The following is a 143,648-nucleotide window of genomic DNA, read 5'->3' as shown; positions in this document are numbered from 1 at the left end:
CTCCCACTCACTTAACAAACATTCCTTATCCTGCTTGAATGCCACTCAAGACTTCGGAGTCACTTTCGACAATGAGCTCCGCTTGGACACCCACTGCCTCGAAGTCACCAATCGAGCAACAAAATTGTCAGGCGTTATACTTTCCTCCTCCTTCGATTTTGACTCCATCCAACCCTCCTTAGCTCTCTTTAATACCCTCGTGAGGAATACCCTCGAGTATTGCTCCGTGATCTGGTTACCTTCCCGTAGCTGTGATTGTCATGCCCTTGAAAATGTGCAACGTAAATTCACCCGTTCCCTCTTCGTTAAGAAAAGTTCCCCTCCGTTTAGAGTAACCCTCCCGTCTCCGCTTTCTGAAGGTTCCCTTCCTACAATAGCGTAGATCCTACCTGGATCTATGTACATTTTTTAAACTTTCCTCGGGTCTGATGGGCTGCTTCGCCGCTAACGACATCACTTCCCGTCCTGCGTCTTATAAAACACGTAGCGCAAACATTTTCAACGTGCTCTTCGCAGAGCTCGAAGCCTACTTCCATTCCCCGATTCCTAGACTTTGCCGAAATTACAACGCACAACAGCTTAGTCCTTTTAACTTCTCCACTTTTAATTGTTGTAAACATAGGATAAGATTATTGCTTCCTCATCCTCCTGAGTTCACTCTGTTTGTTGTCCGTCAAATAAATAAATAAATCACTCCAAGGCATTTAATTGCTGATTTCTGTCTGTCTGTCTGATATACCTACCAGACCCTCTATACCCGGATGCAATCTGCTGTAGATTATTCGCTCCAACGTTTTCCCCATAGTCTCCAATACGCATACAAGTCTGTAGGAAGATGGTTCACCAGGAGCCTTACCAGGTTTAGGCAACAACACTAGCCTTTGTCTTTTTCATGCCTTTGGGAAAGACCGCATGTACCAAGCATGCTTCAAGCATCTCTACGAATATGTCTGACCTCGACTTAACGGCTAGCTTAAGGGCTTTGGTTGGAATGCGGTCGAGTCCCGGCGCTTTATTAGGGAAATCATAACGCCTTGACATCCGTGAGTCGCATGCCGTCGCGATACACTCCGTGATATGGAGGGCTCCTCACGGGGGTGCACCTGGTATAGTGTCCTGGTCCACCCCACATCTATGAATATTTGCTCGTCAATTCTTCATTCTTGGATGAGCAGATTTCCAACCGGTTGACTTATTCTTCAGATCAAAGACTATTGCCTGGTGACCACTGTGGTTCCTGTGGTTGTAGTGTTCACTAACGTTCCAGGACCTATCGCGAGCTATTGATGGATTCACGAAAGTCAGGTCCACAACTGAAATGAACCCCTCTTTCCGGTAAGTATTAACCTGATTATCGTTAGCTAATATGATATCTAACTGCGCAAGAGCCCCCAAGAGACAACGCACTCTTGCATTCGTCAGCGAACTTCCCCATTCCCATTCACCACCGGCGATGACTTTTGGTTTTCATTCTTTTGTATCCAAAACCAACCTGTCGAACATCTCCTCGAGTTCAGCCAACGTCAGGCTTGAATTCGGCCGATTTGCCGCTTCCGGCAATATACTCGTTGTTCAGGCCCCACCCCCCTTTTCATCACACAACATGCATTTGCGATTCTTGTTACACCCCCGAGCAAAGTGACCTGTTTCTCCACAACGTCTGCATCTGTCAGACCGATCAACTGCACTCTACTACTCTCGCAGGGTGTCCGTACAAGAGCCACGTGAAGCATCTTTTCAACGAGATTTGCTCTCTAAGGCGGAACCAGACTACACATACCGTGCGGACCTTCCCAACGTCCAGCAGCTTGCGCGCTGCTTCTGCTGGTAGCCGTCAGTGTACTTCCTTTTTAAGGCTTACAATTAATGCCTCCTGCAAGTCGTCCAGCTCCGCTAAAACAGTGCAGATTCCCCCCTTAGAAGTGACTTCATCTAGGTCCTTGCACTGTATAACAATCTCGGTACGACAGCACTTTCTCCAAGTAAATTATTGACTTGGCTGCCGACCTGTCTGTCCGTCTGTCACAAACGATTTATTCGGAAACCGCTGAGGCTATTGTCACGAAATTTGGTGAGAATATGTGGTCTATGAATCCTTTTACATACAGCAAGTGGTGCCACTTAGTACTGTGTTAAAGGGGAGGGGCTACCCATAAATGTGAAGGTGGGGTGAAGGGTTCTTTTTGAACACTTTGATCCCTCACGCGCCATTATGCAAAATTCACGTGTCTTCGCCGGTGCGTGAGTCCGCATCGGATTCTGGAAAGGACTCAGCTCACAAACGCCAATTCTACCCTTATTCTTTCTTAATCTATGATGACCTGTCTGCCCAGAAACTTCCAATTATTTTCAACATTTATGCCGGAGGAAAAGCAACACGCTTCCCTCCCCACGCACGAATGAAGCAAGTTTCGTGTTAACGGTGAAACTTACTCTGTTCCTTAACTTCAAGCTTGGAAGCGAGTAAAACCACATTTAACCTTGTGTGCAAACCAAAGAACACTCCATGGATGTGCATGTGCTCAGAACTTTCCTGCCATCTGTTATTCAGCTAAGAAACTTTCTAACCTAATCGAAACTTTTGCTCAAAAATACAGGAATAGCTCAGAAAGTTCAGCCCCATTCGACAGGGTGATAACATAAACTAAAGCTCATTAAATATCAATTGACTCTGCTGGTTGTAGTCTGGCTTTATAGGAACCATCCACATTTTGATAAGCACAGACCGGCATTTGGGACGCGTTGAGGAAGCATTTGGGACGGTTTCAACAAGAATCGACTACAGGGAGGGTGTATCAACTAACTTTTAGCTACCTATGTGCCTGCCTGTAAGCTTGAGCTTAATCCTTAAGTCGGAAGAAAAAATATACTAACTTCAACCAAACCCCGATAAAAATAGGTAACCTCCAGTGTCACTTACCTGAGGAAAAAATATCCTATCCTAGACTATTTCAGCCACTTATTCAGAGCCAAATCGCCAGCGGACCTCATCTGGAACTCGGTGGTCGCCAATGCGCCAATGGAAGGGTCTTACCTTTGCTCCTTCTCTCCCAGATGCCCGGCTGATACCGTCAGAACAGGCCCGTTCGCTTCCTTCTTTACCTCCCTAGAAGAAGTCGAACAGCAATCTCCCGGTGCAACAATAAAAAATCTTCGGGACCCGATGTCATCCCTAACTTTGTTCTGCGGAAGTGTGCGCCTACCATCAGTGAACGTCTCGCCATCCTCTTCAACAACTGCCTGAACAACGGCCACTTCTCGGTATTTGGAAATCAGCCCTCCTCATACCTATCCCTAAGAAGGGGTGCTCAGGGGATCTCAAAGATATAAGGCCCATCTTACTTCTTTCCAATATTGGAAAAATCTTCGAACGTATCTTACTAAGTCACCTCAATAGACACTACTCCGCCATCATTCCTCTCAATCAATTCGGCTTCGGAAACCTCAGATCCACCGAGCAGGCAATTCTGTACCTGCAAGACCATATCCTCAATCAACTGGAAAACAGGCATTGCACCGTAGCCTGCGCCTTAGACCTCGAAAAGGCGTTTGATTCTGTTTGGAAAGAGGGATTGCTCTACAAACTAATCCAGTCCAATTGCCCCCTCCCTTTATTCAGAATCCTTGCAGACTTCATCTCCAACAGAACTTGCCACGTACGTTTCGATGGACTACGCTCCAGCGACTTCCCGATAAACTCAGGAATCCCTCAGGGATCTATTCTAGGCCTCAAACTTTTTAACATCTTCCTCCACGATATTCCCCTCCCTCCCGTAAACTTATGCCCCACGACAACGGCAGCTCAGGCAGCCCTTCTCCCGCCCTCTTCCCCGAACGACAATTGTCCTCCCGCATCAGGAGGGATCCTCTTCGCTGATGACACCATCCTATATGCGAGTGGTCTCAGGCCCTCAATAGCCTCCCTCTCTCACGATATCCTAACCAATAGGGTCATCGCCTATTTCAACCGGTGGGCTCTTACCGTTAATTCCCTTAAGTCTGAGGTTATTTGCTTCAGAAACCCCAGTGGGAAGTGCCACTGGCGCACAGTACCAGAAAGCAAAAACCTGCATTTACGCATTGCTAACCACACACTCAAGCCGAAATTAAACATTAAATACCTGGGAATCTCCCTCAACAGCAAACTCAAATCCAACCCTCACGTCAGATCTGCTTTTGCCAATGTCTCTAAGGCCTCAGTTGCTTTCAGAAACCTCCTCTCATCCCGGGCGCTGTTCCCTGTCACCAAAACCCTTATTCGTCCAGTCCTGACCTACGGTTTCCCAGCATGGGCTACCATGTCACCGAACGTAGCAGAAGCCCTCCAACGCTTTGAAAGGACGATACTCAGGAAATGCACGGCCAAATAGAGAAGGCCAAACCTAAAATTGCACCAAAACTCTCTTCTGTACGACCTTTCCGGGGTTTGTCCCCTCCCCCCGCCGGACTGAAAAAGTGGCTGTCCCACCCTAATCCGCTGATAAAAAATCTCGCATGCATTGTTACGCGAGCAGAGGTACTACGTGTCAGGGCTGACTCTCCTCTGGGACAGTAACCCTCCTCTCAACCATCCCCACCTTCGCCTTCCCACCTTCCTTCATCCCCTCCTTTCATCAAAGCTCCTCCGCGGACTTTCACAGAGGCTAAACGCGTAAGTCCAATGTTCTGGCAGTCAATCCCTCCTTCTACCAATTAGGCCCCACAATATATGCCCCGCAATGCCATAGTTCTCTTCATCCCTTCCGCCTTGGGTCAATGTCCTTGCACAGGTCCAAATCGAGTAAAAGGTAGCCCTTTCTCACAATGCTACCACCATTGAGAAAGGACTGCGCTGTGAAGAACTCGTCCAATTGATTGGAACCAGGAAATATCTGTTTTTAATTGTGGAAGCGGAAGCTGATTTCGACGACGTCACCGCAGGGAGCCGGAGCCGCCGACAAGGATCATCCGCACGCTTAGGAGCGCCAACCTCAAAAACGCTGTCAAGGCAAGCCACCGCAGGTAAAAAGTTCTTTTTTTAGTTGTAAAATTTTGACATATTCCTTCCGTGTCCTGAATTTCTAGCTAAAGGGGGATGTCGACGATATTCTTTTTTAAATTCGCCGCTGGAGTTCCGAGTTTTTTATTTTTGGTCTGCGCATCGAGCGTTCGCTTCGTGGTATGTCGGTGGTGTTTCTTTTTCTGTCGTACAGGCATTTGTGGGTGCGGTCTGCCGTAGTCAAAGTAGGGCTTGTGGAATTCGGTACAGCAGCGTCTTCGACAAAACTCGGGTCGTAGACTTAGGTGTTGTGATGTCGATGGACGACAAAGACGCGGCAGGCCCATCGGATCCTCACGTGACTGCTCTCGCTGTGCGCATCCCTCCATTTTGGCGACGGAATCCGGAGCTGTGGTTCATCCATCTGGAAGCGCAGTTCCGGTTGTCCGGAATAACCAGACGCGACGGAGTTCAACTACGCGATTGTGGGCCTGAATGAGGAGTCCATCCTCCTGATATGGCCGACATAGTGAAATAGGCCTCCTACACACTGTTGAAGATCGAGCTGATCAAGCGCCTGTCGGTAGGTGAGTCAGCTAATCTGGATCACTTGCTGGCTGGTTTGACGTTGGGCGGTCGAACTCCCACCCAGTTGCTTCGCAAAATGAGGCAATTGGATGGGAACAAGATCGACGACAACTTGTTGAAATTGCTCTGGCTGCGACCACTCCCGGAGGGCACCCAGGCGGTCCTTGCGTACGTCTCCGGTTCTTTGGAGGCGCTGGCAGCTGCGGCCGATAAGGTGCATGAGGTGTCGCGCGCGTCCAACAATAGCGGCTGTTCAGCGGCCTTCTTACGAAGTTGGCGAGTTGAAGCGCGAGAGGCTGAAATGAGGGCGACGCTGGATGCTCAGTGTTCGCGCGGCAAGTCGCGAGCTCGCTCGCGGTCTACTGCTCGAAAAAGGCGATCGGGTAGCAGGTCGTCAGGACAACCTACGGACCGAAGCATTTGTTGGTACCATTGCAGATTCGGCGAAAAAGCCACCAGATGTACGATCCCGTGTAAATTTGCGCCTACCTCAAAAACTAGGTCCGCGGGAGATCCTGACGACAGCCACCCAGAACGCAGCGCCACGTCGCCTAACAATTTATGACCCTCTCAGCAGGCGCAGTTATCTTGTAGATACTGGTGCTGAGGTTTCGGTTCTTCCCGTACCCCGGGATCATCGGCTATTTCTTCAACCTTTGACGTGAGGTGGACGTGAGTCTTAGCTTGCGTAGGACGTTCCCATGGCGATTCATCCCGGCAGATGTCAGCTTCCCCATTTTAGGCGCAAACTTCTTATGTCACTGTGGGTTGCTGAGGGACTTGCAGAGCAGATCCCTTGTAGACTCCACAACCAACCTTAGTTCATCAGGTCGAATCTCATCTCTTCCTAACAACAATCTTTCCGTACTTTTGGAGGCCATTACTGACTCTCGTGTTCGGGCACTCCTCCAAAAATTCAGCCATATTACTACCGAATGACATCCCCGCCTCACTCAACTTCTCGGCTATCGCCAAGGCGTAGAAGGATGACGCAGTACTTCAGAGCCACATATCAAACCCCAAATACCAATTTCGGGAGTTGGCCATCTTCGGCTCGAACCTCTCTCTCTTTGCTGCGAATACTCGGATAGGGATCCCGACCATACAGTCCGGCAACCTTTCGCAAGGAAGTGTTCTTCTTGCGCTGAAGCCCTCTGTCGAGAGTGGATTCCTCGCTTTGGCGTCCCTGCAGTGGTCATCACTGACCAGGGAGTGATGTGGCGCAGCGGGGTTCGAAATTTATTTCGAATGTTGTTAATTCGATTGGCAGTTGCCACCACCGGTGTTCTCCGTGGCGGAGTAGGCCTGGATTAGGTTGAAAAAAGAATTGAATTTGAAAAATGAGTTTTGACATCTTAATTGTGTCCACTTTATGCAATAAAGTTATTGAAATTATAGAATTAAATCTGATTTCCTTGTGCGGTTTGTAGACTTTATAAAAGGGCTTTGGGAAATCTAGAAGCGTGGTCCGATCGAAGGCATATTTATCGCTTCCACGCTGTGCTCCTGAGGAATCCGGTTTGACCAATCGCGTTGCATTAAAGACTTGCGGAAAACTCAAGATTTCCTCGAAAGTTACCAGCTTGCTCTCACGTTTCGCAGACAGTTCCGCTTTGTTGCGTCCGATTCCTCTGGATATCGCCACACTTGGTGGTGTAGCTACAACCATGTCCTCATTCCCAAGAAACTTTGCCTTCTTTCTCAGTGCCTTTCTTTGTCCTCGGCTGGGAGTCTTCCCAGGTTCACGGTGTCCGGTGTCTGCATGGATGTGTTTCCACATACCGGAATTAGACCAGTTCACCTAGCTTCCTTTTCTTCCGTTTTTCCAGGTAGGGGCTGAGGGGGGGGGGGGGGGGTTCTGACAGCCAAGCCTGTAGTCCCTTCTGCTTTGCGGGTGAAGTTTCCTTCTGCCGAGCCTTCCTGTGTCGTTTTTTGAGAGGCTGAGTCAGACAACAGTGTCCTGACAGGCCGGCCGAAACTAGGTTTTCAGTCCCTCTTATTAAGGGAGTTGCTGTACTTTCCTGTCTGGGTGGCAGTGTCGTAGACAGCAGGTGCAGGTTTTCCATTGAAGTGGAGAGTCTCTCTTCCACAAATTTCTCCGTGGGGGAACATGAATCTGGTGAGGATTCCAAAATTCGTGCCTCGGTCACGAGCTGATCTATCAAAGTCACGGGTGGATTCGAAGTCTGTGATTCCTTACCTTTTGGAGAGTTACAATCCTTTGTTTCCATCTTCATGTGTTTTTGGGCACCCTTAGCGTAGTAGTCAACTGACATAGGCTACTCCACCACGACAAGTTAGCGTCCAAAGGGGAGCAATCATCCAAATACAAATAGGCCAAACTTTGGTAAGGAATAGGAACCGCCATCAGAACCCCAGAGACATAGTTCTCAGCGATCTTTTATAACTTTTTCATCCCCTTAAACTGTATAGAGCCCCAGGAAACAACCCTTACAAGCGCACAACAAGAATTTATGAAATCTTGCCCACATTGTCCATCAACACCAATTGGAGTCCATTTCTAGCATCTAAACAGAAAACTTTTGAACTCTTGGAGCCTTCAAAACTAATTTCCACTCTCAATTTTCTCTGGAAAACAAATTTTCCAAAATTCCCAAGGTCTCTCCTCTCTCACAGTCCTAAACTGTAGCAATTGCGTCTCCTGTGCCGTCTGTCGTTTCAAAATCTATTTCTTTAGCTTTTCAGCCACTTGAGGTTTTTCCCCATTCACACATTTTCTCTGTTTTCCATGGACGGGACGACGGAAAATCTTTTATGTGCGCTCACGTTCGAATGCGAACGGCTTATTTTTTTTTTTTTGCTGATGTTTTCCATTTTTCCAAGGGAAACACATGAGATGCTAATGATGTCGATGATGATGATGAGATGAAGGTGATGAGGATGATTAGCTTCTCCAGTAAAATCTCGAGCGCAAACGATTCCCTCTTGAGGAAGTTCGTGCCAGTCGCGCTATGAAAGTTTTCCTTCATGTTTCTCGTCACCTAAGTACATTTTCCATGTAAACGATGGTGTTTTTCTCGTGTTTTTCGTTCATGTAATATTGTTACGTTGCCTATGAGTTCGTCGTTGTGGTTTTCTAGATTTTTGTTTGCAAGGATACGGAAGACAATGTCGGTTCTCCCGTAGTTGCACGTGCTCCCTTCAGTGAAAGGTAATTTGTTTTCCATTTGGGCCGTACTCCTCGTTTGCCCTTTCTCATTGTAAACCTAGTGAAGTTCCTTGTTTATATGATCCCTGGTGCTAACCACGTAATATACAAGGTCCCTGTAAGAAAAGGGCCTAAGGTCTTCGGTGTTCATGTGTCACAGGAACCAAGATTACAGGAGTTGATCCAAAAGTTAAAAGAACTTGGGAACCGTAAGTCGCGGGAGAAAGGAAGAAAGATCCCCAGCGTGAAGTGAAGTGAAGTGATCGTTAGAATTTCCCCAGATGTTGTTGGAGATTTTCCCGGGGCTCGGACAAATCGGAATACTGAGTGCATACATATTTTAGTGATTTCCAGTGATGTTGATCGAAATTGGAATGGCTTCAACGAGTCGCTGAGGTGGTACTGGAACACGATCATTTGTTTAGTTCTACAACCCCTCCCGCTTCCCCTTACGACGTTTCTGTTTTACGCTTGTGTTTTTGCAATGTTTTTGCTCCAACAGTGAAAAGAGAATGAGAGTTGTCAGAGGCCTAGCAAAAGCATGGCATTAGGCAGACCTTCGGCAACCTGTATCCTTTTTATTAATCTTCACTCGGCAGCACCAGACCTTAGCCATTCCGGGATGCTAACGGCCAAGTATGTATCTATATCTTTACCTTTATATTCATCCAGCACTCGTAGGGTTCCTCGGTTCTGTTGTTTTTATCCACGCTACACCTTTGCTCGTGCCATGACACCATTCCATGCATTTTTTGTATTGTGTTTCAGTTGAAATCAGAACGTGTTCAGTGAAAATCAATATTTTAAAAGGATACTTGAAACAAAATAAGAAAATCGGATAAGTACCTCGTTATATGCACTCAACTTTTATGTCATGATGTACTAAAACCTATATTGAGAAGGAAAATAACTGAAAACCGATTCCTTACAATTTCCGCTGAAGTAGCGCAAAAGTTGTTGGGGAAGCTCACGTAAAATTTTAAAATTGTTGTGGTTAGGAAGGAAGATTCAGGATGGCATGTTTGTGGAGACCTAATAGACAGTAGAACTTGGACTTAGCTATCAAAATACACTTGGACTACTTTTTAAGGGTCGATTTTTAAGGATTGTCTTCCTTGAAACCAGATAACCTAATTTTGGTGATGCCTCTCTAATTTGTGTGGCATTTTTAACGCCTTATGTGAAACAAAACTTTATTAAAGTCGATTCAATGTTTGTCTGTTTCTCTGTCACACCCTCTGAACCTCTGAAATTTGGCGAGAACATGTGATCAGTCAATCCCTCCCCAAGGTAATTTCTCGTTTAGTACTTTCCAAATAATGAAAAAAAAATCCAATTTTCGATTTTGAAATTTTAGGGTATCAGAGTAAAAAAGCAAGGCTATAGCCTTTGATTTTTTGATGACGAAAATGGGTAAAAGCTGAAAAATCATTTTTCGAGGATTTAGACGTTAATTTCTCGTTTAGTACGTTCCAAATAATGAAAAAAAAATCCAATTTTCGATTTTGAAATTTTAGGGTATCAGAGTAAAAAAGCAAGGCTATAGCCTTTGATTTTTTGATGACGAAAATGGGTAAAAGCTGAAAAATCATTTTTCGAGGATTTAGACGTTAATTTCTCGTTTAGTACTTTCCAAATAATGAAAAAAAAATCCAATTTTCGATTTTGAAATTTTAGGGTATCAGAGTAAAAAAGCAAGGCTATAGCCTTTGATTTTTTGATGACGAAAATGGGTAAAAGCTGAAAAATCATTTTTCGAGGATTTAGACGTTAATTTCTCGTTTAGTACTTTCCAAATAATGAAAAAAAAATCCAATTTTCGATTTTGAAATTTTAGGGTATCAGAGTAAAAAAGCAAGGCTATAGCCTTTGATTTTTTGATGACGAAAATGGGTAAAAGCTGAAAAATCATTTTTCGAGGATTTAGACGTTAATTTCTCGTTTAGTACGTTCCAAATAATGAAAAAAAAATCCAATTTTCGATTTTGAAATTTTAGGGTATCAGAGTAAAAAAGCAAGGCTATAGCCTTTGATTTTTTGATGACGAAAATGGGTAAAAGCTGAAAAATCATTTTTCGAGGATTTAGACGTTAATTTCTCGTTTAGTACGTTCCAAATAATGAAAAAAAAATCCAATTTTCGATTTTGAAATTTTAGGGTATCAGAGTAAAAAAGCAAGGCTATAGCCTTTGATTTTTTGATGACGAAAATGGGTAAAAGCTGAAAAATCATTTTTCGAGGATTTAGACGTTAATTTCTCGTTTAGTACTTTCCAAATAATGAAAAAAAAATCCAATTTTCGATTTTGAAATTTTAGGGTATCAGAGTAAAAAAGCAAGGCTATAGCCTTTGATTTTTTGATGACGAAAATGGGTAAAAGCTGAAAAATCATTTTTCGAGGATTTAGACGTTAATTTCTCGTTTAGTACTTTCCAAATAATGAAAAAAAAATCCAATTTTCGATTTTGAAATTTTAGGGTATCAGAGTAAAAAAGCAAGGCTATAGCCTTTGATTTTTTGATGACGAAAATGGGTAAAAGCTGAAAAATCATTTTTCGAGGATTTAGACGTTAATTTCTCGTTTAGTACGTTCCAAATAATGAAAAAAAAATCCAATTTTCGATTTTGAAATTTTAGGGTATCAGAGTAAAAAAGCAAGGCTATAGCCTTTGATTTTTTGATGACGAAAATGGGTAAAAGCTGAAAAATCATTTTTCGAGGATTTAGACGTTAATTTCTCGTTTAGTACGTTCCAAATAATGAAAAAAAAATCCAATTTTCGATTTTGAAATTTTAGGGTATCAGAGTAAAAAAGCAAGGCTATAGCCTTTGATTTTTTGATGACGAAAATGGGTAAAAGCTGAAAAATCATTTTTCGAGGATTTAGACGTTAATTTCTCGTTTAGTACTTTCCAAATAATGAAAAAAAAATCCAATTTTCGATTTTGAAATTTTAGGGTATCAGAGTAAAAAAGCAAGGCTATAGCCTTTGATTTTTTGATGACGAAAATGGGTAAAAGCTGAAAAATCATTTTTCGAGGATTTAGACGTTAATTTCTCGTTTAGTACTTTCCAAATAATGAAAAAAAAATCCAATTTTCGATTTTGAAATTTTAGGGTATCAGAGTAAAAAAGCAAGGCTATAGCCTTTGATTTTTTGATGACGAAAATGGGTAAAAGCTGAAAAATCATTTTTCGAGGATTTAGACGTTAATTTCTCGTTTAGTACTTTCCAAATAATGAAAAAAAAATCCAATTTTCGATTTTGAAATTTTAGGGTATCAGAGTAAAAAAGCAAGGCTATAGCCTTTGATTTTTTGATGACGAAAATGGGTAAAAGCTGAAAAATCATTTTTCGAGGATTTAGACGTTAATTTCTCGTTTAGTACGTTCCAAATAATGAAAAAAAAATCCAATTTTCGATTTTGAAATTTTAGGGTATCAGAGTAAAAAAGCAAGGCTATAGCCTTTGATTTTTTGATGACGAAAATGGGTAAAAGCTGAAAAATCATTTTTCGAGGATTTAGACGTTAATTTCTCGTTTAGTACGTTCCAAATAATGAAAAAAAAATCCAATTTTCGATTTTGAAATTTTAGGGTATCAGAGTAAAAAAGCAAGGCTATAGCCTTTGATTTTTTGATGACGAAAATGGGTAAAAGCTGAAAAATCATTTTTCGAGGATTTAGACGTTAATTTCTCGTTTAGTACGTTCCAAATAATGAAAAAAAAATCCAATTTTCGATTTTGAAATTTTAGGGTATCAGAGTAAAAAAGCAAGGCTATAGCCTTTGATTTTTTGATGACGAAAATGGGTAAAAGCTGAAAAATCATTTTTCGAGGATTTAGACGTTAATTTCTCGTTTAGTACTTTCCAAATAATGAAAAAAAAATCCAATTTTCGATTTTGAAATTTTAGGGTATCAGAGTAAAAAAGCAAGGCTATAGCCTTTGATTTTTTGATGACGAAAATGGGTAAAAGCTGAAAAATCATTTTTCGAGGATTTAGACGTTAATTTCTCGTTTAGTACGTTCCAAATAATGAAAAAAAAATCCAATTTTCGATTTTGAAATTTTAGGGTATCAGAGTAAAAAAGCAAGGCTATAGCCTTTGATTTTTTGATGACGAAAATGGGTAAAAGCTGAAAAATCATTTTTCGAGGATTTAGACGTTAATTTCTCGTTTAGTACGTTCCAAATAATGAAAAAAAAATCCAATTTTCGATTTTGAAATTTTAGGGTATCAGAGTAAAAAAGCAAGGCTATAGCCTTTGATTTTTTGATGACGAAAATGGGTAAAAGCTGAAAAATCATTTTTCGAGGATTTAGACGTTAATTTCTCGTTTAGTACTTTCCAAATAATGAAAAAAAAATCCAATTTTCGATTTTGAAATTTTAGGGTATCAGAGTAAAAAAGCAAGGCTATAGCCTTTGATTTTTTGATGACGAAAATGGGTAAAAGCTGAAAAATCATTTTTCGAGGATTTAGACGTTAATTTCTCGTTTAGTACGTTCCAAATAATGAAAAAAAAATCCAATTTTCGATTTTGAAATTTTAGGGTATCAGAGTAAAAAAGCAAGGCTATAGCCTTTGATTTTTTGATGACGAAAATGGGTAAAAGCTGAAAAATCATTTTTCGAGGATTTAGACGTTAATTTCTCGTTTAGTACGTTCCAAATAATGAAAAAAAAATCCAATTTTCGATTTTGAAATTTTAGGGTATCAGAGTAAAAAAGCAAGGCTATAGCCTTTGATTTTTTGATGACGAAAATGGGTAAAAGCTGAAAAATCATTTTTCGAGGATTTAGACGTTAATTTCTCGTTTAGTACTTTCCAAATAATGAAAAAAAAATCCAATTTTCGATTTTGAAATTTTAGGGTATCAGAGTAAAAAAGCAAGGCTATAGCCTTTGATTTTTTGATGACGAAAATGGGTAAAAGCTGAAAAATCATTTTTCGAGGATTTAGACGTTAATTTCTCGTTTAGTACGTTCCAAATAATGAAAAAAAAATCCAATTTTCGATTTTGAAATTTTAGGGTATCAGAGTAAAAAAGCAAGGCTATAGCCTTTGATTTTTTGATGACGAAAATGGGTAAAAGCTGAAAAATCATTTTTCGAGGATTTAGACGTTAATTTCTCGTTTAGTACTTTCCAAATAATGAAAAAAAAATCCAATTTTCGATTTTGAAATTTTAGGGTATCAGAGTAAAAAAGCAAGGCTATAGCCTTTGATTTTTTGATGACGAAAATGGGTAAAAGCTGAAAAATCATTTTTCGAGGATTTAGACGTTAATTTCTCGTTTAGTACGTTCCAAATAATGAAAAAAAAATCCAATTTTCGATTTTGAAATTTTAGGGTATCAGAGTAAAAAAGCAAGGCTATAGCCTTTGATTTTTTGATGACGAAAATGGGTAAAAGCTGAAAAATCATTTTTCGAGGATTTAGACGTTAATTTCTCGTTTAGTACGTTCCAAATAATGAAAAAAAAATCCAATTTTCGATTTTGAAATTTTAGGGTATCAGAGTAAAAAAGCAAGGCTATAGCCTTTGATTTTTTGATGACGAAAATGGGTAAAAGCTGAAAAATCATTTTTCGAGGATTTAGACGTTAATTTCTCGTTTAGTACGTTCCAAATAATGAAAAAAAAATCCAATTTTCGATTTTGAAATTTTAGGGTATCAGAGTAAAAAAGCAAGGCTATAGCCTTTGATTTTTTGATGACGAAAATGGGTAAAAGCTGAAAAATCATTTTTCGAGGATTTAGACGTTAATTTCTCGTTTAGTACTTTCCAAATAATGAAAAAAAAATCCAATTTTCGATTTTGAAATTTTAGGGTATCAGAGTAAAAAAGCAAGGCTATAGCCTTTGATTTTTTGATGACGAAAATGGGTAAAAGCTGAAAAATCATTTTTCGAGGATTTAGACGTTAATTTCTCGTTTAGTACGTTCCAAATAATGAAAAAAAAATCCAATTTTCGATTTTGAAATTTTAGGGTATCAGAGTAAAAAAGCAAGGCTATAGCCTTTGATTTTTTGATGACGAAAATGGGTAAAAGCTGAAAAATCATTTTTCGAGGATTTAGACGTTAATTTCTCGTTTAGTACGTTCCAAATAATGAAAAAAAAATCCAATTTTCGATTTTGAAATTTTAGGGTATCAGAGTAAAAAAGCAAGGCTATAGCCTTTGATTTTTTGATGACGAAAATGGGTAAAAGCTGAAAAATCATTTTTCGAGGATTTAGACGTTAATTTCTCGTTTAGTACGTTCCAAATAATGAAAAAAAAATCCAATTTTCGATTTTGAAATTTTAGGGTATCAGAGTAAAAAAGCAAGGCTATAGCCTTTGATTTTTTGATGACGAAAATGGGTAAAAGCTGAAAAATCATTTTTCGAGGATTTAGACGTTAATTTCTCGTTTAGTACGTTCCAAATAATGAAAAAAAAATCCAATTTTCGATTTTGAAATTTTAGGGTATCAGAGTAAAAAAGCAAGGCTATAGCCTTTGATTTTTTGATGACGAAAATGGGTAAAAGCTGAAAAATCATTTTTCGAGGATTTAGACGTTAATTTCTCGTTTAGTACGTTCCAAATAATGAAAAAAAAATCCAATTTTCGATTTTGAAATTTTAGGGTATCAGAGTAAAAAAGCAAGGCTATAGCCTTTGATTTTTTGATGACGAAAATGGGTAAAAGCTGAAAAATCATTTTTCGAGGATTTAGACGTTAATTTCTCGTTTAGTACGTTCCAAATAATGAAAAAAAAAATCCAATTTTCGATTTTGAAATTTTAGGGTATCAGAGTAAAAAAGCAAGGCTATAGCCTTTGATTTTTTGATGACGAAAATGGGTAAAAGCTGAAAAATCATTTTTCGAGGATTTAGACGTTAATTTCTCGTTTAGTACGTTCCAAATAATGAAAAAAAAATCCAATTTTCGATTTTGAAATTTTAGGGTATCAGAGTAAAAAAGCAAGGCTATAGCCTTTGATTTTTTGATGACGAAAATGGGTAAAAGCTGAAAAATCATTTTTCGAGGATTTAGACGTTAATTTCTCGTTTAGTACGTTCCAAATAATGAAAAAAAAATCCAATTTTCGATTTTGAAATTTTAGGGTATCAGAGTAAAAAAGCAAGGCTATAGCCTTTGATTTTTTGATGACGAAAATGGGTAAAAGCTGAAAAATCATTTTTCGAGGATTTAGACGTTAATTTCTCGTTTAGTACGTTCCAAATAATGAAAAAAAAATCCAATTTTCGATTTTGAAATTTTAGGGTATCAGAGTAAAAAAGCAAGGCTATAGCCTTTGATTTTTTGATGACGAAAATGGGTAAAAGCTGAAAAAATCATTTTTCGAGGATTTAGACGTTAATTTCTCGTTTAGTACGTTCCAAATAATGAAAAAAAAATCCAATTTTCGATTTTGAAATTTTAGGGTATCAGAGTAAAAAAGCAAGGCTATAGCCTTTGATTTTTTGATGACGAAAATGGGTAAAAGCTGAAAAATCATTTTTCGAGGATTTAGACGTTAATTTCTCGTTTAGTACGTTCCAAATAATGAAAAAAAAATCCAATTTTCGATTTTGAAATTTTAGGGTATCAGAGTAAAAAAGCAAGGCTATAGCCTTTGATTTTTTGATGACGAAAATGGGTAAAAGCTGAAAAATCATTTTTCGAGGATTTAGACGTTAATTTCTCGTTTAGTACGTTCCAAATAATGAAAAAAAAATCCAATTTTCGATTTTGAAATTTTAGGGTATCAGAGTAAAAAAGCAAGGCTATAGCCTTTGATTTTTTGATGACGAAAATGGGTAAAAGCTGAAAAATCATTTTTCGAGGATTTAGACGTTAATTTCTCGTTTAGTACGTTCCAAATAATGAAAAAAAAATCCAATTTTCGATTTTGAAATTTTAGGGTATCAGAGTAAAAAAGCAAGGCTATAGCCTTTGATTTTTTGATGACGAAAATGGGTAAAGCTGAAAAATCATTTTTCGAGGATTTAGACGTTAATTTCTCGTTTAGTACGTTCCAAATAATGAAAAAAAATCCAATTTTCGATTTTGAAATTTTAGGGTATCAGAGTAAAAAAGCAAGGCTATAGCTTTGATTTTTTGATGACGAAAATGGGTAAAAGCTGAAAAATCATTTTTCGAGGATTTAGACGTTAATTTCTCGTTTAGTACGTTCCAAATAATGAAAAAAAAAATCCAATTTTCGATTTTGAAATTTTAGGGTATCAGAGTAAAAAAGCAAGGCTATAGCCTTTGATTTTTTGATGACGAAAATGGGTAAAAGCTGAAAAATCATTTTTCGAGGATTTAGACGTTAATTTCTCGTTTAGTACTTTCCAAATAATGAAAAAAAAATCCAATTTTCGATTTTGAAATTTTAGGGTATCAGAGTAAAAAAGCAAGGCTATAGCCTTTGATTTTTTGATGACGAAAATGGGTAAAAGCTGAAAAATCATTTTTCGAGGATTTAGACGTTAATTTCTCGTTTAGTACGTTCCAAATAATGAAAAAAAAATCCAATTTTCGATTTTGAAATTTTAGGGTATCAGAGTAAAAAAGCAAGGCTATAGCCTTTGATTTTTTGATGACGAAAATGGGTAAAAGCTGAAAAAATCATTTTTCGAGGATTTAGACGTTAATTTCTCGTTTAGTACGTTCCAAATAATGAAAAAAAAATCCAATTTTCGATTTTGAAATTTTAGGGTATCAGAGTAAAAAAGCAAGGCTATAGCCTTTGATTTTTTGATGACGAAAATGGGTAAAAGCTGAAAAATCATTTTTCGAGGATTTAGACGTTAATTTCTCGTTTAGTACTTTCCAAATAATGAAAAAAAAATCCAATTTTCGATTTTGAAATTTTAGGGTATCAGAGTAAAAAAGCAAGGCTATAGCCTTTGATTTTTTGATGACGAAAATGGGTAAAAGCTGAAAAATCATTTTTCGAGGATTTAGACGTTAATTTCTCGTTTAGTACGTTCCAAATAATGAAAAAAAAATCCAATTTTCGATTTTGAAATTTTAGGGTATCAGAGTAAAAAAGCAAGGCTATAGCCTTTGATTTTTTGATGACGAAAATGGGTAAAAGCTGAAAAATCATTTTTCGAGGATTTAGACGTTAATTTCTCGTTTAGTACGTTCCAAATAATGAAAAAAAAATCCAATTTTCGATTTTGAAATTTTAGGGTATCAGAGTAAAAAAGCAAGGCTATAGCCTTTGATTTTTTGATGACGAAAATGGGTAAAAGCTGAAAAATCATTTTTCGAGGATTTAGACGTTAATTTCTCGTTTAGTACGTTCCAAATAATGAAAAAAAAATCCAATTTTCGATTTTGAAATTTTAGGGTATCAGAGTAAAAAAGCAAGGCTATAGCCTTTGATTTTTTGATGACGAAAATGGGTAAAAGCTGAAAAATCATTTTTCGAGGATTTAGACGTTAATTTCTCGTTTAGTACGTTCCAAATAATGAAAAAAAAATCCAATTTTCGATTTTGAAATTTTAGGGTATCAGAGTAAAAAAGCAAGGCTATAGCCTTTGATTTTTTGATGACGAAAATGGGTAAAAGCTGAAAAATCATTTTTCGAGGATTTAGACGTTAATTTCTCGTTTAGTACGTTCCAAATAATGAAAAAAAAATCCAATTTTCGATTTTGAAATTTTAGGGTATCAGAGTAAAAAAGCAAGGCTATAGCCTTTGATTTTTTGATGACGAAAATGGGTAAAAGCTGAAAAATCATTTTTCGAGGATTTAGACGTTAATTTCTCGTTTAGTACGTTCCAAATAATGAAAAAAAAATCCAATTTTCGATTTTGAAATTTTAGGGTATCAGAGTAAAAAAGCAAGGCTATAGCCTTTGATTTTTTGATGACGAAAATGGGTAAAAGCTGAAAAATCATTTTTCGAGGATTTAGACGTTAATTTCTCGTTTAGTACGTTCCAAATAATGAAAAAAAAATCCAATTTTCGATTTTGAAATTTTAGGGTATCAGAGTAAAAAAGCAAGGCTATAGCCTTTGATTTTTTGATGACGAAAATGGGTAAAAGCTGAAAAATCATTTTTCGAGGATTTAGACGTTAATTTCTCGTTTAGTACGTTCCAAATAATGAAAAAAAAATCCAATTTTCGATTTTGAAATTTTAGGGTATCAGAGTAAAAAAGCAAGGCTATAGCCTTTGATTTTTTGATGACGAAAATGGGTAAAAGCTGAAAAATCATTTTTCGAGGATTTAGACGTTAATTTCTCGTTTAGTACGTTCCAAATAATGAAAAAAAAATCCAATTTTCGATTTTGAAATTTTAGGGTATCAGAGTAAAAAAGCAAGGCTATAGCCTTTGATTTTTTGATGACGAAAATGGGTAAAAGCTGAAAAATCATTTTTCGAGGATTTAGACGTTAATTTCTCGTTTAGTACGTTCCAAATAATGAAAAAAAAATCCAATTTTCGATTTTGAAATTTTAGGGTATCAGAGTAAAAAAGCAAGGCTATAGCCTTTGATTTTTTGATGACGAAAATGGGTAAAAGCTGAAAAATCATTTTTCGAGGATTTAGACGTTAATTTCTCGTTTAGTACGTTCCAAATAATGAAAAAAAAATCCAATTTTCGATTTTGAAATTTTAGGGTATCAGAGTAAAAAAGCAAGGCTATAGCCTTTGATTTTTGATGACGAAAATGGGTAAAAGCTGAAAAATCATTTTTCGAGGATTTAGACGTTAATTTCTCGTTTAGTACGTTCCAAATAATGAAAAAAAAATCCAATTTTCGATTTTGAAATTTTAGGGTATCAGAGTAAAAAAGCAAGGCTATAGCCTTTGATTTTTTGATGACGAAAATGGGTAAAAGCTGAAAAATCATTTTTCGAGGATTTAGACGTTAATTTCTCGTTTAGTACGTTCCAAATAATGAAAAAAAAATCCAATTTTCGATTTTGAAATTTTAGGGTATCAGAGTAAAAAAGCAAGGCTATAGCCTTTGATTTTTTGATGACGAAAATGGGTAAAAGCTGAAAAATCATTTTTCGAGGATTTAGACGTTAATTTCTCGTTTAGTACGTTCCAAATAATGAAAAAAAAATCCAATTTTCGATTTTGAAATTTTAGGGTATCAGAGTAAAAAAGCAAGGCTATAGCCTTTGATTTTTTGATGACGAAAATGGGTAAAAGCTGAAAAATCATTTTTCGAGGATTTAGACGTTAATTTCTCGTTTAGTACGTTCCAAATAATGAAAAAAAAATCCAATTTTCGATTTTGAAATTTTAGGGTATCAGAGTAAAAAAGCAAGGCTATAGCCTTTGATTTTTTGATGACGAAAATGGGTAAAAGCTGAAAAATCATTTTTCGAGGATTTAGACGTTAATTTCTCGTTTAGTACGTTCCAAATAATGAAAAAAAAAATCCAATTTTCGATTTTGAAATTTTAGGGTATCAGAGTAAAAAAGCAAGGCTATAGCCTTTGATTTTTTGATGACGAAAATGGGTAAAAGCTGAAAAATCATTTTTCGAGGATTTAGACGTTAATTTCTCGTTTAGTACGTTCCAAATAATGAAAAAAAAATCCAATTTTCGATTTTGAAATTTTAGGGTATCAGAGTAAAAAAGCAAGGCTATAGCCTTTGATTTTTTGATGACGAAAATGGGTAAAAGCTGAAAAATCATTTTTCGAGGATTTAGACGTTAATTTCTCGTTTAGTACGTTCCAAATAATGAAAAAAAAATCCAATTTTCGATTTTGAAATTTTAGGGTATCAGAGTAAAAAAGCAAGGCTATAGCCTTTGATTTTTTGATGACGAAAATGGGTAAAAGCTGAAAAATCATTTTTCGAGGATTTAGACGTTAATTTCTCGTTTAGTACGTTCCAAATAATGAAAAAAAAATCCAATTTTCGATTTTGAAATTTTAGGGTATCAGAGTAAAAAAGCAAGGCTATAGCCTTTGATTTTTTGATGACGAAAATGGGTAAAAGCTGAAAAATCATTTTTCGAGGATTTAGACGTTAATTTCTCGTTTAGTACGTTCCAAATAATGAAAAAAAAATCCAATTTTCGATTTTGAAATTTTAGGGTATCAGAGTAAAAAAGCAAGGCTATAGCCTTTGATTTTTTGATGACGAAAATGGGTAAAAGCTGAAAAATCATTTTTCGAGGATTTAGACGTTAATTTCTCGTTTAGTACGTTCCAAATAATGAAAAAAAAATCCAATTTTCGATTTTGAAATTTTAGGGTATCAGAGTAAAAAAGCAAGGCTATAGCCTTTGATTTTTTGATGACGAAAATGGGTAAAAGCTGAAAAATCATTTTTCGAGGATTTAGACGTTAATTTCTCGTTTAGTACGTTCCAAATAATGAAAAAAAAATCCAATTTTCGATTTTGAAATTTTAGGGTATCAGAGTAAAAAAGCAAGGCTATAGCCTTTGATTTTTTGATGACGAAAATGGGTAAAAGCTGAAAAATCATTTTTCGAGGATTTAGACGTTAATTTCTCGTTTAGTACGTTCCAAATAATGAAAAAAAAATCCAATTTTCGATTTTGAAATTTTAGGGTATCAGAGTAAAAAAGCAAGGCTATAGCCTTTGATTTTTTGATGACGAAAATGGGTAAAAGCTGAAAAATCATTTTTCGAGGATTTAGACGTTAATTTCTCGTTTAGTACGTTCCAAATAATGAAAAAAAAATCCAATTTTCGATTTTGAAATTTTAGGGTATCAGAGTAAAAAAGCAAGGCTATAGCCTTTGATTTTTTGATGACGAAAATGGGTAAAAGCTGAAAAATCATTTTTCGAGGATTTAGACGTTAATTTCTCGTTTAGTACGTTCCAAATAATGAAAAAAAAATCCAATTTTCGATTTTGAAATTTTAGGGTATCAGAGTAAAAAAGCAAGGCTATAGCCTTTGATTTTTTGATGACGAAAATGGGTAAAAGCTGAAAAATCATTTTTCGAGGATTTAGACGTTAATTTCTCGTTTAGTACGTTCCAAATAATGAAAAAAAAATCCAATTTTCGATTTTGAAATTTTAGGGTATCAGAGTAAAAAAGCAAGGCTATAGCCTTTGATTTTTTGATGACGAAAATGGGTAAAAGCTGAAAAATCATTTTTCGAGGATTTAGACGTTAATTTCTCGTTTAGTACGTTCCAAATAATGAAAAAAAAATCCAATTTTCGATTTTGAAATTTTAGGGTATCAGAGTAAAAAAGCAAGGCTATAGCCTTTGATTTTTTGATGACGAAAATGGGTAAAAGCTGAAAAATCATTTTTCGAGGATTTAGACGTTAATTTCTCGTTTAGTACGTTCCAAATAATGAAAAAAAAATCCAATTTTCGATTTTGAAATTTTAGGGTATCAGAGTAAAAAAGCAAGGCTATAGCCTTTGATTTTTTGATGACGAAAATGGGTAAAAGCTGAAAAATCATTTTTCGAGGATTTAGACGTTAATTTCTCGTTTAGTACGTTCCAAATAATGAAAAAAAAATCCAATTTTCGATTTTGAAATTTTAGGGTATCAGAGTAAAAAAGCAAGGCTATAGCCTTTGATTTTTTGATGACGAAAATGGGTAAAAGCTGAAAAATCATTTTTCGAGGATTTAGACGTTAATTTCTCGTTTAGTACGTTCCAAATAATGAAAAAAAAATCCAATTTTCGATTTTGAAATTTTAGGGTATCAGAGTAAAAAAGCAAGGCTATAGCCTTTGATTTTTTGATGACGAAAATGGGTAAAAGCTGAAAAATCATTTTTCGAGGATTTAGACGTTAATTTCTCGTTTAGTACGTTCCAAATAATGAAAAAAAAATCCAATTTTCGATTTTGAAATTTTAGGGTATCAGAGTAAAAAAGCAAGGCTATAGCCTTTGATTTTTTGATGACGAAAATGGGTAAAAGCTGAAAAATCATTTTTCGAGGATTTAGACGTTAATTTCTCGTTTAGTACGTTCCAAATAATGAAAAAAAAATCCAATTTTCGATTTTGAAATTTTAGGGTATCAGAGTAAAAAAGCAAGGCTATAGCCTTTGATTTTTTGATGACGAAAATGGGTAAAAGCTGAAAAATCATTTTTCGAGGATTTAGACGTTAATTTCTCGTTTAGTACGTTCCAAATAATGAAAAAAAAATCCAATTTTCGATTTTGAAATTTTAGGGTATCAGAGTAAAAAAGCAAGGCTATAGCCTTTGATTTTTTGATGACGAAAATGGGTAAAAGCTGAAAAATCATTTTTCGAGGATTTAGACGTTAATTTCTCGTTTAGTACGTTCCAAATAATGAAAAAAAAATCCAATTTTCGATTTTGAAATTTTAGGGTATCAGAGTAAAAAAGCAAGGCTATAGCCTTTGATTTTTTGATGACGAAAATGGGTAAAAGCTGAAAAATCATTTTTCGAGGATTTAGACGTTAATTTCTCGTTTAGTACGTTCCAAATAATGAAAAAAAAATCCAATTTTCGATTTTGAAATTTTAGGGTATCAGAGTAAAAAAGCAAGGCTATAGCCTTTGATTTTTTGATGACGAAAATGGGTAAAAGCTGAAAAATCATTTTTCGAGGATTTAGACGTTAATTTCTCGTTTAGTACTTTCCAAATAATGAAAAAAAAATCCAATTTTCGATTTTGAAATTTTAGGGTATCAGAGTAAAAAAGCAAGGCTATAGCCTTTGATTTTTTGATGACGAAAATGGGTAAAAGCTGAAAAATCATTTTTCGAGGATTTAGACGTTAATTTCTCGTTTAGTACGTTCCAAATAATGAAAAAAAAATCCAATTTTCGATTTTGAAATTTTAGGGTATCAGAGTAAAAAAGCAAGGCTATAGCCTTTGATTTTTTGATGACGAAAATGGGTAAAAGCTGAAAAATCATTTTTCGAGGATTTAGACGTTAATTTCTCGTTTAGTACTTTCCAAATAATGAAAAAAAAATCCAATTTTCGATTTTGAAATTTTAGGGTATCAGAGTAAAAAAGCAAGGCTATAGCCTTTGATTTTTTGATGACGAAAATGGGTAAAAGCTGAAAAATCATTTTTCGAGGATTTAGACGTTAATTTCTCGTTTAGTACGTTCCAAATAATGAAAAAAAAATCCAATTTTCGATTTTGAAATTTTAGGGTATCAGAGTAAAAAAGCAAGGCTATAGCCTTTGATTTTTTGATGACGAAAATGGGTAAAAGCTGAAAAATCATTTTTCGAGGATTTAGACGTTAATTTCTCGTTTAGTACGTTCCAAATAATGAAAAAAAAATCCAATTTTCGATTTTGAAATTTTAGGGTATCAGAGTAAAAAAGCAAGGCTATAGCCTTTGATTTTTTGATGACGAAAATGGGTAAAAGCTGAAAAATCATTTTTCGAGGATTTAGACGTTAATTTCTCGTTTAGTACGTTCCAAATAATGAAAAAAAAATCCAATTTTCGATTTTGAAATTTTAGGGTATCAGAGTAAAAAAGCAAGGCTATAGCCTTTGATTTTTTGATGACGAAAATGGGTAAAAGCTGAAAAATCATTTTTCGAGGATTTAGACGTTAATTTCTCGTTTAGTACTTTCCAAATAATGAAAAAAAAATCCAATTTTCGATTTTGAAATTTTAGGGTATCAGAGTAAAAAAGCAAGGCTATAGCCTTTGATTTTTTGATGACGAAAATGGGTAAAAGCTGAAAAATCATTTTTCGAGGATTTAGACGTTAATTTCTCGTTTAGTACGTTCCAAATAATGAAAAAAAAATCCAATTTTCGATTTTGAAATTTTAGGGTATCAGAGTAAAAAAGCAAGGCTATAGCCTTTGATTTTTTGATGACGAAAATGGGTAAAAGCTGAAAAATCATTTTTCGAGGATTTAGACGTTAATTTCTCGTTTAGTACGTTCCAAATAATGAAAAAAAAATCCAATTTTCGATTTTGAAATTTTAGGGTATCAGAGTAAAAAAGCAAGGCTATAGCCTTTGATTTTTTGATGACGAAAATGGGTAAAAGCTGAAAAATCATTTTTCGAGGATTTAGACGTTAATTTCTCGTTTAGTACGTTCCAAATAATGAAAAAAAAATCCAATTTTCGATTTTGAAATTTTAGGGTATCAGAGTAAAAAGCAAGGCTATAGCCTTTGATTTTTTGATGACGAAAATGGGTAAAAGCTGAAAAATCATTTTTCGAGGATTTAGACGTTAATTTCTCGTTTAGTACGTTCCAAATAATGAAAAAAAAATCCAATTTTCGATTTTGAAATTTTAGGGTATCAGAGTAAAAAAGCAAGGCTATAGCCTTTGATTTTTTGATGACGAAAATGGGTAAAAGCTGAAAAATCATTTTTCGAGGATTTAGACGTTAATTTCTCGTTTAGTACGTTCCAAATAATGAAAAAAAAATCCAATTTTCGATTTTGAAATTTTAGGGTATCAGAGTAAAAAAGCAAGGCTATAGCCTTTGATTTTTTGATGACGAAAATGGGTAAAAGCTGAAAAATCATTTTTCGAGGATTTAGACGTTAATTTCTCGTTTAGTACGTTCCAAATAATGAAAAAAAAATCCAATTTTCGATTTTGAAATTTTAGGGTATCAGAGTAAAAAAGCAAGGCTATAGCCTTTGATTTTTTGATGACGAAAATGGGTAAAAGCTGAAAAATCATTTTTCGAGGATTTAGACGTTAATTTCTCGTTTAGTACGTTCCAAATAATGAAAAAAAAATCCAATTTTCGATTTTGAAATTTTAGGGTATCAGAGTAAAAAAGCAAGGCTATAGCCTTTGATTTTTTGATGACGAAAATGGGTAAAAGCTGAAAAATCATTTTTCGAGGATTTAGACGTTAATTTCTCGTTTAGTACGTTCCAAATAATGAAAAAAAAATCCAATTTTCGATTTTGAAATTTTAGGGTATCAGAGTAAAAAAGCAAGGCTATAGCCTTTGATTTTTTGATGACGAAAATGGGTAAAAGCTGAAAAATCATTTTTCGAGGATTTAGACGTTAATTTCTCGTTTAGTACGTTCCAAATAATGAAAAAAAATCCAATTTTCGATTTTGAAATTTTAGGGTATCAGAGTAAAAAAGCAAGGCTATAGCCTTTGATTTTTTGATGACGAAAATGGGTAAAAGCTGAAAAATCATTTTTCGAGGATTTAGACGTTAATTTCTCGTTTAGTACGTTCCAAATAATGAAAAAAAAATCCAATTTTCGATTTTGAAATTTTAGGGTATCAGAGTAAAAAAGCAAGGCTATAGCCTTTGATTTTTTGATGACGAAAATGGGTAAAAGCTGAAAAATCATTTTTCGAGGATTTAGACGTTAATTTCTCGTTTAGTACGTTCCAAATAATGAAAAAAAAATCCAATTTTCGATTTTGAAATTTTAGGGTATCAGAGTAAAAAAGCAAGGCTATAGCCTTTGATTTTTTGATGACGAAAATGGGTAAAAGCTGAAAAATCATTTTTCGAGGATTTAGACGTTAATTTCTCGTTTAGTACGTTCCAAATAATGAAAAAAAAATCCAATTTTCGATTTTGAAATTTTAGGGTATCAGAGTAAAAAAGCAAGGCTATAGCCTTTGATTTTTTGATGACGAAAATGGGTAAAAGCTGAAAAATCATTTTTCGAGGATTTAGACGTTAATTTCTCGTTTAGTACGTTCCAAATAATGAAAAAAAAATCCAATTTTCGATTTTGAAATTTTAGGGTATCAGAGTAAAAAAGCAAGGCTATAGCCTTTGATTTTTTGATGACGAAAATGGGTAAAAGCTGAAAAATCATTTTTCGAGGATTTAGACGTTAATTTCTCGTTTAGTACGTTCCAAATAATGAAAAAAAAATCCAATTTTCGATTTTGAAATTTTAGGGTATCAGAGTAAAAAAGCAAGGCTATAGCCTTTGATTTTTTGATGACGAAAATGGGTAAAAGCTGAAAAATCATTTTTCGAGGATTTAGACGTTAATTTCTCGTTTAGTACGTTCCAAATAATGAAAAAAAAATCCAATTTTCGATTTTGAAATTTTAGGGTATCAGAGTAAAAAAGCAAGGCTATAGCCTTTGATTTTTTGATGACGAAAATGGGTAAAAGCTGAAAAATCATTTTTCGAGGATTTAGACGTTAATTTCTCGTTTAGTACGTTCCAAATAATGAAAAAAAAATCCAATTTTCGATTTTGAAATTTTAGGGTATCAGAGTAAAAAAGCAAGGCTATAGCCTTTGATTTTTTGATGACGAAAATGGGTAAAAGCTGAAAAATCATTTTTCGAGGATTTAGACGTTAATTTCTCGTTTAGTACTTTCCAAATAATGAAAAAAAAATCCAATTTTCGATTTTGAAATTTTAGGGTATCAGAGTAAAAAAGCAAGGCTATAGCCTTTGATTTTTTGATGACGAAAATGGGTAAAAGCTGAAAAATCATTTTTCGAGGATTTAGACGTTAATTTCTCGTTTAGTACGTTCCAAATAATGAAAAAAAAATCCAATTTTCGATTTTGAAATTTTAGGGTATCAGAGTAAAAAAGCAAGGCTATAGCCTTTGATTTTTTGATGACGAAAATGGGTAAAAGCTGAAAAATCATTTTTTAAGAGTTCTTGAAAAATTTTTAAGAGTTCTTGAAAAGCAAGGAGTGTCTTATCAATTTTACCTCCACTGTACCTTAAATTGTTGGAGGTATTTTTCTTGCTCCGTCCTGCCCCCCCCCCCCCCCGTCGCCTCTTTCTCGGTCTAATTTCATACTGTTCTTTTGAAGTAGGTTCAACTCCTATAGAATCTAACTTACGGTTCACTGGTTGACCCCTGATGTTGCTCGTATAAGAGACCGCTCCTGAATGGGTGAGAAAAGTCAGTTCCCACCTCAGCGCCATACCTGTAACATTGGATATTGCGGTAGCCAAACTTCTCCCGCGATCGCGAACGACAGTAGTATTTTTTCTTTAAAAGACATGATGAATTACTGAGTTTGCTAAGGGACAGAATGTCTAGCCTCATGAAAAATAGGACTTCACAAAAAATTCGATACAATGAAAGATAATATCAATTAATTTATACTTTTTTCATGTTTTCTGTATTATTTCCAGCGAAATAGCATACCTGCCCCAACGCAACCATATTTTGACGTTATAATAGACCAAGAATCCTAATCGAAGGAGTGGACTGCGTTACATGCACAACGGACATTTGACCCTTCATTGTTTTCCAACCACTGCGGGAGACTGTGTGTCGCAAAAGTCTTACAGATATGTTCAGTTGTTGTAATACTTACAAAACAACGAAAAGATATTTTTATATATTTTTCCACATATCATATGGAATAGCTCGAATATGCTACGAGAGCGGAGACGACATGCTAATTATAAACCCAATCGGAGGTAAGGGAAAAACGTTTAGGCAAGTGTTGAAGCGTTTTTTTTTTTGTCAATTTGTGCATTTAGTCTTGATTTCCCGCGCGTTTTTCTTCCCAACCTGTTTCCTCTGGATGGTCCTTGCCGATCGGCCGACACATCCTTCTTTTTGACGCCCTAACCGGTCGACCTTCCCTGGTGCTATATCCACTGGGAGGTGGAGCTTGTCGCAAAGTACTGCCCAGCACTTGCAAGAGAAGAGGATCGAGTCACATTTATCAATGGTCAAGCGACGTTTTCAATTGCTTTTTATCAGAAAATTACCAAATTTGATATGGACAAGTTCATCGGATATTGACTGAAGTCACCTCGGGTTTCCTTGAACGGAGAATGTTCAAAAAAGGCAGCAGTTCTTCGGATAGAAGTTTCAAACAGGGCAGGAGCAAATTATTTGAAAATCGTTCGGGCTCCAGGTCCGGTAACCAGAGGAAGCATGGAGGCAGCGCGTGGAATCGCGAGTAAATAGATAAAAGATTTTATTTTTAGTGACAAACCAAACTATTTTTGCATTTACTTTTGTTAGTTTTTCGGGATTGGACACTGTTCCTGAAATATTTCACTAAGAAATATTCAGAAATCGATCCCCGCTTGCTATTATACCTTTGATGTACTTTCCTAATTCTATGGAGACCTATCTAAACACTGTTCTCACGGCAATTTTTTAAAATATCTTTCTCTGTTTTGATTTTGATCTTTCCCAGATTAGATCGGAAATCGTCGCGCGGCATGATCTACGAAAATGAAGAGCTGAGACTACGCACTATCAATATAAACGCTGAAGTGGAAAGGGGTGAGTATCAGGAAGGATTGCGTGTGCACGTTGTGAGTATAGCTCTCGGCGATCTTCATCTGCTTAAAAAAAATTTTGAAAATTTCACTGCAAGATCGCCGAGCACTTCAGACATGCGTGTATTCACAACTGACTTGGCTGGAGTATTTTCAGTCGAGCAGACTGAGCCGGAAGAGTGATCTGTGCGTGCGATCCCATTGAACCAGTCTTGCTATTATTAATTTCTGTTTCCATTCCTAATGTAAACACAAGATCTTCAACCGAAAAAAAAAATTCCAATCCCCAGGACAATCAGACATCCGAAAACTACGCCGTGAAAATGAACAGCTCAAACGTGAGATATGGTCGTTGCGGGACGAATACGAGCGCATCAACAAAAAGATGTGCTCCAACCGAAATTGTAGCAGTTGTGAACATATTTCCAACAGCGACAGCCAAAGTGAGGTGAATATTACCAGAAAAATAATTTATCTATAATGAAAATATGACTTAATTCGTTTTCAACCCTCCCCCCACCCCCCCTCCCATGTGATAGGACTCAGAGTACTGCGAAGCATGCAGAGAGAGTGAACCGCGCGCTTCATCATTCGATAGTACATGCCAACACCGGGATGAACAGGAAAAACAGGACAAGGGCAATTTATCTATACATTCCACACAAGTACCAAGTGCTGGACTAGCAGGATCAACATCTTTTGGGGCCAACAGTAGTAAAGAAATCGCCGAGAACTATGAGAATGCACAAAAGACCTTGGCCCAGCCAAACGCCCCGGCAGCTGCGACATCATCACCCACACCACCAACATCTAGTTCGGGGTCTCTGTCAACATTTGTACCAGCAGCCTCAACAGCATCTGGACCGCCTCCAACAATGACACTGAGTAGCAAACACAACTGCAAGGTGCCACCGTCCGTTGACAGTGTTAGTAGCAAATTGCGTGAAAATTTGCATGTTAATTTCGGCCAACTATCAGTGCTTTCCGAGGAAAATCTGACTAATAGTGACGGTGCATCGTCCGTGAATGGCGACCAAGATGCCAATATGACGCAATTGAATAAACTTGGCGAATCGTCTGTTTCACCACTCAGGGAAATCCAATCTATTCTGCCACCACTATCACACTTCGAAAATATTCCATACGGTAAATGTTTTAAGGACTAAATCGAAAACAGAGCCCTCAGAGCCTGATTCCTTTGGAATATCAGTGCCCTGCTCTCGAACCAGTTCCTTATATAATCACTATCCAGCTAACGAACTCCACTAACTTCTATCTATTCTATTCACAGAACCAATCACGACATCCTCATTAGACAAGGCCGCGGATACCCTATCACCTGCAATGAGTGATGACCACCATTTAATCACCAACGAATGGAGTTTTCCCACACAACAGGCCGCAGATCGTGACAAATTCACGGACCCAAACAAAGACGAACGAAACGCAGAACCAGCAAAAATAGCCCCCATGCAACAGTTCCATAGTCCGAAACATTTTTTTTCGCCCATTAATCCCAGATTGATTAAACCCCCGCCACCGTCATCATCAACACCGCCAATAGCCCCACCAATGTTTGCCAATCCACCTGATTTGTTTGTGGCGAACGCATTGGCCAGTCCCTGCCACCGTCCTGTGATAACAGCCAATCAAACTATGGAAACTTCCGTATATCCAGCACCATCACTACCGCTACCACCCCCACCAGTGCAGATGCCTCCGGTCGTTCCAGTTCCATATAGTTCGGATTCATCGTTTTATGTAAGTTTTTTTTTTATCCTTAATTGCTGCTGCTATAGGTTTTGCAAGTCTGACTCAGAATTTTCCAAATCAAATTCAGAATTTTGCAAATCAAATTCAGAATTTTGCAAATCAAATTCAGAATTTTCCAAAGCAAATTCAGAATTTTCCAAATCAAATTCAGAATTTTCTAAATCAAATTCAGATTTTTCCAAGCTTATTTCAGACTTTTGCAAGTCAATTTCACAATTTTCCATTTCAAATTCAGAATTGTCCATCTCAAAATCACAATTTTCCAGTTCAAATTCAAAATTTTTTCAATATTATACTGCAAGGCTTTTACACCAACATTTTACCACTGGATAAGGATCCAGCTTAGTGAGAGAAAAATCAAAAAATCAAAAATGACTAACGGTTTCGTCCAAAGCAGAGGCAACCCTTCAGACGCTGCCTCACCTCTGCCCTGGGAGCAGCGTAACCGAAAGTGGCAACAGGTGGAAAAGCGCTCCTTTATATCATCCCAAAAACACGACAACGATATTGTTTTAGTCTTAGCTAGACTAAAGCTGGGTAGTTGTTTAGGATACGCGGGATCCTAAGTCCACATCTACACGATGGTGGACCGGACTAAATGGGAAGCAACTTACTCCCACTTTTTTTGGTCCACGGATCCCTAGTTCGGGGCATAGCACCCAACCATTCAAAAAACCAAAAATGGCTGACGGTTTCGTCCAGACCAAGGGCAACTCTTCAGACGTTCAGTGAAAGAAATCATAGCTGCCTATCGTTTTCAAGACCATGAAGATCTTGAAGGTCCTAGGGAGTTTAAAATGAGTACCTCCCGTGTAGGCATAATCCCACGGTTCTCTTCGAACGCGTATTGATTTTGAAGACCACAATCAGGACCCCGCCATGACTGACACAACGGTAGTGATTTATACTGAGTGCAGGCTCAGCATTCATAAAAGTGGATGCCGCAACTAGAAGAGTTGTACACCACAACCCCCCGCTTGAACTCCAAGGAGATCTGCCCGCGATGGAGGCATAACCACAACCACCATGAAACTCCCACAAAGAGGCCAACCGCAAAAAGCCTGGCCAAAATCACATCCTCCAAGAATTCTCCTAGAGCACATGCTCTCAAAGGGCCATCCCGGTTCCCCATGGTACCAGATAACCCCCAGTGAGCCTTCATGGCAAGAGCTACTTCAGATGAGTCTCTTGCAGACTCGGGTCTGATCGGCCTCCTCGAGTACGTGGGGTCGACACTCCCCAACGGGTGATTTCATAGTCTGGGAAAAAATGTAATCTCCCCAATATTTGCTGCTGCTACTTATGACTGCAATCAATTTCGCCATTGGTTACTATATCAATTACGTGAGGAAGACAAATTTTGCATCTCCACGTACAGTCCTGCCCTAAGATCCAGCGTTTTCAACGCTTTTTTTAAATATGGCGAGACTAATCCCACCGCTAAAACTACCACTGGAACTACTTCGATCGTTTATACCCTGCAAGTCCGCTTCATATCGTCTGGGATAGTAGTTCTGGATTTTTTTCTGACTTTTTCAACAGACTTCCGATCAAACGAGACGGATACATCGGTTATGAGCCACGATCATTCTTCTTTAAGAAGCATAACTAGATCGGCCCTATTGTGATCAACACTATGTTCGGTGGCAATATTGTGATCCCACAGTAGCTTCACCAGATCATTTTCCAAAATTCTCTGCGGAGTATACTTATAATAAGGATGGTAGTTTGCTACTTAAGTTTTACTTATCATATATATAGATGGTTGCCATTCACCCCTTGGTGGGGGCGCCAACGTTCGCGGTTACCTGAAATGCTCTTCAACTCCCCCTACAACCCGAGACGCTCGCGCTCCTCCTCTACTGTACAGTTCCTTCCAACATGCGCTCCTCCTCTACTGTACTGTTCCTTCCAACATGCGCTCCTCCTCTACTGTACTGTTCCTTCCAACATGCGCTCCTCCTCTACTGTACTGTTCCTTCCAACATGCGCTCCTCCTCTACTGTACTATTCCTTCCAACAACGTCTCCCATTCTTCTTTTCCACTTTCTTCCTTTATAAACACTTGCTCTGCCCTGAATTTCAAAACCACCAAAAGCTCCTCGGGCCGAACTCCCGATCTCTTCCTTTCCAACCTCCCCGAGCGCCACCTCACTTTATTTCCTTGCACATCCCCGTATGTCAAAGCTGACGCTTGCCACCCTGCGGTTGAATTTGAATTTGTAGCGGAGCTCCCTCGTTCAAAACCCAAAAACAAGGGTAAATCCACTAAGTTCATCTTCCGCAAAGCCCATTTTGACGGTCTGAACTCAGCCTTAGCGTCCTTCAACTGGGTACATATATTAAGCAACTCATCCTGTGATCAGGCTCTAAACACCTTTTACAATATCCTGTCCGATCTCCTCTCCTGTTATGTCCCTTCTTCCCCTCCCTGCCTACACTTGTACCCAACTTGGTTCACAATGGAAATTCTTATTAACATTCGCCTGAAGCATACACTGCGGAAGAAGTTTCGGGCCGACCTTGCTCACTTTAAAGCTATACGCTCTACTGTGAAGTCAGTGGTCAGAAGAGCGCGTAAAAGATACTTATTGAGCGTCGAAGCCGCCCTTGCCCGCGGTAACTTAAAACCCTTTTGGTCTTAATTCTCCTAATCCTACCCAATCTCCCCCTTCTTGTATCAGTTTCACTGACTCCACTGCCAACTCCCCACAACAATCCGGCGACCTTCTCCGCCCCTAATTCTCTTCAGTGTTTTCTCCCTCGAGCCCTCCACCCTCTACACCTCACGTAACTGCAGACTCCTCCGAATCCCTAGCCATTCCCCTCCTTACACCTTCCTTGGTTGAGTTCCTCATTGGTAATCTTGACCCCAATGTCGGACTTGGCCCCGGCTCACTCGCTTACCTGACTGCCCTCCAACACTTTCAACAAATCTAACTGGGACGAAATCGGTCCAACCCTCTAAGCAACCCTCACCCAAGACAAAAATTACATTTCACTACATAAATCTGTTTTGAAAATTCAAAAAGTAATTAACGTTTTCAGTTTCCAGGATGGGAATCTTGAGGATCTTCTACTTGAAATCGAAACACTGCAAATACAACTGGAAAAGCATAAATCATACTCACAAGAAAAACTCCCAACAAACGAACCTTTCTCAACGCGGAAACCATACAGATCAGAAATGAATTTGGTCGTATCATGCAATGGCTGCAAGTCAAGCATTACGCCTATAGCAAAACAAACCTCAGCATCCCTATCAACAGGATTCGATTACAAATCTGACTATTTCCCGAATAATTCGCTGATGATGGACACTCCTCCGCCAAATATTCCGCAACCAATGATCCTCTTCCCTCAGAATCTTACGTATTTGGCACGAGATACTTATGACCATGGCGGCTCAGTTCCAATACTCAATGATATCACGGAATACCCAATTCGTCCACCAACTTCAGCGATGGTGGATTTAGGACGAACGAATATAAAGACGGGAGCACCTGGACTTCCCATGACCGCCTTAAACGTGATTGATGGCGCTCCATTAAGTTGTGAAGAGCCAATCGCAACAACATTGGCCCCGACCTCAAGTGCCACGCCTCCAATTCCTGGTGTTGGAGCTTCTGTGAACCTAGGAGGTACCTCGATGCAAACGGGAGAGAACTCCCTGAAGGACACAACGGAGCTAAGTGGATCAGGGACCAAGTTAGAGACGAAAAAAAGTCCAGCTGCGATTCGAAGGAAGTTATTTTCTGGTCTGCGCGAGGACAGCAAATCTGGGAGCACAAGTGAAACCAATGTTGGAGGAATGGATAAGCTTCCTGAGCGAGCTGACAGCAATGCTTCGGATAATTTACAAAATGACGTAAGTATTATTTCTATTTTGGTAGAATAGGTCCTTTAGAGACTTTAGACCCTATTAGCAGTTAAGGAGGAAACCACATTAGAAGCCTTACTTACTTTGCTTATAATTCTTTGGCAATATCCTGTTTAAATAAGCATCCCCAAAGAATGGTTTACCCAGTGTCCGCAGCCTGACTCTATCTAGAGCTGGGCAATCGCCGAGCAAGTGCCTGAGGATTTCTCCCCCTTTTCCGCGGCTTCGGCAATGTGAATTGTAGGGTATGCCAAACCTGGCGGCATGGTCTCCTATGGTCCGGCGCCCCATGCAGACCGCCGTAATCTTTCACACGTCTAGCACAGGAGCTCTTGTCATCAGGCTATGTTATAAGCGGGCCAAATCCTCCTTGACTTGGCACAGGAGGTAATCCTTCACCCCATAAGGCCGCGGCTGCTAAGTAGTGCGAGTAGCTTCCGTAGGGATCCGAAAGAAATCAATTACTTTAAGGACCCTTGTCAGAAATTCCACAATTAAAATGTCTGCGCATGGTATCTACTCCTAGATACCATGCGCAGACATCCCTTGCAATATCTGTTCAAATAAAGTTATTTTTTTTGGGTGGAGAGGTGACCTGCATTTACGTACAAAATGCCGGACTTCTGTCTCAAACAAACTACCTTGACTGTCCAGAACTCTGGTCCTGACCCGTTTGACACATTACCTTTTCTTCCGAAGGTGGAAACCTTCCTAAGACACTGGTACACATGTGCCAGCATGTTAGATTTTTAGCCACTAAAACCACCCCCTAACTCCTGTCCTTTTCCCCGCGGAACCACCACAAAGTATTTCGTCGCGGGGTGGACATGGCTCTAATCTCTCCCTTCCATTCGCAATCGTGTCTTTTTGGCCTCCTCTGCCTCTCTTAACCTGCACTTAATCCGCTCTACCATGTCGTTCACTACATTCCAGCTCTCCTGGCATGCAAGAATTTTCCCAATTATATTTTCCGGTGCTACTGTTCCTCCCAATGTTTCCTCTAGACTCTTCCTTTCCTCAGCGAATCTAGGAAATTGGAAGAAAACATGTTCTGGGTCCTCCGGAATACCGTCGCAGCTGCTTCAGGTGGGTGAGCTGTCCATGCTGAGTGGATCACCGCCGAAGACACCCGCGATGCCAATACGCCTAGCATGAATTTTGCGGATGTTACCGAAGAGGAAGTTCAACAAGCCATAAACTGCTCGAAGAACTGGAGGGGCCCAGGTCTGGATCGGGTGCAGAATTTCTAGTATAAGAAATTTACCAGCGTATACAATCGGTTGGCACACAGCATAAGTCAGGTCTTAAGTCGGCCGGAGGAATTTCCACCCTTCCTCACTGCGGGGATTACCTACCTTATCCCTAAGAAGAACACTGTACAGGACCTCGCAGACACAAGACCGATTACTTGCTTACCAACCCTCCACAAATTCATAACGTCCATTATTAGTGGAAGGGTCAATGCCCACCTCGAGACCAACAACATTCTGTTCGAGCAGCAGAAGGGCTGCCCAGTTGGTTCAAGAGGTTGCAAAGAGCAACTCATTATCGACTCGGTACCTGTAGGACAAACAACTAGAGGCCAAAGAAGCCTCTTTAGTTGCTATATCGATTATGCCAAGGTTTTCGATAGCGTCCCGCATACCTGGCTAATCGACATCCTACATCTGTATCGCATTGATCCGAAACTAATAAAGTTTTTGGCGACAGTCATGGAAGGGTGGCATACCACCTTATCAGTGCGTACATCTGAGGGTGCTAATACCTCAGAGCCCATCCGTAAACAGAGGGGCTTTTGTATGGCACTGAATCCCCTTTCATGGTTACTGAATGATACTAGAGAGCATGGTTTCGACATAAACCCTTGGAGCGAGGTTTACAGAGTGGCGATGAAAAGGCTGCGGAAATCACCCCAGATGACCTGTCCGCGCCTCCTGAAACATATTGTTACCACTCTGTTCCCTCACCACGAAAATAGGGGAAGGCAAATTTTTGTCCAGCTAAATGACGGCATAATACCGCCCGTAACTGTGGAGGAGCTGCGGGAAATATGTGGTAGGTTCGGTGACAACAAGGCCCCAGGTTTGGACGGCATCCCCAACCGAGCTTTGAAACTGGCAGTGAAGACTAGGCCCGAACTTTTCGCCAACACCTTCGAGGCGTGCCTAAAAGAAGGAATATTCCCTGCCCAGTGGAAAAAGCAAAAGTTGGTGTTGCTTCCGAAGCCTGGCAAGCCACCTGGAAACCCAGCGTTGTATCGTCCTATCTGCCTGTTGGATACAATGGGGAAGATGATGGAGAAAGTCATCTACAACAGACTCCTGCCCATCGTCGAAGCCAGCAATGGTTTGTCGGAACGCCAGTTTAGTTTCCGACGTGCCCACTCTACGGTGGACGCAATTGGCATAGTGGTAAACCTGGCAAAAGGTGCACTGATTTCTGGCGGCTGCTGTGCCGTGGTGGCGTTGGATGTCAAAAACGCATTCAACTCGGCCAACTGGAATAGAATTAAACGGGCATTGGCTGACATAGGTGTCCCCGGATACTTAGCGAATTTGATGGAAAACTACCTCTCAGAGAGGACTCTCTGGTACGGGATGGATGAGGGCCCCAAAGAGTACATTGTCACAGCCGGGGTACCACAGGGATCGGTACTTGGTCCCCTGTTGTGGAATATCATGTCCCAGAGGGAACTACAATTGTCGGCTTTGCTGATGACCTAGCTGTGGTTGTTGCAGCAAAACACATAGAAGATGTGGAGGTTTACGCAACGGAAACAGTGAAAGCGGTAAAGTCCTGGCTAGAAAAGGCCGGGCTGACCTTGGCGGACGCGAAAACGGAAGCGGTCTTAATAACGAACCGCAGGAAAAATAACACTGTAAAAGTGGAGATCGGTGGACATACGGTCGTATCAAATACCTGGGGGTAATAATTGACACCAAATTGAGTTTTAGGGAACACCTAGAGTATGCATGCCAAAAGGCAGCCAGTGCCACCACAGCACTTGCAAAAATGTTGCCAAATATTGGTGGGCCGAAACATTGCCGGAGGTTGGTGCTAGCCGGAGTGGTGCGCTCCATCCTGCTCTACTCGTCGCCTGTGTGAGCAGAGGCGCTTGCAAACTCTCAGAGACGGAAGCAGGTGAAGTCGGTTTACCGGCGGATGGCTTTGAGGGTTTGCAGTGGTTTTAGAACCACATCAGATGAGGCAGTGTTGGTGGTGGCAGGCATGATCCCGGTTGACATCCTGGGCAAAGAAATGAGTGACATATGGAGGAGCATGCACAGCGTAGAAATGCGGCAAGGTCAGAGTCGCTTGATCTCTGGCAACGCAGATGGGACGAGTCTGCGAAAGGTCGGTGGACGCACAGGCTCATTCCCAACATTGGAGTGTGGCTTGAGTGAAAACATGGGGAGACCAACTACCACATTACCCAGTTCCTCACGGGGCACGGTGGTTGCTACAGGCAGTATCTGCACCGCTTTGGGTTGGATGATTCTCCGAACTGTTCCGATGTCCCGATGGCATACCGGAGGATCCAGAGCATGTGATGTTTCACTGCCCACGATTTGCGATTGAGAGAAGGAGCTTAAACAAGATGCTGGGCAGGAGAGCTTGGTTACTGAGATGCTGGAGTCCGAGGAGAAGTGGCTTGCGGTTGGCTCCGCAATCATCCAAATGCAAAAGGAGTTGCTGAAGGAACAAAGAAGGAGGAAAGCTGCAAATAGGAGAAGGATGAGTGCCTAAGAGCAAACCTACCCCGCGAAGTAATACCTCAATGGTGGTCCCGCGGGGCTGGGGCTGGAGAGACCGGGGGTGGTTTTTAGTGGGTGTGAATCCCACACGCGCCCGCTGTAGTTCTGCCGTTCGGGCGGCGGAGCTGCGGCGGACGTGTCTTTCTAAGATTTTCCACCTCCGTGGAGGGGCATGGTTTTGCAATAAACTATGGCCTACGTGCTAAGTACGAACTGGCACACTTGATGTACTTAGATGACGTCAAACTGTATGCTGGTACTGACGACCATCTTAGAAGTCGGTTGTAAATAATAGACATGTTCCGCCGTGATATTCGGATGGAGTTTGGGTTAGACAAGTGTCGAATCCAAGCCATCCGCAAAAGTCATCACAAGCCGCATGCCGAACATAGCATTGGTGACATCCACATCGAAGCTATGACCGAGGCAGACTTCTACAAGTACCTAGGAATTCTACAAGGAACCCATGCTCGAATTGGCGATCTGAAGGATGCTCTGCTGTCCGAATTCCTGCGACGTGGACACACTAAAGCAGCAACTTTCTGTCATATGCAGTCGGTTACGACGGTATGATGAAAGTCACTCTAGACGTGTCCAGAATGAAACGTATGTAAGGAGGCAGCGGAGTTTTTTCAGATCACTCAACGAATCCTTACAGAGCGTCCAGGCAGAAAAGTTTTGGGTAACGGAAGCAAAAGAATATACTGAACATGCTGGTTGGATCACAGCCGAAGGCACCTGCCATTCAACTACGCCTGGCATGAATTTTGCAGGTGTTATCGACTTCCCTTGATGTCCTAGGACTCCTGGGGTTCAAACCATGCAAAAGTACACCATTCCGCATACGTGTTCGATGTTGAGGCGAGTTCTCGACGGATTCTCCCTCCCCCAGTCTAGTCTTTTATACAGGACATATATGAAGGTGTTTTGTCGCAGTCCTTCGCTATATGGCCTTCACCTTCGCATCTCCTGCATAGCCTGGAAGAATCGTCCTCCTGGCCAGGGGGTACGTTGCGTTGATTGCTCTTGTTTGTCAATGCTCGTATCTCCTCATACAGCATTCTTGTGGTTCCTCATCGCTGCTTCTTTAGGTCCTACCGCAACACTACTAGAGAGCCCCACTTGCCTCTCCTGTCGGGTATTTTAATCAAGTGAAAGGGTAATAGGTAGAACGCATAATTCTTGCGCCTTGACTTCAAGAGTTTGGTTTTGAGTCATCTTCTTTCCACCATTTTTTGTCAGTTCACTCTAAGTCCCTCCCCTAAGCCCTCCATATTCCCCCCCCCCCCTTTTCTTCTCCACTCCCAAATTCAAGATCCTTCTAGTGAGGTTGAAAAAGCAAATTCTTACAGGGGCTAAAATTTAGGGACGAGGCTAGACGACGATTCTCTCGAGCGAGATCAAATTTTCTACAATTAACGCCAATCTTCTTCCCACAGAGCTCATCAGGATCGGATACCACTAAACGGAAAGCCCCAAGACGGATCTCCATAACATTCAGTGATACGAGAAAATACGACGAAGAAAAAAACGAAAAATATTGTGATCGAAAAACAGAGGAAAACACACTATCAAATAAGGTGACAACCTCCCAAATCGGTACCAGCCTAACGAGTGACCTCCAAAAAAGTCACAAAGCTCCATGCGACCTAATCACCCAGAGCACCCCGAATTCTCCGCATTTTGGGGCAAGACGAACTAGCAACGCTGGCCATTCCCATCATCATCATCATCATCACCATCACGGTGCAACTACGCACCATTGCACGCGTAAATTAAGTGAAGAATCAATGAAATATCCTCGAAAATGTTCACGACGATATAGTGAAGGCACAGTGGATACCTTGCCGGCTCATAGCTCCTTTGGTTCAGCGTATAGTGGGGCAAGTGGTGCTGGTGCATCGGCCATTGTTGCCATGGATGGCAGACGACAGGGCAGCAGTAACTTTCATGAGGTCGGAACTTCAGTGTCGGAAAGGAATAGTAATAGCTTTGCGTCGTCACGTGAATCCTCCACCAGTCAGAGTACGCATTCGCAACGCAGAAAAATCTCAGTTAGCTCACATAATGGCGGTAAGATTCCGTGGTGTGGCTGTTGGGGTAATGGTTGCCTTTAACACTTTCTCTTTTTTTTTTTATTTATATATAAAAATTCTGTATCTGATTGTAAAAGCGAGTGCTAATAATTACTGAAGACATTCAATTATATGTAAATTTTAAAATATTACTTTTAACAAATCATAGAAACCTTTACTATTAATATTATATGTAATATCAAATTAATTAAATACTAAAAATCACAACGTTGTGTATGGTCAATCTTAAGTTATATTCGTACTTACCAGGACATCACATACCAGGAGATCAGCCTACTTGCTGACCGGCTGATATCAACAAAATTCCAGACCTAATCAGGACGAAGCCAAAGCATTCGCAGCCCACTTGGAAGAATTATTTTCACCAATCTGAAAAACAAAATCACAAAAATGTACCTTTATTTTGACACGATTAACCCTACTTCCCCCTTAAGGAGCATGTCAGCCTGATATTCTGGGACTGCGAGCCATTAGGTTGGATAGTGCGCTTTTTTCGATTGCGTTTTCTCGGTCCAGAACATCCTCTACTGCTCCTTGGCCCAGAAGGGAGTTGGCTCTTGATCGAGTGCCTCACAGGTGGGATCCCTTGGAGACGACCTCACCTGTTAAAGGGAAGGCGCTGAGAATCTCCCACGAGAGTATACAACTAGTTGAGGAGCTACGAAGGATTTGTGTTGCTAACTCTAAATTTGTGTAGAGCTGCCCTTCGGCTTCTGAGGTACTACGGCTATGCGGGTTCAACTTTCTTGGAAGACCTTTTTGACTCTTGGAAGTTTGCTACCACGTTGATTCCCTCAACACTTTTACACCTCCTTGCAGTCTTGCCATTCATCATCATCATCAACGACGCAAAAACCAGTATCCGGTCTAGGCCTGCCTTAATAAGGAACTCCAGACATCCCGGTTTTGCACCGAGGTCCACCAATTCGATATCCCTAAAAGCTGTCTGGCGTCCTGACCTACACCATCGCTCCATCTTAGGCAGGGTCTGCCTCGTCTGAAAGAGAAGATTGTATCTCTTGCATTTACCTCAACATCAGGGATCACTTTCTCGAGGGCCAGGTTAAAGAGGATGCATGATAGGGCATCCCCTTGTCGTAGATCGTTGTTGATGTCGCATGATCTTGAAAGTGATCCTGCTGCTTTTATCTGGCCTCGCACATTGGTCAGGGTGTCCAGATTCCAACAGTTTTTCCATTGCTTGTCGCATGGAATGGGCCAATGATGTTCTAGGCGTATGGGGTTATCCGACCTAGCAAGATAGCGGAAAATATCTTATAAATGATACTCAGCAACGTGATACCTCTGCACTTGCTGCACTGTATGATATCTCCCTTTTTAAGTATGAAACAGATAATGCATCGTTGCCAATCGTCAGGCATTGATTCGTTGTCCCATACCTTGAGCACAAGTTGATGAACCACTTGGTTGCCTCCATATATAACTAATTCGGCTGTAATTCCATCGGCTCCTGGTGACTTATGAGTTTTAAGCCGATGAATTGCACGGACTGTTTCTTCTATACTTGTATTTGTCCGTCGTCTTCAGTTAGCGGGACCTCCAACTCGCCGATGTTCTGGTTGTTCAGTAGTTCATGAAAGTACTCAACCCATCGCTCAAATATGCCCATTCTGTCGGAAATCAGATTTCCCTCTTTGTCTCGGCAGGATGAACACATCGAAGTATATAAGGCTTCATCCTGCTGACTTGTTGCTAAAACCTCCACGCCTGGTGCGTTTGCTCCCTGTACTTTTCTAGTTCACAGACTTGTTGGTTCTCCCAAGCTTCCTTTTTCCGTCTGTGAAGTCGCTTCTGCGTTCGGCGTAGTTTGTGATAAGTCTCCGCGCGTGTCCGCGTTCTTTAAGAATGCAACATTACTAAGTATGCGGCGTTCCGTAGCTAGCTTACATTCAGTGTCAAACCAGCTGTGCCGACCTTTTTTGCGGCTGGAGCCAAGTATCTTTGTGGCCGTATCAATATTAACGGTCTTCAGGTGATTGTGAAGATCATTTGTTCATGCTTCATCTCGAGGATCTCTGTTGACTGCGGTTATTGCGACATCCATTTCCCTCTTATAGGGAGGCTTGTGTTGTGGATGCCTTCAGTATTCACTCTCACCTGATTGTCAGAGGGGATTGTTAGTGGTGTCGTAATTCGAACCCGGAGCACCATGCCAACGAGATTGTCATACAAGTCTATATTGGCCCCCCTAGATGTTCTGACATACATCAAGGCTGAGAGGTGGCGGCGTTCAATCAGCACGTGGTCAATTTGGTTGAAAGTGGTCTCGTCTGGAAAGGCCCATGTAAGTTTGTGGACCGCTTTCCGCGCAAGACCAAGTACTTCCAACAACCATTTCGTGCGATACTGCTGAATAATCCGCAGTCCGTTATCATTGGTATCCGTGTGTAGGCTATGGGAGCCGACGTATCGCCTGAATACGTGCTCCGTTCGTACTTGACTGCTGAAATCTCCAAGTATGATTTTGATACCGTACTTGGGACAGGCTGCAAGGCTCCGCTCAACTGAAGGTATCCTTCTCCGACTCTGCAGTCTCCTCTGTAGGGGCGTGAACGTTTATATTTTGAAACTTGCCTCGCAAACACACAGTGCATAGCCTTTCGCTTATATTTTCAAAGCCGACAACAGCAGGTTTCATTTTTTGGCTGACTAAGAAGCCTAGTGTCCGGATAGCTGAGTGGTTAGAGCACAAAACTATCAAACGGAAGGTAGCGCTTCAAATCTCATTGGTGGCAATGGGATTCGTATCGTGATTTGACGTCAGATACCAGTCGACTCAGCTGTGAATGAGTACCTGAGTCAAATCAGGGTAATAATCTCGAGCGAGCGTAATGCTGACCACATTGCCTCCTACTGTGTTCTGTAGTGTACTGTTACGGTCTTGAGCAGACTAACAGACTGGCACGCCGACGGTCTGGATCCACAATGGTGGGGCCAGAACCAGCTCTTGGAATCCGACCATCTACTGTCAAGTCTACACTGAAGGGTGAAATTGCAAGGATTCACGCCACCGAGTGGAGAAATTTGGACTCTTGCCGGCAAGCGAAAATCCTTGTGAAGGAGCCTAGGGCCACTAGAACGGCATTTTTGTTGTCCCTTAAGAAGTGGGACATGAAAACCCTAGTAGGGCTTTTGACGGGACACTGCCCCTTAAACTACCATATGGAAAAGATTGGGGTAGTGGTTTCGGTTGTGTGCAGCCAATGTGAGGAGGAGGAGGAGACAGCCCTGAACTTTTTATGCAGCTGCCCGGCATCCTCAGATCTCAGACGAAGACACCTTGGCAAGGTTTTCTTCAATGAAGAATCTGCACACTCTCTGCCTCTTGAGAATGTTCTCAGATTCGCTAAAGCCTGCGAACACCGTAGCGAGAAGCCATTGAATAGGCAACTTACGGGGATAGTACAATGGGCCTAATAATGGCCTGAGTGCTCGGAGCTGCGGCTCCCCCCAGATAACTAAACTAACTAACGGTCTTGAATGAAATGCTCTATCACACTTCAAGGCCCTGATCCAATATGGATTGTTGCACCAACGATTATTATTATTAGGAAGCCTACTCCGAGCACATGGTTTCCTGGATGCCTGCTATAATATATGGTGTAGCGGCTCTCTTCAGGAAACCGATCCCTGTCCATCACATCTTTTTTGCAACGCTGTTACATCAGCCTTATATTGGGACAGGGTATCGGCTAGCTGCTCAGCAGCATTCGGTCTGTAAAGGGAGCGCACATTCCATGAGAAAATGCGCAAATCGTTAATCTGTTGTCGTTGTAAAATCAATCCTGTCCGAGGCTCCTTTCGTGGCTTCGTAACATCAGTTTTCCGTGTAGGGTTGTCAGCCCAACCCAACCCCCAACCAGGAGGAGCAGTTGGGACAATTTGTTCCGTTTTTAGGCGTCTTGGTTTTCCTTGCCATTTTTACCTACTTGGAATTAAAATTTCGCTAATTAATCGATGTAAAGTACCCCAAAAACCACCGTCAACCAGAATGTGGCCTTCCAGGTTCATACACAGCTTCTGGAGTGAAAAACGGAAGTTTTGTCCAATTTTACCGGTACCGGTACCGCACCTTGTAGTGCGGCAGCATAACTTCCCTTTTTAAAATGGGCGCCACTCAGTTAGTTGATGTCATAGCGGAGCGCTAGTGGTCTCGTTCAAGAGGGGATACTGTAAAGCTTTGTCCCGACACAGTTCAGTCGCCATCTTGCGTTGGAATAGTGAGGAGCGTGCCTATGCCATTGAGGTTTACTTTTCAGGCGGATGTTCGGTTATTGCAACACAGCGTGCATTTCGGAATCGCTTTAATTTAGCTCCGTTGGCTCGCGTCCCAGACCGCAAATCAATTGTTACATGGGTCACTACATTCAGACAAACTGCAAGTGCTACAAAAGGAAGAACTGGAGTCCCTCGGCCCGTTAGATCACCTGAGAACATTGAAGCAGTGAGAGCGTCAACGTTGCGATCGCCACGGCGTTCTGCGCGCAAACACGCATCTGCCCTTGGACTATCCGATTGTTTTGTGAGAAGAATTCTTCGTGATGATCTTCATTTTCATCCCTATAAGATGGCGATGGTGCAGGAACTTTCAAAACGTGACTTCAATTCTGGGATGAACGCGTGTGAGCTTCTTCTTGATGTCGTTCCCGAGGGTGCTATTGTTTTTTTTTAGTGATGAAGCCCATTTTCATTTGTGTGGGTCAGGTAGCAAACAAAACATCCCAACCCTCGAGAATTGCATCAAAATCCTTTGCATTCACCAAAAGTCACAAGTGTGGTGTGCAATTTCCTCAGCTGGAATTATTGGTCCCCTGGTTTTTTGAGGAAAATGAGGTTACAGTGACAGTGAATTTGGACTGGTATGTAAACATGCTACAGAATTTTTTTTTCCGACGGCTAGAAAATTTGGATTTGGGGGACACTTGGTTCCAACAAGACCGTGCAACAGCACACAGTTCAAGAGCATCGATGGCTGTTTTGAGGGAACACTTTCCAGAGCGCCTTATCTCAATTAGAGGCGATTTGGAATGGCCGGCACGCTCTCCCGATCTGTCCCCTTGTGATTTTTTTCTATGGGGTTTTCTTGAAATCCCGTGTTTATGTAAACCGTCCAAGAACCCTACAAGATTTGAAGACCAACATCCAAGAAGAAATTGCCAACATATAGGGCCTACAAATAAGTTCTGTCGGTTTTTTCTTTAAATTTGAAGCTTTATTGTGAAAAATTGGTTATACATTCATTGTTCAAAGTATTGCCCATCGCTAGCCACAACTTTCTTCCATCTTTCAGGCAATTCATAGATACCATCGCGCCAAAAATTGGCCGGCTTGGCCGCTATCCACTCGTCGAGCCATTTTTTGAGTTCGTCGTAATTGGAGAAGTGCTAGTCAGCCAGGCCATGCTGCATCGACCGGAACAAATAGTAATCAGAAGGAGCAATGTCGGGAGAGTACGGCGGGTGGGGTAGGAGTTCCCATTTCAACGTTTCTAGATATGTTTTAACGGGCTGTGCAACATGTGGACGAGCATTGTCATGTTGCAAAATAACTTGATCATGCCTTTGCTGGTATTGCGGCCATTTTTTCTTGAGTTCGCGGCTCAAACGCATCATTTGATGTCGGTAGAGTTTGCTCGTTCGGTTTTAATAGCTCATAGTATACCACACCCAGCTGGTCCCACCATATACACAGCATGATCTTCTCACCATGAATATTCGCTTTGGCCGTCGATGATGAGACATGGCCGAGGTATCCCCACGTTGCCCGACGCTTGTGATTATCGTCATGGATCCACTTTTCATCACCAGTAACTATTCGATGCAGAAAACCCTTCCTTTCTTGTCGTTGAAGCAGTTGTTCGCACGGGAAAAAACGGCGTTCGACGTCCCTTGGCTTCAGTTCATACGGAACCCAATTTCTGACCTTTCCGATCATTCCCATTGCTTTTAAATGGTGGGAAATGGCTTACTGAGTGACTCCAAGTGTTTTCCCAAGTTCTTCTTGCGTTTGCGATGGATTTTGGTCGAGCAATGCCTCTAATTCTTCATTTTCAAAAATTGTTGGTCGTCCGGCGCGCTCTTCGTCTTCCAAGTCAAAATTGACACTTTTAAACCGTCCAAACCACCTCTGACACGTTCGCTCAGATAGAGCATGGTCACCATAAACTTCCACCAAAATGCGATGACTTTCGGTTGCTTTTTTCTTCATATTGAAATAATGAAGTAGAACTCCCCGCAAAAACACATTATTTGGTACAAAATTGGACATTTTCGTTGATGAAAAAAGTATTGTTGTTTACACGTCAATTAAATAATTTATACTGACGTTTGTGCCTATTGACAAGTAGCTTTCCGATGAATGTTTGGAAATGTGGATCAATTGAATAAAAAACAAGCTACGCCATCTATTTTGAAAACCGACAGAACTTATTTGTAGGCCTAATAACACCTGCTATGCTAACAAGAGTCATGACAAACGCCAGAAATTCGGTTTACGCAATGTATGGAGAATGGGGGGCGTCACCTAACAGATTTGATCTTCAGAACAATGTAAATAAAACCTTTGGACATGTGCCTACATTTTAAAAAATAAATAAATATTTTCCGATGCATAACAATAGTTTTTATTGAGTTTTGAAAAAAGGAAGTTATGCTTTTCGGTTTGTGGGCGACACCTTGTATTCTACATTACAAGATGGCTTGACCCGTGACTATCCGCCTGTGACCATTCTCTAATTCAGTGTTCTCGTTATGAGATATCCACAAACTACAACAGCTGTTACTCTAAGACAGGGTCCCCTCCCTCACAGTACCGAGTCCCCGTCCTCAGACAAGCACTTTTCTGTTGTGTTCTGGCTACAAGCTCATCCTATTATTTGTTGCTATCACTGACTAACGTAAGGTTGGTGTAGCAATCTTAATGCATATCTGGTTTCTTATCTTACTACCAGATTTGCGTATAGGTGGCTGAGACTACTCGTATGGAAGCAGCAAACCCTCTCATTTGGACATAATATGAGCATCCAATATGGAGGTGTAGCTACATTCTACTTAGGGCAGCTCCATGTCCTCCGACCTCTTACTTCAAGATCAAAAACAGAGGTAAGAGAGAAGAAAGGAGGATAGTAGGAGTATGAAAGGAGAATGCTACTGATGGAGACAAGACCTTCCCTGATGTACTTACACTCCAAAGTACAGGGAGGGCAGGTCGTTCCAAGACGGCATCCTTGTATTCATCAGATGACGAATACCGATCTTTAAGATCAGAAACAAAACTTGGGAAGAGAAGTAGTATGAAAAAGAAATGAGAATGCTCCTGATTGAGCAAGACTCTCCCTATGTGCTTTATACTTTAAAGCCAGTGAGGGACTGGTCGCTCCAATGGGCATCCTTGTATTCGTCGGTTTAGCCAGGAAAAAACCCCAGGTAAACCTACGGCTGGGTGAAAAGTCAGACAGGAAATACCCCAGGTAAATCCTTAGCTGGGTGACGAATACCGATCTCTCAGTGAGGGTCATTGGGGGAACTCAGAGTTGCCCTCTGAGTGTGGTTCAGCTCACCACAGGTCAAAAACAATGCAGGCTGCAAACAGTATACCTGTGCAACCTGAGAAACATCCCCCAAAAAAAAAGGAAGAAGCTTGGGATGTGTATACAGTGGGTTAGCCTAAATATTCTGAAGTACCTAACATGATTACTAATATTGGAATAAACTACTGGCTTGTGACATAATGCATATGTCTCGCCCTTGAAATACAATAGATTTTATTGAGTTTTGAGAAAAGGAAGTTGTGCTGCCGCACCCTTTATAACCTGACAATCGCATTATTGACACGCTCTTAGATTTTATTGGACGATATAACTCACTCACTATTCGTGGCGTCGGGGACAATGCAGACTAGCTTTCTCGCCTAGTGTACTGTTCCGCTCTGGAAACGAAGACGCTGTAACAGATCTCAGTCTAGATTCAAGTAACAAAATTAAAGAAAAAAAAGATTTTCGTTTCCGTTTTATCCTTTTATATTTTCTGTTCAAATTTTATTTCAATTCGTTCCCTAAATTATACATTTATGCTTGTTTTTTTTTTCATGGATTTTCTTCTTCTATAAATTGTGTTGTAAATGTGACATCACTTCAATGTTTTTTGGTTACAGTAAAGAATTTCTAATTCTGGACCTGCATGATTTATGTATTTTTTCTTCATTTAAATTGAGAAAAAAAATTAAATAATTTGAATCTTGTTTTTTATTTTAATTCTCATCATGAAAGAAAGGTTAAATGATGAATTAGTTTCCCGCAATATATATAAAAAAAAATGTCTCGTTCATTTCAATATTTTTTACTCGCGTTTCTTATTATTTAATGTATTTTTTCTTGCCTTGTTTTCTTCGCAAGTTGCGAGTTATTTGTATATCCGTTGTTTCGTTTTGTGTTGTTTTTTTCTTTTAAGTGTTTTACAATCAAGTTGTCAATGTTTCTCTTTTCATTTCATATATATAGAAAATACCCATATTGATTCGAGTTTAAGTATTTTGACATATTTTTTTCCCCCTCCCCTTCAACTACAAAGTTTTAATACGTACGTAAATTCTGAGATTGTAATTTTCAATATAACGAATAAATATATAAATAGCCTTTTTGCTTTCAAACATTAAAAAATATTGAGAGAAAATTGTTTTAAGAGTGTGTACTTCTTTTTTCATTTTCTTTCTTTCTTTAGAAATCGTGTTTTATCCGCGTAGCTTGTCGAGGAATCTCCTTATCCTAAAAAATCAGTCGATCAATGGCATAAATTATTTTGTATAACTCGTTAGTGCTTCCATGTTTGTTTCGTTTCATATTTTCTTTAGCTTCATTAAATAATTTGTCTCGAAAATAATATTTAAAAAAAACAAAAATAAGAACAATAATAAGGAAAAAAATAATAAAAACAAAAATGATTTAAAATACAGTAGATACCAGTTGATTTTGGTTGCATTTTGTTCGATTTTCTTGTCGATAAAAAATATTTGCAATATTTTTTTCTCGTCCCCTTTTTTATTTACATGTAAATATAAATTTTACTTTACTTATATATTCTTATGAAATATATATTTTTAAAATTACATTGTATATATTATAAAATAACACTATTAGGCGTTTCCGTTTCACCTCAAAGTGATACGTTCCGGATTGTTTTCTATTCTTCTGGAGATTTTTACTTTTAGTTTTTTCTATACACAATACGCGCGATCACACCTGAGTTGAACTTGAGACAAACCAAAAAAAGATTCAATTTTAATTTTCACGTATGTTTAACGTCTTCCTAAAACGTAAATCTGATCAACTTATTAATGCGAAAAATTATTTTATTTCTTGTAAAAGAGAAATCACAGAAACCAAGGGGAATGGAAGTGAGATAGATAATTCGACAACATAGCCCTCCTCTTCCAATTAACCGATATAATTCCGGGTATATATCTGCAGTCTACGCGAATATAAAAACATGGGAGTTTGCAATAATAACTACTGAATTCGTATAAAAGGATCTTTCCCCTCAATGGAAATGTAAAACTGAACTTATCACAAAATCGTTTACTACCAGAACTAGAATAAAATTAAGCATGAGATTGGTGGTTCTTTTTTTCAACTGATTCTTCCAGCACTTCCAGAATCTTCCCCTTGCTTTCGAATATAAAGCACTATCTAGTTTTGAATGCTTTCTCACGCAAGTGATTTTCTATTAGTTGTTTCTATATATGTTCTCAACAAAGTATGGGAATGAAAGTATATATCCAAAGGTCGAGCAACGAAAATAAAGTAATACTAACAGACATTTCCCTTAATATGTGCGCCTGATTTATTTTTATATTCAACATATTTTTTAGTATCTATTCGGAAGTACAAAGAAATCCAAATGGATTGTGATATAAATGCATATTGGACAATACACATATTCTAGCTTTCTTTCATTCTCTTGCTGCTAAAAATTGCAAAACTAGGGAATATTCTGTGTCCTATTTTGATAAAATTTGTAGCTTTCAAACGCCAAGTTTCTAAAACTACTGAATCAATTTTACAGGAATGGATTTCGAATGGAACTGGCACAGGGCAAGGATTATACTATGTACCTGAAATTAATCCTACAGAAATTCCAAAGATGATACGTTCTAAATAACTTCCGACTTGAATTTGATCTGATATATCAGCGTCAAATTACTATGAAATGAGACTTTGTGACATACACAGGATGCTGATCGAAAGCCATTGATGCTACATAGCCAGCTTCAATACAGGCACGTTCAAAGCTTCCTAAGAACATATCTAGATTAGAAGGGCTGGTTACTCTATAGCAGCGTAGATATATCGAGCTAGGACATGGTTTTAATACACCCTAAATCCCTGACCTAGCTCAGGATATACCTAGAAACATTTCAAGGACATTTGAAAAATCCATATCAAGATATCTGATCTAATATGCGTAAATGAAAGCAGCAGAAGAAAAAGTCATCCTTCTTTATATGCTAAGGAACCATGTGTTATATAATTCTAGAAGGTTGTTGTTTCTTGTCCGCTCGAAATGCAAACAAAGCCTCCTTCTCTTAAAAGCAACAGATAATTTCGTGTTCTTTGGATTCGTCGTAATCGTATGTTCATCACTCTATATTTTTTTTCATTTAAGAGTTTTTTTTTCCGTTCACTAGCCTTTAGAAGAAATTCTTTTTTTTTAAATTTACTCTTTTTGTTCCTAAATTTGTATTCTATCTTGCAGTTGAACATCTTAAAAATGAAATCAGCCTCCTACACATGTATATAAAGAGATCACTTTAATGACAGGTTAGAATATATATAAATATATATAGAACACAGCCTTTTTCATGTTTTTTTCTTGTTTCGTTTTTTTTTTAAAATGTTTAATTCTTCTAATTCTAGTTTACAGAATAAAATATATCATCCTTTTCTCAAATCAAGGGCTAAATAACTGCTAGGTTCGTTATAGGGATAAGTGTAAATGAAAATAATATAAAAACAAAAACAGAAATTAAAAGTACACCATCTACTAAATGGAGGAAAATCCACATATACGTGAACATATATGTATATATATATCACTACTGACAGCCGTCGTATTATTTGAATCACATCCATGTTTTTAAGGATTTTGTAATTGAACAAAACCTCATTTGTTCATTTATTTTTTTTTTAATTCTCCTTACGGTGAAGGAAGACATTCATAAAATACGAATAAAAAGTTTGGAGATATAACGAATATGAATTATTCGCACGTTTTGTATATAAATTTGTTGCATAGCAACTTTCTCAATTAGATTCTCATTTTCAACAAGTGAAGGAAAAATTTGCACGCAAATTCATTTTTACCGTTACTAGTAATATAATTTTTCTTTATACGGTCTCATCGTTTGGTTCTATAAGTGTAAAGAAGAAAAAAAAAATGAAATAAAACCAAAATAAACAAAACAGAACACTTCCTATTGAATAAACCTCCTACATATACCTTAAAATTTGTTTTTACGCTATTTGTCAGAAGATAATGGTCAAATGAATGATGAAAACTATCAAAATTCATTGATGAAAACTATGAATAATGGAAATATTATGAATTTTCCGGAGAAAAAAACCATGAACTTTATAGAAAAACTATCAACTGAATAGCAAAAGTTTCAATTTAATTGAACAGCAAGGACTTATGAACTGAATGGGGCGAAAATTATCAAATGAAGGATAAGGATTATGAATTGAGTTACTGAATAGCAAAAACTATCAATCGAATGGCAAAAACTATCAAATTAAATAACAGAATTGTCAAGTGAATGGTAAACAATATAAATTAAATGACACAACCATTCATTGGAGGGCAGAAAAATCTTCAACTGAACAGGGAAAACCATCAAGTGGGCAAGGAACACCATTAACTGAGCAGGGAAAACCATCAAGTGGGCAAGGAAAACCATTAACTGAGCAGGGAAAACCATCAACTGAATAGTAAGGACTAACTATTGAACAACGAAACTAACGACTGAATATAAAAAAGTATGAATTTAATGCAAAAACTATCAAACGAATGATAAAAGTAATTAAATAGCAAAACTATTAAATGAATAAGAAAAATTATCAAATGAATAGCAAAACTACTAATTCAATACTAAAAAAAAATCATTCATTTAATAACAACAAAAACTATCAATCAGATGGTAAAGACTATTCGATCACATTCAACCCTGAGTCAAAAACTGTGAAATTTCTACTGGAACCTGACCAAATTTTTAAACAAATCCACCAGCATTCGACATCAAGGCAAATGACCGCCAGGAAAATCTTCAAACATGAAGAAATCTCGGAGAATGTATTCTCTCCAAGTGTGGCTTCAACATCATTAGGCAATACAAAGTGCAATATACGAAGGAAGCTAGATTTCTGGCATGTAAAAAAGACAGACTTTCTAAGGTTGAATTTTAGCTGTGGAGCCAGTTTGGGTAGTCCTTTGGCGAATGTGTCTCGGAGGTATCTTCAAATTTAGCTATTACCTTCTGACGGTAGCACTAGAAAGTGCTAGTTTAGCTGTTCAGGGTTAGCAGTAAGATCGTAAGATGATCAAATACACTTTATGGGACTGGATTAGTTTCCTTGATTAAGGTTCTAAATTGAAAGCCAATTCCTGTTTTGCTCTTTGGAAAAATCGTGATCGCATATCAGATTTGCAAAGTCACGACACTTCAACTATGCTGGTATACCCTCCTTCCGTGATGCACTTGCACCTACCTTACCAAATGAGCGTATAACACGCGACACCAGTCGCAACTGGTCAACATGTGATTATTGTGGTTGAATTCGTGATGGGTAAAAAGTACTATTTCGACTTTGAACTTTTTCTTATCAACCGAAGCAGTCACACTATTCTCCTCGTTTTTTTTTTGTAAATTTATTTTATTGCTTGACTCTCGTGATCAATGTATGCATGTGTAACGTATGGTTGCTGTCGCATTCGATTTGGATCATTACCATCTAAATTAAAAAAAAAAAGAAGTAGCAAGTGGGCGGGAAAAGGGGAAGAAAGAGAAACAAGGAGAAAAGGGAAAAAGGGAGGAAGGGGAGGGAAAAAAGGGAGGAAGGGGGAGGGGAAAAAAGGGAGGAAGGGGGAGGGAAAAAAGGTAGGAAGGGGGAGGGAAAAAAGGGAGGAAGGGGGAGGGAAAAAGGGAGGAAGGGGGAGGGAAAAAAGGGAGGAAGGGGAGGGAAAAAAGGGAGGAAGGGGGAGGGAAAAAAGGGAGAAAGTGGAGGGGAAAAAAGGGAGAAAGTGGAAGGGAAAAAAGGGAAAAAGTCGAAGGGAAAAATGGGAAAAAGTCGAAGGGAAAAAAGGGAAAAAGTCGAAGGGAAAAAAGGGAAAAAGTCCAAGGGAAAAAGTCGAAGGAAAAAAGGGAAAAAGTCGAAGGGAAAAAAGGGAAAAAATCGAAGGGAAAAAAGGGAAAAAATCGAAGGGAAAAAGTCGAAGGGAAAAAAGGGGGAAAGGAGTCGGGCAAAAAAGAGAGAAAAGGGAAGGGCAAAAAAAAGAGAGAAAAGAGAAGGGCAAAAAAAGGGAGAAAATGGAAGGGCAAAAAGAGAAAAGGGAAGGGCAAAAATGGTTAGAACAGAAAAAAGGGCAAGGAAAAAAAAGAAAATGGGGCGAAGGGAAGAGGGTGTGACAGAACATCGGAGGCAAGAACCACCACCGACTGCATTGCCGGCGCGTTGCACTTCCTTCTGATTCCCACCGCCCGCGAGCGAAGACCTGGTCTACTAGTCGAGCAGTGTTTTTTTTTCCTTCTTATACGCCGAAGTGGGCTTCTTTCGTACAAAGCACAGTTAGATACTAGACAGCTACTTCACTCCCCCTTGCCCCTCGAGGGGGGAAATCAATGCGAGTACACATGATTTCAAATTGTTTTGCCCTTGAGCATGAGCGAGATGTACCGAAAACCCGATTAGCTGTGTTTGACATACCGCCCGGACTTGCCAATGTATTGGTGAAATTGGCAAGTTTTTCCTTATGTATAAGTGAATGCGTGAAACAACTTTTTGCTATATGGGTGAGCACGCCGTAGTACCAGAAGGAGGGAAGGGAAGAGGGTGTGACAGAACATCGGAGGCAAGAACCACCACCGACTGCATTGCTGGCACGAGGCCGGCGCGTTGCACTTCCACTTCCTTTTGGTTCCAGAGACCGCCCGCGACTGAAGACGTGGTCTACGTGTCGAGCAATGTTTTTTTTCTCTTCTTATTCGCAGAAGCGGGCTTCTTCCGTACAAAGGACAAAAGAGCCGAGGGAAAGCAAGAGGAAAACGAAACAGGGGAAGGGAAGAGAAGGTGTGACAGAACATCGGAGGCAAGAACCACCACCGACTGCATTGCCAGCACGAGGCAGGCCCGGGAGTGAAGACGTGGTCTACTAGTCGAGCAGTGTTTTTTCCCTTCATATTCGCAGAATAGAACTTCTTCCGTACAAAGGCCAAAAGGGCCGAGGGAAAGGAAGAGGAAAACGAAAACAGGGGAAGGAAAGAGGGCTGGCACGAGGCCGGCGCGTTGCACTTCTACTTCCTTTTGGTTCCGACCGCCCGCGACTGAAGACGTGGTCTACGTGTCGAGCAGTGTTTTTTTCTCTTCTTATTCGCAGAAACGGGCTTCTTCCCAACAAAGGACAAAAGGGCCGAGGGAAAGGAAGAGGAAAGCGAAACAGAGGAAGGGAAGAGGGTGTGACAGAACATCAGAGGCAAGATTGCTGGCACGAAGCCGCCGCGTTCCACTTCCTTTTGATTTCGACCGCCCGCGAGTGAAGACGTGGTCTACTAGTCGAGCAGTGTTTTTTCCCTTCTTATTCGCAAAAGTGGGCTTCTTCCGTACAAAGGACAAAAGGGCCGAAGGAAAGGAAGAGGAAAAGGAAACAGGGGAAGGGAAGAGGAAAAGGAAACGGGAAGGGAAGAAGAAAAGGAAACAGGGGAAGAGAAGAGGATGTGACAGAACATCGGAGGCAAGAACCACCACCGACTGCATTGCTGGTACGAGGCCGGCGCGTTGCACTTCCACTTCCTTTTGGTTCCGACCGCCCGCGAGTGAAGAGTGAAGTGGTCAACTAGTCAAGCAATGTTTTTTTTCTCTTCTTATTCGCAGAAGCGGGCTACTTCCGTACGGTGTTTGTGATTTTTAAATGAGAATCCACCCATATTTTCGTTACCTATCTGATCACGTTATCAAATGGGGCGGAGAAAGGAAGGCGGAGGGAAATGGGGCGAAGAAAAGAGAGGAAATGGAGCAGAGGAAAGGAAAAGGGAGAAATAGCGAGCCAAAATTTCTGCCCTCCAGTCTTATGGGTGTTGTTGTTTTTGCTTGGAAAGAGTTGTGTCATGCACCTTTATATGATTGTTTATTTTTCGAGGACACGGACTTCGACGTGCTAAGTGAATAGCAGAAACGGGGAGTTGAATAGTAAATTGATAAATTAATTAGCAACATACAATTATAAACTGATTAGCGAAATTGATGACTGAATAGCAGAAAACTACCAATGAATTGTGAAACTAAGAATTATCAATCGAATAGCGAAAATTGTCAATTGGCTAGCAAAAACTATGAATTGAATAGTATAAACTATCAAACTGACTAGAAAAACTACCAATTGATTAGCAAAAACTATCAATTGGATAGCAAAGAACTTTGAAGTTGGTAAATATAATATCAAATTGATGGTAAAAACTATCAATTCAATAGCAAAAACTATCAATTATATTTGTAAAACAAAACTATCAATTGAATAATTAGAACTATGATTATATAAACTTATATCAACTCAAACCGCAATATTTTCTGGGTGCAAATATATCTCTTATGAAGTTTTATGTTAAAAACTCCCAAATTCAATAACGTGCTTGTAATTCACTGGGAAACTTCAATTATTTAGTTTCATTCAAGTTTCAAGTGTTAAAAAGCGCACAGAAAAGGCTCACAGATATATATATTATGTAGTAACAGTTAAAAAACAAAAACTAAAAAAAAAAGAAAACTAAAAAAATATTTATATATTTGAGAAAAGAGAGATTCAATTTTTATCTTTGTTTGTCTGTAAGAAGTTGGCGTCATATCAAGCATTCAAAAATAGGTAAATTAGACGAGATCAATGACATACTTTACATGCAAAATTTACTGTAAAATTAATATCAATTTGTTTCGCCAAATTTTTATCGATGTTATATTATTATTTTGTTTCATATGTTTCTTGGCGAATTATCTAATGCTTAAAATTAAATGAAAAAATTGATGCAACACATTATGTTTTGTATTGTTTTCTTCTTTTTTTTTTTTAGAAATGTTGCCAATGATTTATAATAAATTCGCATTCGTTTTTGGCCTATCCTTACGTGTTAATTCAATTTTATACTTTGAAAAATTGAATAGTCTTTATATATCAACATTGGTGTGCGATTCGTATCCATACCGTTTTATTTTGATTTTAACTAATATATATTTCATACACAAATTCCAAATTAGTTGAGGCAGATATTTATTTATATTTTTTTTAAATTCAATATCAGATATTGCGTATGATTGATTTCCAGTTCTAAAAAAGTGTCGGAATTCTCCATATACAATGTTTTTAAATTTTATGTTGGTTTGTATCGACATATTTCCGAAAAATGTATCAAGTTACACATTTTTTATCTTTATCTTCTCATGATATAATACATAATTTCGAAATGATAAACGGAAAATTAAATATACAAAATAAAAAGTATTATATGATCAACTGGTTTTATCACAGATAAAATACTCTATTGTTTTTTATTTCATTTACAAAGTTTGCAGTTTGCATTTCCTCCTTTTAAATGAAATCATCTCGTGTTCTCTGTTCTTACTTTCAAGTTTTTTTCTTTTCTAAACCAATTTAACGAACATTTTATGGACTAAGAAGTAAAATAAATAGAAACAAAACTGACTTTTCAATGAAATTCTTGTTTTTTTTCTTATTTGTAATTCAATGTATTATTACCAGATTGGAAACAGGACGGGCGACAAACGCAAAAACATATGACATAATACTCCGCTTTATCACGAAGGATGCGCTCTTAAGGGATTAGCATGAAGTGAAAATAACACTAAACTCCACCAAATGAATCATTGTTTATCATAATTCCAGTAAATGATCAAATTTAAAGCAAAAAGCCGTTGTATAAGGAATCCGCTGGGTTTGTCTGTATCTCGAGAATGGATCGACAAAGCCTTGACTGAAGGAAAGTCAGCACTGTTTCAATCAAGTTGCCTCATTTAAATTAGGTAGTCTGTTACATAAGAGCGTGGTCACTGTTACACGTAGATAAAAAATCAGAGCGTGCAGTTTCTTTTTCTATGACATAGAGGGCACCTGAGTCCTTCATGCTTTTTGTAAAAAGTCAGCTCTCTGTCAAATTTAGTCTTCAATTGAGTGATTTTTCGAAATGAGTGCTATTTACGCCTCTCGCTTTGAGGCAATTTTTCTGTTTGCATGAAAAAGGACCCAAATTAACGCAAACTGCTGCTACGAAATATATGGGAAAGTCGAAGCAGTTCGTTAGCAAGTGGATAAATCGCTACAAAAAGGTCGGTAATGTTGATGATTTTCCTGTTCGCTGAAGTGCAAGCAAAGTCTCAAAAAAAGACAAAAAAAAAAAAAGATTCTCGCATTGTTCTCGAAAGATCCAATTTTGACTTTACGTGAAGCTGCTTTGAAATTGAAAGCAAAAGGTGTTGACATATCTAACGGAACGATTTAATAAACTGAAATATCGCAGTACTTTGGAAAAACCAATATTGAGTGCAAAACACATTGAAAAACGAGTGGAATGGGCGAAGGAAAACTTGGACCGCGATTGGAGCAACGTATTTTTTTCTGATGAATCCTCCTTCTGGGCATTTCCGAGCATCAAACACGCCTGGACAACCTCCATCAGTAGGATGCTTCAACGGACTGTTAAACACCCCGTCAAGGTCCATGTTTGGGGGTGCTTCTCAAACAAAGGTTTCGGCACTTTGTTCTTATTTACCGAGAATTTAAATGCCGACAAAATGAGTAAAATCTATCCAAAGGCTTTGTTACCATCTGCTAAGCAATGGTATATCAAGAAAATACAGAAAACAAGCTGGATCCTTCAAGAGGACAACGATCCGAAACATCGGAATCGAGCCGTGTAGCGAGTGGAAGGCGCAAAACGGAGTTGCCACTTTAGATTGGCCATCTCAGTCACCGGATGCAAATCCCATGGAAAATGTGTAGGCTCTGATGAAAATGTAACTTCGCAAACGCAAGCCATGTGAATTTAGATCAACTTTCTCGACAAATTCGGAAAATTTGAAGATCTTTTCCGGTAGAATATGCAGAAAAACTAGTGGAAAGTATGCCCCGACGGTGTCAGGCCATAATTGACAATGGAGATTGGACTTGCTACTGAGGTATTTGCATTGAGTATTGACGACCAAATTATCAATAAATTTGCGAATTTTTGAAAAATCAATTGTTGTTAATATTTAACAGTGACCACGCTCTTATGTAACCAGACTGTATCTGACAGCCTACGGAAGCAGATTCTGAAGATTTATTTAACTATTGAGGTCCTTAAGAAGATAGTGTCACTTATTTGAAGTTACCCACAGACGAGTTTTTTGGGCTGTTTTATAACTAAGGACCGAGTTATAACACATTCATCAACGGCGCAACAACCGGTATCCGGTCTAGGCCTGCCTTAATAAGGAACTCCAGACATCCCGACTTTATAATACATTCGACACTATAAATAGCAGTTGAAATAATGAATTCTTGCTGACAAATTAGTGCTAAAGAGGGCATAGGTTTGTTGCCCAACATTAGCGATAGCTTTTTTTGGGATGCACTCGGTATTATCCACATCAGTTTCTTTCAAAAGGGACGAAAAATCAATCTTAAACTATTGGATCGATTTAATGATATTGAGAAAGGATCGTTTTGACAAAGTAGAAAGGATCGTTTTGACAAAGAAGAAAGGATCACTTTGACAAAAAAGAGAGGATCACTTTGACAAAGAAGAAAGGATTCTTCAAATAGGACAGTATAGAACTAAATGTGTTGATAAGGAACAATGGGGAAAATTACTGTACTATGAAATTAGGCCACTTGTCTCATTGGAAGCGGAAAGCTTTCGCGTCCAGTGAATAGCAATGGGGGTAAACCGGTAACAATAGACCACCTATTACAGTGAACGTCACCTCCGATCCCAATAAGATACTCTTAAAATATATCACGTATAGTGAAGTCTCCTTTGTCTGAACTTTCGGTCATAATGGGGGAGACCTGACGCTAGAGAAGAATATCCAACAGAGTAGCCTTAAATCATCGATCTGTCAGATTCAGAAGTTTATTAAGAACAAATTGAATGCAATATTTTTGCTATTTAATTAATAAAGCAGAAATGAAGAATGACCGATTTAATCCGAAAATTTTGAATACGAGGGGGAACCCATAAGTTCCGGGAATTACGCTGTGGTGAAGAGGGAGAGTGCGGGAACCTATTGTTTGACCACATGTCCATTAGTGTTACGCCACCTGCATCAGTTTGAGAAGTTGTTTCGCTGTGAGTGCATCGGTTCGCCTGTAAGATTTTTTTTAGTTAAACAACTTTTTACACTTCGGCGAAAACGTAATGGCAGATTGTCGAGAACAACGTGCGGCTGTGAAATTTTGTTTCCTGTTGTTGAAATCGGCCGCGGAAACTATTGTAATCCTTAAGACTGCTTATGAGGATGCTACCTTAAGTAAAACCACAGTTTACGATTAATTTTCCCGTTTTAAAAATGGAGAAATATCTATTGAAGACCAACTTCGTTCAGGACGCCCCTCAATGTCAAGAACTGATGAAAATCTCGACAAAATCAATGCCCTCGTTCGTGAAGACCGTCGCCGAGCCATTTGATCAACTCTGTGAGATGTCGAGAATGTCATTGAGTTCAATTCAGATAATTTTATCCGAAAATTTGCACATGAGAAAGGTTGCAACCAGATTCGTCCCGCACCTTCTCACAGATGAGCAAAGGGAGCGTCGACTTCAGGCATGTTTTGAGCTTTAAAATCAACTCGAAGAGGACCCTGAATTTTTTTCGAAGGTGACTAGTGGTGATGAATCGTGGTGCTATGGATACGACTCAAAAGGAATATCAAGGGAAAGCGTTTTGCCACTGTGGAGGAGATGAAACAAAAATCGCTGGAAGGCTTAAAAGGACATCTCGCTGAGTGAATTTAAAAAATGTTTTGAACAATGGACGAATCGTTTGGAGAAGTGCGTTGTAGTCAAAGGCGAATACTTTGAAGGTGATCAAAATTTGGTGTAAAAATATAGAAAAATAGAGAAGTTATGACGAAATTCCCGTTCTTTATTTTGGGTCCCCCCTCGTATTTGTCAGCCTAGCCCACTAGTCCAGCAATCAATACGTTAGCGTCATTTTGACATGTTTGACTACTTCTTCTTTTTCTTCAGCCTTTGTTCCGTTCACAAGCGGGCTCGACTGATTATTGATTGAGACTAATCACGTAACTCAAGTTACAAATCGAGTGCTCCCTATCTGCATGCATTTTTAATCAGTTCTTCATTAGTAATCAGAATATCACTTCAACTTACTTTAGAAGAAAACGCTCCAATTTCGAGGTAGCTCCAGCCTTCGTTGAATGTAAGAACCGTAAAATGTTTGAGCGAAATTTGGAGGTAGTGGAGTGACGAGGCATTAGCTGCGTTCTGTATGACCTTCGCGGAGTGCACGGGGAACGAGCGCGATGAAATTGTTCCGTTTGGTACTGAGCGTATTATGTGCACTTCCAAGCGAAACATGTTTGAGGGCTTTGCAAGCGTTTGTAACTGACAAAATGGCATTTTGAGGAGGTAATTATTAAGGAAATACATTTGTATCTATTTTATATGTCATGCAACTTAAGGGGGGTGATCCCGTGTGTCGGATCTGCAGAATCGAATTTTTTTTTGCATCAATTCATTCGGAAATTATAGTGTTAAACACATGGTAAGTCACATGCCAGATTTAGGTCGATTGCCATAATAAAGCTCATAAATATCGGTCGGAATGACGTTCGAATGACCTCGCTAAAAGGACAAGAATTGAAGCCAAGGCTGTACATGTGTTCCTTCAAGGAATCGAAGGTTTAGCAGATTAATGGTCAGTAAAGCTTTTGTGTATATGACTGAAATTATGCGGTGTTTCCAACGATCAAACTTGCCGTTTCCTCTTGGTTGGTGTGAATAACCGATATTTCGGGAACCACTTATTCCCTTCATCACTGCTAACAACTCGTATTTGTATCTTTATCCAGTTCTTCACAAAAAATGTCTAAACAAAGCGAAAAAAACAGCCTCCACACGGGATGACCCCCTAAGGAAATACGACTATCCCAAAGGGACGAGATTCCTTTTGGATATCGAAAAGAATTAATTCCTTGGGTCGACATTTCGTCTCAATGGTTTTGAGAATTAATGACACCCACCAACGGACATGGGTCTTCGTGAGCGAAGTGCGATCGAAAACTAACGTTTACGAATGACGCTCGCGGTCTGACACAACCCTCAAACTGTACGCTTTGCGAGGCTCGCGTGCGTTGTGAATGTTAAACGGAACTCAGCTACTGTGAGATGAAAATCAACATGCTAAGGCGTCAGGAACTAAACCTAAATCAATCGCATTGTCGTCGTATACAGAACCTAAAAAAGGCAGTTAAGGGATCCATTCTCCGGTCGATTTTTATATCTAGACCGACTTATGGCATCATGATCGCGATGCTAATTACTTTAGACTCAACCAGACAAGCGGAACGTACGATGAAGCGGCGAATTACAAAATGACTGACTCAATAGCAATCCAAGTCAGATCCAAAGTTGATTTACTAACATTAATCAGTCAAGCTTTGTAAGTTAGCTCCAAAAGAGCCAACTTTGGTGTAACATGCAAATATGTTTTTACTTACATGAAGCCCATCTGCTGAATCCTATCTGAAAATAATTATCTCTGATATACGATACAGAAAAATCTAAGGAATGTGTAAATGATAGCTTTCGTAACATATTAAACCATCTCAGAAATACAAGTCTAAAATACTAATTATGACAGACGTAGAGTCAACACTCATGATTGGAGCTCAGAATATTACACTAAGATTAAATTATATAATCTTCGATATATATTCACGTTTTTTTTTTTTCTATTTCTTTAAATCCATTCTTCCTGAAACGGAAAATTGCTAGCACGAAAACAAACTTGATAGCCGTCTAGAAACTAAGATTGCGAGTAAGATTCAATTTAATTGTTAACTATAGAAAATTGAGGAAGAAAACTAAGAAAATTTGATATTAAAATTATAACATGTTGAATATAACCGATAATACTTGTGTTTTTCGCTTATAAGGCATGATTTAATAATATAAAAAAATAAAACAACAAAAGAAAGGTATTCCTAAATAATCTTCTTGCCTGAATAAGAAACATGATCAACCTGTATGAGTGTGGGTATTTTCTCTTACTTTGTTTTTTTTTCTTTTTATTATGATACTTGTCTGTAAATGTTTATTTTTATCTCTCTCAATATTTAATTTTCATTTATATATTTATGCATTGTTTTCGTTTTGCAAAGAATCACCTTTTGTGTATTTTTTCTTCTTTAATATGGACACAAAGTAATTTTCATTCAGTTCACGGAAGAGAAAATAATAGAAAAATAATATATTCCGTTTTGTAGTTGCAATTTCATATTAAATTATTAAATTCCTATTTCGATTTGAAATGTATCACGAATCATAAACTACTTCTTATATTTTGCGCATCAATTATAAAATCATTTTAGATATTATAAATCGATTTTGAACACACCGAGTCAATAATGTGCATTGCCTCGTTCTTTTGGTTTTTTTTTTTTTTAAATATAAATCGTCTACACTATGCTCAAGTAACGAACTTTTCAATAAAGTAAGGGTAGAGCATATCAGTCGACGCTTCAACATAGTTGTAACGCTTCACTAAAGAAAAATATTTGAGGTGATTCGTGACGTTGTTACCTATCAGCTTTCTAATACTAAACAAATTATAATAAAGTGAGATTGCCATTTGTGTACGGGGGATGAAACCAGCTTATATATATCGTTATGCATTACCTTAAAATTTCATTGATCCATTTTAGGAATGCTTTCGGCATATATGAGTGTCTTATGAAAGTCTCAGCACATTTACGATTTTAACAAACCACTCCTTGATGGAAATTCAATGTCACAAAACGACACCTTGAAAACCACTACATGAAGCTTAAAATTAAAGCTACTCCTACAAAAATCTAAGGATAATTCCTTGAATAATTCGCAGGATCCATAAAATTACATTCCAAACCTCCGTCGCAGCCCAAAAATATAAATTTTCCTCGTTTCTCCTATAAATAATGCTCAACATGTTTATCATGTCCTTTTTTCAAGAGAACCCCGTACACATTTTCCTCAAACAACAATACTCCTTTCTTTTGTATTATTTGAAAATTATAAATTTGTAATTGGCGTTGATAAACTGGTGACTGACTTAGTTAAAAACTAAACTATATTCTCCTCTTTCAGATATCACTAACAAAACGAACGAGTCTTGATTTGATCGCTTATAAAAAAAATGCGTTTGTTTTTCGAATCGTCACAGAAATGCAATGAGAAAAATAAAAACTGTTACATTTCGGGAAATTTGAAGGCAAGTCCTCTTTAGAATAAAACATAGAAATGGTCATTATTACTCCCCTTTTGTCACTAATAATATTATCGTAATACATTTATCATAATTTCTTCTTGATTTTTTTTTGTTTTGTTTAAAGATATTAAGGTATGAAGAATAACATTTCCAAATTTGTCTTGATGTTATATTAATAGATTACATTATATGTAAATTACTTCAAAAACACAAACAAACTCAATATCTACAGCCTTGAACCTTCACTAACGGTAGTACAGAATCCAATAAATTCATTTTCACCCAATGCAGAATCCAAATGGTAATATGCAACTTATTCTCAACGATTCAGATGCAAAGTGCATATTAAATACTGTGAAATAATTAATCCAAGTTTGTTTTCCAAGTAAAATATATAGAATTACGCCTACGTGTTCAAGGTTGCTCTTATTATATATATTAAAGTAATTGAAACAAAAATAAAAAGTTAAACGGAGCTTACCGACTTGACAAAAAACGTATGGTTTGCCGGAAGTCCGTATTCGCTGTTTAAATCAATTCACTGCTGAACAGTGGCTGTTTGTGGTGCATATTGATAGTATGTTGCTGGTGGATATTGTCCATAAGGTCCAGCTGTAATCAAAAAAAAAATAGCAATCATTAAAAATGTGAGAAATAACAAGCCAAGCGAGAAGTTTTGAATAGGGTGAACCCTCCTACAGGACACTATGGGAGCTAGATTTTGAAAGGGGTAAATTCCGCCAAATCAAGGGTCTTATGCGAACCATGTCCATTGGATAATTTTCAGTTGAGGGTAACTAAATATAATGTAATATCAAACATACATGGGCCTCTCCAGACGGGACCATTTTCAACCAAATTGATCACGTGCTGATTGAACGCCGCAACCTCTCAGCCTTGATGAATGTCAGAACATATAAGGGGGGTCCATATAGACTCGGATCACTATCTCGTTATAGTCCTCCGAGCTCGAATTACGACACCACTTACAATCTCCTCTGACAATCAGGTGAGAGTTAACACTGAAGCCGTCCACAACGCCGCCCTCCGCAACACCTATAAGGACGAAAAGGATGCCGCAATAACCGCAGTCAACAGAGGACCTGGAGATGAAGCATCAACAAATGATCTTCACAACCACCTGAAGAACGTTATCATAAATACAGCCACAAACATACTTGGCCCCAGCCGCAAAAAAAAACTAGCAACGGAACGGAAGAATGCTGCATACTCAGTACTGTTGCATTCTCAAAGAACGCGGGCACGCGCAGAGACTTATCACGATCTCCGACGAGCGGAAAAAGGAAGCCTGGCAGAACCAAAAACTCTGTGAACTAGAAAAGTACAGGGAGCAACCGAACCAGGCGGGCAAGTTTTACCAACAAGTCAGCAGGATGAAGCCTTACAGACCTCGGTGCTCATTCTGCCCAGACAAAGAGGCAAATCTAATTTCCCGCAGAATGGGCATATTGGAGCGATGGGTTGAGTACTTTGATGAGCTAATAAACAACCAGAACATCGGCGAGTTGGAGGTCCCGCCAACTGAAGACTACGGACAAATACTGCCACCACCAAGTATAGGAAAAATAGTCCGTGTAATTCATCAGCTTAAAAATCATAATCATAATCGCCAGGAGCCGATGAAATTATAGCCGAATTAGTTGAATATGGAGGCGACCAATTAATCAACTTGTGCTCAAAGTGTGAGCAACGAATCAATGCCTGACGACTGGCAAAGAGGCATTACCTGTCTCATACATAGAGGAATCACGTTGTTATGTACCATTTATCAGATATTCTCCGTTATCTTGCTAGGTCGGATAGCCCCATACGCGCAGAACATCATTGGCCCATACAAAAAAGGCTTCACTCCTGGCAAATCAGCAACAGATCAGATTTTATCTCTGCTGCAAACGATGAAAAAACTTGGAATATGGACATGAGTTGCACCATCTCTTCATCGACTGAAAAGCCGCCTATGCCAGCATAGCCAGGGTAGAATTGTACACGGCCATGGGAGAATTCGGTACTCCGACGAAATTAATAAGACTGACTGAGCAATATGCGAGCCCAGATAAAAGCAGCAAGATCACTCTCAAGACCATTCGAAATCAACAACGGTCTACGACAAGGGGATGCCTCCTCTTTAACTTGGCCCTGGAGAAAGTGATCCGTGATGCTGAGGTAAATGCGAGGGGTATGATCCCCTTTAAATCCACCTAACTACTGGCCTATGCTGATGAACGACCCGAGACGTACAAACTGCCTTCATCCAGACCGAGCAGACGGCGCGAGATCTTGGGCTGCACATCAATGAAGGCATAAAATCCGGCTCAATAAGTTACGGTGGGCGGGTCACTTAATCGGTATGAATGAGGATGACCCAGTTCGGAAAGTCTATGAGGGCAATATCTATCGTAGAAAAAGACGAGGCAGAGCCTGCCTGAGATGAGGCGATGGCGTAGATCAGGACGCCAGACAGCTTTACACACACACGACCCTGCGATAACCTGCCGCAAATTTGTGTGATTAATGCCCGCGGAGGATGAGTTGGGTCAAAATTTTGAACTTCGTCCGCTGTCGTGAACACTAGCCGCCGGCTAACGACGAGGGACTGTGAAATGCTAGCTGATTTTATTTCGGGCGGCGTTGAGCCAGATGCGAGATGCTCCAAACTTGAATAACTGGTCTGGTATGATCAGCGAAGCTGGTTGCCAAAGGGGAGCCCACCGCGAAAATCGGGCAACTGCTCGTCAGCGGCGGTCTCGAAAAACCCTGGCTTAAGCCTATTCGTTGAAATGATGACTGGCCTGACATTCACTGCAATCGTATAGATAGTGGACGACACCCTTTTGGTTGAGTTAACGAGTTCCTGACCGCGTCGATGCACAGAAAAACATACGAGCAAGAGCTGAGACCTTGCTACACGAAATGTGTTCTGCCGCTACGATTGACAACGGGACGAGGGCGTAATTCTCGCATATGCTCTGGCAGCTGCGCGAGAAACTTGAACTCGAACTCGTTATCATCGTTGTTGTTGCTACTGTCTAAAACCAATTAACCCGGCAACCAAAGCGCAAATCCAAGCACCAATTCCGCTGGCGATGCACCAAGATCCTCCTTGAACCTATTGCGTGACCCAAGCAATACCGTGGGAAGCAGGCGGACCCACTTAATTCGGTCGAAAAAGCGCAGACCCAAACTGAGTTCCCTGATCAATAGTGATGGTGCTCGGTGTGCCGAAACGCGACACCCACGTTGCGTAGAAAGCTTGGGCTACCGACTCCGCTGACTAGTCCTTGAGCGGGCCCACATCTGGCTAACGCGAAAATTTGTTCCAATTTGGACAGATGAATCTCTTATCTGGAAGTGGAAAGAGTTGAACTTCGTTTTTTATATGCCTTCCGATTTTAAACCGCTGACACTGGATATATTCGCGTGCATTCCCGGCCACACAAACTTCTTAGCAATTGCACGCAAGGCGGGTCGCGCTCCGGGATGTATGAACAACTATGGACTATGTCGAAGGCTCGTTTACGCAGTGTCTTGGAGACTACTGGCCTAGGGGTTCCAAGAGACAGGTCGCACCAGATATGGACATCGTCAATGGTAACTAGCTCGAGGGTTAATGATGATGTACTGTTAGTGTGCTAACAGTGGAGTTCACTCCATGTGCTACTCCCATATACAACAACACAGAAAGAAGACTCACAGAAATGTCTCAATTTGATCTTGGCGTTGAGTTGGAACTCCATTTCCAGATTTTAGACAAGGCAGTGGCAGCGCTGTTAATGCGTCGGCAGAAACCACGCTTCCTAGATACACAAATTCATCGACGCTTTCTGTTCTGTTCTGCCCATTAATGCAGATAGGAAGAATGCGATGACCCGCCAGGCTGAGAACCTTGGTTTTGTTGGTATTCAACTTCATTGCAACTCTACTTGTCTCTTTCCAAATCCAGAGCCATTTGGCCAAGGTCCATGACTCGATAAGAGGCCAAGCAGATGTCATCCGCGTAGTTAAGGTGTTTGAGGAAAGGTGTCATGCTCCATTGAATACCTCCATGTCCTCCGGACAAGGCAGCATGAAGAAAATCATCGATAACAGGAAGAAATAACATCGGTGACAGGATGCAACCCTGGTGGACTCCGCTTTGGACCTCGGAATCCTCAGAGATCTTGCCTCGGTGAAGCACGTGACATTTTACGCCAACATATATCGCTTTGATAACAGCTATTAATTTCCCCGGAATGCTCCTCCTGCGTAGAGGACTCTCCGCTGACGTTATCGAAAGCTTTATCGAAATTGATGAAGAACAGATGCAGCGAAGATCGAAACTCTGGGCACTGTTCCAAAATGAATGTCCAGTTTATATCGCTGGAATTCCCGCACAAGTTATTCCAGAAACTTCGATAGCCAAAGGTCGCTGCTGCGAGCCCAGTCAGTATCCGAGAAGTTGACGTTCCGGTACCGGTAGAGCTTCAAAATTTACAAGTTGCTAGCCCACAAATTCCTATCCCTCTTAGTCGCCCCGTACGAAAAGCAGGGAAGATGTTGAGTGTATTTTTAAGCCCCCAATTCACGGAGTAGAGCTAGCTAGCTTTGACCAAACGAACAGAGCGCCGATCTCCAACCGGTTTCTTGGCGGCCGGCACTCTTTCGAGCCTATGAGGCTTAATTGATGAAGCCTCCCTTCACTCCTGGATTGAGATTTGTAATCCAGTAGAATCGCGATAATTCGTATGGTCAACGACGGACTGACGATTTGATACGAAAGACCAGGATCTCCAATTATCGGGGGTACAAGAAAAATTACTCTCGAGGACCGCCAAATTGGAAAGAATTACGACGAATTATCGGGATTCAACTGTAGCTGTCATAGTGGACTTAATACAAATTGTTATTGTTTATGACAGAACCTTTGGGTGTTCTGGATAGCATCTCGATCACAATCTAATATCCTTTGAGACAAACAGTCACAAGATCACACCAGCTAATTTTGTCCTCTATGATGACGCGAAATTTGGATAGATTGGGGACTTGTATTCTGAAAACTAACGCAAGCAACCCATGGTAATGTTGTTAGTCTTCATCCAAACACAACATATCATAAATGATAATTTCAATTGACGTAACATATACACAAAGCAAATATGTTTACCAACATAAAATGGAAACACGATTCTCGACATTTGTTTATAATTTGTGTAAACAGCTGAAGATATTTACAGAAACTGCGTCACCTGGACATGTTACATGAGTTTGTTGATCATTTTCAGTGTTTTCAGAGAATATAACAATCTCCATGTTTAAAAAAAACAAAGGTAGCGATAACTGTTGGTAGTAGGTTGGTAGTAAACAAAACCCTCTGAACATGGTAGTTATCCTAATGGGAGACTAATAACAATATAATGAAAAATAAGACTTACCCATTATGTTTTGAACACCAGTTGTGTCAATCATATAGGCTGCCGCCTGTATAGGTGGGGTTGCAACAACGGTTGCCGCTGCATTATTCGGTTGTCCTACAGATTGTTGTTGATAGACTGCAGTTGGTGTTACATATCCTTCAATTTGTGGTTGTGGTGACGCATTATGAGTGCCATTGTTTGCTTGAACTGTGCCGTTAGCTCCATTATTATTTCCGTAGATATCCTCACAGTAAACAGGTTGTCCATTCACTGGTGTTGTACTGATATTCTGTGAGGCAATGTCTTCAGTTGGACATGCATTTGCTTGTACGTTTTGTGCCTGATCACTGTTCGGAGTTGATGTGACACGACCGCCGTTATTACGGATTCCATTATTTTCAGCGGCATCACCTCGATCCTTGCCACCTGAATAGTAATTGCTTTGATAATCTGTGGATCGTTTCTTGTAACCACCGGCCATATTGGCACCGCCTGGTCCGCCAAAACGTGTTTGCATGTTGTATCCATTGTAAAAATTGGCTGGACCCGGACGCAAGTAATTTCCTCCGTTGTTGTTTCGATAATGCTGTGGTGGCATCGCGGCCATATAACCATTACTTTGTTGATACATTCCATTGTAGTTCATGTAACGATGTCCCATAACACCACCGCCAGACGACATGCCGCCAACCATATTACCATCTCGGCGTCCCTGGTTGTAGTGCGGGCGATGCTTTTCCCCACTTGAATTGCTGCCATTCGCTTGATCTTCTAATGCTTCACCATTGTTGGCGCTGTTATGCCAGACATTGCCGTTGGTGTTATGATTCTTCCATGTGCGAGTGTTGTTGATACCAGGACCACCCATTCCACCAGCCACTAAGTTATCTTTACCCATCCAGGGTTTTTTAGGGTAGATTTTCTTCATTCCATCGCCATTCATGGCAATACTTTGTCCATCTTGATGTTGATTAGACTGCATTCCATTAGTAGGGCGAACCATCCACCGTTTTCCATTCATGCCCATACTATTTCGGCCACCCTTTCCACCTGAAGCCATTCGTGCCAACTCTACTAAATTAGCAGGCGGGCTTTGTCCAGCCTCTTCAAGGACGGCAATCAATTCGCGAGCTTGTCGGGCATTGCCGTGGGTGAAAAATGTGTACGAAGTGCCTAATTGCTGGCATCGACCTGTTCGGCCTGTAAATGAATGGAGAGAAAAAATACAACATTAAATTGTTTTTAACGCGGCTGTTAAATGAAAACTTACCAATACGATGAATGTAATCCTCGGATGAGTTCGGGTAGTCATAGTTGATTACATATTTGACATCCTCGACATCCAGTCCACGAGCTGCAACGTCGGTTGCTACTAGAATCGAGGACTTGCCGGAACGGAAATCTTGCAAAACATAATCACGCTCTGCTTGAGATTTATCTCCATGAATAGAAGTAGCTGTGTGTCCTTCCCGGCGAATGCATTGCAGGATGTCTTCGACTTTTTTCTTGGTTTCGACGAAAATTATGATTTTATTGTTGCGGTCGGAAGCTAGCTCTTGCAAAAGGTTAACGATCTTTGTTTCCTTCTCTTCCTCTTGGCATATATCGATGATTTGCCGAATATTGTGATTAGCCGCTAAATTGAGCGAACCAATATTGATCTTGATATATTCAGCGAGGAAGTCCTCAGCAAGCGTTTGAACTTCCTTAGGCCAAGTGGCACTCCACATTAAAACTTGTCGGTCAGGGCGAATCTGTTCGATGATCTTCCGTATTTGCGGCTCAAATCCCATATCTAACATACGATCGGCTTCATCCAAGACCAGATATGTACAGCGTTGCAAATTTGTTATTCCCTTCTCGAGAAAATCAATCAGACGTCCTGGCGTGGCGATCACAACTTCAACACCACGTTCCAATTCTCGAGCCTGTGGTAATTTCGGTGAGCCACCAAAGACGCAGGTATGTCGTATTTGCGGTTGAGATTGAATTCCAAAATCGCGAGTGACGGCTTGAATTTGCTGGGCAAGTTCGCGAGTTGGAGCCAAGACCAAAACAATAGGACCATCACCGCGGGAAATGCGCTTCTGGTGTGTTATGTGCACCATGGCAGGTAGCATATACGCGAGAGTTTTTCCGGATCCTGTTTGTGCAATGCCAACCAAATCACGACCGGATAGAGCGATGGGCCAACCTTGCGATTGGATGGCGGTAGGCTTAAGGAAGCCTTGCTTTTTCATTTCGTTTACTACGTATTCCGGGAAACAGATCTCATCAAAGCATGAACATGGATTAGGTACAGCGTTGCCGACAACTGTTATCTGGAGACTGTTACGCAATTCAATGATATCCTGTTCAGTAAGGTTTAGGGAATTTGGTGGAGGTACGTAGAAGTTTTTCTTGAATGGTTGGAGGTTCTCCCAGACTGGTTTCACTAGCAGTTTGCCGGGATTTTTTGCTTTCTCACTTTGGAGTTTAGCGCGCTCCTCCTTGCTGAGATATTCTTTGTTTATTGGAGCTTTGACTCCCATTGTTGGGCCGTAGAGTCCACCATTTGGTGCCCCCATTCCATTCATATGATGTACCGAGCTGTTCTGATAGTAAACTTTGCCGTTTGGTTTGCCATTAGCTGGAAATCCGTTGGCCGGTTTACGTGGGATGTATCCACCACCACCATTGTAACCACCTCCGCCATTGGCCAGATTCGAAATTTTCTGGCCATTGTAGAAGCCCGCTGGACGACTGCCCATGTTTCGCATCATTGGACCCTTCATGCCGTTGGCCATTGCATTTCCATAGCCACCGCGTCCATTTGAATTTCTTACAAATTCACCACCGCCATAGTTGCCGTTCCCATTACCACCGCCGCCACCGCCACCATTTGGGAAGCCTATCGATGATGGGAACATTCCACCGTTTGCAGCATTGCTGCCACCATTCACTAAATGTGAACCGTCCCCTGTGTTATTGGCTCCGTTTGCTCCATTGCCTCCAACATTTCGGTTGTATTGATTTGGGGGCTCAAATCTTGCCCCTAAGCTGGAAATTTAGAAAGGACATTTATAAAACACTCAGAGAGATTAGACGTAGATATTTTGCCATTCAATTTAAATGTGATTTGCTAGAGGAACATCAGTGAACCTTTCTCTGGTGAACAATGGCCATAGAGGTATATTATTGGCAGGGAAGCTAATTCTACTCCTTGTAGCCCTGCAGTGCAACCGTAAGCAGAAGCTCACCCGGACTTCGTCGCTAACAGCACGTATACTAACTAATCAGGCCGGCCCATCCTACTTTCAAAAATTACTAGCGAGTGCCCAACAGCAGTGGTATCGACCAATAACGTCGACAGTACTTACCTCAGTCATTCTAAATTACCTTCTGATCAAAAAAGTACCTAGAACTTCCCATTCAAACAAATTACGCCTGGAATATTATCAAAACCGCTTTTTTCTAAGTTGTAATGCAATTCAAGAGAGAAACTTTCATCACTTCAGCTGGTCTTATGACTTCAAACGTAGGGTACACCCCTACGTTCGTGGGACCGAGAAGAAGCGAAGTAATTGACCTAACAATCTGCACCTCAAAAGTATTTGACGAGTGCTAGACGAGGTCTCACTGTCAAATCACCGATACCTAGAATACAATCAAACTGGAAGGCGAAAGAGACTTCAAGGCTGTGAGTCCTCAAAAGGGATGAGTCGGCTAAGTTAGATTCTCTTCTTTCACGAGCTCAAGACTGGATTCAGTACAGACCCCCTCCTGGAAGTACACCACCCGAGAGAACGGGTGAGAGAAGTGGCAAGGAGAGAGTTGACGGTTCTTGCAACCCCTTCAACACGCAAGTGCTGCAAGGGGAACTGGAACACTACGAAAGCGGTTATTACCCATGAAAAGTTGAGAGCTACCATACTGTCCTTTGAACATTAGACTTAGGTCACTTACCAGCGTGGAAAGTCCTGTGAGTCTGCTCTTCATTCTTTGGTCATAAAGATAGAGGATGCAACTTTGAATGGTGAGTACGCGGTGGGGGTGTTCGTGGATATTGAAGGAGCACCACATTAACACTACTGGTCCCCCCGATCTTCTCGAAATTGCGCCCTCTACCACCCCAGAAACTGGCTATTGCGCGGAAAGAATTTGAGCAACTTGTTCAACAGGGTATCTGCAGACCTTCCGACAGCTGTTGGTCCCTAAGCCAAGTGGCGAATGGCGCCCTTGTGGGGATTAAGCGAAGGCTAAACGACTGTTCCAGGCTGATCCACACTCATCCACAACTCTTCGCATCATCTCGCAAACTGCCGCAGCTTTTCGTCCTTGGATTTAACCAAGGCCTATCACCAAATCCCCGTAGCTCCAGAAGACATTCCAAAGACGGCAATATGCACACCTTTTGGACTCTTCGAGTTCACACGGATGACTTTTGGGTTGTGCAATGCGGCGGATGACTTTTGGGTTGTACAAAGACGGCAATAAACACACCCTTTGGACTCTTCGGGCTGTGCAATGCGGCGCAAACTCTGTTTCGTATATTTGGATGATGTTTTGGTCGCTTCTTTTTCAGAGTCTGAGCACTTAGCCCATCTCGAGTGCATTTTTCAACGTCTCCTTGAGGCCGGTTTAGTCCTAAACATTGAGAAATGCAAGTTCCTCCAGACACAAGTGAGATTCCTCGACCACTTCATTTCCCCTGAAGGAATACAGACAGTCCGACCCAGACAAGATGCAAGCGACCTCAAACGTCCGAAAACCGTGAGGGATTTGCGGAGGTTCTTGGGCATGCTAAACTTCTATGGTCGTTTCCTGCTCAAGGCCGTCCAACACCAGTCGGTTTTGAACGCGTACTTGTCTGGCCCCAAAATAAAGGACACACGAGAGATCGTGTGGCTGTCCGCGCGTTCGATAAATCCCGACAGCAACTGGCTGATGCTACACTCTTGGCATTTCCTCGACAAGTTGCACCCCTAGCCGTTTTTGTTGATGCCTCTGACATCGCAGTAGGTGCTGCTCTTCACCAAAAAGTGAACCAAGTCTGGCAGCCGTTGAGCTTCTTCTCCAGACACGAAAGTCCTGGGGGTTTAACGTGAGTACCTGCCGTGAGGGCTTAATCACACGATCCTCTTCGGACACGGATTGATTTTGGGACTACAATCAGAGCCCCGCCATGCAAGCCTATCTAACACCTCTGCCGCAAATAAGGGGTACGGTACCCGAGTTGTACAGCGCAACTCCACGCTTGAGCTCCGAGGAGCTCTGCCCACGATGTAGACATAACCACAACCACCATGAAACTCCCACTAGAGGGTCAACCGCAAATAAGCGGGCCGAGACCACATCCTCCAGGATTTCTCCTGGAGCATATGCTCTCAGAGGGCCATCCCGGTTCCCGTGGTACCAGATAACCTCCGGTGAGGCTTCGTGGCAGAGCCACTTCAGATAAGTTCCTTGCAGACTCAGGTCTGATCGCCCTCCTCGAGTACGTGGAAACGAAACTCTCCAACGGGTTAACTGGAATCAGTCTCCCCCAGACAGTCAAACTCCGCTCAATGGAACTATAGCACTTATGATCGAGAACTGCTCGCCGCATACTTGAGCATTAAGTACTTCCGCTTCTCCCTTGAAGGCAAGCCTCTCACATATGCTTTGAAACAAAAGCCCGACAAAGCGTCCCCTCATCAGCTTCGACACCTGAGCTTTATAAGCCAATTTATGTCAGACATGCAACAAGTGTCTGGCAAGAACAACATAGTTGCTGACGCTTTGTCACGTGTCTCCGAGGTTAATATCCCCGCCGCACTCGACTTCTTGGCTATTGCCAAGGCGCAGGAGAATGACGCAGTACTTCAAAGCCTCAAATCCAAATTTCCGGAGTTGCCCATTTTCGGCTCAAACCTCTTTCTCTGCTGCCAAGTCTCGGAAAAGAGACCCCGGCCACCTTTCGCAAGGAAGTGTTCCACGCGGTTCATGACTTAGCGCATCCAGGCATCAGAACAACAAATCGGCTAGTCATCGAGAAATACTTCTGGCCCTTCATGAACAAGGATGTCAACTCCTGGACCAGAGAGTCCATGGCATGCCAGAAGTGTAAAGTCACCAGGCATGTAAGGAAGGAGGTGGGCTCATTCTCCTGCTCTACAAAGCGATTCCACACCATAACCTCGACATAGTAGGACCTTTGCGAGACTCGCACGGTTACAACTATTGCCTTACATTCATCGACAGATTTACGCAGTGGCCTGAGGCAATACCTCCTGAAAGACATTACGGCGCAATCTTGTGCCGAAATCCTCTGTCAAGAGTGGATCCCTCGCTTTGGCGTCCCTACAGTGGTCATCACTGATCAGGGAATGCAATTTCAGTCCACCCTTTTCTCGGAGTTAGGCAAACTACTGGGTTTCAAACGCCAGCGAACTACGGCTTATCACCCGCAGTCAAATGGGATGCTAGAGCGTTGGCACCGGACGCTGAAAGCCGCCATTATAGCTCCCGATGATCCGTCCTGGACTCAGGTCTTGCCTCTCGTCCTACTCGGTCTACGGACAATCTGCCGAGAAGAATTTGCTGTCAGCCCCGCGGAGCTGGTATACAAGGTTCCCAAATGATCCAGTCTTCGACAAAAGATCGGGTCTCACATCTGTGAATCTTCGGGATTGCTACGCCTGCTGAAAGACAACCTTCGCCACATGAAAGTCACACCTTCCACACACCTGCCTTGCGCGCCCAGAGAGCTGGACACGTGCACGCACGTCCTTGTCAGAACGGATGCCGTCCGGAAGCCGCTGCAGCCTCCATACGAAGGCCCGTACCGTGTTCTCGAGCGTAGAGAGCATTTCTTCCAGCTCGAGATCGGGGGGCAGAAAAAGGCTGCCTTCTTATCCAGACTCTGAAGCCCGTTTACGCCCCAAAATAACGTCGAATTCGCTTCGCCGTATGTTGAGGGAACGCAGGCATTTTTGTTGTCTCTTAAGAAGTCGAACATGAAAACCTTAGTAGGGCTTTTCACGGGACACTGTCCCTTAAACACCACAAAACCGGAGTGGTGGCCTCGACCATATGCAGCTAATGCGAGGAGGAAGAGGAGACGGCCCTGTACTTCGTATGCAGCTGCCCGGCCTCTTCAGACGAAGATACCTTGATAAGGTTTTCTTCAACGAAGAGTCTGTGCATTCTGTCTCTGGAGAATGTTCTCAGATTCGCGAAAGCCGTCGGCGAGAGGCCATTAAATTAGGTGACTTCCGGGGATAGTACAATGGGCCCAGCAAAAGAGTGAGTGCTTGAAGGCGGCGCCCTCCACTAAACTAACTCCGGATCTCAGATAGAACCGAACAAGATATGGAAAAGTGATCAATCATGCGGTCATGGGTCGATCTGAAAAATTCCTGACGTGGGGGCCAGCCAGGACACTCAAACATCGCTGGCAGACTAGCTCGCTGAGGTCCTGAATCCACAATGTTGGGGCCAGGACCAACTTTTGGCTTCCGGCCATCTACTGTCAAGCCATCTGAAGGGGGAATGACATGGCAGGTGAAGAACTTGGGCCGCTAGAAAGGCATTTTTGTTGCCTCTTAAGAAGTGGGAGATCAAAACCTTAGTCGGGCTTTTGACGGGACACTGTCCCTTAAACACCACAAAATCGGAGTGGTAGTCTCGGCCATATGCGGGTAATTAGAGGGGGAAGAAGAGACATATGCAGCTGCCCGGCCTCCTCAGACACCTTATAAGGTTTCCTTCAACGAAGAGGGTCTGCGCATGCTGTCCCTGGAGAACGTTCTTAGATCCGCAAAAGCCATCGTCTAGAGGCTTGGAGGCGGCTTCCCCCACTAAACTAGCTCCGCATCCCAGATAGAGCTGACGAAATTCTGCTTTCCTTCAAGGGGAGAATACACGAAACCCTTTTTTTAAGTAGGAGAACGTACCAAATTACATTCCTAGGGGAGGATAGACGCAATCTCCATTCTAAGAAGGATAAACGAAGTGTTCTGGGAATGGGAAAGAATCCCCACAGACACCCAATCCTGAGGGAAGTCCCCACTAATTTCCGGGGACGAGGACGGCACCTGTAAATCAACGAAACAGCACGAAACCCAGACAAGTGTTTTTTCACCTCATTGCGAGCCTAAATCAAAGAATTTGTTAGTTTTTTTACACAATTGGAACTCGACAAGTTGTTCGAATCTCAAAGGATTAAATCAAGAGTTTCCAGGGGGGGTTGACGGGCCAAACTATCTGGCAAACGGTTTGCACGGGGATGGATGATTTGCATGTTCATGAAAGAACGACCAGAACCCTAAAACTAGTGGCGAAACTTCCTTTGCCTCGCTAAGACTGCTGTGATCGACCCTTCCAATCACGGTCGACTTAACAGGGTCAATCCTACCGCCCTCCCCGGGATCCTCTGCTACCTTCTCATCATGCAATCAGCATGTGGAAATGTGTGAAACTGGCAGCGCAAAGCGCCTATTCTGCTGGCTAGACGCAGTCAGACAATTCAGCCAAGCAGAGAGTCATCACGCTAAGGTTGTTGCACAAAGTCCCCCCCTGGCCTGTGTACACCGACGCGTAGTTCTGGCTCCGACTACAATTCAGCATAAACAGAATAACGCTGAATCTTCGCCATGCGATTTAATACATTCCCGTGAGAATGTCAGGCGGAATAGAAAGCGATACGCGATCTCCATCGTGAGAATCTCTACGCAATGGAAACAAAATGGCGGCCCACCAGGTACTACTTGCCATGGCGATGTTCCGTATTTCGGGGGTATCTACAGCTACGATTTTTGACGAAAAGATACAAGATGTGATACTTACAAAGCACTGAAAGTGTGAGGATACATATCCGCTTGCACTGTTCTGAATCACACGCGTTTTAAAAAGATTCCCAGAAGCGCGACCGCACAACAATCTGCGAAACTTTTACTCACAAAATGTCCCTAAATCGATTATGTTCCCGATAATATGTTGCGTTTGTACCAGGGAAAATCTCTTTCACGTAAACGGCAAACACTCAAAGGTAAAAATATATCGAACGTCGACAGACGGTTGGCTCTCGATTGGAAATTATTCGTGTTGAACGCGAAAATGGTTAAAAAGCTGCTGATGCCCGGTCGTTATTATATTTTTTGTTTTTCTCTATTTTCTTTCTGGCATTTGCAAAGTCTTAGATTTACTTTCGTTTAGCAGCTTCTCGTCTGTCCTGCCACAAATACTTCGCCACTGACCGGATCGATAACCAAAACCGACTGGTCGAGAAAATGCAAGAACTCAATTTTCTCTGCGTTCCGTAATGTCGTGATGGAGATGGGACATTGCCTGATGGAAATTGTGCGATGTATGTGGCCCCCTTTTGGTAGGTACCAGAAACAGGGTGTTTATTGCATTCAAATACTGAAAAATTCAACTTTTATATCAGATTTTGTGCTCAAAACACACAACTCATCATAAAATACCAAACTGTGCCCTCTAATCTGCATATTTCAATTATTTTTCCCGATTTTAGCGGTCATTTTTAACATCACTTGACATTTCGAATGTCATCACATTTCCATGCGATTTGACAGCTATTTGTTGTGGCCGTGGAGGACGTTGTTTGTGTGGTTTCCGAGTTTTGTGTTTCGATCAATTAAGTCACAAAGAAATATCAACTCAACCTTAAAGCAATTTCATTTTCCTGGTCCCTACAGTGAAAAACTACTCGATTTCCTCAAGTAATATTCCAAATTCCCCCTCAACCCTAGTGAACAAATAAAAGTGGGTGACGCCCATATTCGAACACCACAAAACAATTCACATTTAACCAATTAACGCTTATTGTATTACTCACAAATGTTTTAGAATCCAAATCAAACGCATCGAAATGAATTACGGCCGCAAAACACCCTCAACATATCGTTCAAATCCTTCTGTTTACTCCCATGGAAGGTTTGTGTTGATTATCGCCTCCCCCGCAACGTTATCAGTCTTATCATGTTTATTTCCTTATCCCCCTCTAGATCCTCAACAAATCTACACTCGGTGAAGTCGCGATCGGTACGGTCTGTTCGCATTCCTTGGTACCAGAAGCCAATCATGAAAAACAATGAATACATCGACATTCAAAAAGGAGCTCTCCTGACGGGATTTTTCTCACTGGTAGTCCCTGAATATCTCAAAATTTAGGTCGTGGATTGCTAACGTCTTCTGTGCTTTCAGTTTGTCGCTCTGTTTACAATAGCAACGTCTATTTTCGATGTTTATTGCCTTGCCATGGCGGCACCGGGTTCCACGCACTATGGTTACTACATCATTTCTTACGAATTCGTGTACGTGGGGAACGTCCACGGTGAGTTTTCACCTATTTCCACCCCGCTCTCGGTTAATTGATCGGTTTTTTGGGTTATTCTTTTGTTCTTTCAGTTCGCAATGCTCTAATTATCTTCGCCTTGTTCTCGTTGATTGGCGGCCTCGCTATCCTTTTCACCAGCATTCTGCTCATCGTGGCGCTACGCAAGGTAAGTTTCTCTTAGAATTATCCGTAAAATATCTATTTCTTCGCTTTTTGCTTAACGATATCCTCATACTCATTTGCATGCCTTTCAATACATCTATCTAAGGTCAAGACTAACCAAGAAGGACCGTACAGAACTCATAAGGTACCGAAAAACTTTCATTTGTTTGGTTTTGTATTGTCCTCACTAAATATGGAATAAATTGGCGATCTTATCTTTGATTTGCAATTATTCTGAGCCTTGACTACGATACTGATATTCTGACAAAGCTTCCCAGTCTAAATTCTACGTGAGAGGCTACCACAAGTGTTTTAATTCGGTTCTAACGGTTCGGATGCAACCCCAGTTCCCCATTCTGACCCGGTGCCCAGAGAGACAACGAAGACTTCAATTCTATTCGAAATGTTGCCGATGCGAGCCCCTGAAGGCTACCGAGGGAACAAGTCCTAATTCAACCCAAAAAAATTAACGGAGTGGAAACAAGTCCTAATCGTACCTGAGGCAATGGACTTGCATATTCCCAAGGAACCATAATTGTGGAAAAGCAGGAAATTTTCGATCAACGATTTGTGAAGCTGCAAGAAACCGCACCATACGCAGTTCCCCATTCTGACCCGGTGCCCAGAGAGACAATAAAGACTTCAATTCTATTCGAAATGTTGCCGATGCAACCCCCCGAAGGAGTGGAAACAAGCCCTAATTTTACCTCAGTCAATGAACTTCCGGAGGCACCATAATTGTGAAAAAGCAGGAAATTTTCGATCAACGATCTGACAAGCTCCAAAAAACCGCCACTTGCGGATGGACGATTCCGTAGCCTTCATAACGACGAAATCTATGAGCGATACCACGACGTCTGGTTGTGGATAAAATCCGGCTCAACAAGTTGCGTTGGGCGGGTCACCTAATCCGTATGGATGATTCAGCCAGGGGGCAGTGTAGAAAAAAAAGACGAGGCAGACTCTACCTGAGATGGAGCGATGGCATGGGTCAGGCAGAAGCAGACGGTTTTTAGGGATATCGAATTGGTGGATCTCGGCGCAAGACCAGGGTGTCTGGAGTTCCTTACGAAGGAAATTCTAGATCGAATACTGATCGTTGCGCCGTTAATGATGATGATGACGAAAAAACAGCTAACCTGCAGCGATGGATGGTTAGATAAGTTGTGTATATGTCCCAACAAAGTTCGTCGAGTGAATGGTCTCGCCTTATTAACTAGGCTCAGAAGGCGAGGGCGTTATATAGTGAAAATATTAACGACGCAGTGAAAGTTGCGTTCCGTAGAACTCTACAGCTTCCATATTTTTTTTTTCAAATCTCGCTTACATTATCCTACCTCATCTCATAACTTCAAATAAAATAAAACCCAAAAAAAAAACACAGAAATAATTACTAACTAGCTCTAAAATTTCTCCTCTCCCCCCCCCGTTGTCAACAGGAGTACGAGCGTAAAATTCAACCATGGCTCTGGTCATTTGCGGTCTTCACACTTTTCCGGGCAATGGCTTTTCTATTCTTTGCCGTGGTCAATGATTTAATATTCGTTTATAATATTCTAATGGTATTATGCTGGATTGCGATAATTGCTGCGTCAGTTTATGGATGGCTCATTGTTTATTCACTGTACCTGGAATTGGCCGATCTGACTAAACTTGAAGATTTGGCACATTTAAGGGTAAGTAATAGTTTTATTGTTGGATCTCGGCGCAAAATCCGGGGTGTTTGGAGTCCCTTACTAAGGCAGGACTACAACAGATACCGATTGTTGCGTCGTTGATGATGACAGTCTTCGGTTTCATTCACTAAGCGAGACGGATGCATCAGTATAAATATACTCTATTCCTTTACAACTTATATTTTATAAATATTTTCCCCAAAATCCTTTCTATTTGTTATTTCTAATCCCTGCTTTTGTTTTCGTAGATGGGAACCATGGCATCACTGAACGCATCAACAACACATTCACTTGCTGGTTCACGACCAACAACGCCGCATAGTACGGTATCAACAATGCCAGTAAGCTAAATGCTAGGTTTCTACTAGCTCCTGCCTACTTGGAACCAAAAGAAAACCCGAAAAATGATAACCATTCCGTCCATTTTCTTCTTCTCTCAAATAGAAGTTTATTATAAGTTATTTTTGAACCAATTTGCCTTTGATTTGTAAACATCTTTTGTATATTTGTTAGTAAATAAAAGGAAAATAAAGAAAAGAAACCATTGAAACGGATGCATTTCTTTTTCATACTCATCGCCTGCCATATTTACGGCAACAAAAGTAGCTGATTTTGCAATTACATTGCCCATTGACGACATCATCGAATTGTAAGTATGCTTCGGGATTGTCTTCAGGGTGGAGACGGAGATAGTTGTGATAGAAGTCGGGGATTGTGTTCCACAGCGAGGAGAAAGCCATATTGAATAGGTCCCTAAGCTTCTATGAATAAGCCCCTGAGAATGGAAAAATGTGGGGGCGATATAGGGCTAAGGGTTTCGGGTCTTGCTCGACCCCTGGCCACTGCGGTGAAAGACGGGGTCAGTAAGGGAGGGGCGGTCCAGTTGGCATGAGGCAGAGTGTCAGACTGCAAGACACGAACAGACGAGGGTATGTCAAGGTGGGGAGTGCGAGATGCTTTTGGCTTTCTCTTTGCACTGGATAGATTCCAGCCTACCGGGGGCACTTAGAGAAGTTGGCAGGGTGGCCCAGTTTGCACATTTGAGAAGGTGCCGCCGATTCCTTTTCGGCGTTGTCTTCTACATTCGAACGGGGGCAGTTCCTGGAGGCGTGTGGGCCCGCGCACTTCACGCATTTGTGGCCCAATCGTTGGCAATCGAAACATTGGGTGACGTTCCCTTTTCGAGGTTTCTCCCAGCTAATCCGTTGATAAAATAGGGTTTTTTTTTGTGACTATATTGGCCTCTCCCTCAGAGTTGAAAGTCACACGGAAGAGGCTCAGATTGGTGTCACTGGCTTGTGACCACGGGGTGGAAAGCCTAGTTACGCGGACAAGCGTAATCTGCGTTAGCTCCTTAATTTCCGAGGCCACGTCTTCGGGAGTGAACTCATGGGGGGAGATTCCTCTCAGGATGATGGTTGGCTACCTCTTCTCTTTTAGCGTGAAAGAATGGCCTTCCAGTTTGGTGATCTTAATTAGATGTATGTTCTTGATTACAAGACCCAGTGCCCTGGCTGTCAATCCATGCAAAAAAATCAAGGGGGGGGGGGGGGGGTAGGGGGTTTGCCGATTTGCCGTGAGATACCAGTCGACTCAACTGTGAATGAGTTCCTAAGTCAAATCAGGGTAATAATCTCGGTCGAGCGCAATGCTGACCATATTGCCTCCTACAGGCTATTCTGTAGTGTACCATTACGGTCTTGAATAAAGTGCTTTAACACACTTCAAGGCCCTGATCCAATATGAATTGTTGCGCCAACGATTATTATTATTATAACGGTAGGTTGGCCGTGTCAGCAGATTTCGAGGTTCCGGGACGTGCATGCGTCGCTTCGGGGCAATGCTCGTTGCCAGAGAGAAGATAAAAGCGGTTTTTGGGGAGCCTCGTTGTCCGAGACGCCCGAATACGTTTGTTTTCATTTGAAGACAGACTTAACTGAAGAAAGTTTGAATTTGTCTTGGAAGCCTTGGATGTAATTGACACAGTAATTTGCTTCACTGATCCGAGTGTCGCGCTGGTCCCCATGGGGGACGGTTATGATATGGCGGTTGTCGTCGACGGTTATGACATGGCAGTCATCATTTTTTCGGCCGTACCGGTCTTGTCGGATGAATAGGTTATGGTGTGCGGCCCGGAAAGTCTAGAAGGGCAATATCTATTGTAGAAAAAGAAGACGAGGCAAACCCCCGGCCTGAGATGGATCGATGGCGTATAGTCAGGACGCCAGATAGCTATTAATTGGTGGACCTCGACGCAAAACCGGGGTGTTTGGAGGGAGTTCCTTATTAAGGCGGGCTTAGACCGGATACCGGTTGTTACACCGTCGATGATGATGATGAATATTTGTACAAACATTAATTTCCAGATACTAAGGTGAGAGATTTGGGGCAATGCAGTAGGGAGAGTGTGTTTGAAACCGAACCAAATTTTGAAATATTTATGGTTTGTATGGTTTGAAAACGACAGCTATTTTTCAAAAAGTCCTACTGCACCTTTTATTCGCATTGATCTATGAAAATGCTTGGAGTTCACACTTCCGGTAGCGCTCATTTCCCGATTTATTTCAGGAAATTGTGCCAACTGTGTCCATAATCAAAGAATTGAATGCATTCATCGGAATTCCTTTACATGGCAATGATGTGAAGTGTCTTCTTCCTGTCATTGACTAAATTGCGACTTGTCAATGTCATTGCTGTCACCACAGTCACACGGGTTGATTACGGTTTTCGGGTGGTTTTACGTTGCCCTGATTCTAGTCGGGGTTTTCTAATGAGAGATTTTCCAGGGACTATTCCGCATGTAATATCTAAGAAGTGGGCGGCATTATAGTGATAAAAGTAAGGTGTCAGTTCAATTGTGAACGAAAGAAGTTGTTGGTCAACAGTGCGGTGACATGTCGTCGTCGGCAATTTATATTCTTGATGTTAAGGGAAAGGTATTAGTTGTGATTACGACAAATCGAATCTATTTACCAATTGGAACCCGTAGGTCCTCATTTCCCGGAACTATCGAGGTGATATTGACATGTCGGTCATCGATAAGTTCATGCCGCTGCTCATGGAGAAGGAGGAGGAGGGGCTCATTACACCGATTCTGCAGACCGCCGAGTGCACCTTCGCTTACATTAAAACCAACAACCTCTACATCGTATCGACCACACGGAAAAATGCTAACATTGCTCTAGTTTTTGTGTTTCTGCACAAAATCGTTCAAGTATTCGTCGAGTACTTCAAGGAGCTCGAGGAGGAGAGCATTCGCGACAATTTCGTGGTCATCTACGAATTACTCGATGAACTAATTGATTTCGGCTATCCACAAACGACGGACAGCAAAATCTTGCAAGAGTACATAACGCAAGAGGGTCACAAGCTAGAGATCCAGGTGCGCATACCGATGGCCGTGACGAACGCGGTGTCCTGGCGATCGGAGGGTATCAAATATCGTAAAAATGAGGTTTTCTTGGATGTTATCGAATCCGTGAACTTGTTGGCCAATGCGAATGGGAATGTCCTGCGTAGCGAAATAGTGGGAGCCATTAAAATGCGCGTGTATCTGTCCGGAATGCCAGAATTGCGGTTGGGCCTGAACGACAAGGTCCTATTCGAGAGTACCGGGCGTGGTAAGTCCAAGTCGGTTGAGCTGGAGGACGTGAAATTCCATCAATGCGTGCGATTGTCTCGTTTTGAAAACGATCGTACAATTTCCTTTATTCCGCCCGACGGCGAATTTGAGCTGATGTCCTATCGTTTGAACACGCATGTTAAGCCTCTGATCTGGATTGAGTCCGTAATCGAGCGACACGCTCACAGTCGCGTTGAATACATGATCAAAGCCAAATCACAGTTCAAACGACGGAGTACAGCCAACAATGTGGAGATCGTCATCCCTGTTCCAGGCGACGCCGATTCACCAAAGTTCAAAACGACTATTGGCAGCGTGAAATATGCTCCCGAGCAAAACGCTATCACATGGACTATAAAGTCATTCCCGGTAAGTGGAAGCAGCGAACTTGTTTGAGACCACCTGGGTCTGCTTGTTCCCTAGTAAACTCGTAATGAATCGTTTTTACTTGGACAAGGGACATGAGTCTCATTCAGGACTGAATTAAACGCAAAGAGCTCTGAAAATCGGGAGTAAAACTTGAATTTTTCTTTTCTTTAGGGAGGAAAGGAATATCTCATGCGTGCTCACTTCGGCCTTCCAAGCGTTGAGTGTGAAGACACGGAAGGCAAACCTCCAATCCAAGTGAAATTCGAAATCCCCTACTTCACCACCTCCGGAATTCAAGTGAGTCTAATCCGGGACCTTGGCCATGAATACTTTTGCTTACATTTTTTAAACATTTCTCTCCTGACAGGTTCGTTATCTTAAAATCATTGAGAAGAGCGGCTACCAGGCCCTACCCTGGGTCCGGTATATAACACAGAACGGTGACTATCAACTGCGGACGAATTAGGGAACGTGTATCGAAAAGGCTATTCAAATTCTATATATATTTTTTATGCCTGCAACCTTTATTTTTATTCTTTATTCGGTTTATTTCTGGCGTACTTCATTCCAGTTAAAATCTAGTGCTTTTGCCCCATCACATATTTGTACCCAGGTTGGACTGTATTGTTTGGATAGCAAAGTGTTGTTTTAAGGACAATTTATTTTTTACTTAAGCCAATATCATGTGTATTTATCTTTTGATAGTATTTGTTCTTTATCTAAATTTTTATTAGCGGAAATATACGTTTAAACGAACTGTTGGCGTCGTACTTATTAGAGAGAAAACCTGTATATTTTTTAACTTATGGGTAATAAATCAAGACAGAGAAAATTGAAATTTGGTTGTTTTAATGTTATTCTGAGATCCTCGTCAAAAAGTCTATAATTTGTTTTAGGCGTAGTCATCAGTGTCAACATGCTTACCGGGCGACTTTTAATGGGTCGCTTAAGATACGGAGTGTGACGTCCCCGAGGTGCCCGAGTAAGAAGAAGTTCTGACCCTCTAGCTGGCAGTATGCCTGCGTGCTGGGTAGTAGCCTCGAGAAAGCTTCTCGGTGAACAGCGAACCACGTCGGGACACACTGGGAATCTCCGGAGCCCTCGTCAATTCTCTGTCGACGTCGACGGGGCGGTGTGAGCGTAGCTCTGCCAAGGTGGTAGTTGTGACGTGTATCAGGATCCAGCCCCTTCGGGACCCTGGTCGGGTAGTGTGCACTGAACCGGTGTTAGAAGACCATGTTGCCCCTAATGAGCGCTGATTTGTCTGTGAATTCTGGGATCAGCTAAGTGTAGGTCAGGCCTCAGGGAACTGGGGTAGGACCTGTGTCCTCGTGGGTACACCCGTTCCTGTCTATTGCGGACCGCCCCCTTGCACACGATGCGCTGGTGAATTTTCCATGGAGAATTCACAAAAATTAATAAAATAAAATTGACGATACAACAGGGTAGGAAAGAGAGAGAGCTGAGTGAGTTTGGATGCAGCACAAAAATGCGTCATTCACCGCAGCGATCAGCGAAAGAGGCAGCGAGGGATGACATACCCGATGTGACACCGGATCGCCTATATAAAAAGGAAGCCTTATCAAGTGACGCTACTGACCGTGCAGAGATGGCAACTCCAGTACCTTGCAGGGCCCCTGTTTCGAAAGAAAACCCTGTCAAAATCGCTAGTCCTGAGCAGTTGGTTTCGGACACAAACCGAGTGGGAGTATAGTCGAACGTCCTCGCTAGAGCCGGAGGGAAAAGGCTCATCAGAAAATGCGCAGCAGCGGTAAAGCGTATGCGGTCGGCAACGTTCCTCCAGAAGAACGTCAGCAAAGGCGTCAAAAACGGGTTGATAGAACTGGAAGAACTATTGGACCGCATCTCCTTCTATAGGCGAACGTGGAGAGCAGCGGAAGACCATTTGAGAGCAGATAGCGCTGCAAAGCGAACTTACTGAAGTAATTTCCAGGGCCCAAAAAAAAAGAAGACGAAAAAGGAAAAAAAGAAACAACTGACTTCGCCGCGAGAGACACGTCTCTCCAAAGATAAGGAGGCCGTCAACAAAAAGCCAGGAGCAGAAAAGACGATGAAACGAAGAAGGACTAGACCGTCGACGGAAGGCGCAAGTCCTTAGTGACATCCACTACAGGATGAGGCAACGGAGCAGAGGTGTCTTTCATACGGAAAACGAGGAGACGACTAACAAGAGTACATTCTGCGAAGCGGTCAAGGGGCTATTGGGGGAGAAGGCTCCTGTTTCCAGCGTAGAACCCATGTGCTGACTAGAAATCCGGGATCCTGACTGCCTCACAGAAAAGGTTGAAGAAGAGGAGGCGATAAAGCGTGAATGTCCATAGGTAACCAATGCCCGGGTAGGTGTCACCTCTGTAAATGCTCGAGGCCAAAAGCCCGCCGTGGTGGAAGTCCCCGAGCAATATGCGGGGTAATCAAATTCGGATGGGTAGTATGCAGCGTGCGAATGCGGATAGTCCCCACCCAGTGTTACAGGTGTATGGACTATGGACATACGCCAGCAGCTTGCAACGGACCGGACAGGAGGACAGCATGCCGGAGATGCGGCCAAATGGGTCATCAATCGAAGGCATGCAATGAAGACATGCGTGGCACGTCTGGTGAGAGTGTCGCACACATTGCGGGCTCGGGACGGTGTCCGATTTTCATGGCGGAATTGGAGAGGGCTAGGGTGCGAATGGCATGATCCGCATTTTACAAATTAACATGCACCGGAGTGCAACCGCTCACCAGTTGCTAGCACAGTTCGCTGTGGAAGTAAATGCTGATCTAATGCTGATTAGCGAGCAATACCGAAACAAAGACCCGCCCTCATGGGGGGATTCTCGGGACGACGTTCGACTTCGTGTTCTTACCGAAGGCCGGGGGAACGGGTTTGCCTGGATCCGGTGTTTAGGGATAAATTTTTTTTAGCGTTTACCTGACGCCGAATGAGACGATGCCGGACTTTCGGCGCCGGCTTGATGCTCTGGAGGACGCCGTTTCGGGCACGGAGGGACGAGTCCTGGTAGGCGGTGAATTTAATGGCAGGACCCTTGAATGGGACATGCCTCGGTCAGATTCCAGAGGGAAATGGATTCTGGAAATGGCGGCGAGAACCGGGCTCGTAGTTTTAAACACCGGATCTACGCGAACGTTTCGGCGCCCACGCTGTGAAGGAAGCATTCCTGGCATCACTTTTGCATTGGAATCTCTAGCATCATCGGTGGACGGGTGGCGAGTCCTAGAAGACTTCGCGGCAAGTGATCACCAGTACATCGTATTCGAAGTGGTTGACGCTACTTGCCGGCGAGCACCAACACGACGCTCCCTCTGCCTGTGGAATATCGTGAGGGTGAACATCGGGAAGTTGGTCGAAGCTCTTAGGGCAGGCAGGGCCGCGCTGGAGGGCGCTCTGGGGGATAGTAGTGTTGCGGCTGACACCATCGTAAATTCAGTGATGAACCTGATAACGACGGCCTGGGAGGCTTCCACGCCCCGGAGGGGACCCAGGCGCGACACAAGTCTTCTATTTATTGGTGGACGGCAGAAATTGCCGACCTATGGAGGGAATGCCATAAGCTCCGCCATTTGGCACAAAGTTTGCACGCCATAAAGACAGAGTACAGATCAGCAAAAATGAGACTCCGCAGCGCTATAAATAAAAGCAAAGCTCGCGGCTGGCAGAACCTTGTTAACGAAGTGAATGAGGACCTGTGGGGACTTGGTTGTAAGCTTTTCACCCGGAAAATTGGGGCTATGCGGAGGCCCTGTGTACTAAGTACCGACCAGATGGACCGTATTGTGCGGGCATTGCTCCCCAGACACCCTGTACGGGTTGATGTAAATAGCGCGGAAAGCGTCGAGGATTGCCTCCTTTTCACAATGAGGGAGCTTATTGGTCCAAGGAAAATGTACTTGGAGCCAATGGATTAAGCGCACTAGCATATTCCAGATGGAAATATACGTAATAGGCCCATGCGCCTCCTTTAATCTCCAAAGGAACTATAGGGGGCAGAACATTGCTGTTATGATTGAGAGCCAAGCGGCGATCGAGGCATTCAGGTCCAATCAGGTGAGCTCTAAACTGGTATGAGAATGTCTTGAGAGACTGAATACGCTCGGCTCGCAAAATAAGGTCTGGATACCTTCTAGGCCATGTTGAGTTGGAAGGCGAATCGCAGCCCAGTACCGCTTTGTTACTCGCAGCGACACAATCCTGACCACCATCAGGGAGCGTGTTTGATTTGAGGTCATCGGGGAAAATGGTGACCGAGAGCCGATGAGGGCAGAGGCGGCGGCATCAACAGCACCACGCCGCACTGCAGGCAACAATTTCAGTATTCGCTGAAGCATTCTTCTCCACCGTCCAGCTGAGGTTTCTGCTGAGGTTCGGGACGAATTCCAAAGAGCGTGTATAGAATTCTCGGATATAGATCCTTTGCATAGGCTCTATGCATCTCCAGCAACTCCGCGAATTCTATCTCAAATCTAAGATGAGATTGTATCTCGGCCGTGTGCTGATATGTCGCTGCTGCAACTACAATCACTTGTGTATTGTGGTGAGGTTGCGGCTTACAGATTGCACGGTCAGAAGATTCGTTTTCATGGTATCGGTTTGAGTGATCAAAGAGATCCACCATGGAAAATTCGTCTGGAACGTCGGTGGGACTTACTAAGGCAGGACATTGCTAGACTGATTCAAATCAGCACTGGCAATGTCAGAAGACGGGTGAGAAATAAAGTGCAGAGGGTTTACCGGAACTATGCTATCCCCAGTGAGATACGCGTAGTTGAAATTCTGGACACACTAAAACAGAAACTTTTTGTCATATGCAGTCGATTACGACGGTATGGCGGAAGTCATTCCAGACCAGTTCAGAATTCAACATACGCGAGGAACCAGCGGAGCTTTTTCAGATCTCCGTATACGGAGGGGCATCTTCCAGGGGGACTCATTGAGTCCCTTTTGGTTTTGTATGACACTGAACCCCCTTTCATGGCTACTGAATGAAGCTAGAGGGCTTGGTTTTGCAATAAAGTATGGCCTACGTGCTAAGTGCGAATTGACACACTTGATGCCCTTAAATGACATCCAGCTGTATGCTGGCACTGACGATCATCTTAGAAGTCTGTTGTGAATAATAGACATGTTCAGCCGTGATATTCGGTTGGAGTTTGGATTAGACAAGGGTCGAATCCATGCCATCCGCAAAGGTCATCACGAGCCGCATGCCGGACATAGCATTGGTGACCTCCACATCGAAGCTATAATCGAGACAGACATAGGAATTCTGCAAGGAACCCATGCTCGAGTTGGTGATCTGAAGGATGCTCTGCTGTCCGAATTTCTGCGACGTGTTAAGCTGGTGCTGAAATCGCATCTCTCGGGGAAGAATAAAATAAGCGCGTTGAATGTATTCGCCATCCCTTCACTGGCTTACGCATTCGGAATATTGGCGTGGACGAAGACCGATCTGGGAAACGTCCATCGGCGGATACGGACAACTATAACCAAATTCCGAATGCATCATCCAAAGTCTGCCGTGAAGCGGATGAACCTGCTTCGTGGCATCGGAGGTAGGGGCGTGGTTGACGTGGCGGCACAACATCATCGCCAAGTCGACTCGCTGCGCGCTTATTTTTGCAGCAAAGAGCAGACGAATCCCTTGCATGCGGCTGTCTGTAAGGCAGACTGTGGATTGACTCCACTTAACTTGAAGGGTCGATCTTTCAATCCTCTGAGTGGGGTGAAGTCGAACCAAGAGCGGATCGATGAATGGAAGTCGAAGGCAATGCACGGTGAACACGTGAGTTGTCTTTGGTAGCCATTTGTCGATTTACATTTGTCGAACAGATGGCTGTGCGCTGGGGAGCTCCATTTAGGACGGCGTGGCCACCCGAGCTTATAAAAAGCTCATCATGAAAGAACGGGTGGAGAATGATCAGCGCAGAATGTAGTGTTCGGCGTTAGAGACGTTGGACCATTTCATTTCTGGTTGTACTGTTATGGCACCGGTGCAATACATCACCAGGCATAATGCTGTATGTAAGGTGCATAACCTTGCATACAACCATGGGCTGATCACGGGAACAGTGAGTCCTTGAGGGCTTAACGTGAGCACCTATCTGGACGACTTAATCTCACGGTCTTCTTAAGGCACGGATTGATTTTGTGACCACAATCAGAGCCCCGCTGAGACAAGCAACAACGGTACCAGTCTAAACCAAGTCCATGGCTTAGCATTCATATTGGTGGATACAAGACCTACCTAAATCTCTACCGAACTAAGGAGGGTGAGGTTTCGTGACCAATTTGCCACTTCAGATGAGTCCCCGTGCAGACTCGGGTCTGATCGCTCTGATTAGGCCTTTGGAGCATTTGCCTAATGCATCACAGCCGGCAAGTCAAAGTGAGTATAGCGTCTCCCGGCGCCACCACTATGGAGGTTCTCCTAGGCCACTTGGTTTTGGTTTGGCGGACAGTGTTGCCGCCCCGTCTTCCTCACCATCACCTCTGATCATCTGATCACGGGAACATGTCCGGTTTACCGATATGAGCCGCAAGCAGTACTTGATAGTTCTGCTTACAGCATGTATTGGGACCGGCAAGTTCTGACTGATCGCCATACTGCACATAACAAGCTTGACGTATTGTTAGTTGACAAGACAGGTCGCTCCGCGTATATTATTGATGTTGCTATCCCTCATCATAGCTGCATTGAACGGGAATACGTGGAGAAGAAGGTGAACTATGAGCCGTTGGCTCGGGAAATCAAAAAAACTTGGAGTCTCGAGTTCCCATAATATTGTCAGCTACAGGTATTGTACCTAAATTCCTATCGGCTTCCCTTGATGTCCTGGAACTTTCGCACAGTCTGGTTCAAATCATGCAGAAGTACACCATTCTGCATACGTGCTCGATGTTGCGGGGAGTTCTCGACGGATTGTCCAATTGACATAACACCGGCCACTACCACCAGCGCCCCTTTAGTTTTTAAGTAGGTAGGATCGTCCGAGCCTAAATGCTTGGCACTCAGTGCTAGTATTAGGTAAAATCCGGCATCTCCCGAGATTGTGATAACTCGGAAATAATAATACGTCTTCTACGTGAATTCATTTCAAGCAACAATGAAACTGCAACATTTATCCGATTGTATTTAATTATCTGAATAAGGTCCCCCGGTTTCATCAGTGCAGAGACAAACTACTGCATCCTAGCGCCATCCTTGATACAATTTGGGATCAATTTCCAATGCAAATTTCTCCATCGGCAACTGAGTATTTATTTTTTCTCACAACCACCCCAAGGACTCAGATATAAGATGGAGAAACGAATCGCAAGAAGGACAAAGTGATTGCAGAATTTGTGCGTAGCACTGAATTCTTCTACTTTGACCATGCATATGCGTCCGGCACGCACACATCTCCGAATGGATTCTGCCCACTATTCAAGAAGGACACTCGCAAATTCTGGAACCGAATCGAGCCTGCTTATTTAGTAAAGTTTTTTTTCGGTGGATTTTCGTGAAGCGAAAAATCATTTAGCCAAGCATCGGGCGGCAGGAGGAAAAAAAAATGTGCAAACTTACACCACGTCCTGGCGGTCGCAGGATAACTAGTTGTCGGTCCTGTTTAATTAAGAAGGCGCTTCATAGTTGCTTGGGAGTGAAAGTGTTTAGCATACACTGGTCAGGGGAAGGAAAAGGGATTGGCTGGATGGTTCCCCAAGCATGATTCGTGATAGTATGTCTCCTTGAATTGTTCACATATCCTTGCCGGCAGAAATGGCTAAGGAATTTTTCGCGCCCTTTTGCTCGCTCGACCGCGCCCTCTGCTCTATGCTAGACTTGCTTTGAATTTCGTCGGGATCCAAGTCGCCAACTCATACCAGAGGAGTGTGTTGAGTTGTCCCTTTTGGCTTTCTCCCCGACGAGCACTTAGTGTTGCATTTTGGATTGAGTGCGACGTCAAGGCCTTTTGTCTAGGAATACCCACTTCCACTATCCTTTCACTATTTAACTCTGCCTAGGGGGGGGGGGGGGGCGGGTGTCCTGCTGCCACCCAACCAAGGCGCAATCCCCTGTGTCTCCGCGCAGCAACTTCTCCCCTGAACATCTTACATGATCTCGGCTGTCGGGCTGGACTTGCCTCCTCAGGATGGTCTGCTAATCTCCTACTCAAAGCCGATCGTCCTTTCTGGATGAGGGGTTGGTTGTATTCCGCAAAACGCTTTTCGGTTGCTTGATTAATTGTCCAACTTAGTGGCTCCTTTTCTTTGCAGGCGCTTCATATGGCCCAAAGCCACTTATTAGGTTGCTGAGCATATGCAAACCATCACAACGTGAGGACCCATGACGAATGCGCCGTGATGTCCTTAGACTAGTGCCGATGAGTGTTCACTGCTGCCGATGTCGCATCCGGCAGAATGCTTCGACCAGAGATTCTAGCGTAAGTTAAGGATGTGTAAAGTGATAAGTGTGGCTCTACATGGGATTAGTCGGGCGGAAAGGGGGGGGGGTGGTCTACCAGTGCTGCTCAACCCAACCGGGTGCCAACGGATTGATAGTACACCGTACTTTTGCTAACAGGCAGGAGTTTACGCTCTAGCGATTTGTGATTCTTGCCGGGCCTTGGATGGGTGGGTGGGCGGTCGGGTGGGCTCTTGCAATATAGAACTATCCGCGCCAGCTCTTGTCTCACCCTAAGCGCCAGGCAGAAAGCGAATGGTCCCCGGGACGGGAAAACTTTCCAGCGAAAATTCCTCGTTTGAATGTTCGCTGCCATGCTCACCCGTTCTCTGGGGGGTGCTCCAAGTAAGTTGGGGAGTTGGCGTGGTAAATATGGGCAGCATCATGATTTTAGGATGTGGAGAGGGTGCGGCGAAATCGAATGTTGTCGTCGCGATAGGCAGCAGGCAACGGACAGGCATGCAATCAACATCTTCTCTTCTTTATTTTCGCAAATCGCAAACCACAAACACCATTCGTATCCCACACACGTCGACCACACACGAAACGTTCGCAGGAATCGTTTGCGAATATAGTCGCGGACTTGAACGCGGACATGAACGTGGTAAAGGACATGGATATACGAGCGGGTTAGTAGTCAACCAACAAAAAAAAAAAAAAAAAATAAAAAAAATAAAAAAAATAACAAAAAAAAAAAAGGAGAAAATATTCGCGTGCAGTCGGTGTTGCAGTCACTCTTGTCGCGTTTCGTGACCGTTGTCCGTTTTTAGTGTGTCGCCGTTATCGTACGATATTTCAGTTATTGTCGTCCGTCCGGTCATCCTGTCGCTTGTCTCCTGTAATTGTTACATATGAGCGACGTGTTATCAAGAAGATCGTTAATATCTTTTTTTTTCGTCCTGCGTGTGTACGTGCGGTATGCGCTCGGGCCGTCCCGAATTCGTTACAACAAACGGATGATTTCGTGAAGAAGAATACGGTGAATACCCTAAAATTTTCTATTTTTTTTTATGGAATAAACTCTAAGTTTTCTAGAGAATTAGTTGATCCTTTATGTGGTTTCCAACGCGAAATAATGATAGCAAGGATAGTAAAGAGTTCAAGTTTCGAATATTATACAATTCTGAACTGACCTGACCAGGTCTTCCAAAAGGATATGTGATTTATCTGTTCCGATTTGAACCTTTTTGAAGTTTCACGGGTGTTAGTTTTGGTATACGCTCTGGTTCAGGCAAACCGATATCAACCTCATCTCAGGATCAATAGGATATTTTGTGAGTGACGAACTTTTTCTCCCTAAATGGCTTGGTATTACCCTTGTATCTGCCTTCCTAGACCCTCTATGTTAGGTATGATGGATTGCTTGGCAGCATACCTGCTGAGGTGTTTTTTGGTGATCCAGACGAGCCTACATCACAATCGGACTACTAAAGACTAAATAAGAAGGAGAAACAGGACACCTCTGGACCCATGCTCTTATTCCCATGATGTCTCCTTCATGTCCTTCGTGAACCAGTCAGAATTCAAACGTGGACTAGTGTCACATTTAATTAAACACGAAGCCAAATTGGTACCCTGCCTGTCAAGTGAGCATCAAAGCCAGGTTCTCCTGACATCCACATAATTCAAAGTCCTTTTGCGAGTAACGCCCCTGTCTGAAACCATGACATCTAGACCTGACAGAACCGTTCTGTATGCATTGTATCTTCCTCTGAACTAATCTATGAAATGGTGAGTATCAGATCCTTTTGCTGGTTGTCATGATTGAATTTCACATTGGTCTCCTCGTGACAAGTATGACTTCGATATAACCACCCCGTTCTCTTGCCAGATTCTGTCTAGTACGAAAACTGTTCAGTGTTTCGTCTGTCATGCCTTCCTCTTAGGTTTCTGACCAGTTTTCATAGCTATGTGACAAGGATACCAAACACAAAACAGCAAAACCTAGAATTTCTACAATGACCCGGCTTGAATCTTGGGAGTTCTATACTATGAGGTTTGGTCCTTCCTCCCCAGGAACGGAAAAAAAAGGATTAAACTCCTATTTTTCTGGGGGATGAAACTCAATCAATTCTGAGTATTTCTGCAGTTCAATCTTAATCTATGCTGAAACATGTGCAAAAAATCTGAAGAACTCTGGGCGGAGAAAAGTTCACTAAAAGAAGATGGTTTTCGAAATTTTGTGATACTGCGATTAAAAATATTAACTCAAATCGTTAGTGTATAGTTTAATATTAACAAACAGTGCTAAACTCAGTATCTAATATCTTTGGAATATTTTCGGCACACCCGCCAGGAATGACATGAAATCCATCCGATGATTTGGAACATTAAAATAAGTCACTATATGAATTGTGCTGAACTGCAGATTCCATCTAAGTGGTTCGTTTTACGGAACTCTTCTAAAGGAACCAAATAAAATACTAACTGCGGTAAGTGCGGGTATTCTTTGCATGTGAAAAACATCCCCTAATTCGACTCAACATAAACTCAGGAGTACGAAATGTGATGCTGTGTCTATAACTCAAAATTGAGAATTTTCTTGGAACTCGGAGCTAAAACTATAACATTTTCGGTGAACCAGATCTAAAACTATGAACTTGTAGTACCAGAGACCTAGAACTATATTTTTTTGGGGGTATTCTAAGGTTAAGACTATAACCTTTCCGGTAACCTAAAGATAAGACTGAGTCGAGTTTACCCCGCTATTCGGCCCAGCAATCCATCCCAGCAAAATTGACAAAAAACCACCAACTGAATTCCATATTGCTCAGTTTCTAAACAAGTACCCCTTGGCTGAGATGATGAGTAAAAACGGGAGGCTATGGACTGATGGATCGACATCAGGCTCCAATAAGATAGGGCAGAAACCGGCGCTAGGAGTATGTCTAGCCAGGATGCTCCTGGTCTAGTTTATGAACCAATATTCTAATTCCAACATAAATAAGCAGAGAGCGCCCAAGAAGTAAACAATTGGTTCCCGGATGATATGATTTTGGCTAAACAAGAAGCTTCTTACATTTCCTTTAAATTCAAAATCTCAGAGCATTTAAGTCCGCTTTGCACGTGATTCAGTACCACAAGAGACCAGGCAAAGAGGGTGGAGTAAATAGTACCCTCTGACCAGTATAGACCAAGAGACCAATATAAGAGAGCCAAAATTCTGCCATCCTGTACTCACAGGGCTAAGAACCACAGAAGCCCATAATTTCTTAAAAAACCGTAGAGTTCCTGAATGGGATCTTCTGGCGATACTCTAGAACTGCTGGTTTCGATGTAACTTCCCCGCTATCGAGGAACACTGAGTCAGAACAACGCTAGAAGGTCATGCGGGCCTAATTGTTTGAGAATATCGAATTGGTAAACACCGAGGATAACATCAGCGGGACTATAAGCAGCTTCTCCAGGTCTCCGAGCTCAGACAGCATAATGCTAGCCATGCTCGAGGAACCGCTAGAAAGGGGGAACAGCAGACAGGCTTGTTGGTCCTGGTGTTCAAACAATGAGAAGGGGCTGCTCTTTGCTCAGACATACTTATAAGGCACTGCTGGAGACGCGTGGAGATGGTTTTCATAGCTTTGAGTCGCAAAGGACTTCCGGCCAATCAGTCTCACATCTTCCATGTTGAAATCTCTAGAATGCGTCCTGGAAGTCCATTTAACAACAACCACGGAGAGGACGCTCCTTCCCAAATGTCAGACCACTCTTTGTGAAATAATTAACACGATTAAACGTCGTTTTACTACAAGCAGTGTACCTTGGTTGCCTTTCTGAATATTGAGCAAACATTTAACAGCGTGAATTTCGGAGTTACCAAGGAAGCCCTAATCAGAATATCCTTTGGGGGGTTACGAAATGGATGGTATCTATGCTAAAAATCAGGTTATTTCAATCCGATCTGGGAGATGGTCATTTGTCCAGATCTGTGGGTAGAGGGGCATCCTTGGGAGCGGGTGAAACCCTACGGATATAGGACAGGACCAATTTTTGGTTTTATATAAGAGGTGGAAATCTCCAAAAGATTAACCTCAAAGCTCACGATCCCCCTAGAGTATGGGATTTTTATCCACTAAAACCACCTGTCGCCAAGCTACGATTAAGATTTCTTCATCCAGCAGCTCTCTTTACACATTTAGGTATCGGTTTTATTGGGAGAAGACCCTGTGGTCCACCTCAGCACTTTGGCTTCGCTGAGGAACTGGTTGTTCCTCAGTAGCTGTTATTTTTAAGAATCCTTTATGTTAGCAAGTCGTTTGGCTTTACTCTTTTCAATAGTCTAATTATATCAACGATATCAGTCAATTCTTGGAGTTCATTTTTGGAACGTTTGTATGACCTTTCGGTTTCACTCTTTGGCACAGCCCCAGAGCTGGATGCCGTATGTCCATATGGGCCTTAGGACCTGTTTATAAATTAGCTGTTGGGGGAATTGCAGAATGAGCCCAATGCCGGTTTCCCTGTGTCATCATCAACGGCGCAACAACTCGTATCTGGTCTAGGCCTACCTTAATAAAGAACTCCAGACACCTCGGTTGTGCGCCGAGGTCCACCAATTTGATATCCCTAAAAGCTGCTTGGCGTCCTGACCTACGCCATCGTTCCATCTCAAGCAGGGCCTGCCCCGTCTTCTTTCTCTACCATAGATATTGCCCTTATAGACTTTCCGGGCTGGATCATCCTCATCCATACGGATTAGGGGACCTGGCCACGGCAACCTATTGAGCCGGATTTTATCCATAGCTTGACGGTCGCTCATAGATTTCGTCGTTATGTAGGCTACGGTTTCCCTCTTTAAGACGTGAACTTTGTTGTTCCACAGAGAGTGTAGCCTGTATCCTTTTGTCTTGTAAGATTAGATACATATTTGCTGAAGGACTCGTTTCTATATTGGTTAATTAAGGCCTTTAGCTTGTTTGTCAGAAAGCTATGGGCTTTTTTCTTTTGTGTTGTGCGGTTTCTTTGTCATAGTTTACGCAATGGATGGTATCTATGCTAAGACCTTGACCAGAACTGCGAGTAGAGAGACGCTCCAGCATCTCTTCAGTGCTTTTTGAGACCCTAGGGATATTAGAAACGAAGGACACGGATGAAGGTGGCGGTGTACGCCGATGGCTCGGTGATATTGATATTAGGGATATATCCCTCTGTTATCAGCGTGGTGCATGACGCGCTTGGAAAAGTGGAAATGGACTCTGGACTCGGCATAAATCTAATCAAAACGAAGCTGATGCTTTTTACTACCAAGACTAGGATAAACCAATTCCACTTCGCACAGCTAAACAGACAGAAATTGTTACTTCCCCGCAATGTAAAGATCTGAGTGTGATCGTGCAGTCCTGCTAGACACAGTGATAAGAACTTTGCGTTGGGTGGTTACAACACATTGTTCCTTGCCTATGGATTAAGGATGGTCTGCGAAGTCAGAACGGGAGCATTTTCAGATACGTACAGCGCTGCCGAATACAGAGATACTGAAGGTATTGGAGTCGTATCAATGGATGGGACATGGTCCAACCTTCAAGAATTACATGGTCACTTTGACCTCCTCTGGGTTCCCTGTCATTGGAACGTAGAGGAGAATGGGCACGCCCACGGCCTGACCCGGGGGAGCTCCGCAGTCTGCGTCCTGTTGGCGTTTTACTCTACAATTCATATTTCCTTTGCTAGGTAAACAATTCTTTGGCAAACTCGAAGAAACTTCTGCTTATTCGATTGGAGACCGGCTGTTTTGCTTACCCACAACCTATCTTCGAAATTGATTTTCATTTTCTCAGGCAATACTTTCAAATTCAGCAGTTTTGTTCGCTTTATTAAAGATGTAGGTTGACTAGAAGTGAATCACTTGATCCCTTTTAAACCTGTCCTCTTTCGGGGCCCAGTCGCATAAGCCAAATGTTTAGCTGGGGGAATTCCCTCCGTCCACCACCCTTTTGTCCGGCCTTGGACTGAAAATAAGTCCCAACAAACCAAGGTTGTCAGTCTGACAGGTTATCGCACTCTCCCTATCTGAATTAATAGGCAGAGCATAGAAAGTGTCGATCAATTTGTATATCTAGGAAGCGTGATTTCTGCCTACGGAACCGGCATTAACAGCGCTTGATCCGTTTTCGCTGCCCTGTCTTGAATCTGCAAATGCAGTTATCTCAATACTAAGATTAAGTTGAGGCTGTTCTGTGGTAGTGTGCATTCTGGAAGTAGCACAAGTAAAGTGAACTCTACTCAATAACATACCTGTCTGCGTCATACTATCAGGACTATCATGGCCTGACACTATTTCAAACGACCAGGTTGGTCGGTGCACAGGCTTACCACTCGTACGCGATGTAATAGGAAGACGGAAGTAGCAGTGGATAGGTCACACATTAAGGAAGGGTGACAAATGCATTGCGGGTATGCCATGCAGTGGGATCCACTCTTCCAGGATGATCGACGAGTGGGTCGCTCCTAGGGCATTTCGCGGAGAACAGTAGAGAAGGAGTGCGAGGGTATCGGGCAGTCGTTAGGGGAGCTTAAGGGTCTTTTAGGTATCCGCGAGCGATGGCGCGTAGATGTGGTAAACGCACTATACAGGGACTTGCGAAAAAAAAAACTGGAAGACACTTGGTCCCCCATTGATCTGTTTAGTCATCAAGGGGACCCCCGTCCCTTTTAAAAAACATCTGATATGGCTAGGAAGCAACCCCGTTCATTAGTGATGTTTACCAATTACTGTGCTAACGAAAAGAAAGAAATTCGGGATATATTTCCATTATTTGCTAAAATTTTGTGTTGAGGCAATACAACCAATTGTAGCCTTACCCCCTTTGTTTCTTTTTGTTGAGCCTCTGACTAAAAATATTCAGCAAGCTTAATTTGAAAGTGAAACAGTGGAGTAAATGCTGCTTTACAAGAAAAGGACCACTTTTTTTTTGAGTGAAAAAGTCTCTGATTTGAGTGAAATCCGACTTAATTTGAGTGATTTTTCAAAATATCATTTCTAAAGAATGCACGTATGTAACGGAAATTCTGTTCAAAATTGTTGCTTTTTGTTGAACCACTGGATTAATAATATTCTGCAAGCTTGAATTATGATGATACTGAAGTGAAATGCCGCTTTATGAGAAAAGGACCATTCTATTTGAGTGAAAACCTTCATATTTTGAGTGAAATACGAGTTAATTTGAGTGATAGTCGAGTCTTAAGTAAAATAATACTTCTAATGATGGATTTTCTACATATTTTAGGTTGGAAACCACACATATAATTCCCATTCAATTTATTTGTATCTTTTGTCGAATGATAATTTTTTAATGTTTTTATATTTTTTTCCAGAATCTTTTGCGTAATTTTCATTCGATGGTTTAAAAATAAGTTCTCTAAGCGATATATACATAAAAAAGAACAGGAAACCATCAGATGTGCTCAATGAAGAAACGTTAAGCTAATTGCAAGTTAGATTAATAAGCAATAAGGAATATATGAAAATTGTGAATTTTTTTTTGAAAATAAAATATATATACATATACCCCATACAAATATATCTAACTAAGAAGGAAAATCAACGAAAAGTGATCCAAGCGGAATCAACGTATTTTACGGTAAAGAAAACAAAAAAAAAGGATAAACACAGTGCCTAGTTCTTCTTTTTGCCTTCCTAGATTGTCGGAGAATTTAAAGAAAATTAACAAAAAAAAAAGAAGCGCGAGGAAAATACTTCGTATAAATTCGTAAAGATAATTTTTTTTAGTTAAGTTTTTCTTCACTAAAATAAATAATAAATTAAAGATTAATTAAAAGGCGGAGGACCCACTCTAAGCGAAATGAGAAAAAAGTGACCATAATAATAAGGACAGAGTCCAAAAGATAGTGCGAAAAGAATTGATCGTGATAAGAGGACAACACTCGAACGTAAGTGAAATCTGTTAGGATAATAGAGATACATTCTAAGGAGAAATTTATCAGGATAATAGATTTATTCGAGGGAAGGTGAAAAAAATATTAAAAATGAATGCATGAAAAACGTCGTCGTCGTCGGTCGGTTCTTTTTGGGGAATATAATAATTGTTTCCGTCCAATTTTTAGGCCCGGTTCGGTGTTATATATATATATATGTATAACTATTATAAATAAAATTTGTTTTTCGCATAATAAATAAATAAATAAATAAAAATAAATGATATATAAAATAAAGAAAGAAGCTCGAAAAATAATATTAAAAAATTAAAATAAAATAAAATAAAAAAAAATATACACAGGCAGGTGAGAAGGCAATAAAAATTAGCATTTCGTAAAGACAAATACTACAAGCCATAGCAGAAAAAGTAAATTTGAGTCTAGTTGAAGGTTTTGAAAGTAACATTTCATGGAAGAAAGGACGGTTTTAGGCCAGAATTTCGGGGAAAAGTAGGAAGTAGTGTTATATTCCAAATTGAGTTTGATACTTTCAAAATTTCGTTAGGGTTTTTTCGAAGATATGTATATATATATATGTACAATATATATATATATATATAAATTATAATTTAATATGAATAGGAAGATATTGCTGTTTCCTATGAAACCTCAAAAAATATAAGTCGATTAGAGACCATTTAAAAGCAAATCACATCAAAGTATCGCACTAGGAGTTTGGGTACAGTGCCGTGCCAGGGTTCAGCGTGTAGTGTCGCCTGAGAACGATATAGTGTGACGTCAGGATTATAGTGTCGCGCCAAGATTCAGAGTCAAAAAACAGTGTCGTCCCAAGAATTTGAGTAGTAGATTTAGGATAGTGTTAATTGTATAATTGTTAAAATATTATTTTCTAAATTTTTAAACAATTCGAAAGGCCATCGTTTTAATATTTGTGATCTAATGCGTTTTGTGCCCCTGTTTTTTTACAGAAATAAGGTTTTCCACAAGAAGAAGTTCGTACTTATCTGCAAACGTTTATAGTTTAATTTTATTTTGAGTGTTTTTCTATCTACATATAATAAATATAATATTTAGCAGAAGGTGAATGTTTTTAAAAGAGACACATTTAAACCTTGCTTGGATGCTATGTAGACCGAAGCAGGACTACGAATTTATAGCGAGAAAACGACAAAACGATAGTTTTATAATATTAATATCGATTTTATATCGTTGAAACTATAAACTGGATTGTTTCCTTTGAACTGGTGAAATATTTAAACTATAAAATGAATTGTTTCCTTAAAGATGAAAAATATCTGAAACTATGAAGCGAAGCATTTCTTTGGAAATAAAGAGAGAAATAAATGAATAAATCATAGTTGAAACAGATGATTGAGAAGAAAAGTGTAAACAGATTCGTGCCACTAGTCCGCAATATAACGTATTTCTATTATTATTATTTAAATTCTTACAAGCGTGCGTAGCATATGAACAACAAAAATAAAAAAAAAAACAAAACAAAAAAAAAATATTCTAAAATAAACTCAATTTATCAATATTATGAATTCTGGAGCCTTATATAATATTATGATTAAAAATAAAATAAATAAAATAAATAAAATATAATAAAGTCAATATAAAATTTCGGTATTCTCGCTGGAGAATAAAAAAAATAAAAATCGACATTTCCAACGTATGTGTGTATTATATATGCAACTAATCCGTTATGTGATTATCGCTAATATGTTTGTCGCCGATGTTATACCGGATCTTCCGAAATTGAAACTATCACCCTATTATATTGATATTTCCTCATTATCTCTGTTAAAAGAAGAGCAACAGTGGCCAAATAGCAAAAGCAATAGTAAAGTAGAGAAACTCTACTGGTTCTTATATCAGACACGTGAAGTGAGATAGAGTTGATATTAAAACGAAATTATTTTGTCATGCCAACGAATTTCAAAATCAAGCACCAAAAAAATCGTAGGGAAATCACCACTATACATTACATCGGTTACATTTTCCATAAAATTGAAATTAGTAAAATTGAAAACCAACGATAACAACAGTTTCATTCCCCCTTGAAAATGGTCAAACCACCGGATAGCCCAATCAGTGGCAGTAAGCATTATTATTCTTATTACAAGAAGCGTCGCAGTCAGGATTATCAAGATTGCCAGCGAGAGTATCATTCACATTTCAACAATAAAAACTACGAGAAACTTCATCAACATCAGCTTGAGAAAATCTACCAAAATCGTAAACGATATCCTTATCGAACGTGGAAATGGTTACAATTTTGCCGTATAGCATATCCAGGTCCATATTCAGGTCCTGGACCAGGGCCTGGTACCAATATAGGGATCATGCATCAAACAACCGCTTCATCAATATCAGCGGAAAATTGCGATACGCTATCAGCGCAAATAATCAACAAACCAGTGGTTATTATTGCACCACCAGATTTATCAATATCCTCGAGATGGCCCAAGGCACGAAGAAGGATACCAATGATGCCAACTGCAAGAAAAGCCAGTGTTTTTGCTTTTCGACAACAACAAAACCAGAAGAAATATCAACAACATCGACAAAGATGGATGTTTGGTCGGAACTTTTTATGGTTGCTTATTGTATTGATTTGTTTTGATAGTGGACCATTAGTGGTTGATTGTAATTTGACGACAGCCTTAGCGACACATACAACACCAACAGTTGATAGGAGAGGTAGCAACAGTAGGAGTAATAGTAGCACCGCATTCAAGCTGAATATGGTTAATAATTATACTAAATTTCTTAATAATAATAATGCTTATAACAATCGTATTAATATTATTGATAGTAGCGGTAAAATTGCTAATAATAACTCTAAGCATAGTATAAACGATTATAAAAGTCTATTGATATATTATAATGACATTTATACGAACACTAAACATAAATACAACCCTAATCAGTATAATAATAGCAAGATAAACAGCAATCGAAGGTTTAGTAACAGTAGAAGTATCTTTAGCTATAACATGAGTAGCAACAATAATTACCAGAATAAAAACAGCCTCTTCAACAGTGAGCTGAATGCAAATACCAATAAAAACTATAGTAAATACAAAGAGGACAATAATGTCGTTGATATCAAAAGCAAACCCCTAGTATCGGAACAATTCACGCCAACAGACTTTGAAATATCATCGACTACAATAACAGTGCCAGTATCCTCGACGCCCCTCATTCAAAGGGTCATCACCACATCAGTTTCGTCCCTAATCTCACAAAAGAAGAATTCTATGAAGGCTAGTCTGAATGCTATAAGTAACTTCAAAGCAGGCAAAATGACCTCTACACCTACAATGAAAGTATCATCAACAACACGAGCTAAAAAGTATAAACACTATAAAGATGACGGGAAAATGGCGGAGATGGAGCTTAACGAGAACCTCATCAAACAGCATCAACAGCAGCCAACAAGTAATAGATTAAAGAATAAACGCACAATAGAAAATAATAATTTAGAACAACCAAATAAAGTACATATAGAATGTGATGATGATATAAATCACCAGCAAAAACAGAATCAACATTTGCATCATCACCATCATCATCTTGAACAGGAACAAGAACAGGAATCACATCCTTATTTTCAACAACACAATCCTGAGACAAATGCTAATAATAAAGGGTATCATTCCCTTAGAAATCAAAAACAACACCACAGTATTCACCAGTCCAGTAATAACAATGAATATCAAATACAAAATCAACTGATGACGATACAAGGACAACAAGGCGATATTCAAAGGCAACGTGATACATTACAACATCAATATCATAATGATCGTCATTATCATCATCAAAATCATCATTATCATAGCAATAGTAATAGCGAACAAGGATCCTCATCGGTATCTACTAGCCAAACTAAATTATATGAATCAATACCTGTTTCTGAATCATCTTATCATGATAAAAGTTTACAATTAGATGATAATTATAAACGTTCGATTTTAGCTAGTATCAGTTGCCCAAATTGTTTATACAATATCAATCCCTATCTATCATCGGAATTATTTGATTCATCATTGATATCATCGACATCAGCGCTACTTTCATCATCATCGTCGCCCTCATCATCGTTCCCACAATCATCATCATCATCATCAACTATGCCATCATTTAAACGATATCAAACTGTGCAACAACCAAACAATCAACCAAAACAATTACACCAGCATCATACCTATCATTATCAACAACAACAACAACAACAACATCAACAACAACAACAACAAAACAAGAAACTGTTACACCAACGTCACAACGACGATCAATATTCGTCCTATGTTCCCAATAACAACAATAATCATTATATTAATCAAAAATCATCATTTCACACCAACAACAAAAAATTAAATAACAACCAAAACACTATTGATCATAATAACAATAATAATAATAACTTTCATCAAACGTTTCATCAATTCGATAGCGATCAAATACGTCTGGAATCTATAAAACATCAGATCCTATCAAAGCTTGGATTGAAATCAAAGCCCAATGTAACGCAAACACTGCCAAAACAATTCATCATGGAAACAATATATCGTGCTGAAAGTAGTGGCATTGATAATTCACCAATTCCAATTCAATTAAAATCTCAACAACAATACAAAAACAGTGAAAGTATAAGTGATAGTAAAAGAAAAAATAGTTTCAGTGATAGTTATAAAATTGATGATGTTGAAAGTGATGGCGTTTACATTGTAAGTGATGATAATAGCAAATATGATTATGATAATATTGCGAATAATTTTTTCTACAATGATTACATCAATTCAGATAATATTCATAGTAAAAATCAATTAAATCCAGTCAAAAATAATAATAATAATAAGAATTTAGTTTCATCATCAACATTGTCATCATCTAAATTTCTGTTGAACAGAAGAACTTCGAATTATGATAATGGTGAAAATAATGGTGAAAATAATGGTGAAATGCATAGTATTGACAGTGATTATGAAATTAATAGAAATAGTAAAACGAATCATCAAGAAAAGGATACCATTAAGTCAGTTGAAACCTTGCAATCGTCATTGTCATCAACAATGTCGTCTTCACCAGTTAATCCATCATTATCATTGGTCTCATCATCATCATCGTCATCTACACTTTCATCAGCGGAACAGGATGATTTTTATGGACGAACCAAGGAGATTATAACATTCGCTGAGAAGGGTGAGTAATTTTCATTGCTTTTTAAAGGTTCTCGTCTGATTTCTAGTTTTCTTTTTCTGATGGGGTAGGGACGAAGTAGCCTAGAAATATTGGTGTTTTGATGCTTTTCTTGCGTATGTTTCCCCATCTCATGTGATAAATCATAAACATGTCCGCAGCCACGTGGACGTACACCAACGCATGACATACATGTCACCAACACCAGGCCTTATACGTGGAATATTTCTCCCGCAATTACCTTCGCGGTCGAAAATGCGCAATGGAATTTAAGTCTCCTGTAAACAGTTTTCTCGCGTCTCCAACATTCCCATCTAGAATTGCTGAATTATTCTTCATGAAACATTTTCGAAAAGTACAAAAATCTATAAGAAACAATTGCTTCAAATTTGAACTACGTCCCCCCCGTCCATTTGACAGATTTTGTTAATCGGGCTTCTGAGTAGCATTAATTCTTGGAAGCACCTCTTCTTCTGCAAGCTTTTTTTTTCGGCAGCAGCATGGAAGTATTATTATTATTCTGTTAAGGGAAAGTCGCACTGCGTCCTTGAAGAACAATTGTGCCCCTTGCCTGTAACCGTTAGGAACTTTAGTATGTTCCCCACTTCCAGAAGTTTCAGCTTTGCATCTGGTATTAAGTGTTCTCCCAGATGTATCGACCTACTCTGCACAAGTGCCGGACACTGTCCCAGGACCGTGCATAGAGGTTTCGTCCTCCTCCTCACAGAACCTGCAGGCAATGTCCGTAGATATCCCTAGCTTCCCTAGGTGATAGTTCAGCCGACAATGACCAGTGAGAATTCCGACTATGATTCGGAGGTTCTTTTTGGTGAGGTTTAAGCAATCCTTTGTACGCATGGGTTCGTATCCCCCAAGAAGCACCCTGGACTGCTCCATCCCTGGTAGGCCCGCCCAATATAGTTCCCTCAACCGTTTCTCTTCGTTTCTTAGATTCATAGCCATGAAACCGTTTCTGATTCCAGAGAAGGGTTCTGGCCCGTGTAAAGGCATCCCTGCTCCCTTCTTGGCTAGTTCATCCGCTGCCTCATTGCCTTCCAACCCAGCATGGCCTGGAACCCAAAGTATCCAGACCTTGTTGGACGAGCCGAGTTTATTCAGTCTCTCAAGGCATTCCCATACCAGTTTAGAGTTCACCTGGTTGGACCTAAGTGCCTTGATCGCTGCTCGGCTAGCGGCGAGAATAGCTATGTTCTGCCCCCTGTAGTTCCTTTGCAGATTAAAGGAGGCACATTTGTCTATGGCGTAAATTTCCGCCTGGAATATGCTAGTGTACCTGCCCATTGGCTCAAAGTACATTTTCCTTGGACCAATGACACCGGCACCCGCTCCCTCTGCTGTGAGGAATCCGTCAGTGTACCAAGTAATCAATTGCTGGTTTAAGCCGTATGTCGCAGCCACGCTCTCTCAGTTTGCCTTGTTACTCCAACGTGTTTCAAACTTCTTATCGAAGTGAAACCTCGTTGTCATGTTGTCCCTCGGTATCAGTAATTCGGGATACCGCCTAGAAAGGATATCAATCTTCCTTCGATTTAGGCAGCTCCCCGCCTCACTCATATTCCCGGCCATCCTGAATATTGATCTCCTTGCCTGCATCTGTATGTACAGATGGAGAGGGGTTAATCCCAGAAGGACCTCCAGGGATGCCGTTGGGCATGTCCTCATTGCCCCACTGATACACAGGCAAGCCAGCCTTTGGAGCTTATGTAATTCCCTGGCTTGTGTGCTGAGTTGGGTTCTTTCTGCCCAGATTACCGCTCCATAGGTAATCATTGGCCTTACTATTGCAGTATATATCCAAAGTAGTATCTTCGGGCTGCAACCCCATTTTTTTCCTGCTATGGATCTGCAAGTCATCAGAGCCCTCGTGGCTTTTCGACAAGTGCTTTCTAGCATTTTGCCCATCCAGAGTGCCAGGGTGTTTTCCACTCCTTTGCGGCTCAGGGCATCCTGTATCTCTGTGTGCGATGTGTTGTCGAATGCTCCTTCGATATCCAAAAACGCGCACAGTGCAATTTCTTTTGTTTCTATGGCGTCCTGTAGTACCTCTGTCAGCTGACACAGAGCAGTTTCAGTTGACCGTCCTGCCCGGTAAGCGTGTTGACAGTGATGTAGGGGATTACGCTTTAGAACGTTAGTTCTAATATAGTTGTCTATGACCTTCTCCACCGTTTTGAGTATGAATGATGTTAGGCAGATTGGTCTGAAAGATTTAGGGTGAAAAGGATCCTTTTTACCCGCTTTGCCCGTCTCCATGCCCTTGGTATGTAACCCAGTGCTATGCTCCCCCTTACCACCCTCAGAAGAGACTCTAAGATAATTCCTAGGCCTCTCTGGATAAGTGCTGGGAAAATGCCATCTTCATTGGTTGAAAAGTTCCCACTGCCCATCTTAGCCTAGCTTCTGAGCATACCTCTTTTGCTATTTTCCAGCTCTCTTTCCATCCCCTTTTATTCGATGTTGGGGTGTCAGGCAGATTGAGAGGCATGGAATCTTTGAAAGGTACACATCCATGTGAGGTTTCAAACTAAAAACCACCTTCGGGGTCCGGTCTCCCTCCTTCCTGCCCTGTAATCACAGCTGGAGCAATACTACTCATAGAGAAGGAAATTGCGCCCTTGAGGTCAACCAGTTTCCAAGTTAGAAGACGTTGATTAAGACCTCTTGAAAAGTCAAACACTCAAGAGTATGAACAGGACTTGGGGGTCGGCCAGGTTCCAAGCTAGAAAATTTTGGCAAAAACCATTCGTGAAGTGGGATCACTAGGAGTGGAAGCAATCGAGAAAGGACATCCGATGATCTTGCTAGTCCTTATGTATTCCTCGGAGTCTTGAGTTCTTAGTAAAAAAAAATTGCGAATTCCTTGTCGCGTTTCTCGAGAATCTGGTTGTGGATAAAAGCCGCCTCAACAGGTTGCGGTGGGCGGGTCACTTAATCCGTAAGGACGAGGATGATCCAGCCCGGAAAGTTTATAAGGGCAATATCCATGGTAGAAAAAGAAGACGAGGCAGAACCTGCTTGAGGTGGAGCGACAGCGTAGGTCAGGACGCCAGACAGCTTGTAGGGATATCGAAGCCGAGGGGTCTGGAGTTCCTTATTAAGGCAGGCCTAGACTGGATACCGGCCCATCTCGTCAGTGAAGCTCTTATTGGGTAATTGATACCTGTCAATAAGGAAGCTTAATTCTAAGGGGGTTCAAATAATTTTCCTTCACGATTTGGGGTATTAAACTGAACATGGCAAGAAGAGGTCTTCTGGAAAGTTCCATTTTCAAGGGATTACCTTGGTTTGTGTCGTAAGAAACCAAGATTTCGGTTGGATATCACTTAAATCCTGTACCATGCAGCGTTCATCATACCTCTGTTGGTCCGTCCTTTGTCCCATTGGGTGTAAACTCCATTCGCTAAAAATTTCCTTCCTATTTGTATCACTTCTGAACCAATAGCCCAGTCAGTGAAGGGGAAAGGGGCTCTTATTGGTGCGTGGTCACGTAATTCGCGCTAACGAGAATTCACTTGCCAAGATTGGCCTAAACATCGAAGTCGATGGTAAGCGACCAAAAAGCCGGCCAAACAGCGGTGGCTTGATACACTAGATGGGGATTTGAGACCCTTGCGATTGCATGCGGATCAGGCTTTTGATAAAATAAAGTCGCGAAACCGATCACGACGAGCCGACCCCACTTGTGAACGGGACAAAGGCTGAAGAAAAGCAAGAAGTCTTGGGCTTTACCAGGTCCAGAGAAAGCGCTCTGAAAGCCTGCATTTTGCAGGGATTATTTCGCGAAAGACCCTTGTGTGGTATGGTCACTTGCAGTTAGTGACTGCCATTGAAGTTTACAGCTCTGGTTCCGCTTTCTAATTTTAGGAACCAATGCGTTGAATCGCGGTTAACACTTACTTACTTTTGTCCCCGCGTTTACAGAAAGAAGGGTACTGTCTCGTTATCCTTATGGGTCCACAACCATTGTCAACCTTCATTTACTTAGGCGAGGTATCCGACGAATTGGCAAGACAAGAGACTAACTTGGAGTTGCATAGGTCAAGAAAAGTCACCGCCAACCAGTGTGAATCCTTTGAATTGAGAAAGTTCTCTGATGTTTTCTCCCATCTTGCTTCTCTGAAAGGCGTATATTTGCACCTCGGACCCGGATTCTCTCTGTCGACTCTCTCCTTAACTGCATGATTTTTATGTCTCTGATGAGGTTCTGATTGTGATCACAAAATGTTGGGCATATCGAATGAATGGTCACAGTGCATAGAAATGCTTATTTATACCTCCTAAGCAACATCTAAAGCGGTGTCCGATGATAAGGCCTCTTGAAACGACCCTGCGAATGACTGTTTGAAATCGAGGGATGAGAGACTCAATCATGGTCTTCAAAAGATCCCCTGCAAGCTGACTATGCAGAGCTGAGGGCGTATAGGAATGGTAGGTAGGTAGGTATCAGTAGCCGCTCCGAGCCCAATTAGCACTCTGGTGCCCCGTTTTGATGCCACAATTTCCTAAGACCGTGACTGCTGTTATGAGAGCATGGAGGCAGAGTCCAGCTGGCTCGGATCTTCAGAGTCAGCCAGTAGCATTCACGAAGGAGAGCAGCTCTCCCACCCTGCAGCTAGAAATCCCTCTGAGGTCCCCAAAGAATGGTTTACTCAGTGCCCGTAGCTCTAGCTAGAGCTGGTTAATCGCAGAGAAACTGCATGAGGGTCTACGAATTTTAGGGTATGCCGAGCCTGGCAGCATGGTCCCCTATGGGCCAGTGCCCCATGCAGACCGCCGAAATCTTGAATGCATTTGCACGCGTCTGTTATAGGAGCTCTCGTGATCGAGCTATGTTATAAAAGGACCAAATCCTCCTTGACTTGGAACAGCTGGTAAGCCTTGCCATTTGAGTCCTGTGTCCGGATAGATGAGTGGTTGGAGCACAAGGCTGTTGTACGGAAGGTCGCTGTTCAAATTTGACTGGTGGCAGTGGAATTTTCATTTTGATTTGACGTCGGATATCAGTCGACTTAGCTGCGAATGAGTACCTGAGTTAAATCTGGGGCGAGCGCAATGCTGATCACATTGCCTCCTACAGTGCTATTGTAGTGTACGGTTACGGTCTTGAATGAAGTGCTCTAACACACTTCAAGGCCCTGATCCAATTGGATTGTTGCGCCAACGATTATTATTATGATCTGAGGCCCGGGGCTGCTAAGCAGTGCAAGTAGATTCCGCCCTTGACACCCGTCAACCAGACACCAACTGTACCCGCGAAAGGGCTGTCAAGGCAGAGTCCCGCCTGGCCAATCCGTCAGCAGGCTCATTCCTCTCAATGTTCCTATGCCCGGGAACCCAGAGGAGGGTGGTCTTGACCGTGCCGCTCAGACTATTCAGCGCGTCTCTGCACTGCCTTACCAGCCTGGAGGCTGTCGTTGCCATCCTAAAGATATACCAATTTGCGCGTTGGAGAGTTTGTTCTTAATTACTTGACCAAACCTTCTCCGGTCAATCCTCCTGGGGTCTCTGAGGGATTTGGAGACCAACTGTGATAGGCTTAAAGTAATAATATAATCAAAGAATGACTCACCAATCTCGTTGATTTCCGAGCTGCCAGAAAGCTTATGAGCCCTTTGATGGTTCGGTCTGCGTTATCCTCAGCATAACCTGCTTTCGTGGGGGGTTCATCAGTCCCCGCCGGCGTCCAGGAATTTTTCTCTCTAAGGAATCTGGTGGTAAGTCAATCGTTGTTCCCCAATATCATCTGCAATGTAAAGGAATTGATCAGGTAGGCCTAAAGAAGAGTCAGTTGTTTCATAACGAACGATAAAACATTGACAGTTTAGGTAAACGGATATAGAGGTAGATCTGGCTGACGACCATATCGCGTGCAGAGGTTCTTGTGGTTTCAATTTCAAATTGAGGACCTAAGACCGTGGATCGTGGTAAATGTAGATTTAGCTGGCAGTGATTTAACGTCTAGCCTAACTTGTGCTATCTCCAGATGACTCAAGTGGTTAGAGCGCCGAGTCCCCATAGCCGAAGGACTCGGTTCAAATTTCACATGGTGGCAGAGGAATTTGTTATCGTCACTGGATGTGGGACACCAGTCGACTCAGCTGTGGATGAGTAGGGTAATGTTCCCTGATTTGACTCAGATATCCAGGGAAGAATTTTTGGCCCCCTATATGAGGATGGACGATTCCGTAGCCTACATAACGACGAAATCTATGAGCGATACGATGACCGTCAAGTTGTGGATAAAATCCGGCTCAATAGGTTACGGTGGGCGGGTCACTCAATCCGTATGGATGAGGATGATCCAACCGGAAAGTCTATGGTAGAAAAAAAAAAGACGAGGCAGACCTTGCCTAAGAGGGGGCGATGGCTTAAGTCAGGACACCAGACAGCTTTTAGGGATATCGGATATCCTGTCCTGATGTCTGGAGTTCCTTATCAAGGCAGGTCTAGACCGGATACCGGTTGTTGCGACGTTGATGATGATGATTCAGGGATTGTTACGCCAACGATTATTATTATTATACTTTGTACTCAGTTGAGTCCCTAGATTGTACGGGACAGGCACAGCAGCTATGTGGTCAGATATAGATAGACAGCGTCTAATGAATAGCCTTTGCCTTGGACAAAACTGCAAGTTATATAATTTTTTCAACTCCTTAACTCCTAAACAAAAATTTTCATGAACAGATTTAACTGGCCGAGGAGGCTCTTGTGGAAGTAATATCATGTCCAGATCCTTCTGGGTATACTTTTTCAAAGGGGGAATCCTAGTCGCAACGCTTAGAACCTATTTTAGGTCAATGTTCTATTGATGATTGATGATTATCCTGTCCGCAATTGCAATCATCCATGATTTTGACCAGGTTTGGAACCCGAAGGACAAAGTGGTGAGTGCGGAGCTGACGTACCCCTCTCAGCACCTTGGGGTGTACGCATAATATACTAAGGTGCATTTTTCATTTTAAGGCCTAAATATGATACTTAGGTCTACTACGACATGATGTACCTATATCGGATGTAGGGTTCACGGTGAGATTAAGACATTGGGACCTCGAACTGGATTGGGAACCTGCGTTCAGTGTAGACTGGGTACTACGCAACGAGACCCTGTTTCTGGTTACAAATTGAATTTTATGGTTAGAAGAATATAGCAAGGACTAGCATGAAATCCTTGTAATTTCAGAATATCAATAGTGGTGAAACTTTGAACATCTTTAATATCACAACTTTAGATATGTTTACGACGATCGCAATATTGTTTTTTCGGACTTTTGCGACACTTAGCCTAGGATTTGTCGGTAAATTGTTCGTGTTGGGTTTGTCCTTTTTCTTTTCTTCATCAGGCAGGAGGTTATTAGTTTACGACAGACTGACAGCAATGATAGACTGAGTTATCGGTTTATAATCCGCTTCAGTAACAGGGGATAGCTAATAAGCGAAATCTCTGTAAAGTAACCCAGGTTGAGTCGAATCATGTGGTATTCATGCTATTCGAAGGATATGTAGGGAAAGCCTATAGTTAAGTGTTCTCCAAAATGCCCTTTCGCAAGGGGGGCGATCTGGGATCTTTCATAGTTTTGTTCAAATGATAGAAAAGGTGGATCACAGATCCATGTCCACATGTATAAAATTGTTGAAACTCTAGATTTTTTATCTGATCCACAATTTACCTCAAAATCTAGGAATTAATTATAATTAATTAATAGTTTCTAGTTAAGTAATTTATATTAAAAAATTTATGATTAAATTAATCTTTTTCTTTTCGTAGAAATTAGAGTCTAAATGTCTAAATAAAAATTAAAAGAATGAATTTACTATTAATATGGATCCATTTTGATTGTATTTTGCATTTATACAAAAAATGAGAGTTTGTATATCATTTATCATTTATTTTATGTAAATTATTTATCATAAATTATTAAATAATTATAATTGATTCTCCCAAATAAGGTATAAACTATGCTTTTTATCTTTTCTTCGGTTCTAAGTTTATTTTTATATAAACCATAAATTAATTCTTGAAATTAGAAATAACAAAAATTAATGAGTAACAATTCAATAACAATTCATTCTTAAAATGTTTATTTCAATAATTCATTTTATGATTTATAATTCATTAATTCGTTTTATATTATTAATTTATTTTTAAAATTTTTCATATAACCTTCTATGGAAATATAATTCATGACACTTTACCTTTGATATAGTACTTTATAATATCAAACCATTTTATATAAATTTAACCAGAAACAAACTGGGCTACGTACAAAATCGTTACAATAGCACATAGCCTTTGTTTTCCTTATGTTAAATATGTAAATATCGATAGATTTGGTGGAAAAGATAAAAAGATTTTCCGATTTACTATATCATTTTAGAAGTCGTATAAATTGATATATAATACTAAAATGATAAATGATATATAAGACAAAGGGAAAATTACAAATTTCAAACTATAATTGAAGTTAGTTTGTGATTTTGAGACCTTGGTGGTTTCTGTTGCAATTTTTTTGTAAAATCCTAAAAACAACATATATTGAATCCAATTGGCAGAGTTGGAAGGTCCTTTTTAAGGTCTATTTTGTTCTATTTTTCATTTGATATTTTTTCATCTGGTTTTTTTTTGGTTTTTCCCTGCAGTGGATAATGTAAAATAGAAAAAACCAAATATCCTGAATTCATTCAAATAATTTCATCTGATTTTCAGATCCATATAACCATTGTCCTGTGGTGAAATTGCAACGGAAACATTTTCACACAATTTACTCGTCCTGAGGGTTAGCGAGTTGTAGTATTTTCATGTAGTCATGCATGTTATATAGTGCGTAGACCACTGCAGTCTATATTTTCAAATACCAGCTATAATTTGTCTCCTTCTCCCCTTTCTGTCTAATGTCATCGAAAAGAGGAACATGGAACCTTCTGGCCGTTCAAAAACTATTCCCAGTTAGAGTACTATAGAAACTTGGATGAGGTGACTTCAACAAAAAAGAAAACTCAGTAATTGGGTGGTTTTTCCTGTTGTATTAAACATTCAATCGTAAGTCCCGGCGTGTCCTTAAAGGACAATGTTTTTCAAATAACATAATTGTGACTAGGACTTGAGTCGAATGACCATTACCATACCATATGGAGTTGGACTCATGTTACGTCGCATGACTTGCGAACAGGACACACATATGTGAGAGGGAAAGGCTTAGATACGGGGGGGGGGGTTAGAGTTTGGCCCCTGAAACGACCGGCGACTACGACAAGACCACGACAACTTTACTAAGCAGGGTGGTTGCGCCATGACAATCTTGAATCCACCCAAGCTGCTATGCTCCACTTGTCGCCGAATCGCCCAAGGCGAATTCAAGTGGACAGCATTGAAAATGGATTCCGACTTGATCCTTTCTTCTGAATGGGATGCGACTTTGGGATGGACGATTTTCTATTTTCTCAGCCTTTTTATCCGAAAGGGTGCGAGGGGACTATAGATGAGTTTACGGAGCCATTCGATCCAACTACTCTTGCATGGTTTAGCATCTCTTGCTGCGATGGGCGAATAGACGGCTTGCGTATATCTTGAGCTTTTTTTCCTTTTTTGAAATCGACTGAAGGAGAGGGGTCAGCGGAAATGGAGTAATCAAGACAAGAATCGAACTATGAATTCCCGTCTAAGCAGTGTGGGATCGGAAGGATGAGGTTGAACCCTAATTTGTTGATAAGCCGGTTGGGTTCATTTATATTTAAATAATTGTTGTCCCCTTTTCAAGGATGCCATCTGACTGTCTATAGTCTATCAGATATGGATAGCCACGGGACTAGACCGTTTGCCATTAGCTCCCACAAATCTCTCTCTGTCTCTTAAGGGCCAAGCCAATGGACACAAATCTGAGAAAAAAATGGGAAAAATTCCTCTACACCACGAGGGAATGAAACTTCTGTGGCTTCGTCCTTGTCCTTCATCATATCGCTTTCCACTCTCCTTCCCAATTCCCTTACTCACATCCTTTTTCGAACTATAACTACACAAGACTATATGCGATAACTATACAAGATTATATAAAGTCCTGGTTGTGTGTTCTTGATGTCTATGCACAAGGGTTTTTAGTTGTGGCGTCACGTCGGAGCCAGAAACAATCGATCGTATCTGAATGTCTGAACATTTTTGGATAGAGAAGTTCCGTAGAAAAAAAAATGAAATGTCTAAGAAAAAAGAAAAAATTCAAAATGTCATGCCATTCCTACTGCTTACTAATCCCCCCTTTATTCCCTCTTCACATTCTGTATTTGATTCTTACCACTAATTTCCCAACCGTCAGAATGAGTGGGGGAAGAAGGGGTGCTACGACCATGAGTATTGTGTAGTTATGAATAAGGGCAAGGGGTTAGAATTGGATAAGGATGACGGCGATGATGTGCAATGAGTAGCTTTTTAAGTGTAAACTCACTCAAGGATTGACTAGCCTTTTTCCTGGAATTGTTTTGAGATTCTACAATGGTTAAATAGTAATAGATTGCATAATATAAAAAAAGGGGTGCATAGATGACACCCGAAATAAGACTGCGACATTGAGGGATGAATATTAAACAAGGCTCAGGCTCGGCACGGAGTGTTTCTTCCCTTTGAATGACCATGAGTAGGGTATACGTTTGAGGGTTGTATTTTGAATTATGGTCCCCTAGAGCCTGTTAAGATTGCTGAGAGTCGGTCAGAGCCTGTCAGGATTAGTGAAAGTCTATCCGAGGATATCAAGGTCAACTAGAACCAGCCAGAGTCCATGATTGCCCATTATTAGGATGAGTGGAGTGCAGTCAGGACCAGACGAGATTAGTCAGGACTCTCTAGTCCTGTCAATCAGTCAGTCATAACTAGTTTAGGACCAGTCGGATCACACAAACTGAATGGTGAAAAATGGTAGTCCTTTTTGGATTTCCTTAATTTTTTTTAACGAAAATTTTCTGACCCTTTTGTTAATAGAACTAAGACGCTAGGCTACTCGCCTCCTCTCCCTTTCTCACCTGGGTTTGCTTGAAAGTGCCACATAAAAGTACCACGAACAATCCAGACAAGCTAAGTCGAAAAAATGGCTGAAGGTTTGATCCAGGGAAGAAGTAACTTATTAGACGCTGGAGCAACCTCCCCGAAAGTGACTGTTCAGTGTCGCTCGCCCCCCCCCCCCCCCCCCCTCCCCCTATATCATGGATCTTTTGCACTGGAGGAGGCGCTACAAGTTTCCTTTAACGCTGCATATATGTATCTAGGTGATGCAGCTTCTGAGGTAGGGACCTTGCGGAGGTAGTTCTTGTGTTTGCTTTGCCGGTTCAGTTCGTTCGTTAAGAAGCGCTGGGATATTGGTTACGTTCGGGATGCATCATCAGTAATAATATGTGCATGCAGGCAGTAGGGGAATGGTACGAACGCAACAACCGTGACCCCACGTTGAGCGCCAACTCCGAGATGATGAGAGAACGGCGTTGCATCACCTTGGCACCAAGATAGTCACCAAGACTGTCAACCAACCAAAATCTCCCAACAGATTACAGGCTACACGAGATGCTGGAGCTAACCTGAATGTAAGCAGTTCAGTGAGATGAGGGCCGAGGTTCTTGGTTCTGCCAGGACACAGAGATTTTATCACGTGCCTTGATTCAAAAGTCAAAAGTGAGGTTGTGAAGTCCCGAGGCGGGTTGATACCGCCGAAAATTTCAATTCCAAAGGAGCTAAACTGCCGAACGGCCTAATAAGCGAGAGGACAAAACCATAAAGAAAACTATCGTGGCCGGGATGAACGGGGAAGGACTAGCCTTGAGCCGAGTGACCCCCGTCTTCCATTCTTCTTGATGGGGTGCCAGATTACATGGTGTTCCTGCGACGGCCCACCCCATCCTAAACGTTAGCCCCCTATTGCTGCCTATATATGCGTTTTGTGAGGTATTTGATCGAATCGATCGAATCCCAGACTAGGGATAGCGGTGACGGCACGGTCACCCTCCTAACTTCGACTAGGCCGGTTGAAACCCAAAGCTACGCTTCAAACCAGACACATACAAAGTCAACAAAAACGTGTCGATGAACTTTAATTTTTGATACATGCTCGGTCAATAATTTGAGCTAACTCCTCGGAAGACATTTAAAGGGTGGAGCTCTTAAGGTGAATCGACAAGGTCCATTCTACTTCTGTCTACATCCTCCACGCAGGCAGCTTGGAAATAATTTTAGCCGGCTATGCCGATACCGAGTGAAGTCCCGAGAAATTCAGGGTATGCTGTGACAAGAGAAAATTTACTATTTCCCTGGTCAGGGAAGCGGAGGATGCCGTAGATCGTAATGATTCCAGAACTGTGTATCGCGTCATGTGGTTGCAAATCTTTCTATGGTCCTGTGAATGACGTCAATGGTTGACTTTTCACCAACTGAGCTGAAGATGGAAAGAACACTTCACCATGGTTTGCAACCGTATTACATCTGGTGAGATTCGTCCTTTTGTGGATGCAATGGCTAATCATCGTAACATGCGGATACGGACTGTTCCTCCAAGCAGAAGAGAAATCATTTCGGCCATCAATGCAGTCAAATGGAGTAAAGCGGTTGGGCTTGACGGTCTTCCCACAAAGTTATGCAGATTTGCTGCTTCCAATCGTACGGAGTCCGAGACTTTTCCCGGAGAGTGGAAGAAGGGGATGATCGTTAAGATTCCAAAAACTGGCATACGTTTTGAGTATGACAATTGGAGGGGTACCTGCGTACTACGTACTTAGAACTCATCAAAGAACATCTCGAAAGCTTGGTTTCCGTTCTGGATCCTCCTGCATTGACCACATCAACACCCTACGGATCATTTGGGAACACTGCGTGGAATATGGACCTTGGAAAACAAGAACGGGGAATGTTTCTGGAGTGCTCTATGCAGGAGGGGCATTCCAGAGAAACTAATAGCTATTATGATGGCGCTAAATGTCACGTGATGCACCCAGGTCAAATCTCGAAGGATTTTGAGGTCGAAAGCGGAGTCCGCATCCTTTCACCGATATTATTTCTTCATGTTATCGGTGACGTTCTTTATGCTGCTTTGTCTGGAAAACGTGGAGGGATACTAGGGACGATGACATCTTTCCTCAAACACCTCGACTCAATAATTGTCTGCGTCGTGTCATTGGAGGGCGTTGGCCTGGCACTATTTCAAACGAACAGCTTGGTCGGCGCACAGGCTTGGCATTCGTACGCGATGTAATAGGAAGACGAAAGTGGCAGTGGATAGGTCACATATTGCGGGTTACGCCATGCAGTGGAATTCACTCTTCCACGATGGCCGACTAGTAGGTTGTCATAAGAGAACTTGGCGTAGAACAGTAGAGGACGAGTGCGAGCGTCTCGGAAAGTCTTGGGGTGGACCTGAAGCGCATTTAAGGTAACGGCGACCGATGGCGCGTAGATGTAGTTGGTGCGCTATACCACACCAACGCTCCGTTTCACATCACAGATGGGCCCGATTAATGCATATTTCTGGCAAGATATGTATCAATGGACCACCTAAAGGAGACCGTTAAACAGTAAAAAGTCCCTTCAAGTACCAATCAGTCAAGTAGGATAATAAATTCAGTTTCCTATTTTCAAATGCATTAAGAATAGGAACTAAAAGTGGAAACTCTGAATGGAAAACTCCACACTTCCTTTCCCGTGAGCCCCAATCCCCCTCCCCCCTCCACATTTAAAACTATGATGAGGATTAGGATGGAGACTGCCTACGAGATGAATTAACCTTTTTAACCCCGATATGTTGGTATTATAGTACCCAATAAACATCCCAGGCCGGGGAGATCCGAAAATGCACAGGAAGAACCTTCCCCCCACCACCCCAACCGAATGCAAGACGCGACCAATCCTTCACTTGAGAGGTGATTGTCTACTAGGCAAATGATCACAATTACAAGAGAAAGGTGTAAAGTTACAGTCCTACCTTTGCACTTGAATTGTTATTTGAGCAGTTGGAATCAACTTTCTCCCCCAATGCCATCATTATCCTGTTAGTCGACTGGGATGTTTACGAATCCAAATAGTAATGCAACCGAGAAAGACCCTATCCCTCATCACCCCCCACTCCTGGGTCATATAGAGAGACTGCATGTCAGCAGTTAAGGACTAAAACCAAAATGTTTACAAGTGTAAGGGTGTTAACATAGGAAAAAGGACAAAAGGTAGGATGATAGGTATAAGTGACAAGTCTCATCAACGCAGGGGTGAATTGCAGACAAGCGATACAAACGACGTAAAATGAATGTTACATGCGGAAGATTCCCCCCCCCCCCCTTAAGGACCGACGATGGGGTTAGATGAGATGATAAAAGTAGCACTTACTCATGTCGCGACATAACCACTTGACACAAACTTTTATATTCTGACACCTAACCCGAAGGGGATATCCTTAAAAATTTCTTTTATTAACGTCATTAATTGCCACACACATGCCAAAGCCATGGCGAGACTTAATTGAGGCTTCTGCTGATAAATGGCAGTGTCTAAGGTGGTTGAAAGGGGTCGGGATAGGTAGCAGTGTCGAAGTCCTCCAGGGGGTTGTTTTTTTTTGAAAAAGTGCACTATGCCACTTGAGCTCTCTGCGACGCGCGACCTGTAGAGAAAACTACTAGATTTTCCCAGAGCTTGTCTCAGGATGGAGGGAGGTAAGTGACGGATGCTGGTAAGGATGCTAACGTGCTGCCAAGGGTTTCGTAACCTAGCATTTCTTTTCAAAGTTTTTCCTTTTTCTTTTACGGAAGTCTCGCATTGAATCCTTGGATATGTGGTGGAGGCGACAATTAGTAGAAGAGCCCTTGACAGGCTTATATTTTTGAGTTCAGTTTATGTTCTACCGTAACACAGGAGGGTCGAATAAGCTGTTCAAAGTCTAGACTGTCAAATTGAGATGGTGTTGGTTTTATTGGTAAAGTAAGACGACCAGATAGAATGCATGTTCTTTGGTTTGTTTTACTGCCGTTGACATTGAACTTAATCGATTGATATGGATTCCTGAAGTATGGCAATAGGATGGTGTTGAAAGTTGAACTCTATCGATTGGTTTCGGAATATTTTATGGCTAAGGATTCGTCCTCTTGTGAAAGTGAAAGTGAATATCACTTGTTGTAAGTGACTATGACTACTTTCGAGATTGAACTTGAAGTAAACGGTCCTTTAAAAGGTCCTTTAAGGTCAGGCCCATTGTACTATCCTATCTCCTTGAGATAATTACAAGCATCCATTACTGTGGACGGGACTTGAACTTGGGGCACGAGACTCAGTTGACGAAGTTCACATCTGAATCACCACGGCTATCATAACGTTTGGGTGAGGACTTAGAAAACCTCAGAACTGCAGTATTCGCCATTAAGGAATAGTTTGGTAGTCAATTTTTAAATGATGAAACTGAAGAAGGCTCTTCCTTTTTTAGTTACAAAATAGAATTCGCACCCACTAAAACCGCCCCCACTCTTCCGACCCTTCCGGCGGGACCGCCGCGAAGTAATACTTCGCGGGGGAGGCTCTGCTTCGCTACACCAGCTCGTCCATGGCGCGTCTCCGTCGAACCGCCTTCCGAGCTCGATCCAACTCCAGGAGTTTTGTCTGCCTCATTTGCCGCCATCCAGTTTTCCTCCGACTTCAGCATCTCTTCCACCAGGTTGGAGGGCTCGATGTCCGCCTCCAGCCTCCTTTTCTCCTGCAAAAATCTGGGACAACGAAACATAACGTGCTCCGGGTCCTCGGCTGTAGCACCGCACTCAGGACAGTTGGGAGACTCGTCCAACTCGAAGCGATGCAAGTACTTCCTATAACCATCGTGTCTCGTAAGGAACTGTGTCAGGTGGTAATTCAATTCTCCGTGCTTTCGGTCGACCCATTTCTCGATACACGGGATCAATGTATGGGTCCACCGGCTCTTGTCGGAGTTATCCCACCGTTGTTGCCACTTGCTATCCAATTCTCTCCTGATGGCTTTTCGGAAATCCGGATTCATCTCGGCTGGATTTGCCTTCTGTTTTCCGTAGAGCCAGTGTGCCCCGCTCGCTAGAAGATCTATAGGGATCATTCCCGCGATAACACACACTGCGTCCGTCGACGCCATCCTAAACGCGCTGCACACCCTTAGCGCAATTGGCGGCATGTCGAACTGATCTTCCTCCGGTTTACAGCGTGTTTCAACGCTCCCGCCCAGACAGGGGCCGTGTATAGCAGGATCGACTTCACCACTCCCGCGATGAGTTACTTGCAACTATACTTCGGCCCTTCCACGTTAGGCTTCATCCTTGCAAGGGATGAGCTGGCATTTGCTGCCTTCTCCCGCGCATAATCCAAGTGTCACTTGAGAGTCAGCTTGGCATTGATCATCACCCCCAGGTATTTGACAACTGCTTTTGAGACGACCTCACGATTACCAACCCAGACCCAACCAACCAACCCCGTGTTGTTCTTCCTGCGGTTGGTAATGCAAACGTCGTCGTGGCATGGTAGCGTCGCATGCTTCGATTACACGCAGAGACAGCTGTGTGACCCTTTCCACCGCTGTTCCATCCGGACCATGGGCTCCCTCCAATGCCGCCAGGAATGTCTCCTCCAAGAAAGCTCCCACAGACCGCTTTAGCCTTTTTATCTCCAGAGCGTCGTTGATTGCTTCCTCGGATTTTGGTGCTGAGGAAGATGGCCTGGTGGTCACTGTGGGTGTAGTGCTCACTCACTTGCCAAGCCATCTCGCTAACCAGTGAGGTGCTAAAAAATGTCAAGCCAACGATCGAAACCGACCTTCTACCTCGAAAGGTGGGCACGCATCCAACAGCAGAATTTGACCTCTGGTGTTCGTCGATCGCGCGTTGAGACCGCCCACAATGATTTTAGGACTGCGGTCTCGAGTGTCCAACACCAGACTGTCTAACATCTCCTCATATTGTGCTAAGGTAGCACTAGGAGGAGCGTAGCAGCTGTAAATATGTGGACACCGTTGACATTCGCCCTTATAAAACCGGCTGCCGGGGGCCATGACTTCCTGAATGGTCTGTCTTCCGCACGCCCAGATTGGGGCGTTGCCAGACGCATCCACCACCCAAGTTGCACTGCCGTCGTTTCTGTACGGCTCGCAAATTACCGCGACATCCACATTCGACTCCCGAATGGTTTGCGAGAGCAGGTCCTGAGCTGCCTCACAGTGATTGAGATTGATTTGTATCAATCTCATTTGCCTGTGTGGTTCCGCTCCCGGTCGTCCACGCCCTCTTTCCCACCACACAGCATACACCATGGATCTCCGGTGCAATCTTTGATGAGGTGGTCCTCATCCCCACACTTCCTGTAACTTCTCAACCTATCATGCTGGCTAGTGCATGCCGCCGAAAAATTGTCGAAATCGAGGCATCTGAAGCATCTCTTTGCTCCCTGAGCTTGCATACGACCCAACCTATTCTTACTTTGCCCGCGGTAATCAGCTTAATAGCTGATTACGCCGGCAAACTAATAATAGCGGTCTGTGTGCCGCCATATGCTTTCTTCATCCTTTTTATGGCACTCTGGTCTATATCGCTAAGGTTGAAGTGTTGCTTTAGCGCAGGACAGATGTCCTCCCGTGAGGTGACCTCATCTAGGTCCTTGCGTTCAACCACTATCTCCTGCTGCCGAGCTTTTACCTCAGCTTCCTCTCCTGATTCCTTTTCCACCTTGCCGCGGATGTTATCGGCCGATTTGTCGGCGGATCTACTTAGTTCTAGCATCAGATCCCCTCTCTGCGTTCGTATCAGGCGGACTACTTACACAGTTCCGGGTCTGATTTAACTTTTCGAAGGATGTCGGCATAGGACATATTTCTCTTCTTGGAAATAATTATTATTTCCGGGCGGAGCTTCTTTTTGTCCTTTTTCCTCTTGTTGAGAGGTGAGTAATCCATTGTTCAGGCCTCCGAGCGTTGGTTTCTCCCATTTTTGCAGGTGTTGTGGCTGCAATCGTGAGATTACCGACTTTCGCGGGTACTCTCGCCGGCTCCGCCTTCTTTGGTGAAGAGGATTTTTTCTTTTCCAGGACTTGCTGCGGTCCTAGAGGCTCACTGGTACCGTCTCTAGTCCATTTCCCCGTTTTCCCGCCTGCCTTATCTTGGGGAGGCGTCACCTGTGTTTGCGTTGTGACCTCTTGCCACCTGACGCTTGGGAATCCTTTTCTTCAAGTGCCTCGATAGAAGACAATTTAATGCCACTTATCAAGGCTCGAATATTTTGATTGATATTCCACCTCATCTTGATGAACTCGCACAGTTCATTTATTCGTTCCCCGAATGTAACGAACGCCATTCCGGTGTGTTCCCATTTACTTTCGCGCCTTCCACCACAAGGAATGATGTCGATCAAGGGACTATTCATCTTTCAGACTACCAAAGGGGATCATTGTCATCGGTGGTGATCTCCCAAGTTTCGAACTCCTCCTAAAAGGATCCGGTGTGGACCTAATTTCCACTCCACGATTATCTCTTGTAGCATTAGATGACACAGTAGCCAAGTTTCCCACTACTGAGGCACTGCGGTCTCCCAAGCTTCGAACTCCTCCTAAAAGGATCCGGTGTGTACCTAATTTCCACTCCACCATTATCTCTTGTAGCATTAGATGCCGTAGTAGCCAAGTTTCCCACTATTGAGGCACTGCGGTCGCTGGATATCGACGGCCGGGAGCCCGCTTGCTCACTCCCAAAAACCGCCGGCACTGGGTTTCCGAAGTCCTGCACCGTAAGAAAACTTCCTTTCTCCTCCCCCATATTTGGTTTATTTTCTGGGTCTGGGTCTGCGCACATCTCGGGATGCACGAAGGGACGCGCCTGATGGGAGATTTGGCAACTCCACATAGGTCCAGAATGTGTTAACAAGGATATTTTGTGGCATAGGCAAAGGTCTTATCTATTACACATTTCGGCTATCGGACATTCACAAATAGGAGGATGAAGGTTAGGTCCATGAAAAAGATGAGGAGACGAAAAAAGGAGGCAAAGTTTCGAACTGGTCCCAAAATCATTCACTGCCCTACCTATAATCTGAATGGTTTATCCTTTCGTCAACCACCTGCGTTCGACCTTGAATTGTCCCCCTCACGGTTGAAGGAGAGGACCGGAAAGGTTTCGCATTAAAACATGTCCTTGCACTCTGCAGATGACCTTACCCATTTACATAAGCATAAATCTTTGGAGATGGTCAGAGTTTGGTGCTAATCCGAAAGGACTTCACAGGCTGATATTCAGGAAGGATCTCGAAGGAAAAGGAGGAGTGAGAGTGAATAATTTTTTGCAGAGTGTTAGGAACTCGCAGGTTATCTTTGCAGAGAATCTGATGATATCCGAACCCACATACAGATGAGCAAATCCTTCCAGGACATTGGAGCTGATCCGGAAGGACTACAGATATCAAGGACATCCACTCACCCAGGTGCGGAACAGATTTCGAAAGGCAATAAATGTGTGCAATTTGACGAAGTCGTAACCCTCTTACATCTGACGTCTCTTTTCGGGATGCCAGGAAGTTGACCCCAAAGGACATCACTATATTGTGAAGTCCTTTGGGGTCCAATTATTATGAACAATTCCATTAATAATGCAAATAATGAATCACGCGTCTAATAGTCACAGAATTTCATTAAGCCCAACACCAACCCCCTCCCCCCCCCCATTTCTAATGCTCCCAACTCAACTGGCTTAGATAGATTATGTAACCAGCAAGGGAATTTCATAGTTGAATGACGATGCACTGGTTTGTTGTCTCCTCCCCTCTCGTCCGCTTTAATTCCAAATGGCTTGATGACGGGGGGATGCCTGCTTGTGTATGGCTTTTTTGGTTTGTTTTGTTTATGTATTTCCTCCCTCGAAATCGCGCGTTGGAATACCTAATCCTGAGGGAGGATGTGGGGTTTCCGGTATAAGTTTCGCATTTAGGAAGCTCTCCCGTCAGCCGCTCAGAACTTTTGCAACCTAAGATAGATTTGTTGAAGGGAAAAGTACTAGCCAGGACGGTGGATGATAGGGGGTTGATGTGCAAGGGTTGTACGCCGAGTATGGGACTAGTGATAACAGCTATGAAAACACACCGGGTACTTAATGGCTGTCTTAAATCCAATCGCCGAGGGTATCGAGTTACGGGCAAAAGTAACCTTAGATAGGGTGGCGGCTAACGATAGGGATAAGTTTCCGATTTCAGTTTTTTCCAGCCACGTTGAGCACCTGATCCACACTCGGTAATGACGCTATTCTTCTTTCGCGTTGGTTCGCCGGTTTTTTTTTTGCATCACGCAGATAAAGGACACGTAGGCCATTGAAGGTGGAAGATGTGTCCCCATGGGGGTGAATGTTTTGGGGTGTAGAATTCGCATGACTGATGGAATGCTCATGAGTTGACATAGGTGGTTTGATTTAAATAGGAGATGTTCCACATTTTTGTTGTTTGTCCTAAGCCTAGCCATGTACGTGGGGGTTTATGGGGGTTTTGGAGGCGTGGTGGTCATTAATTGGGTATCATTCGGATAATACGTTAGTTATGTTTAAACGGCGCCACATTTTAATTGGATACGTACTCACATTTAGCGTATATTGCCTTAAGTCCTCCTCCCCCCCACCCCCCCTCCTCATTGTGTCGTGCCACCGTTTACGCTGTCTGGCCAATGTCTGGTTGATTACCGCAAGCAGGGCTGCTACCGTGTTATGAATGATTTGATGGGTGGGAGAGGCAGAGTGTCGTCATATACATATGTTTGTGGATGACATAGAAGGGTGGTAGTTGGGACGATTTTTTTTTTCTGGTTGTTTCACATGTGGGAGTAACGTGGGTAGGCAAAGGGGATTATAGGTAAGCTGTTATTTAATTGGATAGTATTTAAACGGGGAGCTATCTGTTTAAGGCATTTAATAGAGCGGATTATTTATTCTTTCGACTTTGCTCTTTCTTGCTTCACAGGTTCGGCTTTTAGGCAGAGATTTGTTCGGTATTATTTATTGTTGGTTGTTGTTGACCAATGCGTGGTTGTCCAATGGATGTCATGTGTGGGAGAATATGGTTTCCTTCTCATGTTCTACCACTTCACTTACTTTGATTAAATCAGATTCGGTTAATCGAGTAAGAGTGCGTAGGGAACTGTGATGATTTGAATACTTGAAGAGGGGGGGGGAGGATGGGAGACTTATGGCGTTAGATAGAATGGAATGAGGATTTTTGGGGATCTCTTCCTAGAGAAGTGGACACTTTTAAGAGCGCAGTGTCTTCAATGATGCAATTTGATATATGCGGATTCGGTATTCTAGACTTAGAACGTGGAATTCACAAAAGCAATCCTCAGGAGTTTCCAGGTTTTGAATTCAGGGACGATATTAGTTCTTTTATCCTACAGTTAGGAATTCACTGTTTCACTGTTCTCTGGTAACCTTTACCCATTCTCTGCTGCCTAGTGAGGGTAAAACTTTTATTTTGAAAACATGTACCCTATTTCAGGAACCGTTTGTGACACGTGTCGTGTGAGTTCTCCCAGATGCCACGACGTTCTTTGCCCAAGTGCCTTACACTGTCCCAGAACGTGTATAGAGGTTTCAACACACTCCGCACAGAACCTGCAGGCAACTTCCCTAGGTGATAGTTTTGTCGACATTGACCAATGAGAATTCTCAGAATGATTCTAAGGTTCTTCCTGGTGAGGTTTAAACAGTCCTTTGTGCGCTTTGAGTTCGAATCCTCCAATAAGTACCCTGGACTGCTCCATTCCTGGTAGGCTCGGCCAGTATAGTTTCCCCAGTCATACGAGTTTAGAGTTCACTTGGTTGGACCTAAGCGATTTGATCGCAGAAGTCAAAATAGCAATGTTATGCTCCCTGTAGTTCCTTTAGGGATTAAAGGAGGCACATCTGTCTATTGTGTGTATTTCCACCTCGAATGCGCTATTGAATTTCCCCATTGATTCGAAGTAAATTTTCCTCAGGCCAATAACCCCGGCACCCGATCCCTGTGTTATGAGGGATCGGTCAGTGTACCAAGTAATCAGTTGCTTGTTTAAGTCGTATGTCACAGCCACGCCCTCCTAGTTTGCGTTGGTAATCCAACGTGTTCCAAACTTCTAATCGAAATGAAACCTCGTTGTCATGCTATCCCTTCGTATCAATAATTCAGAGTTCCGCCTATAGAGAATATCAATCTTTAGGCAGCCCCACCTCACTGATACTCCTGGTCATCCTCAAGATTGCCCTCCTTGCCCGCATCAGTATGTGCAGATGGAGAGGGGTTGGTAGGTAGGTATCAGTGGCCGCTCCGAGGAGCCCAATTAGCGCTTTGGTGCGCCGTTTTGATGCTACAAACTCCTAAGACCGTGACTGTTGTTATAGAAACAGGGAAGCGGAGTCCAGCTGGCTCGGATCTTCAGAGCCAGCCCGTAGCATTCACGAAGGAAAGCAGCTCTCCGACCCTGTAACTAGAAATCTCACTGAGGTCCCCAAAGAATGGTTTACCCAGTGTCCGCAGCCTGACTCGAGCCAGAGCCGGGCAATCGCAGAGAAAGTGCATGAGGGTTTCCCTTCCTTCTCCGCAGCTTCGGCAATGCGAGTTGTAGGGTAAGCCGAGCCTAGCGGCATGGTCCCCTATGGGCCAGTGCCCCGTGCAGACCGCCGTAATCTTGAATGCATTTGCACGCGTCTGGCACAGGAGCTCTCGTGATCGGGCTATGTTATAAGCGGGCCAAATTCTCCTTGATTTGGCACAGCTTGTAAGCCTTCGCCATCTCAGGCCCGGGGCTGCTAGGTAGTGCGAGTAGACTCGGCCCCCGACAGCCGCCAGCGGAACACCGACTGTGTTCCCCGAGGGACTGCCAAGAGCAGAGCCTTGCCTGGCCAATCCGTCAGCCCGCTCATTCCCTTCTATGTTCCTATGCCCGGAAACCCAGAGGAGAGTGATCTTGAGCGTGCCGCCCAGATGGTTGATCGTGTCTCTGCATTGCCCCACCAACCGGGAAGATGTCGTCGTTGAGTACAAGGCCTTGATGGCCGCTTGGCTGTCGGTCAGAATGGCTACGTTACGCTTGGGGCTCGAATCACGCTCCAGCCATCGACAGACTTCCAATATCGCCAGTACTTCCGCCTGGAATACACTGGTGAAACCTGGGAGACCATACGACTTGAATACACCGTGTCTATTCGAGAAAACCCCCGCGCCGACTCCATAGGCCGTAAAGAATACTGTGTCATAGTCTTGCAACACGCCGCCGGTCTTCCACTTTGCCCTGGTTGGAAGGTCCACAGCAAAGTTTCTCGTGAAGTTCAGCTTGCGTGTGACATAGTCCGTGGGGGATGCCCAGATTGCTCGAGGTATTTCATCTAGAATGTTGCTGTGGCCGTAGGACTTCGCTGCCCAGCATCCGGACTCACGTAGTCTGACGGCACTGCACGCTGCAACATATTTGATGTGGAGGTCAAGAGGGAGGAGATGCAGGAGTACATTGAGAGCATCTGCCGGGCAAGACTGCAGAGCCCCCGCAGCACCTGCACACGCGGTTCTTTGAATCCTATTAAGCTTCGTTCTATTGTATTTCTTCTTCAAAGCCTGCCACCATACAATAGATCCGTACGTCAGGATCGGACGCACTACAGCGGTGTACATCCAGAGAACCATCCTCGGCCGGAGACCCCATTTCTTGGCAAAGGTTCTCTTACAGGCATACAAGGCTATACAGGCCTTCTTAACCCTCAGTTCTATGTTCAACCTCCAATTTAGCTTAGGATCCAGGATTACACCCAGATACTTCACATTCGAGGAAAGAACCAATCTTTGTTCATTCAGCCGTGGTAGATGGAATTCAGGTATCCTTGTCTTGGTGGTGAATAGCATCAGTTGCGTTTTTGTTGGGTTTATGCTGGGTTTTTGTTGGGTTTATGCATCTTGCGGCCCACAGGCACACCTTTCGCAACGCTCCTTCCATGATGTCGCTCATAATGGACAGAAACATCCCAGATACTAGTATCACCAAGTCGTCGGCATACGCCACCACCTTCACCCCGCTGCTGTCTAATGTACGTAAAATTTTGTCCATTACTATTAACCAGAGCACCGGTGAGATAGCACCACCCTGGGGCGTGCCTCTGTTCACAGCTCTGGTCAAGTGGTTGCCTCCCAGATCGGATTGGATTATCCTGGTACTCAGCATGGATATAATCCAATGCGTGAGATACCCCTCCAATCCAATACCGGTCAAGGCTTCCTTGATGGCGTTGGTACTGACGTTGTTGACGGCTCCTTCTATATCCAAGAAGGCAGCAAGGGTATACTGCTTGTACTGCAGCGACCGCTCAACCGTGCCAATTACCTCGTGGAGGGCAGTTTCTGTAGATTTTCCTTTGAGGTAGGCATGCTGGGACTTAGAGAAAGGCGTTCTCTCCATAATCGTCCTTAAGTGAATGTCCAGGACGCGTTCTAGGGTCTAGGGGTCTAGGGTTCTAGGGTCAGAAGAGGGGTTAATCCCAGAAGGACCTCCAGGTCCTCATTGCCCCACTGATACACACACAAGCCAGTCTTTGGAGTTTGTGTAGCTCCCTGGCTTTTGTGCTGAGTTCAGTTCTTTCTGTCCAGATTACCGCTCTATAGGCCTATCGTGATGCAACCCCATTTGTTTCCTGCTATGAACCTGCACTGTGTGATATCTCACAGTGAAGCAATTATAGAGGTATCACGTTGCTGAGTACCATCTATAAGATACTCTCCTCTATCTTGCTAGGCCGGATAGCCCCATACACCCAGAACATCATTGGCCCATATCAAAGAGGCTTCACTCCAGGCAAATCAGTAACAAATCAGATTTTCTCTTTGCGGCAAGGGATGGAAAAACTGTTGGAATATGGACAACAGTTGCACCATTTATTCATCTACTTTAAAGCCGCCTATGATAGCATAGCCAGGGTAACTATCCCGACGAAATTAATAAGACTGACTAGGCTGACCCTGACCAATGTGCGAGGCCAGATAAAAGCAGCAGGATCACTCTCAAGATCATTGGACATCAACAATGGTCTACGACAAGGGGATGCCATATCATGCGTCCTCTTTAACTTGGCCCTGGAGAAAGTGATCCGTGATGCTGAGGTAAATGCAAGAGGTACGATCCTCTTTAAGTCCACCAACCTACTAGCCTATGCTGACGATATCAACATCATGGGAAGAACAATCGGAGATGTACAGTCTACCTTCATCCAGATCGAGCAGGCGGCGCAAGATTATGGCCTGCACATTAATGAAGGTAAGACGAAGTACATGGTGGCAACGCCAGTGCCAAAACCAAAAGAACGAACAACATCGAATTGCACTGATCAGACGAAAACAATGAAGACAGGAGCCTAAAACTTTGAGACCGTTGAAAATTTCTCCTATCTAGGGTTGAAAATCACAACCGATAACAGCTACGACGATGATATCCGCGCTCGGTTGTTGGCAGCCAATAGAGCCTATTTGAGGTTACAAAAACTGTTTCGCTCGAAACGTCTCACCATAGGGTCAAAACTTTTACTGTACAAGACTATGATCACGCCAGTCCTTATGTATTCATCGGACACTTCTTAGCAAAAAAAAACCACGCACTGTTGGCCGCAATCGAGAGAAGAATCCTCCGAAGAATTTTTGGCCCCCTGTATGAGGATGGACGATTCCGTAGCCTACATAACGACGAAATCTATGAGCGGTTGTGGATAAAATCCAGCTCAACAGGATACGGTAGGCGGGTCACTTAATCCGTATGGATGAGGGTGATCCCACCCGAAAAGTCTAGAAGGGCAAAATCTATGGTAGAAAAAGAAGACGGGGCAGACCCTGGCTGTGATGGAGCGATGGCGTAGATCAGGACGCCAGACAGCTTTTAGGTATATCGAATTGGTAGACCTTGGCGGCGCAAAACCGGGATGTCTGGAGATCCTTATTAGGCCTAGACCGGATACCGGTTGTTGGGCCGTTGATGATGATAAGGGGAAGCCTTTTTTAATAGCATTATTTATTCCTTATAACATATTGTGCTCAGAGGGAGAAACAAGTAAATGGCTTACCTTACGCTTAAAACTAGAGAAGGAGACAAAGTCATAGGACCCAAGCTGTAGGGCGTTGTAGAACCGGCATAGCCTCGAGATCAGGGAGTGAAAGTAAAGCTCGAGCTCTGCGAAGGGTACTTCAAAAATGTCTGCACTATGTGTGTTATGAGAGACGGTGCGGAAAATAATATCCGAGTTGACAGAGCAGTCCATCAGTCAATTGCCGAGCTAGAAAAGAGTAGACATATCAAGGAAGAGACGGCGTTGCTGCAGGGAGGGGAGGGTGCAGAGACGTGACGGATAGTCAACCCGTGGAAGGTTCTTTTTGTAAAACAGGGTCCGGGTGAATTTGTGTTATACAACTTCAAGAGTGCGAAAGTCACGGATGCGGGGGGGGGGGGGGGATCGACTACAAAGCAATATTCAAGGATGTTTCTGACAAGGGAGTTGAAGAGTCGAGAGGAGGGCTGAATTGAGGTCGGAGGAGGAACGTAGGTTAAAACCAGACATTTTGATGATGTCAACGAAGTGGGAATTAAAACGAAGTTTGTCGTCGAATATTACACTCAGGTCTTGGAAGGAGGTCAATAGTGAAAGAGGTTGTCCACTAAGAGAGTAGCAAAAGGATGTTGGGGAGGGTTTAAGCAAATCATTTTGATCTTTTTCAAATTTTTGGTTGGATAGGTTCCGAGAACGAGAACTGTTTCACCTTTTGGAGTACAGATTTTGAGTCAGGAATAAGATCATTTTCGAAAAGCATTAATTAAGCCCTTTTATTTAATACCTCACATGACCATATTCTGTAAAAAAATTACTCCCCCCCCCTTCCCTTATATAGGCCCCCCCACCCTCCAGTCCCATTTCCCAAATATTCTACACTATACATGGATACAATTGATGGGAAAGAAATCGATTCGTCGGCCCCGACGCATGAGATGATTTCCTTAAGACGACGTAAGTCCATTGTAGTTAGCCCTAATGGTGAAAATGCGACGTAAGTTCAGTATACATAGCATAGTTTTCACAGTGGTGAAAACCTTAAAGCAACCTAAGTCCATTATAGTTATTCCTATTTTGTTGCTTAGGAAGACTAGAAGGACGCCCCTAGACTTACACTTCTACCGTCCATACAACCAGTGCCAGGTATATATCTACTGGAAGGAGCCTTATCTCATCCTCATCACTCGATTTTACTATTAGACAAAATTTTCCACTACTGCAATCAATGCAAAAGATTCACGCGATAAACGGTGGATGCCCAATGCACGTAGCAATTCGGCGAAATGATAGTTTGGCAATGATTTTGCATTACTTTCAGCTGGAGCAGTTCCGAGTGTAAATTCGTGAAAAGGAGGAGGGGGGTTGAGAAGCTAGATATGGTCGAATCATCCCACTCACATGCGAATTTATAAATTGGAACGGTTGATTCCGCTGTATGGGGTAGTAATACTAATTCGATGCAATCTATTGTGAGTCTGGGGGTTGAAAGATAGAGCAAACCATCGTCCATAAATTAGACGAAGGGACAATTTATAATATATCTCTTCATACATATGAAACTGTGTAGTCTTCCATATATGTCCAGGATCCCAAATCCCAGTACAGAGAGCTCCATAAGTACCAGCAACTCATAAATATTTCGTCGTTGTCTTTATTGTCATGACAAATCGCGCGCCAAATGTACTTCTTGGTCTTTCTCCATTTCTGATCCCAAGGATTCATCATATCATCCTTATATGACTATTTCAACAAATAAAACTCAGCATGAAAAAATTCCAGAGAGAAATTCAATCGATAGGGGTAGCTCTTTATAAGTGGAATATAGGAGGAAAGATGGAAAAGGAAAACTGCATTGAATTGCCTGAACATTGCTCAAAATTTCAATCAATTCGACTGAAGTGATGCCAGAAGAGAGGTGAATGGCCTTTAAATAAAATAAAAATTATATTGCAATGTCGTCATATGCAGTAATAAGTTGGATCTTGATTTAAATTGTTAATACAAATTTGGCTCGATGGCAACTCCAATTTACAGTGAACATTTGACGTCGGTAAAGCTCGTGACACGTCGCGAAGCTTTGGTTTGATGACAGATCATATTGCGGACACCCATGACCTTGTACTTATGAATACATGGTTCATCAAACGATTGTCTCATCTTCCTACATTTTATAGTTGAAAGAGTAAAACGCAAATCGATTATATTCTCATAAGACGCCGACATTTTACTACTGTCACTGATGCAAAGCCGTTCCCTATGAGACCATCGCACCTCAACATCGGCTATTGATTGCCGTTCTGCGAATTAAGTCACCGATAAAACAGCGTGAGGAACACAGCAGCGGACCTCTGGAGCGCTATCTATGATTGTCTACTTAAACTCGACATGTCAGAAGAGTCGCACCTGGTCGGCTATGCTGATGATGTCGCGTGGAACAGGAGCAAAGCAGACTCGACATATTGATGCGACGGGTAAGCGACGGGTTTCAACCTTGCACTGGAAAAAAACCGAAGTAGTCATCCTGACTAAAAAGAGAATTCCGACCCTGCGTCCCATATCGTTCGGCGAGTCAATTATCGAGTCAAAACCAGCGGTAAAGTACTTCGGGTTGACTCTTGACTCAAAGATGAGCTTTTTTGAGAAAATCAAAGCAGCAGCGAACAAGGCTGCAACTGGAGTTTCGGGATTAAGTAGGTTAATAGCAAACGCGGGTGGCGTCTGCCAAGTTCCTTACATAGCGAAACACAAAACCTTTTATACCTGAAGCGTTCGTCCATCAAATAGGTAGCCACCTCAAAAAAGAAGACTAACATGGGGTCATGATTGGATAATTTGGTGGCAATGCCATGAAGCGAAGTCTGTTGATAGGAAGGGGGTTTTTGCGACGAGAGAGGGAGTTATGCTATTTCCAAAAGGATTTACATAATTTTGAACTCGCCTAGGATCTTACGTGAACCACAAGGGGAAACCTGTCCGCATCTAGATCACTGTTACGAATTTTAAGTGAAACTTTGTAAAATACAGGAACATGAAAGGCACGAACTATGGAGCCCATTTTTAGGACTAGGTGAATTTTTTGAATCACTGGCACAGCCCTAAAGAGAAAATTCGGTGCTGGAGTGACCCTCTTCAGTTCGTCCTATTGACAGTCCAGGAGAATGTATCTTACATCTCCAAGGAGTCAAGTGCTTTTTGTCCTTTTAAACGTTGTCTAATTATTTGTTGGTCCATCATTTTCAAGGTACTTGCAGGCATTTTTTGAGAATGATGGGGTCCTAAGTCCGCATCAACTTAATGCTGGACCGGACCTTGAGAAGTCGTGGACAAACTGAAGCGCGTTTCCGGTTTTCACGGGCAATGGTGCGTAGGCATTGTTGTGGTACACCCCACCAAGTGATGAATGGCATATTCACCTATATACGACATCCTTTGCGCGAAGTGAACCCGAATTATTGCGATCAAAATTTATTGACTGTGATGGCTATTGCGGGAAGTTGTTTCACGTAAAATTTCGAGGCATACCTGTTAATTGATATCGCAGTGATATATGTGGTGGTGCTACATTTCCCTGCGTCATTCAATTGTTGCTTAAGGATTATGTGACTTTTGCTGCCCTTCCGCGAGCTATTGATATACCTGTGGGCACCACTCAGTTATCCAGCAACACTCCGTTGGCAGCTTCTTCTGCAAAATCGTGTGCTACTGTGTTGCTAGTCCTTGAGGGATCGGGTAGTGCTACCACCAGGCTGAAATAGAAGAAAAAGTGGCTCATAAAACCGGTGCTATGTTCAAAGTTCAACGTTTGACTTATGCGTTATCTTTTCTAGGCGTCTGACGACTTGACAACGATTCAACCATGTCGGTGAATGTGAAGGTTATCTGATACCATGGGAACCGGGATGGCCCTCTGAGAGCATATGCTCCAGGTGAATTCCTGGAGGATGTGCTCTCGGCCTGGTTATTTGCGATTGGCCCCTTAGTGGGAGTTTCATGGTGGTTGTGGTTATGCCTACCTCGCGGGCAGAGCTCCTCGGAGCTCAAGCGTGGAGTTGCGCTGTACAACTCGGGTGCCGTACCCCTTAGTTGCGGTAGAGGTATTAGATAGGCCTCGTGTCTATTGATATGAATGCTGAGCCTGCACTCAGTATAAACCAGTACCACTGTGTCAGTCATGACGGGGCTCTGATTATGGTCCCAAAATCAATCCGTGTCCGAAGAGGACCGTGGGATTATGCCTACACGGCAGGTACTCACGTTAAACTCCCAGGACTTTCATACCCACATAGCATTGATATCTTTATTAAAGATTTCAACCGCCAGAACCGTCCCGAAAATTTCCGCAAGGATCGCCGTCCTTTTACAACGAAAATGTGAGAGGTCACCTTTTTCGCTTATATGGGGAACCTCCCTTAAATCCAACATAAAGAGGTGCCTGTGTAGCGGTTCAGAGACCACATATTCTCTCTCCTCCTGCGGCTTAAGCCTTTGTGTCGGGTTTAGATCAATTTTTCGGGTAGTTAAGTTTTTTCATTATTGATAAGAAGTCGTAATAAGTTCTGAGAAGTTGAAAAGGTTTTTCTCACCGTTCAGGAAATACACAAGATTTTCAACCAGGGCAGCAATATACGACCAAGAGTAAAACCATCCAGAATATGTTTCTTTTGCAAGATTTTCTCTTCCATCATCAATTAATGCATCCTTTTCATTATCCATTTACAGGTGACGTATTGAATGGCCATCGCTTAGTTGAGTTCAGCTCATTATCCGATCAAATGACGGGACAAAATTTAAGAATACGCGCCGCATCAATGTGGATTAGAGTCGATTTACGTCCTTCGACTGAGAAAAAGCGCAGTCCTAGTCGGGGTGGCCCAATGTCATCATCATCATCGTCGTCTCAATCATCATCTGTTAATGGTTCCAAGTTGAAAATTTGGGTTTTCCGTTTGATTGAACCGTTTGCAACCAGCTTAAATTCTACAGAGTTCATAAAAAAGGTAGGCGACCCTTTATTATTTTAGTTTTAACGAAGGCATTCTCTTTACTAAGTGAGTCAACCCTTTGTCTACCTTGTCGACTTGTTTTCTATTACAGAGTCCTTTGACGAGCACCTTTTGTTCTTTAGTGGAGTAGTTTAGTTTAGATTACTGGAGGGAGCCTCAGCTCCGAGCACTCAGGCCTTTGTTATCTTACCGCCCCTTGTTGCACCAGAGATTCGTCGAGCGTCTCCTGAAATTCGCGCACGTGACTGTGCAGGCATCAGTAACACCACGCCGCACTGCAGGCAACAGTTTCAGTACTCACAGAAGCACTCTTCTCCAGCTGAGTTGTCCCCGAGGTTCGGGACGAATCCTTTGCATAGACCAGGTATTCCTTGGCTCTATGCAACTCCAGCAATTCCGAGAATTCTATCTCAAATCAAAGATGAGATTGCATCTCGACTGTGTGCTGCTATGTCCCTGCTATAACTACAATCACTTGTGTATTCTGGTGCAGTTGCGGCTACCAATGTTACCGAAGGGGAAATTCGATGAGCCATAAACAGCTCGCGGAACTGGAGGAGCCCAGGTCTGGATCGGGTGCAGAACTTCTGCTACAAAATTTCATCAGTATATATGGTCGGTTAGCACGTACCACAAATCAGGTCATGAGTCGGCCGGAGAAATGTCCACCCTTCCTCACTGCAAGGATCCCTAAGAATGACACGGTGCAGGATCCCGCAGATACGAGACTGATTCCTGCCTTACCAACCCTCTACAAATTCATACCGTCCATTATTAGTGGAAGGGTCAATGCGCACCTCGAGACCAACAACATTCTGGTGAGATGGGTCAACATCTGTATCGTATTGATCCGAAACTAATAAAGTTTTTGGCGACAGTCAGGGAAGGGTGGCATAACACCTTATCAGTGCGTACATCTTAGGGTGCTAATATCTCAGAGTCCATCCGTATATGGAGGGGCATCATCTATGGGGATTCGTTTAGTCCTCTTTGATTTGGCTACTGAATGAAGCTTGAGGGCATGGTTTTGCAATAAAGTATGGACTACGTGCTAAGTGCGAACTGACAGACTGACAGACAACCATCTTAGATGTCTGTTGCGACTAGTAGACATGTTCAGCCGTGATATTCGGATGGTCTTCACCAACCGCATGCCGGACATAGCATTGGTGACCTCCACATCGAACCTATGATCGAGACAGACTTCTACAAGTACCTAGGAATTCTGCAAGAAACCCATGCTCAAGTTGGTCATCTCCTGACGCATGATTGGTTCGTTTGTATACCAATCCATCGCACACCTGCAGATCAGGGAGTTTGTTGGAATTCTCCCTAATACGCTCTATTAATTGCAAATAGTTCGCAGACCGAAAATGTGGTGAATTAAAATCCACGTTTGCGTTGTTCCCACTTCTCTCCAAAGCATCCACCTCCGCTGGTGAATACATTCGAGATAGAGAATTCGGGACCAGATGTTGTGATCCCTTTCTGTGTTTAATGATGAACGAGAATCCTTGAAGCTTCAATGCCCATCTGGCCAGTCTGCCGTGAAGGTCGGACTGGTTCATCAGCCATTTGAGCGAAGCGTGGTCAGTTACCACTTCGAATGTGGTGCCTTCAACATACGCTCGGAATTTGCGCACTGCCTCCACCGCTGCCAGACATTCCTGCTCAGTGACAGTGTAGTTTCGCTGAGGCTGTGTAAGCTTCTATAGGAACTTCATGTCCCTCCTCTGTCTTCTGCATCAGCACCGCTCCTATACCATGTTGACTTGCGTCACAATGTATGGCGAAAGGCTTGGAGAAGTCGGGGCTGTGCAGAACTGGAGCCGAGGAGAGACTCGTTTTCAGAGCGTCGAACGCCGAGATAGCTTCCTCAGACCAGCAAAACTGCCGCTTCTTCTGAAGCATGTCTGTCAAAGGTGCAGTCAGCGAAGCGTAATTTGGCACAAATCGCTGATACCACCCACACATCCCAAGAAATCGCCGCAGTTGCCTGACGGTTTTCGGCCGCGGAAAATCTTTGATGGCGTGTACCTTGTCGGGATCGGTACAAATCGTCCCGTTACCGATGATGTGCCCCAAGTATCGAACTTCCTTCATGACAAACTTGCTCTTCCGGATGTTCAACGTCAAGCCAGCGCGTCTCATACAGAGGGCCACTTCGCTTAAGAGCAGCAGGTGCTGATCGAAGGTCTCTGTAATAAGCAGCAAGTCATCTAAATATACAAAGACTTGATGACGTAAGTGAGCAGGGATGACCTTATCCATCAGTCGCTGCATGGTTTGAGGTGCATTGCAGAGCCCAAACGGCATGGTCACAAACTGATAGAGTGGCCGACCTGGGACGGTGAAGGCAGTCTTATCCTTGGACGCCTCATCCAGAGGAATTTGCCAGAACGCATCCTTCAGATCTAGACTCGTAATGAATCTAGCCTTCGGGAGACAACTGAAAATCCCCTCGATGAGAGGTAAAGGATAAGCGTCCTTCACTGTTACACTATTCACTTTACGTGCATCAAGGCAAAGTCGCACTTTACCAGGTTCAGGGTAACTGTCGAAGACCAGGCGCTTTGCGATTCTTCGATGACTCCCAAAGCCAGCATCCTATCAATCTCTTCGTAGAGGAGCTTTTCGATGGCGGGAGAGACTGAGAAGTGTCTCTGTTTAATCGGTTTGTTACCGCCGACATCGATGACGTGTGTCGTGAGATTTGTACGTCCTAAGTCCTCCGACTCGAAAGATGGAAAACTGCCAATGACAGCCTCGAGCTTTGCTCGCTGGTGTGTCGTCAACTGGTGTTGATTGACGTTCTCAACATTTTCGATAGAACAAACGGAAGGTACAACAATTGGTGGTGGGGTCAAATCCGGGTAGGTCAAATCTGGTTTATCGGACCGCTTCAACACGATAACTTTCGGAGTTACTGTGGAAGACGTTGTCGCAACGCCTGCGCAGTCACGTGCGTCCAATGCAGGAACGCCCTGATGACTGGGGCTGGGCTCTGGAACTCGGCAATTTGGACATACGGGCTTACGAGTGTTCGGGCGCCCGTAACCGAAACAAAAGACTTTTGGATCCTCCCAACAGTCTTCAAACAAATGTCCAATCTGCCGACAATTCCAGCAGACCAAGTCCAAATCACGATCTTGAATCTCAGACTGAGGATTTACTGAGATGTTCTTTATGTCAACACCCTCTTCAGATTCAGCAGAATAGCTGTGTAATTGATGAGAGAGCCTACTTGAGAGACGCTCCTCTAAACTTTCGCTCTGCTGCACTAACTTACGCAGCTCGCAAACCGTACTAGCCGGAAAATAGAGAAGTTGCCTCTGAACGTCAGGTCTCAGCCCACGACGTAGCAACTCTACCAACTTGTTGCCTAGTGACATCGAAGGTAGGGGCGTGGTTGACGTGGCGACAGAATATCATCGCCAAGTCGACTTTCTGCGCGCTTATTTTTACAGCAAAGAGCAAGCGAGTCCCTTGCATGCGGCAGTCTGTAAAGCAGGTTGTGGGCTGACTCCATTTAACTTGAAGGATCGATCTTTCAATCCTTTTAGTGGGGTGAAGTCGGACCAAGAGTGTCCCTTTAGGTTTTAAGTAGGCAGGATCGTCCGAGGCTAAATGCTTGACACTTAGTGCTAGTATTAGGCAAAATCCGGCATCTGCTGAGATTGTGACAACTCGAAAAAAAAAATTAATGAAAAAATAAATGAAAATCTTAATATTCTATTCTGTTTTTATCATTTCTCTCCCATTAGGACTTCGACAAAATTACAAAATTGAGTACAACATTAAACGTCCAGTTCAACCAATTGGGTTGGCAGAAGCTCGATATCACGGAAACCGTCCAAAGTTGGTATGCAAACGATCAACACGTTCGACTACGTTTATTTATAGATTGTTCCGGTTGTGGTGACCGTATCACTTTACATCTATTTGACAACACCCGATCCAGTAAAATAGCCTACAATGGTCCTAACTCAAAGAATCCAAATCATAACCATAGTCAAGCCCGTAAAAATCACCATCATCATCACCATCATGACCACCATCATCGTCCGAATCAACGACAAAATAGTTCATCAAGTGGGCGGAAACATGGTCATCATTTCAGTCAGAAATCCTCCCGATACCTGCCGAAAGGTCGCAAGGACTCCCATCTGTCGATAAATCGAACATCAGCCGTATCTCTTGTAAATGAAACTGATATAGCAGCGCTTATGGCTCACGGGAATCATCGAAATCGTCAGTATTTTTACAGAAGCGATAACAAAAGTAGGATCTCTCCAGCGCTAAGACATCGCAATAATGGTGTTAGGAAGCTCCCAAAGCCTTCATTGTTTGGGACGAATTCATTTCGGCAAGAGTCATCTAAGGATGGTCAGAGTCATTATGAGGTGAATCCCAATCGACCATTCTTGGTTATCCATACTGAACCTAATGTAATGAAGCGGGTTAGGAGGCGTGCCTTAGACTGTTCTGGTGCATTCAATGGTCAGTGCTGCAAGGAATCATTTTACGTGAGCTTTAAGGCCCTCGGTTGGGATGATTGGATTATAGCTCCGCATGGGTATTTTGCTAACTACTGTAGGGGTGACTGTGCAGGACCAAGAACACCAGACACTTACCAGTCCTATCATACACATGTAATTGAAGAGTTCCGTAAGTTAGACCGTTTGACAGGCATGCAACCATGCTGTGCCCCTCTCAAGTTCTCAAGCATGTCCTTAATTTATTATGGAAAGGAAGGAATTATCAAGCGGGATTTGCCAAAGATGGTCGTAGATGAGTGTGGTTGCCCGTGAAAGTGTCAAATCTTAAGTTGTCCTAATCTACACACGATATCTGCCAAGTACCGGTATTTTTAGGCTGACAAGCAATACAAAATAGGGGGCTTTCAAAATGGTTGCATAAAAATAGGAGTTTGAGCTACCAAATTTGGCACTCGCTTCGGATGTCTCGCAGGTGGAAAATGAACAGCAAAATATGGATTCATGAAGCTTGGTTGATCGTCAAGGAAGTTATGAAAGTAACTTTTTGAATATCTTTTGTGTAATTGAGTGAAGGGAGCATAACCATTCAAATTATATATAAAAAAAAACAAAGCAAACAGATGCACTCAGATGCAGTAAATGGAAGTTAATGCATAAAAGAAACCTAATCTTATAAAATGGAAACAAAGCGGAAAAAAAATGCGTTGAATAACAATAGAAATAAATAACTATGTTGGTCCATTCCAAGTGCTTTAAATAATTTATATATATTTAAAATATTAAATAAAAATAAAAAAAAAAAGTATGA

General features: G+C 42.1%; 5 protein-coding genes across 19 annotated transcripts; 4 read left to right on the top strand and 1 right to left on the bottom strand.

Moving 5' to 3' along the window:
• The first annotated feature begins 8,533 nt into the window (after positions 1–8,533).
• LOC119660989 lies at positions 8,534–40,593 on the top strand. 3 transcript variants are annotated; one of them, XM_038070077.1, is made up of 8 exons: positions 8,534–8,738; positions 27,786–28,076; positions 28,811–28,899; positions 29,186–29,343; positions 29,435–30,041; positions 30,187–30,656; positions 33,724–34,536; positions 39,743–40,593. In XM_038070077.1, the coding sequence occupies exons 2-8, from the start codon at positions 28,030–28,032 to the stop codon at positions 40,418–40,420; spliced, it is 2,862 nt and encodes a 953-aa protein (XP_037926005.1). In that variant the 5' UTR covers positions 8,534–8,738; positions 27,786–28,029; the 3' UTR covers positions 40,421–40,593. The 3 variants fall into 3 exon arrangements, with proteins under 3 accessions (XP_037926005.1, XP_037926004.1, XP_037926003.1); XM_038070076.1 differs by lacking the exon at positions 8,534–8,738 and adding an exon at positions 8,841–9,371; XM_038070075.1 differs by lacking the exons at positions 8,534–8,738; positions 27,786–28,076 and adding an exon at positions 28,286–28,567.
• Positions 40,594–63,898: 23,305 nt separating this feature from the next.
• Positions 63,899–78,841, bottom strand: LOC119660725 (ATP-dependent RNA helicase dbp2-like). Of its 2 annotated transcripts, XR_005250470.1 has the most exons (5): positions 78,377–78,841; positions 70,839–72,607; positions 69,587–70,768; positions 64,639–64,769; positions 63,899–64,563 (listed from the first exon to the last, which is right to left on the bottom strand). XR_005250470.1 is itself a non-coding variant. In XM_038069379.1 (4 exons), exons 1-4 carry the CDS (start codon positions 78,400–78,402, stop codon positions 64,696–64,698), a joined length of 3,051 nt encoding a protein of 1,016 aa, XP_037925307.1. In that variant the 5' UTR covers positions 78,403–78,841; the 3' UTR covers positions 63,899–64,695. The 2 variants fall into 2 exon arrangements, 1 of the variants encoding a protein (XP_037925307.1); XM_038069379.1 differs by having other exon boundaries at positions 63,899–64,769.
• Positions 78,842–79,112: 271 nt separating this feature from the next.
• Positions 79,113–82,277, top strand: LOC119660829. Of its 3 annotated transcripts, none has more exons than XM_038069691.1 (8): positions 79,113–79,272; positions 79,400–79,486; positions 79,558–79,696; positions 79,757–79,886; positions 79,961–80,055; positions 80,158–80,196; positions 81,491–81,727; positions 81,976–82,277. In XM_038069691.1, the coding sequence occupies exons 2-8, from the start codon at positions 79,422–79,424 to the stop codon at positions 82,075–82,077; spliced, it is 807 nt and encodes a 268-aa protein (XP_037925619.1). In that variant the 5' UTR covers positions 79,113–79,272; positions 79,400–79,421; the 3' UTR covers positions 82,078–82,277. The 3 variants fall into 3 exon arrangements, with proteins under 3 accessions (XP_037925619.1, XP_037925620.1, XP_037925621.1); XM_038069692.1 differs by having other exon boundaries at positions 79,113–79,315; XM_038069693.1 differs by lacking the exon at positions 80,158–80,196.
• A 2,116-nt stretch (positions 82,278–84,393) lies between these two features.
• LOC119660907 (AP-1 complex subunit mu-1) lies at positions 84,394–86,556 on the top strand. Its single transcript, XM_038069855.1, has 4 exons — positions 84,394–84,663; positions 84,717–85,718; positions 85,890–86,015; positions 86,086–86,556. The coding sequence occupies exons 1-4, from the start codon at positions 84,622–84,624 to the stop codon at positions 86,182–86,184; spliced, it is 1,269 nt and encodes a 422-aa protein (XP_037925783.1). The 5' UTR covers positions 84,394–84,621; the 3' UTR covers positions 86,185–86,556.
• Positions 86,557–94,401: 7,845 nt separating this feature from the next.
• On the top strand, positions 94,402–143,448 carry LOC119660996 (uncharacterized protein DDB_G0283357). Of its 10 annotated transcripts, none has more exons than XM_038070090.1 (5): positions 94,402–95,165; positions 101,498–101,507; positions 103,048–107,290; positions 138,058–138,335; positions 142,106–143,448. In XM_038070090.1, the coding sequence occupies exons 3-5, from the start codon at positions 104,146–104,148 to the stop codon at positions 143,150–143,152; spliced, it is 4,470 nt and encodes a 1,489-aa protein (XP_037926018.1). In that variant the 5' UTR covers positions 94,402–95,165; positions 101,498–101,507; positions 103,048–104,145; the 3' UTR covers positions 143,153–143,448. The 10 variants fall into 10 exon arrangements, with proteins under 10 accessions (XP_037926018.1, XP_037926017.1, XP_037926016.1 ...); XM_038070089.1 differs by having other exon boundaries at positions 101,498–101,763; positions 103,157–107,290; XM_038070088.1 differs by having other exon boundaries at positions 101,498–101,763; positions 103,154–107,290.
• The last annotated feature ends 200 nt before the right edge of the window (positions 143,449–143,648 follow it).

The sequence above is a fragment of the Hermetia illucens genome, chromosome 7, assembly GCF_905115235.1.
Source record: "Hermetia illucens chromosome 7, iHerIll2.2.curated.20191125, whole genome shotgun sequence".
Taxonomy (NCBI): domain Eukaryota; kingdom Metazoa; phylum Arthropoda; class Insecta; order Diptera; family Stratiomyidae; genus Hermetia; species Hermetia illucens.
Note: the sequence above shows the minus strand (reverse complement) of the source record. Positions and strands in the feature narration are given on the sequence as shown.

What these genes read in the sequence shown, in the direction of transcription:
- LOC119660989 (XM_038070075.1), top strand. Translation starts at nt 28,440, where the DNA reads ATGTTCAAAAAAGGCAGCAGTTCTTCGGATAGAAGTTTCAAACAGGGC. An exon ending in AAACGCTGAAGTGGAAAGGG is followed by an intron (nt 28,900 to 29,185) that starts GTGAGTATCAGG and finishes TCCAATCCCCAG; the next exon opens with GACAATCAGACATCCGAAAA. An exon ending in CGGATAATTTACAAAATGAC is followed by an intron (nt 34,537 to 39,742) that starts GTAAGTATTATT and finishes TTCTTCCCACAG; the next exon opens with AGCTCATCAGGATCGGATAC.
- LOC119660996 (XM_038070091.1), top strand. Translation starts at nt 104,146, where the DNA reads ATGGTCAAACCACCGGATAGCCCAATCAGTGGCAGTAAGCATTATTAT. An exon ending in TATAACATTCGCTGAGAAGG is followed by an intron (nt 107,291 to 138,057) that starts GTGAGTAATTTT and finishes ATCCATTTACAG; the next exon opens with GTGACGTATTGAATGGCCAT. An exon ending in CTACAGAGTTCATAAAAAAG is followed by an intron (nt 138,336 to 142,105) that starts GTAGGCGACCCT and finishes CTCTCCCATTAG; the next exon opens with GACTTCGACAAAATTACAAA.
- LOC119660725 (XM_038069379.1), bottom strand. Translation starts at nt 78,402, where the DNA reads ATGTATCCTCACACTTTCAGTGCTTT. An exon ending in CCTCACACTTTCAGTGCTTT is followed by an intron (nt 72,608 to 78,376) that starts GTAAGTATCACA and finishes CTAAATTTCCAG; the next exon opens with CTTAGGGGCAAGATTTGAGC. An exon ending in TGGTGTTCAAAACATAATGG is followed by an intron (nt 64,770 to 69,586) that starts GTAAGTCTTATT and finishes TTTTGATTACAG; the next exon opens with CTGGACCTTATGGACAATAT.
- LOC119660829 (XM_038069691.1), top strand. Translation starts at nt 79,422, where the DNA reads ATGAATTACGGCCGCAAAACACCCTCAACATATCGTTCAAATCCTTCT. An exon ending in TCTGTTTACTCCCATGGAAG is followed by an intron (nt 79,487 to 79,557) that starts GTTTGTGTTGAT and finishes ATCCCCCTCTAG; the next exon opens with ATCCTCAACAAATCTACACT. An exon ending in GACCGTACAGAACTCATAAG is followed by an intron (nt 80,197 to 81,490) that starts GTACCGAAAAAC and finishes CGTTGTCAACAG; the next exon opens with GAGTACGAGCGTAAAATTCA.
- LOC119660907 (XM_038069855.1), top strand. Translation starts at nt 84,622, where the DNA reads ATGTCGTCGTCGGCAATTTATATTCTTGATGTTAAGGGAAAG. An exon ending in TTCTTGATGTTAAGGGAAAG is followed by an intron (nt 84,664 to 84,716) that starts GTATTAGTTGTG and finishes TGGAACCCGTAG; the next exon opens with GTCCTCATTTCCCGGAACTA. An exon ending in GGACTATAAAGTCATTCCCG is followed by an intron (nt 85,719 to 85,889) that starts GTAAGTGGAAGC and finishes TCTTTTCTTTAG; the next exon opens with GGAGGAAAGGAATATCTCAT.